Source organism: Phaenicophaeus curvirostris, chromosome 15, assembly GCF_032191515.1.
Source record: "Phaenicophaeus curvirostris isolate KB17595 chromosome 15, BPBGC_Pcur_1.0, whole genome shotgun sequence".
In the NCBI taxonomy this organism is placed as follows: Eukaryota; Metazoa; Chordata; class Aves; order Cuculiformes; family Cuculidae; genus Phaenicophaeus; species Phaenicophaeus curvirostris.
The window spans coordinates 18,599,009-18,734,366 of NC_091406.1; the positions used below are offsets into that span (position 1 = coordinate 18,599,009).

Consider the following 135,358-nt stretch of genomic DNA (forward strand, 5'->3'; position numbering starts at 1 on the left):
TCCCTCAGCTGCTCCTCATAAAACTTGTTCTCCAGCCACTTCACCACCTTCGTTCTCCTTCTCTGGATGTGCTACAGCCCCTCAATGTCCTTCTTGATGAGATTGGGGTCTTAAGCAGAGCCAACCCTCTGCGTGTGCCCAGGTATGTATGCGCATGGGTGTGACTGCTCAGGACCTGTGCTGCCTTCAGCACCTGGCTGGTGTGCTGCCGAGCTGTGGGTGCATGTTGTCACCACCCACATGTGCCACCACTGTGTGCTGCCCAGCTGGGTACATGTATGTGGCTGACATGTTTGTGCAGACATTCAGCACAGGACATGGAGCTGTTGGAACGAGTCCAGAGGAGGCCACGGAGATGATCCAAGGGCTGGAGCACCTCCCGTACGAGGACAAGAGAGTTGGGGTTGTTCAGCCTGGAGAAAAGAAGGCTGTGGGGAGACCTTAGAGCAGCTTCCAGTGCTGAAAGGGGTTGCAGGAAAGCTGAGGAGGGGCTCTGGATCAGGGAGTGCAGGGATAGGATGAGAGGAATGGTTTTGAGCTGGAAGAGGGAAGATTGAGATGGGATTTCAGGGAGAAAAGTTTTGCTGTGAGGGTGGGGAGGCCCAGGTTGCCCAGAGCAGTGGTGCCTGCCCCATGCCTGGAGGTGTTCAAGGCCAGGTTGGATGGGGCTTTGGTTACATTGATCCAGTGGGAGGTGTCCCTGCCCATGGCAGGGGGTGGGACTGGATGGGCTTTGAAGTCCCTTCCAACCCAAAACATTCCATGATTTTATGCCATCGTTGTGCAGGCTCCGCATCAGTGACAGCTTCTGTGCCACTATCTGGATGGAGAAGTCACAGGTTCATGAGTGTAGCAGGATCCCATGGGCACATCACCGTTCCATGTCCACATCCACACATGCACTTCCCCAGGTGAATCTGTCATGAGTGCAGTCTGTGACCATTTCTGTGCTACATGTCATGTAGATCCATGTCATAGAATCACAGAATCATGGAATGGTTTGGGTTGAAAGGGACCTCAAAGCCCATCCAGTTCCTCCCCCTGCCACGGGCAGAGACACCTCCCACTGGATCAGGGGCTCCAAGCCCCATCCCGCCTGGCCTTGAACCCCTCCAGGGATGGGGCAGCCACCACTGCTCTGGGAAACCTGGTCCAGGGTCTTCCCATTCTCATCACGAAGAATTTCTTCCTAATGTCTAATCTGAATCTTCCCCCTTCCAATTTAAAGCCATTTCCCCTCATCCTATCACTACAGGCCCTTGAAAAAGTCCCTCCCCAGCTTTCTTGTACGCTCTGTGTCCTGTGCAGACGGGTTCCAAGGATACATGGGATGCACGTGGCTGGAGAAGGATCCCAGGGCTGGACCCTGCACTGGCTCAACCCCAGTTGTAGGAGGGACACAGTGGAGCGGCAGCGAGGTACACAGAATACTCAGGGGATATTAGGAGCCACATCACATCACCCAAGGGACCTTCTGACCCATCTCCAATGTGGCAGCCCTACCTCTCCAGTCTCTACATCCCATGCACTGACCTCCAGTGGGTTTCTCAAGGGCAGAGCAGAGGCTAAAATTTATGGGGTGGGCAAGCAGGGACCCCCCACCCCTCTACGCCCCATTTGCTGTACCAACCCCCGAGAACATTCCTGGCAGAACATTCCCATCCCTCATCCTTTGCCATCAATGCCACCTGATTGTGCCAGCAGGGATGCTCTGAACGTCCTGCCTGGCAGAGATGATGCTGCTTTCTACCCATCTCCCTGTGAATGTGGTGCCAGAGGTGAGACTGTGTCCCTGCACAGGGGACAGGGAAGGAACCAGCAGGGCTGGATACGTTGGCTGTGCTGGGTCCCAGCCTCCAAACGAAGATGGGAGCAGCAAGACTCCCTCATTCCTTTTTTCCCTGGCACCAGGAGCTCCCAAAGTAGCACGCAAAGCTCTGCACTGACACACACAGGTGCTAGTGGCCCCATGTGCAGGGTGCCAATGCTGTCCCTGCCCTGTCCCCTTCTTTGGGAGAGTTTCTAGTGGCCAAGGAGGCCACTGCGGATGGGCTCAGATTTTTGAATCCTGCCAGGAGCAGGAAGGATGCAACAACAGCACAAGATAGGGGGGAGAAGACAGTTTCTGGGGCTTCATTCCATTCTCCATTTAATGGCAATATTGATGGGAAGGTCCCCTTTTTGGGCTGCCTGACACAGAGATGGTAGTGTCCCCAGCATAACAACGGTCCTGGGGCCCTTGAACTGGGACCAGTAACACCAAGGGTGCCGACAGCCTGAAAGCAAGCTGCAAATCACCCCAAATACTCATCTTTGAGCTGGCCAGACTGGGCTGTTCTTAGGGTTCCACGAACCAGCTCAGATCAGTGGGGGACACCAAGCACAGTGAGGGTGAAGCCACCACTGAGGCCACCCTGGGAAAGAAGGGAGGGAAGGAGGGAGGAAGAGAAGGAGGGAGGAAGGAAGGAAGGAGCACCACAGTGTAGGAGCAAGGAGGAAGAGGAGAGTTTCTAGGGCTTCATCCCTTTCCCTATTTAATGGCAAAATTGATGGGGAGGGATCCTTGTCTGGGCTCCCTGACACTGATCTCACTGCTGTAGGGCTCTTTAACTGGGATCAGTTACACCAAGGGTGCCAAGAGCCTGAAACCAAGCTACAAATCACCCCAAATGCTCAGCTGTGAACTGCCAAGACAGAGTTGTTCCCAGGGTGCCACAAACCAGCTCAGCTCTGTGGGGGACACCAAGTAGAGTGAGGGCAAAGACAACACAGATGCCACCCTGAGAGGACATGTAGGGGAGCAGCCAACACCCACCAAGCACCAGAGTGGGGGGCCCAGGTCAGAATGAGCCTCAGCTATCACCTCCACCTCCGTGGGTGAGCTGGTGGCATCAGAGCAGGGGATGCCACCTCTGTGGTGGGAGCTGTGGTCATCCCCTCCTGGGATATGAATCATAGAATCACCAGGTTGGAAAAGACCCCAAGGATCATCAAGTCCAACCATTCCCAGCAATCACTAAACCATGTCCCTCAGCGCCTCATCTACCTGATCCTTAAACCCCTCCAGGGAAGGTGAATCAACCACCTCCCTGGGCAGCCTCTGCCAGTGCCCAATGACCCTTTCTGCGAAAAATTCTTTCCTAATGTCCAGCCTGAACCTCTCCTGGCAGATCTTGAGGCCATTCCCTCTCACCCTGTCCCCTGTCACTTGGGAGAAGAGCCCAGCTCCCTCATCTCCACAACCTCCTTTCAGGTAGATGTAGAGAGCAATGAGGTCTCCCCTCAGCCTCCTCTTCTCCAGGATAAACAACCCCAGCTCTCGCAGCTGCTCTTCTTGTTCTCCAGCCCCCTCACCAGCTTTGTTGCTCTTCTCTGGACTCGCTCCAGAACCTCAACATCCTTCTTGTGGTGAGGGGCCCAGAACTGAACACAGGATTCAAGGAGCGGTCTCACCAGTGCCGAGTCCAGAGGGAGAAGAACCTCCCTGGACCTGCTGGTCACGCCGTTTCTGATCCAAGCCAAGATGCCATTGGCCTTCTTGGCCACCTGGGCCACTGCTGGCTCATGGTCAGTCGCTGTCAACCAACACACGCAGGTCCCTCTCCTCCAGGCAGCTTTCCAGCCAGACTTCTCCTAGTCTGTAGCTGCTCAGGGTTGTTGTGCCCCAAGTGCAGGACCCGGCATTTGACCTTGTTAAACCTCATGCTGTTGGACTCAGCCCAGCGGTCCAGCCTGTTCAGATCCCTTTGGAGCCTCCCTACCCTCCAGCAGATCCACACTTCCACCCAGCTTAGTGTCATCTGCAAACTTGCTAAGGGTGCACTCGATGCCTTCATCCAGGTCATTGATAAAGACATTGAACAGGGCTGGACCCAGCACTGAGCCCTGGGGAACCCCACTTGTCACTGGCCTCCAGCTGGATTTCACTCCATTTCCCACCACTCTCTGGGCCCTCCAGCCAACCAGTTTTCCACCCAGGAGAGTGTGCGCCTGTCCAGGCCAGAGGTGACAATTTCTCAAGCAGAATGCTGTGAGAAACTGTGTCAAAGGCTTTACTGAAGTCCAGGAAGATCCATCCACAGCCTTCTCCTCATCCATATGGCACTGCTGCTCTCTGCCCCTCGGGTTGTCCTTCTCCCTGGCGCTGGCCATGTCCCAGTCCCTCTCGTCCGTGGAGCACGAGTGACACCCAGTGCGCAAGCACCAGACTGCAGGAGGTGGCCCTGGCCCAGGGATGTCACTGGGGAGCGGGACACGGTCCCCATTGCCCGGGGCAGCTGCAGCTGGGTTTGAACTTAGGTGGGCACATGGCTGGGGTCCCCGGGCTTCGGGGTCACTGGGACTCAGGGGCGCCACCAGGATCCTGGGAGTCCCTACAGCTCTGGAGTTTTGGGGTCTCACTGGGTCCCCACAGCTCTGGTCTCACTGAGACTCTGGGGCATCACCAGGGTCCTGGGGGTCTCTACATCTCTGGGGCTTTGGGGTCTCGCCAGGATCCTAGGGGGATATCTGCAGATCTGGGGCTTTGGGGTATCATTGGGTCCCCACGGCTCTGGGTCTCACTGGGACTCTGGGGCATCATCAGGATACTGGGGGTCTCTACAACTCTGGGGCTTTGAGGTCTCATAGGATCCTGGGGGTCTCACTGGGGCTTTGAGGTCTTATTTGGTCCTCATGGCTCTGGTCTCACTGGGAATTTGGGGCATCATCAGGATACTGGGGGTATCTACATCTCTGGGGCGCTGGGGTATCATCAGGATACTAGGGGATCTCTACATCTCTGGGGCCTTGAGGTCTCACCAGGATCATAGGGGTCTCACTGGGGCTTTGGGGTTTCACTGGGTCTCCAGGGCTCTGGTCTCACTGGGACTCTGGGGCATCACCAGGATCAAGGGGATCCCTACAGCTTTGGGGCTTTGGGGTCCTACTGAGGCTTTGGGGTCGCACTGGGGACTCAGGACTTCTCACAGCCCTGGAGCTCTGGGTCTGACTGAGGTTCTGGGGGTCTCACCAGGATCCTAGGAGTCCCTACATTTCTTGGGCTTTGGAGTCTCACCAGGTTCCTGGGGGTCTCTGCAGCTCTGGAGCTTTCGGTTCTCACTGGGCCTTTGGGGTCTCATTGAGTCCTCAGGGCTGTGAGTCTCCCTGGGGCTCTGAGGTTTCACCAGGATCTTGGGGGTCTCTACACTTCTGGGGCTTTGGGGTGTCATCAGGGCTTTAGGGTCTCACAAAGATGTTGGAGGTGTCTACATTTCTAGGGCTTGGGGATCAATGAGACCATTGAGGCCCTAGGGCTCCCCTCAGGCCTGAGACTGGTGTCACTGGGTCTCTGAGGTCTCCCCAGAATCCTGGGGGTCCTTACAGCTCTGGGGCTTTGGGGTCTCATCAAACCTTTGGGGTCTCACAAAGATGTTGGAGGTGTCTACATTTCTAGGGCTTGGGGATCTCACTGCGATCCCCATAGCCCCAGAGCTCTGAGGCTCTGAGGTGTCACCAGGATCCTGGGAGTCTCTACGACTCTGGAGCTTTGGCATCTCATCAGGCTTTTGGGGTCTCATTGAAGCCACATGGCTCTGGTGTCACTGGAGCTCTAATGTCTCACCAGGATCCTGTGAGTCTCTACAGCTCTGGGGTTTGGGGTCTCAATGGGGCTTTGGGGTCTCATCAGGGCCCCGGGGCTTTGGGGTCTCTTCAGGGCCCCAGGGCTCTGGGTCTCCCTGGAGCTCTGAGGTTTCACCAGGATCCTGGGTGTCCCTACAGCTCTGGGGCTTTGGGGTCCCATTAGGACTCCACACAGCCCCAGGGCTCTGGTGTGACTGGGGCTCTAGGGTCCCCCAGGGTCCCCTGCAGCCCTGGGTTTGTAGGGTTGGCCCTGCAGACCTGAGACTCTGGGACCACCCTTGGCATCCCTGCAGGATTGGGGCTCTGGGATCTCCCAAGGGCCTCAGAGGTCCCTGCAGCCCCAGGGTGTCTCATGCCTTGTCCCACTTCTGGATTGGGATCTTGCCTTTCCCTTGTTTTCCTGCTTCTGGCTGTGTTTCTCTAAGAGGAGGTGGCCTGGCCAGAGCTACCATGACCTGATGTCCCTCAAGGGCTTAACCCCTTCCTGGGATGACCTTCACCTCCCAGTCACCATCTCCTAAAGCTGTCTGGCATATTTAACCCTTCCTCACTGCTCCAGGTGGGTTTCTCCCCAAACTCTCAGCCCATCTTCAGCTTGTCCTCCTCCCTTCCTCATAGCCCAGGAGATAAACCCTGGTGGAATGAGGATCTGAGGGGAGCCAGCGCTATGGTTTACATAAAGCCAAAGCACAACTGATTTCTATAGGAAAAGTATTTTTCATTTCAATTTGCAAAGCCTTTCAAAGCCGATTCTCGGTGGAGCAGGAGCAGTCACTGCAGAGGGGATTGGCTGCTCTTCTCCAGCTCTGGAGAGGCTGGAAGCTCGTCCTGCTGAGGCATCAAGCTCCTTAGCAGAGCTGTGAACGCCCACACGCAAAGCCCTGCAACCTCACTCCCAGCACGTAAATCCCACCTCCCAGCTCACGGAGAGCTTAGATATTTACCATGGAGGATGGAAGGAGGATCAGAAAGTCCTTCTTTGGACACAGACAGGGTGGGAGATGTACCGGAACCAGGACCCCTGCATGCCCTGGTGCCATCAGGATTCTGCTCATGGAGCCAGGATCTGTGGGCATGCAGGGATGTCCTGGAGACTGCTGGCTTGATGGCCCCCATGTCATCTCCCACTGCCTGTGACAAAGCATGGATGGAGAGTCCCACCATGAGCAGTACCCTGTGTGCTCCCAGCAGAGGGACCCATCTCAGCAGTGCCCTGGGACAGAACCACAGAGACAGGACAAATTTGTGAAGGGCAAGCCTGGCTCCTGACAGCGTGATTCTCACTGTGAAGACACAGACATGGAGCACAGCCCAGGGAATGTAACCCCATGCCAGCCATGGGGCACTGCAAGCTGCCCAAGTCCCATGGCTAATGAAAGCCAACGTCCAACTAATCCACATGTGATGAGCTACCACCGGCTGCTGGAAGCACAGGGCAGTGCGGTTACACCAGTGACTCCAGGGTCCAGATTTAGCCCTGGCAGCAGGGTCTGAAGGGCACTGTGTGATGGGGACAAACCCAGAGCTCCATCAGCAACTCACTAACAGATACACGAGCCACATGAGTCCACGAAGTCCATCTTCCTTGGACTCAAGTCCTGCTAGGGTGGCAGCTCTGCTGCCTCCAGAGAAACGTCCCTTACTTCCTCTGTCCTTGCTGCTGAGGTGCTGCCAAGTATCCGATGGGTGGGATGGGGCTGTCGTACCTTGAGGGGGTCCCACGAATCAGTGAGACGTTGCTGTGAGATAGAATCATAGCACAGAATCATCATGGAAAGGGTTGGGTTGGAACAGACCTCAAAGCCCATCCAGTTCCACCCCCTGCCATGGGCAGGGACACCTCCCACTGGGTCCAGGTGATCAAAGCCCCATCCAAGCTGGCCTTGAACCCCTCCAGGGATGAGGCAGCCACCACTGCTCTGGGCAACCTGGGCCAGGTCCCCCCCACCCTCACAGCAAAACATTTCTTCCTAAAATCTCATCTCAATCATCTGTCTTTCAGGTGGAAACTGTTCCCTCTCGTCCTATTCCTGCACTCCCTGATCCAGAGCCCCTCCTCAGCTTTCCTGCAACCCCTTTCATCACTGGAAGCTGCTCTAACATCTTCCCACAGCCTTCTCCTCTCCAGGTTGAACAACCCCAACTCTCTCAGCCTGTCCTCGTACGGGAGGTGCTCCAGCCTTTGGATCATCTCCGTGGCCTCCTCTGGCCTCACTCCAACATCTCCATGTCCTTCCTGTGCTGAGGACTCCAGAACTGGACACAGGGCTCACCAGAGCAGAGCAGAGGGGCACAATCCCCTCCCTTACCCTGCTGGCCCCACTGCTTTGGATACAGCCCAGGACACTGTTGATTTCTGGGCTGTGAGCACTCATTGCCAGCTCACATGGATCTTCTCTTCCCCAAGCACCCCAAGTCCTTCTCAGTGCTGCTCTCAATCCACTCTCTTCCCAGCCTGTATTTGTGCTCGGGATTGCCCCGACCCAGCTGCAGGACCTTGCACTCCCTGAGGTCCCAGTCACTGCCTGGCTGGGACTCAAGGTGGCTGCAGCCACAGGACATTTGATATCGAGTGCTCGTGAAGAGATGTTAAACAAGATGTGACAGAGGCAAGGACACATTAATGTGTTGCTTTACATTTGCTACTGTCACCTTCATCTCTCTCCTTTGGGTTGTGCCAGCTTCCAGCAGCAGATCCAGATCCTGGGTCCAAAAGAGCCGAGGGCAGTGGTAGATGGGGTTGGTTTGAGCCCTGAGTGCCTGCAAGGGCAAATGGGTCATGAGAATCCATCTCAGCTCTGCTGGTGGCTCTCCGGAGATACATGGTGGTGACCAGCAAGCTTTTGGGGGACTGCACTGTCATCCAGCTGAAAAACTGCCCCCAAGGTCTGTTTCAGGGGAGAAGAAAGCACTTTCTGTTCAAGTTTCCAGCCTGCCCCACTGCACTGAGAAATGCTCCTGTCTTCCAGGTGCAGAAAGAAATGTGACCAGCCCACAGGGCTTCTTCCTGCTTCACTGATGCTGGGCAAGAAGCCTTCTTTCCACACAGCTGGTCTGAGATCCTCCATGCCCAGAACTGCAATGTCCTCCAGTCCTTCACTCTCTGGGCGTTCTTCAGAGCCACAAACCCCCTAGGCTTGGGTCCCACTTTCCCCCTTGTGGGCTCTCCATCTGTGTTTGGTTCTTGCAGGGGCCGGGTTGACTGCACATGCTTGCACGTGGATACACATGCGTGCACACGCTCACACTCACTAGAGTGCACCCTGTGGGGCACTGCAGCAATGGCCCAAGACAGCTCTAGACCATAAATCCATCTGGCCGTGCTTGTTCCCTGCTCCGCAGACCCAAGGCCATCCCAAGGTCTTTCCTCTGCATTGTCCCCAACTTGGGATCTTCCACTCGCTGTCCAATGCGGCAGCGCGTTAACCAAGCGTGTCCCTTGGCAGTTCTGCCTCACCAGCAGCGGTCGCGGCCCCCACAGCAGCCAAGACAGTAGAAAATTCAGCCCCACGGTGAGCTGGTCTGCATGGAGGAGGTGCTGCTCAGCCTACCCTGCTATGGTGTGGACAGCTGTAGGTAGCCTTCCTCGCCAGGCAAGGCTTTGGGACCGGCTGCAGCCCTACAGCTTCTCCCTGCTCTCCCTCCCTTGAGTTTTTGCCCACATCTTCATGCCCAGCTGGCAGCTCACCTCAGTGGGGTAACCCACGGTCAGTGATGGAGCCATGGTCCCCATCCCCATCAGATAGTTGGATGAAAAGAAAACTGCACCCCTGCCTTGTAGGTGAGGTCAAGCTGGGGAAAATGAGTGTGCAGTGAAAGGCAGAGCCTCAGTCTAGGTGGACCCTGAGAAAATGAAGATTTGGGTCATAAAAACATGAAATGATTTGGCTCAGAAAAGACATCAAAGCTCATCCAGCTCCAAGCCCCATGGGCTGGGACAGCTCCCACTGGATCAGGTTGCTCCAAGCCCCATTCAACCTGGCCTTCAGCACCTCCAGGGATGGGGCAGCCACCTCTTCTCTGGGAAACCTGGGACAGGACCTCACCACCCTCACAGCAAAACATTTCTTCCTAAGATCTCATCTCAATCTCCTCTCTTGCAGCTGAAAACCATTCCCCCTCATCCTATCCCTGCACTCCCTGATTAAGAGCCCCTCCCCAGCTTTCCTGGAGCCCTTTTCAGTACTGGAGGCTGCTCTAAGTCTTTGTGAAGCCTTCTCTTCTCCAGGCTGAACAACCCCAACTCTCTCAGCCTGTCCTCGTACAGGAGATGCTTCAGCCCTTGGATCATCTCCATTGCCTCCTCTGGCCTCACTCCAACATCTCCATGTCCTTCTTGTGCTGAGAACTCCAAAACTGGATGCAGGGCTCACTAGAGCAGAGCAGAGGTGCAGAATCCCCTCCCTCACCCTGCTGGTCATACCAGTTTCACCAAGGGGCCAAGCAGCATCATACAGAAAAGGACCTTGGACAAGGTTCTGGACAAAGGGTTAACACATGGTGCATGGTGACCTGAGGAGAATGTGGCCAGAAGCCTTAGAGAAGAGTTTGTCCCCATTTCGCAGCACCAGAGCACCCAGAACTGCTGTGTTTAACCTGCTTCCCCCCCCGCAGTTTGGGAAGAGATGGAGGAGCTGAAGCAGAACTAGCAGATGCAGGGGCCTGGGGCTACAAAAGGTGTAGGTTGGGACCTGCCAGCATCATGCAGCTACTTGGAGGGCAGATGCATTTTGTTGGTGGGGCATGTGATGTGGCAGAGCACACCAGACATCAGCTGCAGCTTCAGGCTGGACAGGAGGAATCATTCTTTCCCTTCCTGGGGTGATGCAGCTGTAGGACAGCCGCCAGGGTGGTGGGATACATCCATCCAGACACAGCTGGGTAAAGCCCTGGATGACCTTACCCTGTGCTGGTGGTGATTCTGCTCCACACTGCAGAGGGGAGACCTCATTGCTCTCTACAACTACCTGAAAGGAGGTTGTGGAGAGGAGGGAGCTGGGCTCTTCTCCCAAGTGACAAGGGACAAGACAAGAGGGAATGGCCTCAAGCTCCACCAGGGGTGGTTTAGGCTGGACATGAGGAGAAATATTTCACAGAAAGGGTCATTGGGCACTGGCAGAGGCTGCCCAGGGAGGGGGTTGATTCACCTTCCCTGGAGGGGTTTAAGGGACGGGTGGATGAGGTGCTGAGGGACATGGGTTAGTGATTGATAGGAATGGTTGGACTCGATGATCCGGTGGGTCTTTTCCAAGCAGGTGATTCTATGATTCCCCTATGGTAATGGCATTTCTGCCTCCACTCCTGGATGACCTTACCCGCTGCTGGTGGTGATTCTGCTCCACCCTGCAGAGTGGGCCAGAGGCTCCCAGGAGTCCCTTCCCACCAGCATCACCATCATCCTGCGAGCCCAGTGAGCAGCAACCTCCCCACTGCAAATTCTTTCGCTCCCCCACGCCAGGAGCCCACCTTGCAGCCCCAGGATGCCCTGACAGCCAAAGTCCTGTGCTCTGGACCGTGGCCCTACCCTAGGCAAGCCAGGACCTGTGCTGGCCCGCATCCCTCGGATGCTGAAGCCCATCGCTTCCGCTGAGCTGCGGGGAGGCCTGGCTGCTGCTCCTGGCAGGTGATCAGCTGATCCCGGCAGCGAGCTGGTGCTGCAAAGTCAGGCACGGAGATTGTGTCGGCGAGGGGAGAGCGGGGTCGGCGGGGACGGGGGGCTCGGGGAGCCTGGGGCAGCTCTGCCCTGAAAGCCGAGCCACCTGCACGCTGCTACCTGCTGAATAATAGAGGAGCTGCCAGCCAGCCGGAGAGAAATGTGATCCTGGTTAGCCAGCCGGAGAAGACATCCGAGCTCCCAGCAGCTGCGATAGCAACTGCAGGGAAGGAGCCTTCCTCTCTGCTGCTCTGCGCCGTGCAGCGTGGCAGGGGTGGCCGGAGGTCTCTGCCCATCTTGGTGCTCCTGGGGGGCCGGTGCCCGCTGCAGGGGCCCGGGCGCAGGGCTCAGAGGATGATGTGAGCTGCAAGCAAGGCAGAGCTCAAGGGCAGAGCTGCTTTCCTGGGAGGGGAGGCAGAAGGAGCCTGCTTGCAGCCAGTGCCTGCACCCTGGGTCTGGCAGCTCAGCCCCATGTCCAGAGGAGGCGAGATGGTTTATATCCCGGACGACTCTGACTTCAGCTCCTTCAGGGATCAGTGTGAGAGCCTGGAGGGCTGGCACTGTCGCTATAACAAGAATGGCGTGACCGTGTGGAGTCAGGGCCAGGAAGAAAGCTGCACCGTGCAGAAGATCAAGGTAAGCAGACGCTGGCGGCTGCAGAACCACCAGCCCTTCCCTGCCCCAGCTGCAAGCCTGAGGGTCCCTGGGGTGCTGGCCCACACCGAGGGGGCACAGCAGCCTGGTCCAGCCTGCCTGCGGGTGTTTCTGGCAGGGTTCATCCCCCAGAGTTGCTTCCCCCCAGGGTTCTCCCACCTGCCCCACAGCTTTTAGCCTCTCGACCTGCTGGAGCACTCGCTGCAGCACGGAGAGGTGTCCTGCCATGCACACACGCGTGTGGGCTCGAGTTGTGGCTGCCCTTGATCTGGACACCAGTGGGAAGGCCCTGGGATCAATTACGTTATGGAGATGGCCTTGTTGCCATCAGGCATGAGACACGCTGGCGGGATGCCTCCCGGATGCCTCTCCCCTATCCTGGAGTGCGTCACCTCGCATCCTGTGCCAGCTCAGCATCCTAGAGAGTTTAAGAGCTCCCATGTGCTATCTCAGGAGGTTTCCTGCTTGCCAGGGGCCAGATCTGGGATGCTGCAGAGGGAATAGTGAGGGTCAACCATCCCTCAGGCTGTAACACCTTGTTCCTCATCCACATGGCGCCAGTGACACTGCCAGGTGACCCTGAGTACATCAATAGTGGTTACAGGGTGCTGCTCCCTGCGTGGGAGCATCCTGTGGGTCAGTGCCTGGCTCCGTGGCAGATGTCACCAACAATGCTTTGACTTTTCTGGCCACCAAGGATAAGAACCAGTGGGAAGAGATGGGATCCAAGGCCAGAGCATCTCACCAACAGGCTGGCTGACCTGGTGAGGAGCGCTTTCAACTAGGAGCGTTAGAGAAGGGGTTCCATGATCTGAAGAGGCATGGGGAGGAGGTGAGGAGGTATCTGGGGTGCAGTACTTTGGAGGAGGCTCTTCCATTGCTCTCCTAAGCACAGAGTAACTGCCAGCCCAGTTGCCTGCAGAGCAGCGTGTGCAGCTGGGATGACACCAGGAGGAGCTGGACACACAATGATTGCGAAGCTGAGGTGGCTTGAGGCCTTACAGGGCCACGGTGAGGAGTAGCTGCACTCTCTGTAGAGGTGTAATGAGCCAGGAAAGAGCTTCTGGGCTAGGATCAGGGATTACTTAACCCAGTTGGGAATGCAAAAGTCCACGGGACCAGTCAGGACACACCTGGGGATGCTGAGTGGGCTGGCCAATGTCTCTTTGAAAAGTCCTGGTTACTGCAGGAGGTCCCTTATAACTGAGAAAAGGCAAACATCATCTCTGTCTTCCAGAGGGAAAAAAAGTATGCTCCAGGGCACTACAGGCTGTGTCACCTCCGTCACTGAGAAGTGATGGAGAACATCCTCCTGGAAGCCATGGCCTGAAGGACAAGGGCACTGGGAAGAGCAGGAGGAAACTACCAAGGGCAAATAATGCTTGACCAGCTTGGTTGCCTTCTGCAATGAGAGGGCTGCCTGTGTGGGAATGGGGAGAACAGTAAAAGCCACATATTTTGACTTTAGCAAAGCCTTTGCCAAGGTTTCCCATAGTCTTTTTTTCACTAGATTGGTGTGGAAAGGCAGCCCACCACCAAGCTCATAGCTCATGGTGGTCAGCAGTGCTGAGTCCAGATGGTGGCCAGTTGCTGGGTCCCTCTGTTACTGGGATGGTGGGATCAGGTGCTCTCTCAGCAAGTCTGTTGGCAGCACTGAAGTGCGGAAACTGTTTGAAGTGCTGGGGTCACGGCTGCTGCTCAGCGTGACCAGGCTGGGGAAATAGGCAGGAACCTCGTGAAGTCCAATCAAGTTCAAACAAGCACAGTCTGGCAGAGGGGATGAACCAAGCCACCAATGAGCCCAAGAGAGAGGGGACTCCAGGCAGGTTCAAGGGAGACTGAGCACCTTCACCAAGCCTGATTCATTGCAAGTTAAACCTCCTTGAAGTGGTTCTTCCCTGCTCTGGACAGGTCTTGGCCATGGTGCAAGGGTTAGCACTGCCCAGGGACCTTCCCGAAAGGCAGGATGGAGGATGCCACACAGTCAGGGCAGGAGAGCTGAGATGCACAGGGTGGGTTGTGTGGATCAAAATAGCCTCGGCCTTTCCATTAACACAGGTTTAACCTGGGGAGTCCTGGAGTAGATAGAGCTTTGGATTTTCTCCACCTGGAATTCACTGTGGTTGACCTGGTTTGGGGCTCTATTTCACAACCTTTGTTCATCCTTGGCCAGAGAGGGGTGGTGGACAGGCTTTAATGGGGGATTTTGGGGGTGCAAGGCTGTGATGGCCCTGCTGTGCTAACCAGAGCTTCTAGAAACCCAGGAGGACCATGAGCTTCACCTCCAACTGCAGGCATCCCTCACCCTGAAGCAACAGCACCTCCAGACACAGCTTGGAGGGGGTAGCTGGGCAGGAGGAGGAGGGGGAGGGGGGTGGGAGCTCCCACACTCTCCTCCGTGGTGCACCGTGGAGCACAGCACATTGACAAGCCTGTCCTGGGCACGAGTCCAGCACACGGGGCAGAAACCATCACCCAGGCCATCAGGGAAAGCTTGCCTGAGATTGATGAGACCTGCCATGTTCAGAGGGCCATCTCCAATTACATGGCACTGTCGAACATCTCATCAAAGATGCAAGGCCTCTAACGAGGAGCAGATGACATCGCCTTCCTCCCGGCATTGAGAGGAGCAGGGCAGCCGGCTTCATCAATAATGCACTCAGCAGCAGCTCCGTGGCTCCAGTTACAGCCGGGCCCCCGCCAACCTCCCTGCACCAGACCACACTCCCGAGAGCAGGAGCACCACTTTGCATGTTCTGCAGGAGCATGGGGAGAGGGGACAGAGCTGCACTCAGGGTATCCAGGCACTGGACCACCAGGAAACCCCATTTGAGGGCAGAGGGTCCTTCTACCCGCTTTGCATTGTGTCGCATGGCTGCATGGCTCTGCCTGGGCTGTCCTGAAGCACAGGCACATGCCCTGCACCACATGTGTGCTGCTTGATAGCAGCAGGAACACATGCCATTCACATAAAACCAACCTAAGGTCTTTGTCCCTATGTGGGTGCAGCTCTGTGCTCTGGGGATGGGTGCTGCCCCTTTGCCCAACCTCTCATCTGCCTGCAGACTCACATCTCTTGCAAGGGCATCCCTGCCAAGATGCTCTACAATGTCCTGCATGACACCTGCAAAGTGTTTGAGACCTTCTACCTTTGCACTGTGCTGCATGGCAGCAGCGGGGCTGGTGGCTCTGCCTGGGCTGTCCTGAAGCACAGGAACATGACCTGAACCATATGTGTGTGGCTTGATAGCGGCAGGAGGAATCACCATTCACATGAAAACAACCTAAGGTCCTTGTTCCCAGATGGGCACAGCTCTGTGCTCTGGGGATGAGTGTTTTCCCCTGCCCAACTGCTCGTCTCCCTGCAGACTCGCATCTCCTGCAAGGGCATCCCTGCCAAGATGCTCTACGATGCATGATACCCACTATATGATCGAGACCTGCTGCCTTTGCACTGAGCTGCATCGCAGCGTGGGACCACTGGCTCTGCCTGGGCTGCCCCGAAGTGCAAAGACAGACCTTGAACCAAGTGTGTGTGGCTTTATAGCAGCATGGGGGCATGTCATTCACACGAAACCAGCCTAAGCTCCTTGTCCCTCTGTGGGCACAGCTCTGTGCTCTGGGGATGAGTGTTTTCCTCGTCTCCCTGCAGACTCGCATCTCCTGCAAGGATGTCCCCGCTGAGACACTCTACGATGTCCTGCATGACACCCGCTACCGCGAGAAATGGGACTCGAACATGATTGAGACCTACGACATCGGGCGCCTGACCGTGAATGCTGACGTGGGATACTACTCCTGTGAGCAGCCCCCAGCCCCTTCCTCCCCAACCTCAGAGACCCATGTGTGGATGTGGGGCCCCGGGGACAATGGACTGGACAGTAATGGGTTTTGTTCCATAGGGAAATGCCCGAGCCCTCTGAAGAACAGAGATTTTGTCACCCTGCGCTCCTGGCTGCCCCTGGGCAATGACTACATCATCCTCAACTACAGCGTCAAGCACCCGGTGAGCCCCAGCCCTGGCAGGGGTGCTGGCCCCATGGGTACCCAGGCACTGGGCCACCAGGCAGCCCCATGTGAGGTCCTTCTACCCTCTTTGCACTGCGTTGCATGGTGGCAGCAGGGTTGGTGGCTCTGCTGGGGCTGTTCTAAAGTGCAGGGCCATGCCCTGTCCCCATGGGCCAGCAGGGCTGGGCAGCAGCTCGGGCAGGCATTGAGGTGCACAACATCTCTCTGTAGAAATACCCACCCCGGAAGGATTTTGTGAGGGCCGTGTCCCTGCAGACAGGCTACCTGATCAAGGCGAACGGTGCCGGAGCCTGCGTCCTCTATTATCTCACCCAGGTGGATCCCCGCGGTGAGTGCCAGCATGAGGAGGGTGCAGCCTGCCTCCTTAGGGATGGGTCCCCTTGTGCCCCCAAGAGATCACCCACCATGGGTCTCCTTCACCCTGAGTTCCCAAGGGTCCTGGGAAGTGGGGACAACCCAGAGGAGAAGGTGTCCCCTCACAGGGCACAGCGTGGGGCAGTGCCATCAGCCCTGGGGGGCTCAGTCTGGCATGGGGCACTGCATGGTGCCTTCAAGCAAGTGATGCAGCTTTGGGCTCTTGCAGGGTCGTTGCCAAAGTGGGTGGTGAACCGTGTCTCCCAGTTTGTGGCACCGAAGGTAAGCAGGACACACAGGGATGAGCCGTCCTGAAGTAAAGCCCGGCACAGAAGCAGGATGGGTGCTGGGTGACCTAGGGCTCACAGGATGGGTGCTGGGTGAGCCAGGGCTTGCAGGACAGGGGCTGGGTGACTGAGGGCTTGCAAGGTGGGTGCTGGGTGACTGAGGGCTTGCAAGGTGGGTGCTGGGTGACCCAGGGCTTGCAGGATGGGTGCTTGGTGTCCTGGGGCTCACAGGGTGGGTGCTGATGACTCGCAGCTTACAGGATGGGTGCTGGGTGGCCCAGCAGAACATGCACTGGACATGATGCTATGGCTGTGTGGTCCAAGCAAGGTCCCCATTCCCTCCCAGCACCCCCAAAAAGCAGCTATGGGAGCTGTGCCCACAAACCAGGGCAGCTTCACCCCCACTGGGGACTTGGAGCACCATGACAGGCTGGACCCACTCTGCCCACAGGCAATGAAGAAGATCTACAAGGCTGGGCTGAAGTATCCAGAGTGGAAACGCAAGCACGACCCCGAATACAAGCCCTGGGTGTACCCAGAGCAGAACACGTTGCCCAGCGTCAGCCTGGCTGAGCTCTCAGTGCAGCACGCCGAATCACTGGAGAACATTGATGAGACGGGGCTGTCTGAGGACCACCTGAGCACCAGTGACCACGAGGCCTGAACCCTTTTGGGGGAGCACCCCTCATGACTGGGGCCATGGGTCAGAATTTGGCCCCCTATGCCCCAATAGTTACACCTGCTCTTCAACTCCTTCATCACAGACCCCTCTACCCGAGCATGGTCCCATGGGAACCTACAACACGGGTGATGGAAAGAGGGAGGACAGGCACCCTGGTCCCCCCTGAGCCCCCAGAGTCACAGAATAGTTTGGGTTGGAAAAGATCTTTAAGATCATCAAGTCCAGCCGTAGATCATTGAGTCCAACCATAAATATCCATGGTGGCCCATGGAGGTTTCCCCATGCAGGAGACAAAGCTAGCAGTGAGAGAAGGGGTGCCCTAAGGATAGACTGGGCAGGGCAAGAGGGGGGAACCATTCATGGGGTGAGTAGGAGCTTTCCTAGCACCACGATATCTCTTTGCCACTGTAGGAGCTTCTTAGGGGGCGTCTATGTGTTCCTGCCAAGGCTTTGTAGCAGCATGGGGCTTGGGCTGACCCTCTCTGCTCTGAGGTCTGGCTCAAAAAATCTGGACTCACTCCAGCCCACCAAACTCCCCAAGGCTTTACGTGACGCCCCACCCACCCCCATCTCAGGTAGCCCTCCCAGGTCCTCTCCCAGGCATCAGGCTCGGCTCTGCAGGCTGATTCTGGTCCAGCTGGATCGGGGAGCCCCTTCCCCACATTGTGCTTGAGGGCCACTTGTCCGGGCAGTGGGGTCCTGGGCAGCCTCTGTCCTCGCTCTCTCAGTGTTTGCCGCTGCTGTGGTTTCTGGCACAATAATAAAGGGGTTGGTGCGTGTGCGAGAGAGCTTGGGATGGCGCGGGACGGGGAGGAACCTGGCACTGAGCCCACCATGACGTTGTCCAGGCACGGGGTCCTGGGTCGGAGAGGAAGATCCAGTCCAGCCCCAGCCCCCAGGGTGACCTCAGCAGGGTGGCCGGTGGCGGGGCAGGAGAGGAGGATGCTGGGGCTCCGCACACCCACGGGAGAGCGTGCGTGGGCATGGGGCAGCTCTCACCGGATAACGGGAAGTCAGTCCAGACACGCACCACAGGGGAACATGCTGACAAACAGCATTTTCCATTCTCCTGTTCACCCCCACGCACAGAGGCTGCCGGCAGCTGCTGGGCTCCTGCCCCAGCTGTGTTCAATCCTGGTCTTCACAAGGTCGATGAGAATGGGACCATCCCTGCTGACAGTGTTGGGTGCTCAGCTCCAGACCAGGATGTGGTGGGTGCTCTTACAGTCAGAGCAATTGCAGGGATCAACCCTCTGCAGCACCCAGGGCTTGCAGCCTGCCCAGAGCCTCCTCCCACTGGGGCTTTGCAGATACTGACCAACCCAACCCTCTGTACTCCCACCTCAAGCTGCTGCCCTGTGCTTGCTTCCTCTGCTTCTCATCTCCTGTTCATCCAAATGCACACCTGGGTGCTCCCTAACCCCATTATCCATCTCTTTTCCCCTCTGAGGGTGGGGAGGCCCTGGCCCAGGTTGCTCAGAGCAGTGGTGGCTGCCCCATCCCTGGAGGGGTTCAAGGCCAGCTTGGATGGGGCTTTGATCACCTGGATCCAGTGGGAGGTGTCCCTGCCCATGGCAGGGGGTGGAACTGGATGGGCTTTGAGGTCCCTTCCCAGCCAACCCTTTGCATGATGATTCTGTGCTATGATTCTATCTCACAGCAACGTCTCACTGATTCGTGGGACCCCCTCAAGGTACGACAGCCCCATCCCACCCATCGGATACTTGGCCACACCTCAGCAGCAAGGACAGAGGAAGTAAGGGACGTTTCTCTGGAGACAGCAGAGCTGCCACCCTAGCAGGACTTGAGTCCAAGGAAGAGGGACTTCGTGGACTCATGTGGCTCGTGTATCTGTTAGTGAGTTGCTGATGGAGCTCTGGGTTTGTCCCCATCACACAGTGCCCTTCAGACCCTGCTGCCAGGGCTAAATCTGGACCCTGGAGTCACTGGTGTAACCGCACCGCCCTGTGCTTCCAGCAGCCAGTGGTAGCTCATCACATGTGGATTAGTTGGACGTTGGCTTTCATTAGCCATGGGACTTGGGCAGCTTGCAGTGCCCCATGGCTGGCATGGGGTTACATTCCCTGGGCTGTGCTCCATGTCTGTGTCTTCACAGTGAGAATCACGCTGTCAGCAGCCAGGCTTGCCCTTCACAAATTTGTCCTGTCTCTGTGATTCTGTCCCAGGGCACTGCTGAGATGGGTCCCTCTGCTGGGAGCACGCAAGGTCCTGCTGTTGGTGGAACACTCCATCCATGCTTTGTCACTGTGAACAGGGTCCTGGTCTTGGCGGGACTCTCTATCCACCCTGTCACAGGCAGAACAAGGGGACATCACACACACGGGGCTCACTGGAGAGGGGCAAGGAGGTCCTGGCTGTCGGGACATCCAGCGGTTTGCAGCTGGGCTGGATGGACAAGCAGAGCAGGGGCAAGAAGCCACCTCTGCAGGGAAAACATGGAAAACTCAAGGGCAGGAGGTGTGCAGTGGAGTGAAAACATGGGAAACCCAGGGGCAGGAGATGTGCAGGCTTCCCTTTTCCAGCACACGGGGCTCACAGTGAGGGGAGAGGTCCCTCAGGTCCCTCCCTGCCCTGTGCCGCTCCCACCATACCAGTAGACAGAAGACACCCCCAGCAGGAGTGATTTTACATATCCCAGCCTCACATTTCCCCAATAGTACTTGGGGCAGAGCTGAGCAGGGAACCACAGCCAGAGAAATTGGGGGGAGACACCCCGGGTGCTGCCCTGATAGGCCAGAGCCTGTTGGCATCCTGAGACTCCAGGGGCCTGGGGTGAAGACCACCCCGCACGGGCTCGGTGCCGAGGGAAGCATCCTCGACTCTTCTCTTTCCCGGGATTTTTCTCTGCAGCAGCAGCACTGCAGCTCTGCTGCGCAGCTATTTTTAGCCCTAAGTAGGTGTAAGGAGCTGCTGTCTGAGCACCAAGAGGCCAGCAGGGAGTCATAGAATCATAGAATCATGGAATGGTTTGGGTTGGAAGGTACCTCAAAGCCCATCCAGTTCCACTCCCTGCCATGGGCAGGGACACCTCCCACTGGATCCAGTTGCTCCAAGCCCCATCCAACCTGGCCTTGAACACCCCCAGGGATGGAGCAGCCACCACTGCTCTGGGAAACCTCGTCCAGGGCCTCCCCACCTTCATCGTGAAGAATTTCTTCCTAATGTCTAATCCTAAATATTCCCCCCTCAAATTTAAAGCCATTTCCCCTTGTCCCATCCCTGCACTTCCTGAACAAGAGCCCCTCCCCAGCTTTCCTGGAGCCCTTGTCAGTACTGGAAGCTGCTCTAAGGTATCCCCTCAGCCTTCTCTTCTCCACCCCAAGCAACCCCAGCTCTCTCGGCCTGTCCTCCTACGGGAGGTGCTCCAGCCCTCAGATCATTTTCATGGCCTTCTCTGGACCCATTCCAGCAGATCCATGTCCTTCCTATACTGAGGACTCCAGAACTGAATGCAGGGCTCCAGGTGAGGTCTCAGAAGAGCAGAGTAGAGGGGCAGAATCCTCGCCCTTGACCTGCTGGCCACACTTCTTTTAATGAAGCCCAGGACGTGGTCGGCTTTCTGGGCTGTGAGTGCCCATTGCTGACTCATGTGGATCTTCTCATCCCCGAGCACCCCAAGTCCTTCTCCTCAGGACTATTCTCAACCACGTCATCCCCCAGCCTGTATTGAAATCATGGATCACCCCAACCCAGGTGCAGAACCTTGCAGTTGGCCTTGTTGAACCTCATGAGGTTCACACAGGCTCGCTTCTCCAGCCTGTCCAGGTCCCACTGGTTGCCATCCCATCCTTCTGGTGCATGAGGACAACAAGGGACGACAAGGGTGGCAGGGACACTGGTCCTTATCCAGCACTGGACTGTAGCAGAGGACCTAGTCCCCAGCACCACGCTGGCCAGGGAGCAGGGTGAGAGCTGTGGGGCTGGGGAGAGGGGCTGCCCCCCACAGTCCGCGGGGTGCCCCAGCGCGGTGATTGCGTGTGGAATGCTGTGTCACTCCTGGGTTTCCTGTGGCACAAACAGGAAGGGGGCTGTGGGCCAGTGTCACTGAGCAAGGGTGGGGGGACGGCAGCCCCCCGAGTGCCCACAGCCCAGCGGGACGAGGGCCAGACACGCGGGGGCTGCAGCCCTGCACGAGACCCCAGCTGGACGGCTTTTCCTGCCTGGCCCCAAGCGCACAGGAGCCGCCCCACGGCGCAGAGATTGGAAAGGAAACGGGAAGCTGCTGCTGGACAAGAGATTAGCCCAGAGGCAGTGATGTCAGCCAGATGGATGGGGAGGCAGGGGGAGAGTGGTTTGCCCCCCCATCCCCATCCTGCCCGCGCACAGCTCCACAGCCCAGTCCAGTGCCCCCAGCATCAAACGTGCCCCAACTCAGGGGAAGATGTGACCCCCATCCCAAGGACTGCGTGTTTTGGATCTCCTGAGCTCATGAAGAGGTCTCGGGCAGTTCTCCCCTCACCCCAAACTTGAGCCTAGCAGGCACATCCCGCCCCAGCAGTTCATCTTTTCCCATGGACTGACCTTCAGTGGAGCTCTTGCTTGGAGAGTTTCATGGGTTTCCAGCCCGACAGCCTCTGGGTTTCCCCTCCCCACTCCTCTACCAAGCCTTCCCAGGGGCTCAGCTCTCTGCCATGCCCCACAAACCCTCTGGACTCAGTCCCTATCCCATTTTTCCAGCTGTCCAATGTGGCATTTGTCCTCTGAGCCCCGAGTGTCCCTCACCCTGTGCTTCTCCCAAGAAATGCTCCCACCATCACCACTCACATCCCTCAGTGCGATCCAGCATGGGTGGGGCTGAAGGCAGAGCGAAGGCTGCCTGAGGGTGCAGCAAAGGCTGGGATGGAGGGATGGAGGGAGAGAGAGGGGGAGGGATGGAGGGAGAGAGAGGGAGGAAGAGAGGGACAGATGGAGGAAGGGAGGGAGGGAGGGAGGGAGGGAGGGAGGGAGGGAGGGAGGGATGGATGGATGGATGGATGGATGGATGGATGGATGGATGGATGGAAGGAAGGATAGGTGGAAGGATGGATGGAGGGATGGGTGGAGGGACAAGTGGAAGAAGGGAGGGAGGGACAAATGGAAGAAGGGAGGAAGGGAGGGAGGGAAGAATGGATGGATAGATAGATGGATAGATAGATAGATAGATAGATAGATAGATAGATAGATGGATGGATGGATGGATGGATGGATGGATGATTTGTTTAGCCTGGAGAAGAGGAGACTGAGGGGAGGCCTCATTGCTCTCTACAACTACCTGAAAGGAGGTTGTGGAGAGGAGGGAGCTGGGCTCTTCTCCCAAGTGACAGGGGACAGGACGAGAGGGAATGGCCTCAAGCTCCACCAGGGGAGGTTTAGGCTTGACATTAGGAAAAAATTTTTCACGGAAAGGGTCATTGGGCACTGGCAGAGGCTGCCCAGGGAGGGGGTTGAATCACCTTCTCTGGAGGGGTTTAAGGGACGGGTGGACGAGTTGCGGAGGGACATGGTTTAGTGATTGCTGGGTATGGTTGGACTCGATGATCCGGTGGGTCTTTTCCAACCTGGTGATTCTATGATTCTATGGTTCTATGAATGATTGGATGTGTGGGCAGCTATGCATGTGGACCTTGAGGGACAGTGTCATCATGGGTGCTACCCTGAAAGTGGAAGGACTGCACAGGACAGTGTGCTGGAAGGATCCAATCTTCACTTTGATCTTTGCTTCCTCCAGTCCTTGCCAGCATCTTCACAAAGCCCATTCCTCCAGCTCACAGGGTGTTTTCCAAATCTGCCCATCTGCCTCCTCCAGGGAGCAGGCAAGACCTTCCTGCTGCGCACACCCATAGACACTGCAAGGCTCTCTGCCCCTGCCCAAGGACACCAGGGTCTAAATATAGCTTGCAATCAGCAGGTTGGCAGCCCAAAAAGGCCAAGCTTTGAAACCTGCACTGTGGAAACTGGGCTGAGAGGGAGCCCTCAGGAAACAACCCAGTCAGAGCACACAAGTCATGCCTGCCAGCACCCTGCTGTGCCCTGCTCCCCTCCAACACAGCCCTATGCCAGCTACCTGGCTCCAGGGAGCTCCCATGCCTTGGAGATGCCCCAGCTTGCGTTGTCCTCCCAGCTGGGCTCTGGAAAGGGGCAGTGTCCATTGGGAACCAGATACTGGGGCTCAGCAGAGGTGCTTGAGCAGGGGTTTCCTCCCTTCCAGGGGAACCAAATCCCAATTTTGGCTCTTAGGTGACTGTGGAAGGAGTAGGGAGGAGGGGAAGAGGTTTTCTACACCAACCTGGCCTGTCATCAGGTTGTGATGTCTGGGCCCCGCTCTTGGTCATGCTGGGCCACCAGATGGGACTGCGATTTGCCATTCAGGGGGTGTCCCTTCCAGCCTCAGACCACATTTCCTTGCCCAGCAGCCCACCTCTGCCCTCCCAGCACCCAGGAAGGAGTGCGGCTCCCAGCAACAGGTTACAAGGGGTTATACAGATCCTGCAGGGTGTCCAGAAGAGGTGAGAGAGAATGTGACCCCATGAAGGATTGTGCTTCACTGCTGCTGCTGTCTCCAGTGTGAGAGGATGGAAACGATGGCTTGCCAGCTACCACCGGCAATGCCAGCACTCTTTTCTCTGCCTTCCCAGCTGCTCACACCGCAGACCTCAGCAACCTTCCCATGAGCAGCAGCGCTTATGTTTCACCAAACAGCTTCCTCTAAGAGGCAGAGGCAGTAGTCCAGCAGGATGGCACAGTCTGGACCAGAGGATCCCTGCACATCCTGAGGGTCCTGGACACTCTGCATCCACATCCCATCCACAAGGTGGTCCATGAGGCCACCTGTGCCATCGCCAGCTCCAAGGATGCATCACTCACCATCAGAACAGCTGGTGGGGAAGGGGGAGGAGGTCAAAACCATGCTGGGTTCGTGCTGAGTTCTGCTTCTGCTTAGTCAAAGTGTGCCTGTGAGAAGGAGAAGCTGCTTTTGCACACCTATCTCAGAGACTCATACAGAGGTATCCTCCCAAGCCAGTGTCTCCCACCACTCCCAGCCCCTCACAAATGGTTTTGGGGCATCGTTGGGACAGAGAAGGGCCAGGCTGGGTTGGAGCAAGAGGGTTCCCAGGGAGCTGGACCCCCCCAGGGCAGGAGGTGGTTATCAGCCTTGCAACCAGGAGCAGAGAAGGGCGGGAGGGTGCTGTGAGATATCAGCCTCAGACATCCTCTGCATGCAGGGTTGGGTAACAGAGGTGGACAAACTGCCAGCCCCACTGGACTCTTGCGAAAATCATTGCGTTAAAGGCAGCCAGGTCAGTCAGTGGCGAGAGCACAGGCTCCTTGCAGGACAGAAACCCTTTCACAGCTCCCCTGCCACCCCAGACCCCACTGCCATCTCACAACTCGGCTCATTTCACAGAATTACAGCATCACAGAATGTCCCAAGTTGGAAGGGTTCCACAAGGACCACCGAGTCCAACTCCTGTCCCTGCACAGGACACCCCAACATTCACACTGTGGGGCTGAGGGTGTTGGCAAAAACGCTTCTGGAATATTGTCAGACTTGGCACTGTGACTGCTTCCCTGGGAGCTGTTCCAGTGCCCCACCACCCTCTGTGGGAAGAACCTTGTCCTAATGTCCAGACTAGCCCTCCCCAAGCACATCTTCCTGCCATTCCCTCCAATGGTCACCAGAGCAAAGGTCTAAGCACCTGCTCCTCCCACTCCCCATGTGAGGAAGCTGCAGAGTGTGATGAGGTCTCCCCCCAGTTTCTTCTCCAGGCTGAAAAGACCAAGTGATTTCAGCCGATCCTCAAACGGCTTCGTCTCTAAACCCTTCACCAACTCTGTGGCCTCCTCTGGATGCTTTCCAGCAGCTTGAGATCCTTTTTATCCTGTGGTGCCCAAAACTGCACCCGGTGCGTTAGGTGGGGCCACACCAGAGCAGAGCAGGACAATCCCCTTCCTCACCCGGCTGGTGACGTTGTTCTGGATGCACCCCACAACACCATTGCCCACTTTGCTGCCAGGCCAATTCTGGCTCAGGGTCAACTTGCTCTCAGTCAGAACCCCCAGATCCCCTTCCACAGGGCTGCTCTCCAGCCTCTTGTGCCCCAGGCTGTCCGTCCGTCCAGGACTGCTGCATCCCCGTTGCAAAACCCAGCACTTGCCCTTGTTAAACTCCATGTGCTCGGTGATTGCCCAGCTTTCCAGTTTGTGCAGGTTCCTCTGCAGGGGCCTCTTCCCTCATGAGTGTCAACAGCTCCCCCCAGTTTCGTCTGATCAGTAAATTTAGTCAGTAAACCTTCAAGTCCTGCATCCAGGTCATTTATAAAGATATTAAAGAGCCCTGGTCCTGAGATGGACATACACAACATCCCCAGAGGCAGTGGGATGAGACGCTGCACCCCCGGCATCCCTGCAGCACAGAGAAGGGTTTTACATTCCCACCATGTCACCCAACGAGCCCTAGTGGGGCTCCAGTTTGGCAGCATCTTCCCAGCACCTGCACTCTGCCCAGTCCCAGGCAGTGGTGGGTACAGGGAATGTCTCCTCTTGCCTGCACCCAGAGGCAGAAATAGCAGAGCCAAATGCACCTGAGAACTTAGAATCATAGATTCATAGAATCATAGAATCTTATAATCATAGAATCATGGAATGGTTTGGGTTGGAAGAGACCTCAAAGCCCATCCAGTTCCAGCCCCCTGCCATGGACAAGGACACCTCCTACTGCATCAGGTTGCTCCAAGCTTCATCCAACCTGGCCTTGAAGACCTCCAGGGATGGGACAGCCACGACTTCTCTAAGCCACCTGGGCCAGGGCCTCCCCACCCACATGGTGAAGAATTTCTTTGTAAGATCTCATCTCAATCTTCCCCCTTCCAACTTCAAAGACCCACAGCTGCAGGGTGTAGGTCTCAGGGAAACCCGGTCCCCTGTCCAAGGGTTCGTGGTAGGAAGCGAGACCCTTGCTTGGATGGTAAGAGAAGGAGGTTGAAGGGATGATCAGGGAGGATGGGAGGCAGCGCTCGCAGGAGAGCAGAGCTTGGCTGAGGGGCAGGACACAGGGCCAAGCATGGGGCAGCATCAGCCTGGGAAGGGGCAGGACAGGAGGGTGGGACAGGGATGGGGACCAGAGGGTTGGTCTGGAGGAGGGACCGGCAGTGGGAGGCGCAGGCTGGGTGCTGCGAAGTGTTGCCTGCGCCCGCAGCAGTTCCTGCAGGGCTGCCTGCCCTGTGCCTGGTGAGGACACCCTGGCATCACCCTGGAGCCCAGCGCGAGGCCACCCTGGAGCCCACAGCAGCAGAGCCACCATGCTGCTCCGCCAAAGCTCGACCTGGGGGGCTGTGGACCACACTGCGGGGCAAGAGGTGAGGGAGCACCCTAGGGTGCTAGGGGACAGGTCTGGGGACATGGGGGAAGAGACAAGATGAGGGCAGCCCATGCCCACTTCCAGGCCACCTCACTGGGTGGTCTGCATGGGTTGGAGGGACAGGGATGGCGTCCACCTTGCTGTGAAGTGAGACTGCTCTGAAGTGCCCCAGTGCCCAGCACAGCCCTAGTCCCCACTGCCTGAGTACGGGGAGGTTTTGGGAGCCAGGTCCCCACAGGAGGCTGCTGGCAGTGGGCAAAGCTCACCGCAGATCTCTCGGGGTGATAAAGGCACAAGAAAGAGGGAAATTGCCCCATTTCAGCACCCAGCTGCTGGGCAGGAGTGAGTGCAACCCTTTAACCGTGCAGGAGAGACACCCAGCTCTCATTGGGACAGGACATCACCCTCCACACACCCCTGCCCTGCCCTTCTTGTAGGTCGTACATCAGCAGGAAGCCTTCCAGCTGCAAGGTCCCCATGCCCTTCTCCCCACTCCTTGTTGCCACAGCTCCTACCACAATTGTCCTTCCTTGATGTATGATGATGCTTAGCCCCACAGAGAGCCCACCACGCACACAGGGCTGAGCACAACCACCTCGCACTCCCCGCACCCACACGCGAGGCAGGGAGCCTTGCTGTTCACGTGTGCCTGCTGGCAGCATTGCCCTTCCCGTGCTCCCAGGGCCACCAGCCTGGTGACGATTGCCAGCGCAGCTCCTGCAACCCCTTGAGCTGCTCCAGCAGCGGAGAGCAGGCAGATGCCTGTGCAGGGATGCGGGGGCTCATGCAGCAGGGAGCCTGGCCGGGCTACGACGCAGCAGGCTGGGATGCAGCCCCTGCAGGAGGGGGCAGGGGATGCGTGGGAGCCTGCAGGCAGCAGGAAGGAAGCCTGCGCTGAACAATAGAGGGAAATGGAGGAACTGGAAAAAGACCCAGTGGCAGCACAGTCAGCACAGATGGTTTATGCAGAGCAGCATGATTCATGGGAAAAGGCCCTCAGCGCCCTGCTCGGAGCCCGCAGCTCCGGCCCAGGGCTGTGCCAGCACATAATTTGGGGATGGGGGTCCCCGGCAGAGCAGGATCTGGGAGATGGACACCGTGCCCCTCCATCCCGAGCGGCGGGTGCTGGTGGTGAGGCGTGTGGGGAGCCATCGCGGCTGGGGGTGGGTGGGAGGCTGTCCCCCCTCCGCCTGCCTGTGAGTCATGCTGACCTCTCCCATGCCCTCGCCAGCAGCAAGAGAGAGAGATTATGGTCTGGCCCTTCCGGCCGCAGAGCCCTCCCCGTGCTGGCCGGCACAGGATCTCATCCCCTGGGAGGGGCCCAGCTGCTCCCTCCGTTATCCCCCTCCTCCAGGACACCCCTCTGGCTGCTCTGGCTCTTGTTCTCCTCCATCCCAGCTCTGTGAGCAGCAGAGCCTGGGATGCTCCAGCGCTCAGCATCTGTTCACTCACCCACTCCCCTGTTAGCCCCCAGCTGCCCGGTTCCTGTCCGAGCTTGGGTCACAGCCTCGCTGACAAAACAGAGCCAGGATCTGGCAGCTTCAGGGAGGGGCAGAGGGGTTTGGAGCTGAGGAATAACAGGATGCCAGCTTCTTGCGTTGGGAGGTGAGTGGCTCTAGGGAGAACGGCAAGGTGGGGGGACCTTGGGGAGCATCCTGTGCTCCCACCCACGGGGTGCATGCCCTTCACGGCAGCTCAACCTCCTCACTCCCTTTCTCTCCTCCTTTCACAGATGATGGGCTGAGCATCCACCTCAGGGGCACCACAGGGCCATGAGCTCCCCGTGCCGCCCTGACTCTGATATCGCAGCCTGGTTGGCCACCATCCACTTGGAGAGGTACCGTGATGTCTTCAAGCAGCATGGGTACCACTTGGCCAGAGATGCTGCTTCACTGGACAGTGATCACCTGCAGCAGATCGGCATCACCGCCACCGGGCACCGCAAAAGGATCCTGAACCTGGTGCAGCAGACACGGATGCTGAGTCAGTCCAGGGAAGGACCCGCAGCAGGAGACACCCATCTCCAAGCCACCCAAGTCCTGGATGCCCCCCAAGCAGGTGAGGATGCCATGATAACAGAGCCAGGAGGGGCTCCTGATGCCTTTGGGACACAGCAGCGTCTGGAGAAGGACCCTACTCCTCCCCTGGTGAAGCCGGTTCCTAAGCCCAGGACGGTTTTCCCTCGCTCAAAGCCGGAGCCAGGCTTGGTGCCGGTGCCACCACTGCGCACCACGGTGCGGGCACACACGGGCAGTGACGGGGCGGCTGAAGCCTTTGTGGTACTGGAGGGATTTGTGCCAGGGGAGAGTTCCACGGATTTGGACAGCTCAGAGCCCAGACCAGCAGTGCCAGCTGGTCCAGGGGTGACCGTGGACATGGGCATGGGAGCATCCTGGCTGCGAGCACGGGAGAGCACACGGAAGGAGACACAGCCTCCCTCTCTTCCATATCATGGACAAACCCTGGAGACAGCAGCAAAATCCACCCTGTCCGTTCCATCTGTCCCACCACGGCACAGCCACAGGGTCCCAGCAGCTGAACCCAGCCCGGGAAGCGTGCTGGAGGGTCACCCTACACCAGCCAGGAGAGATCCCTCACCATGCCCCAGGGCAGCCCCGCAGCCGGGCTTGGGGAAGGGCAGGATGGAGATGGTGTCCAATGTCATCTATGAAGGACTCAAGCCCACATCAGCACCTGCTGAGGACTCGGGAGGGGAGGATGGTCCCCAGGGTCTGGGTCTCTCTCAGCCCCCACCTCTGTCCCCGCAGGATCTCACCCAGCCGGACGACAAACCTGAGTAAGCAGACACTTTCCCTCACCCCAGGGAGTGGAGAAGGGGTGCAGAACAGCCAGAGCTGAGGATCCAGAGAGCCCCCCATCCCCAGAACCCCATCTTTGCCCAGCCCTGGCAAAGCCCCTTCCACCACCCTCCCCGTGCCTTCCCCAGGCTCTGCAAGGAGCAGTTCTTCCGAGAATCTGAGGTCCCTCTGAGCAGAAGAGGTGGCCCTGGGCCCCTGGGTGGCTCATTCTGGTTGGGGGGGAGAAGCTGCAGCCCCTCCTCTGCCCCCTCAGGCAGCAGGGCTGGGGGTCCCTGGCATCATGAGGGGCTGGCTGAGCGCAGGCACTGGGGCTCGTTCCTGCCGGGAGCAAGGTGGGAGATGGGGGGTGAGAAATGATGGGAAATGATGGGAAATGCCCAGCAGCTCCAGGACAGACAGCCCAGCAGGGTCCTGGGGTGGGGAGGAGGAGGCAGCAAGGACAGAGCCCAGATCAGACACAGCCACCAGCCCACATAAGCCAGATGGAAAAATAAGGTGGAAAAACCCCACAAGCTCCCATCCTGGCCGCAGCTGCTGTAACTCCCTCCTGTTTTGCAGCAGTCCTGGCTGCCCTGGCGGGAGCCTGCCTCCCATCCCGCTGAGACCCACCAGCAAGCCAGGTGAGAGCCCCTGACCTCCCGGTGTCCCCAGGGGTGAGGGGACACCCGCACTCCCATGTCTTTCCCCCAGGTCCTGCCCCGTGCTCCTGCCTCGCTCGGGGACCGCAGTGGCCCTGGGTGCAGGCAGCCCCACGCCTGTTCGCGCTGGCATCTCCGTGATGCTGGATGCCCGGCATGTTGGGGTGCATGATGGAGGGCTCGGCTGGGAGGGTTGGCCACCCTGGATGGTCAGTGGCCTGCAGGAGGCACCACTGGCGGCCTTCCCTCCCTATGTCTCTGCCCACAGAGGTCAACGAGCTGCCCATCAGCCCCTACAGCGAGACCGTCTTTGGGCAGGTAGCCCCACCTCGAGAGCAGAAGGTGAGAGGAGATGGGATGAGACGAGACTTGGCTGGTGACAGTGAGATGGTTGGGGATTAGATGAGGCTGGTGGCCGCCCCCTGCCATCACTCTGCACCCCACCAGCTGCTGCAAAGTAGGGAGCTGCAGCTGGTGACACCATGGCACCCAGCTGGTTGAGTGTCACTGCTGGGGTGGGGGGTACAGGCTTAGACCCCACGCAGTGGGCCAGATGGGTTGAGGAGGTCTAGAATGAGAGAGGGAAGAGAGGAGAAGGGGTGTGACCAGTCTTTCCATCCAGGGTGCTGGCATCTCCTCTGATCAGAGCTACGAGGGAGTGGCTGAGCTGGACCTGGAGCAAGAAGCACGCAGGTAGGCATCATCTCCTCCAGGCCGTAAGGATGAAGCTCGACTCGGGCTCTGGGGTTTGCGTGCCAAGGAGGACAGGGGACACCCCTGGGGACAGCTTGGGGGCAGTGAGTGGGGGGCTCACCAATCAGAATCATCTGGGATTGGGTCAGCATTCTCAGGAAGAGCCAATGGGCTCAGCAATGATGTGCTGGTGATGGCCCTTGAGTGGACAGCACTTGCCAACACATGCTCTGGGTGCACAGCTGAGGCAGCACCAGTGGCACTGGGCACTTGCACACACTGGGGAAAGCCTGGATTTGGCTGCTGGGAGCCACAGGGGACAGAGATTGCTCAGCAATGTTTGTCTCCAAGCACCAGATGAAGCAATGTGCAACCTCCAAAAGCTCCAGTAACATCAGATCAACATTCTCAGATCTGTTGCACTGTGGAGGACAGTGAGCTTGTGAGGGGCACCATGAAAATGATTTTGAAATGTACTTTCCATGAGTCCTGATAGCATCTCAGAAAGAGGAAGGAAAGCTGCTCTTCCCATTTCGGATGGGAAGGGTTCCTTTTCCTGTGTTGCTTAGAGAGGAGGAGGTAGGCTGCAGCTCTGAGACCTTCAACCCTGCCCAGTACATCGCTGTGCCTCTGCCTTTCTGGTCTCAGTGTTCATCAGTCCAGCCCACCTCCTGCTCTGTGAGTGACTGAAGCGTGGTGTGATCCAGTGCCACAGCCAGATGAGAGCCCGTGGGTGGGTAAATGCAGACACCTAGGAATAGCAGTTTGGAGAAGAGCAGGGCAAGGGAGAGGATTCTGCCAGACGTGGAGCTGTTGGAGTGAGTCCAGAGGAGGCCACAAAGACAATCCAAGGGCTGGAGCACTCGCCATAGGAAGATAGGCTGAGAGAGTTGGGGTTGTTCAGCCTGGAGAAGAGAAGGCTGCAGGGAGACCTTACAGCAGCTTCCAGTACTGAAAGGGGCTCCAGGAAAGCCGGGGAGGGGCTCTGGATTAGGGAGTGCCGGGATAGGATGAGGTGAATGGTTTTCAGCTGCAAGAGGGGAGATTGAGATGAGATTTTAGGAAGAAATGTTTTCCTATGAGTGTGGGGAAGCCCAGGTTGCCCAGAGCAGTGGTGGCTGCCCCATCCCTGGAGGCCAGGTCAGATGGGGCTTGGAGCAAACCGATGCAATGGGAGGTGTCCCTGCCCATGGCTTGGGGCTGGAACTGAATGGGCTTTGATGTCCCTTCCAACCCAAACCAGTCTGTGATTTTATGAATGCTGCAATCTGCCCCAGAGCCTCTGAACCAGCAGTTCAGAGCGAGGCTGGGTGCTGGCCCATGGGTCATGGTCTTCATCCAGCAGCTTCCAGGGATCTGGGATCCAGAGCATCCTGAGATCATCAGCCAGGCACTTGCAGCCCTGGGCCCACCAAGCACTTTGCAGCATGGTCTTGCCTGGGATCTTCCTCCTACCTGAGACACTTCTTCTTACCCTGTTCTGGGGGCTTTCATCCAGACCACTCTGGTCTCTGCCTTGGGGCCTGGACAGTGAGTGTCGGAGTTAGAGATGGGCAGAGCCGCCTTGGCCAGCAGTGAGTTATCCTCAGCAAAGAGGAGGAGGAATGTGAAATCCCACTTAAAACTATGTTGGGTCTCTGAAACCCAGCAGAGACTGGAGCGTAGGGTGGGATTCACCTGCTCTGACGCTGAGAACCTTCATTCAAACCAATGATGTTCAGCCCCCAGAACTGCTGGTGCAGAGAACAGACTCAGACATTGATGTCAGCAGGAAAGAGCTGGTGGCACAGCAGTGCCCATGTCACCCCGTGGAGCTCAGGGGACTGGGTCAGATGGCCACTCGTCAGGCATCGTGGTGAGGCTGGTGGACCCTGCCCTGATTTACATCAAGACAAGCAATGAGATGATCCTCAGGCAGATACCTATCCAGACAGCTCCTCCTCACATCTCGAGGCATCTTCTCTGAAGGGAAAGAAAGACTTGTAATGGTGTGTCCTTGACAGCTTCTCTCCCTACTTATGTCCAAGTGCCCACTCAGAAGTTGATAGTCTGAAGTAACCAGATCCATGAGCAGCTCCTTGGCCCCCTCACCACCAGCAGATCCCATTCTTACATCACCCATCTTCCATCCTCCACCAGCTCTCCCATGTGAGCACAGACAGGCTGAGACTGCCCCAACTCAGTGCACCTCAGGCATCACCCTCCAGGCTTAGCTGACCTGGAAACACAATCTCCTTGCCCTGGGGACTCATTTGGTCCTATGGCTAGTTGTCTTCATCTCCTGACACCAGCTGAAAAGGGAGATGGCTTGGCCTTCGCAGACTTCTTGTTTGGAGGCTTCCTCCACCAGCCTTGTCCTCGAGGGCAGAGCTGGGCATTGATCTGGGCCTTGGCATGCTCCTGGGATGCTGAGAGACCCTGGTCCATCCAGGCTTTGCTTGTCCCCTGCCGGACGCTGCTTGTCCTCCAGCTCTTGGTGGCATCAGTAGCTGTAAATTACAGCTCAGGAAGGGCTGTCATGGATTTTTCCCCTTTTTCTCTTGCCCTGCTCTGTTAAGTGGATCTGTGTCCCACTTCGCTCTGGTACTCAAGACTGATGTCCACCTACAGCTGAGTCCTCCACCCACCCTTCTCCCTGGCCAGTCCCTCCTGAAGAACCTGGACACCCGCTTGGGACTCCAGCCAGATGAATCACCCTGCCAAGGTCCTTCTAATTAAACAGCCATTTCCTTTGTGCTCTGAGCCTCCAAGCCACCCATGGTCATTTCTTGTCTTCCTTGCAGACACTGGAGCCAAACAGGCCATTTTCCCTCCCCACCCACCTCCTCAGCCCCACACATCATTCCACTTCTTCAGAGCTGACCCCTAGCCTGGGTGGCTCCAGCCCAACATCCTCTCAGGCAGACTTCAGGTCTTGTTTCTGTCCCACGTGGCTCAGGGACATCTGATGTCCGATGGCCTCATAAGCTGCCCCTGCAGGGTCAAACCACAGGTCAATTCTATTATGAGGCAGTTCTCAAAGGAAGATGTTTGAAGAATTTATGATGGGGGAAGCTGTTAGGGGTCATTCTCCTGTTCCAAAATCCTATCTAACACATGGACTTGTGCTGGAGGTGATTTCTCCAGTGGTTTCCCCAGTGAAAAAGGATCTGAGGATGTTGGTCAACAGCAGCTGACCATGAGCCAACAGTGACCTGTTGGTCAACAGCCTCCTGGCTTGGATCAGTCATGTTCTGGCCAGCAGGAGCAGGGAAGGGATCATGATCCTGGCCTCAGCGCTGGTGAGGCTGCACCTCGAATCCTGGGTTCAGTTTTGGGCCCTCACTACAAGAAGGACATTGAGGAGCTGGAGCACATCCAGAGAAGGGAATGGAGCTGGGGAAAGGTTTAGAGCACAAGCTTTATGAGGAGTGGCTGAGGACCTTGAAGCTGTTTAGTCTGGAAAAGAGGAATCTGAGGGGGGACCTCATCGCTTCCTGCAGCTCCCAGAAAGGCGGTTGTAGTAAGGTGGGTGCTGGGCTCTTCTCCCAAGGAACAAGGGATGGGAAGAGAGGAAATGGCCCCAAGTTGTACCAGGAAAGGTTTCGACTGGATATTAGGGAAGATTTCTGTACTGACAGATCAGTAAAGCACTAGCAGATGATGCCCAGGGCAGTGATGGAGCACCCATCCCTGGAGAGCTTCAAAGAACGTGTGGCTGTGGCACTTGGGGACATGGTTTAGTGGGCACAGTGGGGTTGGGCTGGCAGCTGGAGTGGATGCACTGAGAGGCCTTTTCCAACATATTCTGTGATTCTCATATTCAGTGCCTTCCAGTGGGTTTCTTCTCCCATGACAAGGAGTCCCACAGATCAGCTGCTACTTTCTCATGTGGTTCTGCACCACGTTCCTGCTGGCTCTATGTGATGTCTCCTAGCTCCTCTGACTGAAGTAGATGTGGCCAGGAGATGCCTTTCTGCACTCCTCATGCTGCTCACAAATTCAGAAACCTTCCCCCATCTCCCCCCCTTTCTCCACTGCAGCTCAGGTGCTCCTCAGACAGAAGCTGTGACAGGGCTCAGAACACCCTCAGGGCCCTCCTTGGAGCCTTTTCTTCACCCTGGCATTGGATGCCACACACAGCCCAGTGGCACTGGTGCTCTCCTGCTGATGCTGGCTGTTCTGGCTGCTATGAATCCCTTCCTGCCCATCATCATGGTCCCTGGACAGCTCCCCTGTAACCTCCTGGGACCATCAGGCATTTTCCAGCACGTTTCCTTTTCAGGGAAGGAGAAATGTCTGTCTGAGAGGGCTGAAGGAAGGGGCAGGCTGAGTAGTTTATTTTTACAATTTCCTTTTATTGTTGTGCCTGGAAAATCTCAGCAGGGCTGGCTGGGGGTTTTAGAAGGGCTTCCCGAGAAAAGGAGTTGGATGCAGGAGCTCCACTAGCCCATCTGCCCATCCCAATCTCTCTGCAAAGCACTTCAGCTGGACTGAGAGTAGTGATTCCACGCCTCCGGTGAGACCGCACTTGGAGCACTGCATCCAGATCTGGAGTCCTAAGTACAGGAAGGACATGGAGATGTTAGAGTGAGACCAGAGGAGGCCATGGAGATGATACAAGGGCTGGAGAACCTCCCACACAAGGACAGGCTGGGAGAGATGGGGTTGTTCAGCCTGGAAAAGAGAAAGCTCCACGGAGACTAGAAGAAGTCTGGCTAGAAAGCTGGCTGGAGGAGAGGGACCTGGGGGTGTTGGTTGACAGCGACTGAGCATGAGCCAGCAGTGGCCCAGGTGGCCAAGAAGGCCAATGGCATCTTGGCTTGGATCAGAAACTGCATGACCAGCAGGTCCAGGGAGGTTCTTCTCCCTCTGTACTCGGCACTGGTGAGACCGCTCCTTGAATCCTGTGTTCAGTTCTGGGCCCCTCACCACAAGAAGGATGTTGAGGCTCTGGAGCGAGTCCAGAGAAGAGCAACGAAGCTGGTGAAGGGGCTGGAGAACAGGCCTTATGAGGAGCGGCTGAGAGAGCTGGGGGTGTTTAGCCTGGAGAAGAGGAGGCTGAGGGGACACCTCATTGCTCTCTACAACTACCTGAAAGGAGGTTGTGGAGAGGAGGGAGCTGGGCTCTTCTTCCAAGTGACAGGGGACAGGACGAGAGGGAATGGCCTCAAGCTCCACTAGGGGAGATTTAGGCTGGACATTAGGAAAAAATTCTTCACAGAAAGGGCCACTGGGCACTGGCAGAGGCTGCCCAGGGAGGTGGTTGATTCACCTTCCCTGGAGGTGTTTAAGACACGGGTGGACGAGGTGCTGAGGGGCATGGTTTAGTGATTGATGGGAATGACTTGATGATCCGGTGGGTCTCTTCCAAACTGGTTATTCTATGATTCTATGATTCTATGACCTTAGAGCAGCTTCCAGTGCTGAAAGGGGCTCCAGGAAAGCTGAAGAGGGGCTCTTGATAAGGGAGCGCAGGGACAGGACAAGGGGAAACAGTTTTCAGCTGGAACAGGGGAGATTCAAATGAGACATTAGGAAGAAATATTTTCCTATGAGGGTGAGGAGGCCCTGGCCCAGGTTGCCCAGAGCAGTGGTGGCTGCCCCGTCCCTGGAGGGGTTCAAGGCCAGGCTGTACGGGGCTTTGAACAACCTGATGCAGTGGGAGGTGTCCCTGCCCATGGCAGGGGGTGAAACTGGGTGTTTGTTGAGGTCCCTTCCAACCCAAACTGTTCTGTTACCTAAGAGCAGGCAGGAGGGCGTCGTGGCAGAATGACCTTGGCAGTGCCATAAACGCTGGAGGGGTAGAGGGAGATGGCAGGCTGAGACCCTGGTGAGGAGATAGCTGGGGTGGGTGTGGAGCAGGGAATAGGACATGGGACTGGGGAGCTGTCCGGCTTCTGTTTGCTACCTATGGTGTGAAGAGGGGAAGGATGTGATGCCAGGGGTCTGGAGACATGTAGTGGCCTCTGCAGTGTTCCCTAAGGTGAGGAAGCCTATTTTGCCAGCTGCCCCCAGCCTTGCCATCATGTATAACTGGCTGAGTTTCTGGCTGCCTGTGGCCTTGTGCTGAGTCCTTGTCCCACCCTGCTCATGGAGATGCAAACACTCACACCACTGGGCACCCCAAGGAGCTCAGGATGGGGGCAGGGTCAGTGCAAGACGTCCCCAGATGGGATGGCACTGATCAGGACCCCACATGGTGAGCAGCCATGCTTACCACCACCAGGTTCCCTCACAGCCCCGTTTCTCACAGGACAAGCAGTGAGTACAGCAGCGAGGGACGGAGCGAGGATGAGGAGACCCGGTCCCGGCTCATCAACCGCATCATCCAGAACGACACGGAGGGGTACTCCACTGTGGACGCACCGCGGACCGAGGGCACCCCATTCACCCTGCCAGCCCATCTCTACCCAGACGAGGTCCTGGATGACCTCACCATCTCCCCTTACGCCAGCTTCACGTCGCTCTCCGAGCCCCGGCCCACCATGCTCAGCGGCTGGCTGGACAAGCTCTCCCCACAGGGGTACGTGCCCACCCGTGGGATGGTCCCCACGGGTAAACCCTCATGGGCAAAGCTGGTGAGGTGGGCACACTGATCACCATGCTACTGGGTCAGCCACACCTCCCCGTAGCAGGAGGACCCCTTTGGGTGCTCCAGCTATGTTGCAAGGGTCTCTGTGCAGCCCTCCTTGGGGGAAGGTGGGGCCTCTTAGCAGATGTGGGGTCCTCGGGGGACCATCCCCTTCCCAACAGCCCCGTTCTTCTGCCATCCCAACAGGAACTATGTCTTCCAGAGGCGTTACGTCCGTTTTGATGGGAAGAACTTGATGTACTTCAGCAGTGAGAAGGTACAGAGGCAGGATGTGGGCAGGGTGGGGAGACTGTGTAACCAGGGAGCCTTGACACCACGTGAGCTGCCGTGTCCCCTTTACCTGCCCTTGACCTTCTGTAAGGAGCCAGTGCTGCTTTGCTTTTCATGGTGTGAAAGTTGGGGTTGTCCCATGCAGGGACAGGAATTGGACTCAATGATCCTCGTGCGCCCCTTCCAGCCCACAGAATCACAAAATTATTTCAGTTGGAAAAGATCTTTAAGATCATCGAGTCCAACCATGGATCCAGCCCTGCTAAGCCTGCCACCAGACCATGTCCCCAGGTGCGACATCTCTTTTAAACCCTTCCACAGATGGTGACTCAACCAACTCTTTGGGCAGCCTTTCCCAATGCTAGACAACCCTTTCCATGAAGAAATTCCTCCTAATATCCCACCTAAACCTCCCCTGGTTCATCTTGAGGCCATTTCCTCTTATACTGTCAGTGGCTACCAGGGAGAAGAGACCAACCTTCCCACTCACCACAACCTCCTTTCCAGGAGCTGAATAGAGTGATGAAGTCTCCCCTCAGTCTCCTTTTCTCTGAACTAAATGACCCCAGGTCACTCAGCTGCTCCTCATAAGGCTTCTGCTCTAAAACCTTCCCCAGCTTTATTCCCCTCCTCTGGACATGCTCCAGCATCTCGATGTCCTGGTTGTAGTGAGGGACCCAAAACTGAACCCAGGATTTGAGGTGCAGCCTCACAAGTGCAGGGGAAGGATCATGTCCCTGGTCCTGCTGACAATGCCGTTGCCCTCAGGACACTGTATGACCCTGTGACCATCACCAGGGTGGAGGAGCAGTGGCCGCTGTGCCTGGGGGGCTCTGAATACAGCCTCATGCCATGGGAAGCCCAGGGCAGCAAGGGCCCCTCTGCTAACACTGAGCAGACAAGGGGGTCCTGCTGGCTCACAAGCCATGGGGAAGACTGAAAATGGGAGATCTCTGGGCCCCAGCCATGGACCTACCACTGCTGGTGTCCCCCAGGCCGTGTTGCGAGGCAGCATCCATCTGGGGGATGCAGAGGATGTGCTACAGAGAGAAGCTTGTTTGGCTGTGGGTTGGGTGCATGGGCTGAGTCACAGAATCATAGAATCATAGAAGCATCACATTGGAAAAGACCCACTGGATCATCGAGTCCAACCATTCCTATCAATCACTAACCCATGTCCCTCAGCACCTCGTCCACCTGTCCCTTAAACACCTCCAGGGAAGGTGACTCAACCCCCTCCCTGGGCAGCCTCTGCCAGTGCCCAATGACCCTTTCCGTGAAATATTTTTTCCTAATGTTTAGCATAAACCTCCCCTGGCGGAGCTTGAGGCCATTCCCTCTCGTCCTGTCCCCTGTCACTTGGGAGAAGAGCCCAGCTCCCTCCTCTCCACAACCTCCTTTCAGGTAGTTGTAGAGAGCAATGAGGTCTCCCCTCAGCCTCCTCTTCTCCAGGCTAAACACCCCCAGCTCTCTCAGCCGTTCCTCATAAGGCCTGTTCTCCAGCCCCCTCACCAGCTTCATTGCTCAACAGCCCTTTCCTGTCCCACATCCCTTGTCCTCCTGTGGGGACTCTGCTTGACCCCGCTAAGCCTGCTGTGAGGTGCTGGCGGCTGCCAGACCACCTGGGTGACAGGCACCCCACACAGCCAGCTGGGCTGGCCCCACATCGGTGGCACCCATGAAGGAAGAAGCACCAGCCCAGGAGCAGCCACTCTTGCAGGAGCTCGCAGGCATCCCTGCCACATCCCCTCACCCCAATGGTTGTGGCACCAGCACGCCTGGCAGGGCAGGCGCTGGGGTGGCTGCGTTACAGAGGTGCTGGGCAAACTGGAGTAACCTTGCCTGGGGCTCATTCCAGGAACCCTACCCCAAGGGGGTGATCCCACTGTCTGTGATCGAGATGGTTCGCTCCACCAAGGACAACAAGTTCCAAGTGTTGACCAGCCATCGGATCTTCGTCTTCCGTGCTGAGAATGAAGGTAACTGAAGACCCAAGCCACCAGTCCCCATGGAACCACCCCTGCCTCCCTCCTCCAGCCACAGCATCCTGTGGGCACCTCTCACCCCACCCCCAAAGCGTTTGGGCACGATGAGCAAGGGGCCCTCTCCCCTGCCATGCCTGCTGGGTGCTCTGCTCCATGCCAGGGCTGTTGGGAAGGGTTCAGACCTGCTCCCTCATGCCTGGTCCCTAGCCCAGAGGAATGAGTGGTGCTCCACGCTGCAGAAGAAGGTGACGGACCAGCGCTTGGTGGGGACCCGGCCCCGGCCAGTGAACACCGCTCACTGCCAGAAGTCAGGGACCCTGGAGCTGAAGGGCCAGAAGTCCAAGGTGTTCGCAGCCCTGAGCCTGCCTGAGATGTGGCTGTACAAGAGCGAGCAGGTTGGTGACCAGGCTGACCGCTGGCACAGAGGGCTGTGGGAATGGTGGACAGGGGTGAGGAGAGTGGATGGAGGGAGGGAGCTTAGCCAAATGTCAGTGCCAAAAGGAGAGCAGAGAGGAAAAAATGGGCAGGAGAAAGGGAATGGTGGAGCAGGAATCTGGAGAACATGCATAGGGCAACTGTAGTGAGAGCCTGGGCTTGGAGATGAAGGAACTGCCAGGAGCGGATCCTCCTTCCAGTCTCCATATCACCAAATTATCTTCATCTCTGCCCAGCACTTGGGTCTTAGATGCACCAAAGCATCCCAGTCCATCACAGGACCACAAACTCCCCACCAACCATAGCTGCAATGCAGGCTTGCCCCATGAAAGGCAGCAGGGCTCTGCCAGCCCACCTCACCCTGCCATGAAAAGCCCCGCCTCTCCCCTGCTGAAATTTCTCAGCATCCCTATTTTTCTTCCAGATACTCCATTTCCAGTTTGCCTGGAGTGGTTTGGGTTGGAAGGGACTTCAAAGCCCATCCAGTTCCAACCCCTGCCATAGGCAGGAACACCTGCAACTGCATCAGGTTGCTCAAAGCCCCATCAAACCTGGCCTTGAACCCCTCCAGGGATGAGGCACCCACAGCTTCTCTGCGCAACTTTGGTCAGGGCCTCCCCATCCTCACAGCAAAACGTTTCTGCCTGAGATCTCGTCTCAATCTCCCTTCTTTCAGCTGAAAACCATTCCCCCTCATCCTATCTCTTCAATCCCTGATCAAGAGCTCCTCCCCTGCTGTCCTGGAGCCCCTTTCAGTACTGGAAGCTGCTTACTGTCTCCATAGAGCCTCCTCTTCTCCAGGCTGAACAACCCCAACCCTCTCAGCCTGTACTTGTATGAGAGGTGATCCAGCCCTCAGATCATCTCTGTGGCCTCCTCTGGACCTCCTCTGGATCCATGGATCTGGTTTTGCTCCAGCTGGTCCTTGCCTTATGCATATGCCTGACTCAATGCTGATCCAAATCCCCAAAACAGAAGGATTTGAATGGCTAGGGCTCCAACGCGCTTGCTGAATGCTTTGTGTCAGCCCACATGGGATGCCTGAGAGATGTCTGAGCAGTCCAAGGAGAGCAGTGATGGGAGTGAGGGTACCAGAAGCAGCTACCTGGGTCCATCAGGGACATCTCCGTGGTGCTGTGTCCACTGTGGCTGTGGTGCTGCAGAGACAACACCAGTGTCTCTCTGAATTGCAGTTCTTTAAAATGGGCATTGGCATCTGCATGATCGAGATGCGCGGCTCCACCATCCGCGAAGCCAAGAACCGTGGCTTCGAGCTCATCACCCCCTTCAAGATATTCAGGTATCCCAGGTGCTGGGTGGGATGAAGTGTGGGGAGCAGCCAGGCACTGGATCTGGGCGTGGGTCGCTCCAGACCCCTCAGTTTTGGCTGTGCTGGTTGCTCACAGCTTTGTGGCGGAGTCAGATCGGGAGAAGCGGGAGTGGATGGAAGCCCTGCAGGAGGCCATAGCTGAGATGCTCTACGACTATGAGGTGGCAGAGAAGATCTGGTCCAACAAAGCCAACAAATACTGCGCCGACTGCCGGGCTCCGAGTCCTGACTGGGCATCCATCAACCTGTGCGTGGTCATCTGCAAGCAGTGTGCAGGTCAGTACATCTCCCTGGGGGGCATTTGGGGGTCCTGGGAGGGTGGGCTGGGGCTCTCTGGGCAGGCAGAGTTCTGGCTGGGTTATGGGGGCAACCTGGTTCCCCTGGCAGGATCAAGCAGTGCTCATTTTCCTGCTCCCCACAGGGCAGCATCGCAGCCTGGGCTCCAATATTTCCAAGGTGCAAAGTCTGAAGCTCGATACCAGCGTCTGGTCTAATGAAATTGTGCAGGTAGAGGCGCTCAGGCCAGGGTGCTGGGGCTGGCACAGCATCCTCAGGGGGTAGCAGCCCCGCAGTCTGCCCTGGGATGCAGGTATCCTGCTCCTCTCAGCTGGTTTTGGTGCTCACCATGACCACTGGACTCTCCTGCAGCTCTTCATTGTGCTGGGAAATGACCGAGCGAACCGGTTCTGGGCCGCTTGCCTCCCCGCTGCTGAGATCCTCTACCCTAATGCCAGCGCCGAGCAGAGACGGGACTTCATCTCCCGCAAGTACAGGGAGGGTCGGTACCGCCTGCCCCATCCTCACTACGCCACTCAGGACGATGTGCTGCAGGTAGGAGCCACCTTGGGGTGCAGGCAGGAACCTGGGGTGCTGGGAGCCACCCCAGAGCTCTGGGGCTGAGATGTCAACATCTCCTTCTTGGTTGTGTTCACCTGCACCCGTGTGCCAGGCAGTCCCAGGGCCTCAGGTGGGAGGTTGTGTCCCATTTTACCTGTCTTTACGCACCCCTGGCAGCAGGTTGCGGTTCTCCATGAGCCAGGACGTGGTCCCTAAAGGCTCCCGTCTTGTTGCAGGCACTGTGTGCTGCAGTGGCAGGACCAGCCCTGCTCAAGACCATCCTGCAGTTCTTCTCCTCCTCAGAGGCTGGGCTGACAGCTGACCCTGCTGCCTGTGAGGTGGCCCCTGGGGCTGACCTTTGGTGGGGACCAGAGAGCAAAAGGCTCAGGAACCATTCAGGTAAAGAGAACCTTGAGCCCCACCTGGCTGTGATACTGGGGCTCCCTCCTTGCATGCCCTGAGGCTGGGGACAGCCAGGGCATCAGCTGTGGCTCTCTGGGGGACCCACTTGCCCCACTTCATGAAGGGGCAAGGCAGCAGGTTCATCTTGAAGCCCCTTCTCATGGAATCCCATGCCTGGCACACTCCCTTCCACAAGTGGTGTCTCCCTCCCTCCCTGGACCCACACTTTGGTGGGCGCCTGCTCCCATCCCTGCTCCCATCTCAGCACCGTTCCCCGCAGGGACCTCCCGCGCACAGGAACCGGGTCCAGAAGGTGTCTACAATGAGATCACACAGCCAGTGACACACAGCGGGTACCTGTACCGGGCCACCGCCCCCCACAAGCTCCCAGGCACCAAGAAGAGCAAGGAGGGTAAGCATGGGGAGCCAGGGGGACAGCCGTGGGGTGTCCACACCAGTGCTGCTGACACCCTGGATCCTGCAGATTTCCAGCGCACGTGGTGCTCCCTGGAGAGATCCCTGCTCTTCTTCGAGACGGAGAAATGCACGGAGCCCCTGGGCCACATCGAGAGTGGAGACCTCATCTCCATGGGCGTGAGCAGAGCCCAGGCACTCGCCAGCCCCAGCCCCACTGAAAGGTACCCCGAGTCGTGACACCCCTGCCCACCCAGGGAGCCCGTGGGGGTACAGAGGGCAAGGACAAGCATTGCTCCTTGCTTGGTGCAAGGGTCTGGGCTGGCTCTGGGGGCAGGTTCAGTGTTGGTGGCTGCCCCCATGGGTTGATTTCTTCCTCTGCAGGTTTCGCTTCACCATTGAGCTCTTCCTCACTGGGGAAAAAGTGCAGCAGCTGGGAACCGATGGGCCTGAGACACTGCAAGCCTGGGCCAGCGCCATTGGCAAGGTGAGCAAGCCCCAACCCTAGCACCCCGTGCCACTGGTGGGATGCTCGCCTCTGTCCCTTCATCCCTGTTTTGGTGTTACGAGGAGCAGCTGAGGAAATTGAGGTGGGGGGAGGTCAGCCTAGAGAAGGGGAGGCTGAGGGGAGACCTCTTCACTGTCTACAACTGCCTGGAAGGAGGTTGTAGAGAGGTGGGTGTTTGTCTCTTCTTCCAAGTGAGAAGTGATAGGATGAGAAGGAATGGCCTCAAGTTGCACCAGGGGAGGTTCAGATTGGACATCAGGAAAAACTTCTTCACTGAAAGGGTTCTTGGGCGCTGGCAGAGGCTGCCCAGGGCATTGGTAGAGTCTCCGTCCCTGGAAGTGTTTAACAAACAAGTAGATGAGGTGCTCAGGGATCTGGTTTAGTAATGGACAGGTGCAGTTGGACTTCATGATCTCAAAGGTCTTTTCCAGCCTAAGGATTCTATGATTCCTCCCAGCTCCCCATCCCCTGTGGCCACCACACTCCTTCCCTTTACAGGGGCTCCCATCCTCCCCGACAACCTGTCCCCATCCTCTTGGGGTCTGCGCTTGGGGGTCAAGCCCTGTCTTTACCCGGCTCTTCTCTTGCTCCATCCTGCAGTGGTTCACGCCTGTGAGCTGTCACTGCCTGCTGGGTTACGAGTTCCAGCGCGTGGGCCAGCTGCGCTACAAGTGCATGCTCAACCCCGAGCGGTGGCAGCAGGCCTTCTTCATCCTCCAGAAAGCCCACCTCTTCATCTGCCCTGCTGAGGAGGATGGGGCTGAGGACAGCATCAACCTCCGGCGGCTGCAGGAGCTCAGTGAGTGCGATGCCATAGCCTGGGACCATGGGCTAGGTGGCCACGCATGGCTCTGACCACCTTCTCACCCCAATGCAGGTCTGGTTCCCCCAACAGAAACTCCAGAGAAGAAGGAGCTGCTGATCCTGGTGGAGATGGGGCGGTGAGTTCTAGAATTTGGGAATGACAGAGAATGAACAACGCAGCCTCAGCAGGCAAAAGCACTCCTGTGGGTTGATGCTGATTCCAAAGTGGTGGAGGGGATGCTACTGGGACAGCACGGCTGTGGCCAGTGGGCTAAAGAGGTCACCCCAGGCCAGAGTCTATCGCTAGGGAAGGATGTCCCTCAGCTCAGTCTGGCTGTGCCTTCATAGGATCGTAGAATCATAGAACAACTAGGTTGGAAAGGACCCACTGGACTATCAAGTCCAACCATTCCCAGCAATCACTAAACCATGTCTCTCAGCACCTCATCCATCCGTCTTTTAAACCCCTCCAGGGAAGGTGACTCAACCCCCTCCCTGGGCAGCCTCTGCCAGTGCCCAGTGGCCCTTTCTGTGAAATTTTTTTTCCTAATGTTCAGCCTTAACCTCCCCTGGCAGAGCTTGAGGCCATTCCCTCTCGTCCTGTCCCCTGTCACTTGGGAGAAGAGCCCAGCTCCCTCCTCTCCACAACCTCCTTTCAGGGAGTTGTAGAGAGCAATGAGGTCTCCCCTCAGCCTCCTCTTCTCCAGGCTAAACACCCCCAGCTCTCTCAGCCGTTCCTCATAAGGCCTGTTCTCCAGCCCCCTCACCAGCTTTGTTGCTCTTCTCTGGACTCGCTCCAGAGCCTCAACATCCTTCTGGTGGTGAGGGGCCCAGAACTGAACACAGGATTCGAGGAGCGGTCTCACCAGTGCCGAGTCCAGAGGGAGAAGAACCTCCCTGGACCTGCTGGTCATGCAGTTTCTGATCCAAGCCAAGATGCCATTGGCCTTCTTGGCCACCTGGGCCCCTGCTGGCTCATGTTCAGTCGCTGTCAACCAACACCCCCAGGTCCCTCTCCTCCAGGCAGCTTTCCAGCCAGACTTCTCCTAGTCTGTAGCTGCCCAGGGTTGTTGTGCCCCAAGTGCAGGACCCGGCACTTGGCCTTGTTAAACCTCATGCCGTTGGACTCTGCCCAGCGGTCCAGCCTGTTCAGATCCCTTTGGAGCCTCCCTACCCTCCAGCAGATTGACTCTTCCACCCGGCTTAGTGTCATCCACAAACTTGCTAAGGGTGCACTCGGTGCCTTCATCCAGGTCGTTGATGAAGACATTGAACAGGGCTGGACCCAGCACTGAGCCCTGGGGACACCACTTGTCACTGGCCTCCAGCTGGAGTTAACTCCATTTCCCACCACTCTCTGGGCCCTCCAGCCAACTAGTTTTCCACTCAGGAGAGTGTGCACCTTGTTCCCTGTCCTGGAGCCAGGCTGTACAGGAGGGGATAACCCGCTCTCCCTGGCAACCTTCATTCCCTCTTCTCTGCCCTTGTCGTTCTCAGGACGTTTTACCTGCAGGGCTTGTCGCGGGCAGACTCAGCGGCGTGGTACGCTGACATCCAGGCATCGGCAGGTGGACGGGGTAACGCCTTGCGGGACCAGCAGCTGAGCCGGGCTGACATCCCCATCATCGTGGACAGCTGCATCGCCTTCATCACGCAGTACGGTGAGCGCAGCGCTGCAGTAGCACAGCCGGAGCATCCTCTGGCACACACCGTGCAGCCAAGGGATCCTGAAAACTGGCACCGCTCTGGGGCCACCAGTCCCAGTGTGAACTCTCTGGGCAGGATTGAGCCCCCAGGACCTTATGTCACTGCCCTAGGGCTGCGACACGAGGGGATTTACCGCAAGAATGGAGCCAAGTCCCGGATCAAGGTACTGATGGAGGAGTTTCGGCGGGACGCCCGCAATGTCAAGCTGCGCATCAGTGACAACTTTATCGAGGATGTCACCGATGTGCTGAAGAGGTTCTTCCGCGAGCTGGAAGACCCTGTCTTCACCCTGGAGCTGCACCCACAGTGGAAGGAGGCTGCAGGTACCTCTTTCACCCAACCCCTGCTCCCACCCTGGGCTGCCCGCAGGGACCCTGGGGCCGATGTTCATCCAGCCCTGGTGCCATGTCAGCTCTGTGTCTGCCTGACTCAGCTATGGTCCATGACTCATTTTCCTCCCTTCAGAGATCTCCTCAAAGCCACAGCGCCTGGAGCGGTACAAGGAGCTCATTCATCGCCTGCCTCGCCTCAACCGCAAGACCCTGGCTGCGCTCATTGGACACCTCTACCGGTCAGTGGGTCACCTCCCTGCAGGGTTCTTGGGTCCAGCCAGAGCCCCCAAGGCCAGCCAGAAGTCTGGGGCCTCCCCACTGCCCAGGAATGCGGTCTTGCATCTCTGCAAGCCAGGAAGAACCCAGTGTCCATGGTGCTCTGGGACACCTCCAATGTTCCCAAAGTCCTCCTGCAGCAGGAGAGACTGGGAGGGCGTTCAGAAGTAGGTGACACCCCCCCCATAGGATGTAACCTTCACAAGTGCCCCCGCAAAGAAACCTAGAAAGCTGCCTGGCAGAGAAGACCCTGGAGGTGCTGGTTAACAGCAGCTGAACATGAGCCAGCAGTGGCCCAGGTGGGCAAGAAGGGCAACAGCATCCTGGCTTGGATCAGCCATGGGGTGGCCAGCAGGAGCAGGGAAGGGCTCACTCCCCTAGACTTGGTGCTGGTGAGGCTGCACCTCAAATCCCCAGCTCAGCCTTGGGCCCCTCACTACAAGAAGGACATAGAGGGGCTGGAGCATGTCCAGAGAAGGGAACGGAGCTGAGTGAGGTTCTGGAGTCCAGGGGTTGTGGGAGCAGCTGAGGGACCTGGGGGTGTTCAGCCTGGAGGAGGCTGAAGGGAGACCTCATCACTTTCTGCAGCACCCAGAAAGGAGGTTGTGGTGAGGTGGGTGCTGGGCTCTTCTCCCAAGGAACAAGCAATAGGATGAGAGGAAATGGGCTGAAGTTGCACCAGGGGAGATTTAGATTGGAAATCAGGAAAAATTCCTTCACAGAAATGGTTCTCAGGCACTGGCAGAGGCTGCCCAGGGCAATGGTAGAGTCCCCATCCCTGGAGGTGTTTAATAGAAGGGTAGGTGAGGTACTCAGAGGTCGGGTTTAGTAGTGGACAGGTGCAATTGGAATTCATGATCTCAAAGGTCTTTTCCAACCAAAAAGCCCCTCACCCTTCTGCTTCTCACCCCAGGGTGCAGAAATGTGCAGACCTCAACCAGATGAGCACCAAGAACCTGTCGCTGCTCTTTGCACCCAGCCTTTTCCAGACTGATGGCAAAGGGGAGCATGAGGTCAAGGTGATGGAAGACCTCATTGACAACTATGTCAGCATCTTCAACGTAAGCTCCCTGCTGGCCCTTGCCAGCCCCCTCCGCAATGGCTCTGTCCATCTCACTTTGTATCCCCCCATGCTGTCCACCTCTGCCTCCCCCTGCACCCCTCTCTCCTGGCCATGTGTCCTCAAGCTGTGTCTCAGTCCACGTTGACCCCACATGTCTCCCGTCTCACTCTATCTTCCCTTTATCTGGCAGATTGATGAGGACCAGGTATCCCAGATGGATCTGGAGAACAGTCTGATCACCACCTGGAAGGACACACAGGTACTAAGGATGTGCTTGTCATCCCCACTACCTCAGGACCCCTGGGCTGGTGGAAAAACCTGGAGGATGGGGACAGTCCCAGCTTCCCATGCTGTCCCATACCAGATATTTGGGGAAGGACCTTCCCCTGCTTGTCTCCCCCTTGCTCATCACCTTGAGGCTCCTGCCCAGGAGTCCCAGCCTCCTGGGACACCAGAGGGGATGTGCACAGCATCCGTGCCAGCACGACTCCATTGCCACCCACTGTTCCCCCAGCTCTCGCAGGCAGGAGACCTCATCATCGAGGTTTACCTGGAGCAGAAGCTGCCCGACTGCTGCGTCACCCTGAAGGTGAGTCCCAAAGGAGGTCGTGCTGGAGGAGGAGAGGAGGGACACAGGCCTCTGGCACAGCCCATCCCTGGGACCCATCCTGCCACCATCCACCACAGCTCCCTGTGTGTCTGGCCCCAGGTGTCCCCCTCAATGACAGCAGAGGAGCTCACCAACCAGGTGCTGGAGATGCGCAATGTGGCAGCCAGCCTGGACATCTGGCTGACCTTCGAGGTCCTGGAGAATGGGGAGCTGGGTGAGTATGGTGGGGACAGCACAGGGGGGATGCCCTCAGCCCAACAAGCTTGGTGGAGAGGAGGTGTGGACTAGGAGAAGTCTGGCTGGAAAGCTGCCTGGAGGAGAGGGACCTGGGGGTGTTGGTTGACAGTGACTGAACAAGAGACAGCAGTGGCCCAGGTGGCCAAGAAGGCCAATGGCATCTTGGCTTGGATCAGAAACTGCATGACCAGCAGGTCCAGGGAGGTTCTTCTCCCTCTGGACTCGGCACTGGTGAGACCACTCCTCAAATCCTGTGTTCAGTTCTGGGCCCCTCACCACCAGAAGGATGTTGAGGCTCTGGAGCGAGTCCGGAGAAGAGCAACAAAGCTGGTGAAGGGGCTGGAGAACAGGCCTTATGAGGAACGGCTGAGAGAGCTGGGGTTGTTTAGCCTGGAGAAGAGGAGGCTGAGGGGAGACCTCATTGCTCTCTACAACTACCTGAAAGGAGGTTGTAGAGAGGAGGGAGCTGGGCTCTTCTCCCAAGTGACAGGGGACAGGACGAGAGGGAATGGCCTCAAGCTCCGCCAGGGGAGGTTTAGGCTGAACATTAGGAAAATAATTTTTCACAGAAAGGGCCATTGGGCAGTGGCAGAGGCTGCCCAGGGAGGGGGTTGAGTCACCTTCCCTGGAGGGGTTTAAGGGACGAGTGGATGAGGCACTGAGGGACATGGGTTAGTGATTGATGAGAATGGTTGGACTCGATGATCCAATGGGTCTTTTCCAGCCTAGTGATTCTGTGATTCTATGATCATGGGGGTCAGCTGGCTGCTGGTGGGAAGGGGGACAGGGATCAGCACGGTGGAGGAGACCCAGCAGTGAGTGTCCCTGCCTCCCTAGAGCGGCCCCTGCATCCCAAGGAGAAGGTGCTGGAGCAAGCTTTGCAGTGGTGCAAGCTCCCAGAGCCCAGTGCTGCGTACCTGCTGGTGAGGAAGGTCCCCATCGGCGAGGGTGGCTGCCTCTTCACAGGTAAGGCCATCACAAAAGATCCCAGCCCCGAGGAGTGTCCCCAGAGGACAGCTCTGCTTGATCTTCCCCTTGCCCTGCCCACCGACCCACAACCATCGGGGCCACATCCCTGAGACCCACAGTGGGATGTCCTTGCGATGGTCCAGCCCACCTCGCATGCACCTCAGCCCCCCTGACCCTCATCTCCCCTGACCCTCATCTCCCCACATTGGACAGGCACCAAGCGCGAGACACCCAAGTGTGGGCTGCTGAGATGCCGCGAGGAGCCCCCCAAGCTGCTGGGAAACAAGTTTCAGGAGCGTTACTTCGTCATCCGGGACCGGAGGCTGCTGCTGCTCAAGGAGAAGAGGGTACCCAGGGGATGTGGTGGGGTTGGACGTGGTTCCCAAGGGTGGGAGGAGAGATGGAGTGAAGGACTCTGGGGACAGCAATGGTACAGTGGTGGCCATCCTCCTAGCACCAAGCTGGGCTGACCCCACGGCTCTCCTTCCCCAGAGTGTCAAGCCGGAACGCGAGTGGCCCCTGGACGCAGCCAAGATTTACATGGGCATTAAGAAGAAGCTGAAGCCACCAGCGCAGTAAGTGGGGCCTTCCCTGGTCCTGGGGAATGCATCCCTCCATTCCTGTCCCCCAGCACCCAGGTCATGAACTCAGCTGCTGCGTGACTACCAAGCCGCACCAGGACCCAGAACCATGCCAAGGCTTGGCCCAAGGACCAAGCTCACAGAATTACTTGGTTAGAAAAGATCTTTGAGATCATGGAGTCCAACTGTACCTGCCCGCTACTGAACTAGATGCCTGAGCACCTCATCTGCCCTTCTTTTAAATATCTCCAGGGATGGGGATTCCACCACCTCCCTGGGCAGCCTCTGCCAGGGCCTGAGAACACTTTTGGTGAAGGAACTTTCCCTGATGTCCAATCTGAACCTGCCCTGGCCATTCCCTCTCATGCTAAGCTCAGGCCCCAGGCTGTGTCTGACCTTGGTGGTGTCACCCCACAGTCTGTCTCTTCCTTCCCCAGGTGGGGTTTCACACTGACCCTGGACAAGCAGCAGCTGTGAGTATCCATCCATGCCATCCTGGGCCAGCGGGATGTTCAAATCGGTCTCTAGTTTTAGTGGGACTGGGGCAGCCAGGGGAAGCACTACAGGGGGTCCCTGAGGGCCAAGGCAGATCTGGTGCCTGGCTGGGGCACTCGAGGGACTGAGCAGTGGGGCCACACATTCCTTGGCACAAGGTGGGGCTCCAGGGACAATCCATCTTCATACCACATGCCCTGCCTACCTCCCCATCCACACCAGCACCCCTGGGAGATACATCTGAGCAGCCAGCACCAGGCTCCAGGAGGACCTGCCCTGGGGTACGTGCCACCCACGTGGATGTGCTGCCTGTCAGCCTTTGCCAGCACTTCTCTGTGTCCCTGTGTGCCCAACACTGGGTTCTCCTGCACCCTGCTCCCCTCAAACTGGGCTCCCAGCCTTGCTGGCTCCACTGGGACCCCAGGTACAACCAGGTAGATCGTGTCCCCATGGCCCTGGCATTGTTGATGCTGGGGCCTGAGCTCCCCATCATGGGGCTGTGATGTTCTTAAAAAGGCAGCAAGGGGAGCTGAGCCTCCTGCGTGCCTGACGAGCTCTCATCTTCTCTGGAAGCAACGATCTGGGCATGCAGGGAGCTTTGGAAGCGCAGCCCCACTGGGTGTAGTTGTGTCTGACAGCCCCAGGCTTACAGGCAAGGTGATAAGGGGACATGGGCCACACTGGTCCTGCTCCCTGGCAGCTTCTCAGCTGACTCATCCACAGGTACCTGGTGTGCTCGGGGCAGGCTGAGCTGTGGGACTGGACCACCAGCATCCTAAAGGCTCAGGTGGGTGCAGGCTGGCTGTGCCACCGGGATGGGATGGGATGGGATGGGATGGGATGGGATGGGATGGGATGGGATGGGATGGGATTGATGGACTGGGCTGGGCTGGGCTGGGCTGGGCTGGCATGGGATGGGACGGGATGAGACGGGACAGGAGGGGGCTGGCAGTGCAGCCCAGCGTGACCCTCTCCCTGTCCTGTCCTTGTGCACAGCACGATGACCTGCACCCCGTGATCATGCGCCGGCGCTCCTCCTCTGACCTTGCCAAGCAGAAGTTTGGCACCATGCCGCTGGTGCCGCTGCACGGGGACAGCACCGATGTCACCATGCTCTCTGCCAACCAGACCCTGGTAAAGCCCTTGCAGCTAGCCCTGCCTGGGGCTGCTCCTGCACCCACTGAGGTCCACACACCTGTCCCAAGACCGTGCTCACACGGAGGCGGGTGGAGGCTTCCTGGCACCAATGGATGCTTTGTGTGTGTGTCCCTGAGCTTGGTGGTGCGTGCGTGCTGTGTGCTTGTGTCCGTGGCAGGTCTCTGGGCGTGCAGAGCCATGCGGGCCACGCTGCCTCTCCTCTACCTCCTGAGGCATCCATGACCCTACCTTGTGCTACCATGCGCTTATCTGTGCCCGTCTCCTCTGTTTCTAGCGCCGCCTGCACACACGAAGGACTTTGTCCATGTTCTTTGTAAGTACCTGCATGCGTGGAGCATGTCCGTTGCTTGGCTTTGCGTCATGTCTCATGCCCATGGCAGCAAGGGCTCACCTGCAGCATCCCACCTGGTGCCCAGGCCATCCTACCCACACTGTGGGGCAGAGGAGATGGTGCCCATTGCTCTGTGTGTCCCAAAGCCAGGAATGGGGGTCTATGCATGGTCCCAGTGTGGGCAAGAAAGACCCCAACAGCTCAGCTCTGCTCCCAGCACCTCTTCTGTTGGGCCCCCATCTTGCTCAGAGGGGTTGAACATAAGGAATGCAAGGAAATAGGTTTGGGTCCTCCTCGCCATCAGGTTATTCGGTTGGAGCCACCTGGCTGGTCCTCATCTCATCTGGCTTTGTGCTCTGCATACCATCTGGCCCCCCTGTTCCAAGCCACCTCTGCCAAGGGATGCTGGGCTGGTGCCACTGCACCATAGACCATGCCTCGGCAGGGGCCACGGTGCTAAACCTCCCTTGGCCATGGGGGAAGAAAGGGCAGCAGGGACCCAGCAAAGAGACCTGCAGTCATCAGCCCCACAGCAAGGGGACAAAGGTCCCCAAGCAGCTCCCGCGTGCAGGGAGGGCAATGTGAGGAGGAGTGTGGCGGAGCAGTGCCACTCACACCAACCTTCTGCCTTCCCCCAGCCCATGAAGATGCACCAGGACTCCCTGGAGGAGCAGCAGGAGAAGGAGGCAGACCCCGATCCTGTCTATGAGGAGGTGGGCAACTTCCCCGAACTGGCCGCGCTGGAGCTGGGGCGGGAGCTGCTGGCAGACCTGTCGGCTGTGCCCCCCGTGGACAGGTCCAAGAAGCCAACCCCATTCCCCGAGCAGCCCCCAGCCACCGCACTGCGCTCCTCACTGCCTGCCAGCTCAGCCCAGAGGGTGGCAGATCCCTCCGTCACCAAAGCCCTGTCCTTGGAAAGGGGTTTGGACCTAGAGAGCGAAAAAGCTCCAGCCCAGGGGCTCAGACCCACCAAAACAGCCTCTCTGGAGAGGAACATGGAGCCTTCCCTGGCACTGGCTGGGAATTGGGACCTGGAAGCTGCTCCAGAGACTAACCTGGAGATGCCGAGGAAGAAGAGTATTCAGCCTCCCTCACCCATCAACGACAAACTCATCCAGGAGCTCAGCAGTGTCATTCTCAGGAAGAACGAGGGGCAGCCACCAGGGCCAGGCCAGCCAGTGACATGACCCGCTGTGTCCAAGGGGCAACCACCGACCCGGGGGTTAAGTCACATTCGGTGGCTGCGACAATGGACACCCCGTGCTCCCACACTGTGCAGCCCGTACCCTCCTCCTCCTGACCCCGGAGCTGGGCTGGGAGCAGGGATCAGCAGGGACCAGAGGACCAGGGGGACCGGGATGCTGAGGGGTGGTCCCCGTTCTCGGAGGGGCTGGGGATGCTGCCACCTGCACTTTTGCTCATGGGTGGCACATCTGTCATCGTGCCCGGTGCTGAGGGAAGGAAGTAAAAGGGAAAACAAAACCTGCCTGCGTGTTTCGGCAGCGCGGCACGGTGTCGGGCAGGGGGTGTGTGGTGCCTGCCAGCACAGGGGAGCACAAGACAATGCCCCCTCCCCTGCACTGGGCCTGTGGGGCAGAGGCAGGACATCTGCGTCATCCCCCACGTCCTTTCTGGCATCCACAGTGGCGTCTTTTTGTGGGGGACAGCAGGAGCAGGGCTGGCCGCGTGTGCCCGGCGCGTGGTCCTGGCGATGGAGGGCAGATCCTGCTCTGCTTGGGTAGTGATACCCGTACCTTCCACCAGCAGGGAGAAATAAAGGTTTATTTGTACTCCAGAGGGTTTGGTCATTGCAGGAGGAGCAACGGGGAGCATCTCATGGGGAGATGTGGGTGCCAGGGTCAGACAACCAGCCAGGGGACCTGTGGGATGTGGGCAATGCTGGCAGCCCTGTGGCCAAGTCCTAGTGAACCTCAGGATAGGATTTTTCTGCCAGCCTGGGATGGCACAACCCTTCATCCTGGGCACCAAGCTGCAGGATCCCACCTTCCCAGGGTGGGAGGACACAGCCCAGTGCCCCCTAGTGCTGCCTACAGCTGGCTCTGCTCGCTGGACCTCAGTGGCAAGGCTGCCTTCTCCAAGCTCCTCCCCGATGGGGTCTTGAGCTGCCCTGAGCAGCAGCTGCCTGCAGTCTGTATCCAGCCCCGAAAATCCTGGGAGATGTAGAAGTAAACAAAGGGATCGAAGAGGCTGTTGAAGGCACTGAACGCCAGGGCCAAGGTGTACCAGATGTAGGTGAGGTTGTTGCACCCTGTGGCCTCCATCAGGTAGTGGACGAAGAGCAGCACATTGCTGGGGGTGAAGCAGAGGATGAAAACCAGTAGGACCAGGACCAGGACCCGCACCACCTGCCCATAGCGTCTCCCCTTGGCCAGGAGCTGCACCAGGATGCAGCTGTATGAGACGGTCATGAGCACAAAGGGTAAGCCAAAGCCCAGCCCTACCAGGGTGAGAAAATAGTAGACAAAGAACATGTGTTCATCCTTCCCCCTTCCTAGGACATCCCTTCTGCTTACTAGGACATCGTGGCATGTTGTGATGTTCAGGCTTGAGAGGTGACTTGTCTGCGGGTGCAAAAGCAGGGGGCTCATGAACAGCCCCACCACCAGCCAGATGCCCACACAAACACCCGCCTTGCACCACATCCAGCTGGAGCCCTTCCACAGGAATGGGTGCACCACAGAGATGTAGCGCTCCAGGCCGATGCAGGTGAGGAATAGGATGGAGCTGTACATGTTTCCGTAGAAGAAGGCCACCATGGTGCGACACAGATACTCCCCGAAGAGCCAGTGGTTGCCCAAGAGGTGGTAGGAGATCTTGAAGGGCAGCAGGAGGACAAAAAGCAGGTCGGTGCTGGCCAGGTTGAGCAGGAAGAGGGTGCTGGAACATCTCCTGAAGTTAATCACCAGGACCCAAACAGCCAGAGCGTTGGCTGGCAGCCCCACAAGCAGAACCATGGAGTAGAGGGTGGGGAGGAGGCGGGTGGTGAGGGTGCTGTTGAGAAAAGCTTCCACAGAGGCACTAGGGCACGTGGCTTCTTCTTGGGGAGTGAGGGGGAGCAAGACTCGTCCTTTGCTACGCACTGTGGAGGACACAAGATGTCAGGCTCAGCCAAGAGCCCCCCTCCCACCACTCCTTCCCTCTTAGGACCATGCGGGAGCTGTCACTCCTCCAGGCAGAGCCACCAGCTGACACAGGAGGTGGCATCTCCCTATCCCATGGCATGGACAGCTTGGGACATGGGAGCCTTTAACATCCCGTTGCCCTCGCCACGCAGAGCTATGCCCTGTCCTGTGTTGTCCATGTCCCTTGCCTGGTGCCACCACTGTAGTGGTGCCAGCACCTTGCTCACAGCCCAGACAGGCTCTGCTCCCACACATCACTGCGGGGACATGTGGCTCTGTCCACATCCCTTTCTTACCAAGCCCAGCACAAAGGGCCCCTCATGACCTAACGGGACAAAAAGGGCAGATGGGAAAACCACAGCAGGAGGGGATCGGGATGGGGCCACCCATGCTGGAATGGGAAATGTTCTCCCACCAGGGCTCCTGCCTCCTCCTCCTCCTCCCGGCCAGCGCCCCGGTTGGGCCCCCATCACAGACAGAGCTGTGGGAGGGCTATGTCTCCTCATCTTCCTGTGGTTGGAGGCTTCTCGCTTCATGCTCATAACAGGAGCAAAGAACAGGAAGGTCCCATAACACCACACAAACAACTCGAGACCAAATCCCTTTTCTGGCTTGCTCACAAAACAGTCGGGTTCTGCTCCCCCATGCATCGCCCCAAAAGCTCTATCCAGGTGGAACCCAGGACACCCAGCCCCAGGTACATCCACCTCTCCCACAACCACCTCTCCACATCTAGGCAACTGGAAATTCAGGGTGGAAGTGCAGCAGCCTGATTTTTGCTGCCAAAAAGGGAAGGCGTGGCAGGGGTTTAGATCTCCAGTGAGGTTTTCAGCATGGGCACCCATGGAAGGCGGCAGAGCAGTGTCCCCAGCTTCCACTGTGACACCCAGCCTTCCCCTCCGAGTGCCACAGGATGCAATGTTGTAGAATCATAGACTCATAGTTTGGGTTGGAAGGGACCTTGAAGATCATCCAGTTCCAACCCTCCTGCATTGGCAGGAACATGTCCTGCTAGATCAGGCTGCCCAAGTCCCCATCCAACCCGGCCTTGAACACCTCCAGGGATGGGGCAGCCACAGCTTCCCTGGGCAACCTGGGCCAGGGCCTCCCCACTCTCATGGTGAAGAAATTCCCCCTTATGTCTAGCCTAAATGTTGGGGTGTCCTATCACCCTCCAGACCCACCAAGACACTTACTTGGGGACAACTGGGAGGCAGAGCCGAGCCAGGCACAGCTGAGCAGGATGGTGACACAGGCAACAGCGGAGCCGAGCGAAGACACCAGCTGGGACATCTCTGCTGAGTGACCTCTGCACCAGCTGGATCTGCACAAATGTCACCGGCCCCACCTTACGTCACTGCAGCAGGACAGGCACTGTCCCCCTCCCCGCAGACAGTCTTCCTCTTCTTCCTCCTTTTCACAAGCTGGGGCTGCACACGTTCTCGTGGTCTAAGCAGCCAGACAGGAGGCGTGGAGCACGAGATGACCACCAGTTTTCACCACCACCGTGCATGCTGGGGACGTCACCAAGATCGGGGTTATTTCCAGCCGCTGATACGCAATGAGACGGCTGTGAGGAAGAGGAAACAGACATAAAGCAGCCACCAAAAGAGTTGTGAACCTCAGCGGCGGGGCTGCACATGGGGTAGGAAGGTGACAGCAGCTGCCAGCCTGGTGACATCTGCCCCATTGCAGCACCCGGGGGTTCAGGGCATCACCTGCCCAGTCCTGCCAGCACCAGGCATCCCCAGGGATCCATCCCTAACAACCCCGTGTCACCCTGCAGATGAATGCATCGTCCCACTCTGCTGTCCCCTTCCTGACACCCAAGCGGGTGCTGGGTGGCCCCTGGACCATCTTCCCAGCTCCCTCATGCAGCACAGGAGAATTCAGACCCAGTGACAAGGTCCCAACCTGTCACACGTTGACATTGCAGACCCTGGCGGCACAGGACATCGCCTTTCCAGTCCTGCCAGCACCAGATGTCCCCAAGCATCAGTCCTCTTGGTCAGGCTGACAGCTGACGCCACCCTGTAGATGAAGCTGCCCTGCATTGTCTCACTCTGCTGTCCCCTTCCTGACACCCAAGCGGGTGCTGGGTGGCCCCTGGACCATCTTTGAGCTCCCTCATGCAGCAGAGGAGAACATGGACCTGGTGACACGGTCCCAGCCCATCAAACACATCAGAGCACCCAGGACCTGTGCAATTGTCAGGCAGGGGACAAAAGGGACAGTAAGGAAACCGTGAGATCTGCAGGAACCACAGAGAGAAAAAGCACAACAGAAAGAGATGTGAGAGCTGGAGGGAATGGGAGGGGGACAGGGACCAGGGAGATCGATAGGATTAGGGCTGGCGAGGGAGCCCGTGTGGTTCCAGGTACTCAGCATCATGCTGTGTCCCCACAGGAGGGTCCTGCCAGGCTGACAAGAGTCACTGTCCTCCCTCCATGTGACATGGGACCCCACGTGACCCTGTGCCTGGGGTCTGAGGTCTCAGTGCCCCATGAGTCCCTGTACCCCAGGACCCCAGCATCCCACATCTGCCTGTGCCCCAGAACCTGTGCTCTGGCACCCCAAGTGTCACCATGTTCCAGGACCAGTGTCCTCTGTGTCCCTGCAAACCAGGACTGGGCCCCAGTGCTCCCCATGTCCCTGTCTCCCCATCTCCCTGTGTCCCCATGTCCCCAGTTGCCTGTGTCCCCGTTTCCTTGTCTCTCTGTCCCAGTTTCCCTGTTCCCCCGTGTCCCTGTTTCCCTATCTCTCTATGTCCTCATCTCCTTATGTCTGTTCCCAGGTTCCTGTCTTCCCACGTCCCTCTCTCCGTATTTCCCCATCTCCCCATATCCCCATCTCCCTGTGTCCCCATGTCCCCAGTTGCCTGTGTCCCCGTCTCCTTGTCTCTCTGTCCCAGTTTCCCTGTTCCCCCGTGTCCCTGTTTCCCTATCTCTCTATGTCCTCATCTCCTTATGTCTGTCCCCAGGTTCCTGTCTTCCCACGTCCCTCTCTCCGTATTTCCCCATCTCCCCATATCCCCGTCTGCCTGTGTCCCCATGTCCCCATCTCCCCATAGTCCTAACTCCTTATGTCCGTGTGCCCTTACATCCCTGTGTCCCCACCTCCTCATGACCTTCTGTCCCCATGTCCTTGTGTCCCCATGTCCTCAGATCCCCATCTCCAGATGTCACCTGTGTTCCTCTCCCCCATGTTCCTATATCCCCTTGTCTCTTTTTGCCTGTGTCCCCATATCCCCCTCTCCTCATGTCCCTCTGTCCCAATGTCCCAGCATCCCCATCTCCCTCTCTCCCCATCTACCCCTGTCCCCATGTTGTTGTGTCTCCATATCCCCATGTCCCTCTATCCCCTTTGTCCCTGTGTCCCTCTGTTCCCATGTCCCTCTGTCCTCATGTCCCCGTCCCCCCCTTTCTTTACACCTCTTTGCCCCCACCTCACCACCTCCTCATGCCTCTCTGTCCCCATGTCCCTTTGTGTCTCTCTGTCCCTTGTGTCCCTCTGTCCCCATATCCCTCTGTCCCTATGTCCCTCTGTCCCTATGTCCCTCTATCTCCGTGTCCCTTTGTGTCCCTCTATCTCCATGTCCCTTTGTGTCCCCATATCCCTCTGCCCCCATGTCTCTCTGTCCCTATGTCCCTCTATCTCCGTGTCCCTTTGTGTCCCCATGTCCCTCTGTCCCCATGTCCCTCTGTCCCTATGTCCCTCTGTCCCCACATCCCTCTGTCCCTATGTCCCTCTGTCCCAATGTCCCTTCATCCCCATGTCCCTTCGTGTCTCTCTGTCCATCATGTCCCTCTGTCCCCATCTCCCTTTGTGTCCCTATGTCCCTCTGTCCCCATGTCCCTTTGTCCCTATATGCCTCTCTCTCTGTGTCTGTTTGTGTCCCCATGTCTCTTTGTGTCCCTATGTCACTCGGTCCCCATGTCCCTCTGTCCCTGTGTCCCTCTGTCCCTCTATCTCCATGTCCCTTTTTGTCCCTATGTCCCTTTGTGTCCCTATTTCCCTCTGTCCCCATGTCCCTTTGTGTCCCCATGTCCCTCTGTCCCCATGTCCCTCTGTCCCCACGTCCCCCTGTCCCCGCGTCCCTCTGTCCCTATGTCCCTCTGTCCCCATGTCCCTCTGTCCCTATGTCCCTCTGTCCCCACATCCCTCTGTCCCTATGTCCCTCTGTCCCCATCTCCCTTTGTGTCTCTCTGTCCGTCATGTCCCTCTGTCCCCATCTCCCTTTGTGTCCCTATGTCCCTCTGTCCCCATGTCCCTCTGTCCCTATGTCCCTCTATCTCCGTGTCCCTTTGTGTCCCCATGTCCCCATGTCCCTCATGTCCCTCTGTCCCCCTATGTCCCTCTGTCCCCATGTCCCCTTGTGTCCCCATGTCCCTCATGTCCCTCTGTCCCCATGTCCCTCTGCCCCCATGTCCCTCATGTCCCTCTGTCCCCATGTCCCTCTATCTCCGTGTCCGTATGTGTCCGTCTGTCCCCACGCCCCACCCTCTTTGTGTCCCCTCCTCTCCCTCCCCGCGGTGCGATGCGCAGCACTGACCGCCAGGCGGCGCGCGGGCACCGCGGGGGCGGAGGCTCGGTGGGCGGGGCTTGTCTGGAGGGGGCGGTGACTGATTGGTGGGTTTGACCGGGGGGGGGCGTGGTTTGGCTGCGAAGGGGGCGTGGTCACGTCGTAGGGCGGTGTGTGATTGGTGGGCGTGGTCAGAGGTGGGCGTGGCCTGCGTGTCCGGGCAGGGGGCGTGTCCGGGGCTCGGCAGTTCCGGGCTGCGGGGAGGATGCAGCCGCCGCCGCGCAAGGTGAGCGGGGGGCCGGGGGAGGGAGGGAGCGACCGGGGCCAGATCCCCCAGCGGGGCCGGGGGCGGGACTCGCCCCCTCGGAACCCGCAGCGAGACCCGGCGACGGGAGGGCGGGACCGGGGACGGCGGGAGCAGCGCTCACCCCCAAGCCCGCATCCCATCCCTGTGTCATCCTCCCATCCCCTCCCGGTGCCGTCCCGCATCCCATCCCGGTGCCATCCTGCATCCCATCCCTGTGCCATCCCGCATCCCACCTCGGTGCCGTCCCCGCATCCCATCCCGGTGCCATCCTGCATCCCATCCCAATGCCATTCCGCATCCCATCCCAGTGCCATCCTGCATCCCATCCCGGTGCCATCCCGCATCCCACCTCGGTGCCTTCCCTGCATCCATCCCGGTGCCGTCCTGCATCCCATCCCTGTGCCGTCCCGCATCCCATCCCGGTGCCTTCCCCGCATCCATCCAGGTGCCATCCCGCATCCATCCCAGTGCCATCCCGCATCCATCCCGGTGCCATCCTGCATCCCATCGCTGTGCTGTCACCTCGTCCCTTCCTGGTGCCATCCCGCATCCCATCCTGATGCTGTCCCACATCCCATCCTGGTACCATCCCCACATCCCATCCCAGTGCTGTCCCACATCCCATCCCTGTGCTTTCCCTGCATCCCATCCCAGTACCGTCCCGCATCCATCCCAGTGCCGTCCTCACATGCCATCCTGGTGCCATCCCCACATCCCCTCCCGGTGTCTTCCCCGCATCCCAGCCCCGTGCCCTCCCTGCATCACATCCCGCTGCTGCCCCACATCTTATTGTGTTGCAATCCCCACATTCCATCCCGGTGCTGTCCCGCAGGTGAAGCTCACACAGGAGGTGCGGGTCCACCTCCTGGAGCAGCTCTCGGGGCTGCAGGGCAAGCAGCAGCGGGACGTGGAGCTGCTGGAGGACATCAGGTAGGGTCCCCATGCGTGTGTCCCCCACCCCACTGCAAGCTGAGGCCGGGCCAGCTCATCACAGGTCGAGGTTGGGGGTGGGGGCAGACTGTCCAGCGTGGCTCACCTTGAGCTGCCATCTTGAGGTCATGGGCTCCATCACCCGCTGGTGAGGCCAGATGGGGACATCCCGGTGGCTCAGGGGTTGCGGCAGGCGTGGCCTATCCCTCTCCCCCTGCCTGGGTCCCTGCCTGCCCCTGTGCCTCTCCCCACAGGTCCTACAGCAAGCAGAGAGCCACCCTCGACAGGGAGTACGGGCAGGTACGGAGATGCTGCTGGTTTCGGGATTAGTATCCCGGGAAGAAAGGAGCCCTGAGCCTCATCTTCCCCACACGGGGTGTCCAGGGGGGGCACAGCCCCACACAGGCAATGGGCAACATCAGAAATTCTTGGCGTCGAGCAGGCCTTGGCTGCTCCGTGCCAGTCACAGAGGCCAGAGAAGGGTGGACTTAATGTTTTCCTTGCTGGGAGGGGACCAGCCACATTAGGGAATGCACTGGGGGGCTTCGCTGGGCACAGCGTGGCTCATTCCTAAGGTGTTTTGGGCACACGAAGGGAAAACGTTGCGGAGGGGGAGGAAACGACCCAGCTCTGCTGTCTGCTGGGTCATCGTGGGACTCTGCTCTTAAATGTCAGAGCCGATTGTGCTCAGTGAGACGTCCCCACAGCATCCCCCAGGGACATCCTGCGGCAGAGATGAGTTCTGTGGTCCATGAAGGCAGCACCGAGCCACTCCGCTTCCCCCTCACTCCACGCTGGGGGAGAATCCTCTACGCTGCCTCTGCAGCCAGTGTTCCTCACTGATGTCCCCTTCCCAATCCTCTGTCCCAAAAGCCACAGCACAGTCCTGTCGTGGTGGCTGCTTCCCAAAGAGGTTTTCCCATGGGGAGCATGATCATAGAATCATGGAATAGTTTGGGTTGGAAGGGACCTCAAAGCCCATCTAACTCCTTGCCATGGGCAGGGACACTTCCCACTGGATCAGGGGCTCCAAGCCCCATCCAACCTGGCCTTGAACATCTCCAGGGATGGATCAGCCACCACTGCTCTGGGCAACCTCAGCCAGGGCTTCACCACCCTCATTGTGAAGAATTTCTTCCTAATGTCTAACCTAAATCTTCCCTCTTCCAATTTAAACCCATTCCCCCTCATCCTATCCCCACACTCCCTAATCAAGAGCTCCTCCCCAGCTTTCCTGGAGCTCCTTTCAGTGCTGGAAGCTGCCCTTAGGTCTCCCCAGAGCCTTCTCTTCTCCAGGCTGAACAACCTCATCTCTCTCAGCCTGTCCTCATAGCAAGGAACAGTCCTCCAGCTCTCACATCATCATCATAGCCCTTATGATAGTGGCTGCTCCCCAGAAAAGCGGGAAGCGTGATCACAGAATCGTAGAATGGTTTGGGTTGGAAGGGAGTTTAAAGCCATGAGCAGGGACACCTTCCACTGGATCAGGTTCTTCAAAGCCCCATCCAACCTGGCCTTCAACATCTCCAGGGATGGGGCTTCCGTGGCTTCTCTGGGCAATCTAATGGGGTCCCTGGTGACATGATGCCACTGTGGGGTGGGACCCCCTGGGTGGATCCATCTTCCTGCTCTGGGGACACCCTGAGGTGGTCACCCAGTGTGGGAGAGCACAGCGTCAGCCCCGGGGTGGGACACTGGGGTGACAGGGATGTGGGGCAGGACCAGGGCGTGCTGGTGATGGTGACTCTGTCGGCAGGCGCTGCAGAGGCTGGCGAGCCAGTTCGTGAAGAGAGACTGGCAGCGGGGCCGCGGCGAGGCTGGTGACTCGAGGTGCGATGGGGACGAAGGGCTGGGGTTGGCTGCACCCATCTGTGGCCCTTAAAGCTGGGAGATACCTAATGCCAGCTAGGATTTGGGCATCCTGGGGATGCAGCCGTGGTTGGGACATCCCCAGGAGGTGACCACGGTGGCTGAGGGTGCTGCCTGTCCTGCCAGCATCACCGAATGCTGGCAGGAAGGAGAGGACCCTGCCCTGTCTTATAACACTGATGCCCACAGGAGCGCGGTGGCCGTCTGGAAGGGCGTCATTGAGGGAACCGCACACGCCGGACAGGTCCGTGTCACCGCCTCAGAGAGCTACCGCGCCCTCTCCTCGGAGGCTGCCCGCACTGCCCGTCTCTCCAAGGAGAGGATGCTCAAGAAGGTATCGGGGCGAGGATGTTTTCTCCGTGCCTGGGCAGTGGGGACGCCTGTGCCCCCCAGGCTGACACTCCCCACAGGGCATCGAGCGGCTGCAGAAGGCGCAGGCGGAGTTGTTGGAGACAGTAAAGGAGCTGGACAAGGCCAAGAAGCAGTTCACCCACCTCCAGCGGAGCAGCGAGGTAGCAAAGGACAAGGCGGCTGATGTGGAGGCTCGGTGAGCAGAGGGGACAGCAGCGAGGGGGCTACTGTGACTACGAGGTGGCCTCATGTCCCCCTTCCCATCTATTCCCAGGCTGCGGAAGAGTGACCGGAGGATATTTCACACCAAAGCCAGCCTGCAAAAGCTCAGCGCCAAGGTCAGCAGCGCAGGGAGCTGACAGGGTCCCCAAGCAGAGGGGTCCCCGTCACCAAGCCCCACTCTCTGTGTCCCCACAGTTCACCGCACGCCTGGCCGAGCACTCGAGGCAGCTCGCGGGGGTGCAGAACGAGTACGTCTTCGCCCTGGTGGCTGCCAGCGCCCACCTGGAGCACTACCAGCGCGTAGAGCTGCCCGCTGCCATCCAGGTAGGACCTGCCCGGACCTGCCGTGTCCCCTCCCCAGGGTCCCACGCAAAGCATCTCCCTAGTGCTGCTGCCAGGGGGTACAGCAGGGAGGGCCCTGCTGGTGGGGCCTCAGGGATGCTTCTCTGGGGGTCAAGGATGCTGCTGGGGGGGGGTTCAGGGATGCTCCTCAAGGAATGTGGGCAGTGCCGGGGGCATTTCCCACCCTCTTCTCCGCAGGCGCTGGACGGTGACCTCTACGAGCGGCTGCGGGAGCATTTGTCGGGGGCCAGCAGGACGGAGGTGGAAACGTGCCGTGCCACGCGGGAGTGGTTTCAGGGAGTTGCGGAGGCATCGGCGCGGGTAACGGCACCCATCCTGAGAGCAGTGGAGGGGCAGGGAAGGGATGGATGAGTCCCCCAGCCCCACGCTGCTCTCCTGCTGCAGGTATGCCGGGAGCAGGACCTCCTCCTCTTCCTGCAGGACCATCCTGCCTTCGCCCTGAGCCCTGAGCAGCGCTTCCAGCTCACCAGGGTGGAGGAGGTAGGTGTGGGGGAACACGTTATTTAGCCCAGAAAGCCAACAGTATCCTGGGCTGCATCCAAAGCATTGGGACCAGCAAGCAAGGGAGGGAATTCTGCACCTCTGCTCCGCTCTGATGGGACCCTACCTTGGAGTCCTGTGTGCAGTTCTGGAGTCCTGAGCACAGGAAGGACGTGGAGCAGTTGGAGTGAGTCCAGAGGAGGCCACAGAGATGATCCAAGAGCACCTCCTGTATGAGGCCAGGCTGAGAAAGATGGGGTTGTTCAGCTTGGAGAAGAGAAGGCTGTGGGGAGACCTTAGAGCAGCTTCCAGTACTGGAAAGGGGTTGCAGGAAAGCTGGGGAGGGGTTCTTGATCAGGGATAGGACAAGGAGGAAGGTTTTCAGCTGAAAAGGGATAGATTTTATGAGATCTTGGGGAGAAAAGTTTTCTTATGACTTTAGCCGTGCCCTGCACTGGCCTGACCCCATTTTGCCCTTCATTTTTGGTGAAACAAATAGAAAGAGAAGAAAGAAAAGGTCAAGCCAGATGTTGGCCAGTGCAGCCCCTTCCAGCATGTTCCTCCTGCAGTAAGATGGGTCACAGCTCTTGGAAACGCCAAGGGCATGGAGCGATACGACAAGGGGGAATGGCTTCAAATTGGAAAGGGAAAGATTTACATGAGATCTTAGGAAGAAATTCTTCATGATGAGGATGGGGAGGCCGAGATTGCTCAGAAAAGTGGTGGCTGCCCCATCCCTGGAGGTGTTCAAGGCCAGGCTGGATGGGGCTTGGAGCAACCTGATGCAGTGGGAGGTGTCCCTGCCCATGGCGGGGGGTGGGACTGGATGGGCTTTGAGGTCCCTTCTAACCCAGACCATTCCAGGATTCTATGATTATAGTCGGGGTGCCACACAGCCCCTTCTAAGCCACCGTGTCCCTCACCCAGGTGTCCCTGCTGCCACCAGGGGACGATGGGGCCAGCCTGGAGAAGGAGGCACGGCGCTGGGCCACACGGGTGGCTCGGGACCGCAAAAGCAAGGCGCACAGCGACGAGGTGGGTGCTCTCCTTCCCCACAGAGCACGGCGGGGCTCAAGGAGGGGCTTTCCCTGCCCCTCTCCCAGCTCCCACTGCCCTGCTGAGCTGCAGGTGCCCACCCAGGTGCTGCAGCGGCTGGAGAGCAGGCGGCAGCAGGTCCCGGAGGCCGAGGTGGCTGCCGTGGAGCGGCAGATAGAAGAAGTGAAGGAAAACATTCGGAAGGCAGAGGTGGGTTCCTCCCGCTCGGGGTGACCTCGAGGTTTGTCACCCCTGGGGAAGAAGGGACATAGGGATGGGGAAGTGTGGTGGCTGGGGACACAGCAGCTGGGGTTGCAGCGGCTGGGGATGCAATGAGTGGGAATGCAGCACTGGGGATGCAGCAGCTCAGGATGCAGCACTGGGGATGCAGCACTGGGGACGCAGCAGCTGGGGATGCAGCGGCTGGGGATGCAGCGCTGGGGATGCAGCGCTGGGGATGCAGCAGCTGGGGATGCAGCGGCTGGGGATGCAGCGCTGGGGATGCAGCAGCTGGGGATGCAGCGGCTGGGGATGCAGCGGCTGGGGATGCAGCGGCTGAGGATGCAGCGGCTGGGGATGCAGCGGCTGGGGGTGCAGTGGCTGGGATGCAGTGGCTGGGATGCAGCACTTGGGCTGTGGCACTGGGGGATGCGGTGGTTGGGATGTGGCTCTGGGGATGCGGTGCCGAGGTTGCGGCACTGGGGATGCTCTTACACCTTGACAACCATACTGGGGATCAGGAGTGACAGGGCTTGCTGGGCTGTCCCCTACCCCATGGGTGTCCCCTTAGGCCTTGACGATGTGCCCCCCTGCTCCCCCAGGTCAGCCGGGTGAAGGCAGAGGCCCGGCTGGCGCTGCTGCGGGCGGCAGGGCTGGACGTGGACGCTTGGCTGGCAGGGGCTATGGTGGGGACGGGCGAGGAGGCCCCCACGGGGTTGGATCTGGCCGAGTTCGATGACTACGAGGACAGTGACGGGACGGATGAGGACGATGAGCCCAGCCCGGCTGCCCGCACCTACCCCTACACCTGCCGGGTGATCTTCGGGTACCAGGTATGGGCAGTGCTGCCGCCCCTCACCGTGCCTGCCCAAGGCCTGTGCCCTCAGCCACTTTGTCCCCTGTCCCCTGCAGGGCAGCCAGGCAGACGAGCTGTCCATCACCCAAGGCGAGGAGCTGGAAATCATCGAGGATGGGGATGCAGAGGAGTGGGTGAAGGTGCGAGTGGGCTGAGTCCCCTCCCCATGCGTTGGGGACGTGTTTTGGCTGTCCCCAACGCCAGGGCCTGGGATGGTTACATGATTTTTGTCCCCTCAGGCTCGGAACAAGGCAGGCCAGGTTGGCTACGTCCCCGAGAAGTACCTGCTGTCCCTGGGTGGCGAGTCAGGGGCTGGGGCCAGCCCCCCCGGCCCCTCAGCGTTGCACCGCCAGCTCTCCAGCATCATCGCCGCCGAGCTGGTGCTGGAGCCGGGAGGTGGGTGCTGAGGCGTCCCTGTCACCCTGGCGAGGGGAACAGGTCCCTCAGGGGTGCTGAGTCCCCCCCACCATCCTCCCCGCAGCCTGGCTGGTGCGAGCCCTGTACGACTACGAGGGCCAGAGCCCTGAGGAGCTGAGCTTCCCCGAGGGGGCCATCATACGCGTGCTGCCCCGGGCCCCCGGCGAGGTGGACGATGGCTTCTGGACGGGTGACTTCAATGGCCGCATCGGCGTTTTCCCCTCCTTGGTGGTGGAGGAGCTCACCGGTGGCCGGGAAGCGGCTGGGCAGGTCGGTGCAGGGGGCAGGGGGATCACTGTATCCTCTCAGTGTGGGGCAGCCCCCCAAATTGTGCTATAGCTGCTGAAGGGAATCCAACCCCACCTTCCTGCTGTTCTCACCCCTCTTGGCTGTCTTTGCAGGAGCTGCCATCGCCGTCCCCACCACCCTTCTCCCCTCCTGGCCTCGTGCCTGGGGTCAGCCTGGCCCCCAGCCCCTCTCCTGAAACGCCACTGGGAGGTGAGAGCTGGGACAACTGGGGGAGCTGGGAAAGGGTTTGGGAAAGGGACTGTGGGAGCTGGGAAAGGGGTTGGGAAAGGGGCTGGGGTGCTGGGAAAGAGGTTGGGAAGGGCTGGGGAGCTGGGAAAGGTGGTGGGAAAGGGGCTAGGGAGCTGGGAAGGAGGTTGGGAAGGGCTGGGGAGCGGGGAAAGGGGGTGGGAAAGGGGCTAGGAAGCTGGGAAAGAGGTTGGGAAGGGCTAGGGAGCTGGGAAAGAGGTTGGGAAGGGCTGGGGAGCTGGGAAAGGGAGGTGGAAAACTGGCTAGAGTGGTTGGTGGCCATGCAGAGGGCTGGGCTGAGCCTCCAGCCCCTTCCAGGTTGCCGGCAGGATGGCACGGGTAGCGGGCAGAGCTCTCCAGACCTGGCAGCCACACGCCTCCGGCCGGTAAGCCCCCATCACAGCAAGGCTGTGCCCCCCAACCCAGCCCCCAGCCCTCCTGGAACAGGGGACCGTGCCCCCTGTGTGCTTTGGGGGGCTCTAAAAGGGGAAGAGTGACCTGGTTGGCACCTCTTCTCCTCTCTCCGCAGCTCCGGGCACCCCCTCCACCACCCGGCAGAGCCCCTGAGCCCGACCCCGAGCTGCACTTGAGCTGACCCTGCAGGTCCCCCCGTCTCTCTCTGCTCCCCAAAAAGCTTCGCCGTGAGCTGCTGTCCCGGCAGCAGGGGCTGGCGCTGCCCCCTGCCCCGAGCTGGTCTCTCCAGGGGCCGCACCCTGCCCGGTGCTGCTTGCACAGCGCTCCTACGTCCCTGTGCTGCACAGAGCATCCTTTATCGGGGTGCATCCTTTATCCGGGTGCTCAGTGCCACAGCTGAACCTTAGCACACACCCTCTTCCCCCAGCTCCTGCCTGGGACTGACCCTGCACCCTGGTTCTCCTGGGGGCTGCCCAGGACCCCACCTGTCCCCCAACATCTCCCCCCAGTCCGGGGTGGCCGGGGGGTGCTGTGGCCCAATAAAACCAGTTCACTCTGCCGCGGGGGTCAGCAGCTTTAATGGTTTTAGCTCATCTATGTACAGTGGGGTTCCACACCAAAGCTCGCCGGGGGGGGCTGCCCGCTGGCCTGCAGGGTCCGATCCTGCCCCCAGTGCCCGGCTCCAGCCCCTCCTGTGATCTCTCGCTGCCGGCATCTCCTGGGGACCTCACTGGTGCAGGATTTGTGCCCATGACCGCTGTGCATGGCGGGGGTGCCCCCGGGGGGGCTGTGCTCTACGGTGAAGGTGCCGGGGAGGGGCTGCCCCCCAACCCCAGCTTGGGGGTCGAGCTGCTGCCTCCATCCCTGCCCCTTATCGCAGCCCCATCGCACACGTCCTTCCCCCAGCGCTGGGGGGGCTGCGGGGACCGGGTTGGCAGCAGGGACTTGGGGGGGGCCTGTCCTGGCCCTGCCCGGCCCCACGGTGTCCATGGGGGTGTCCAGGGGGGGTTGTCCAGGGCAGGTGCGGTGGGTGGGTGTCGGGTACCTATTGCCAATGGGATGAGGTCTGGCGCCGAGCGCAGTTGTCGGGAACGTCGGCGCGTCGCTCTGGCCATGCCAAGCGCGTAGCTGCCCACCTGGGGCTGGCTGCCCCGCCGTCCCCTCGGAGCTGAGCTCCCCAGCCCGGCGTGGGGGCCGGGGGCCGCACGTCACCCGTCCACGCTCCAGCTGGGAGCGGAGAGGAGCTGCGGGGAGAAGGGCAGGATGGGGCTTGTCTCCATGGCATCTCCTGCCAGCCTAGGTTGGGCATGTGGGCAAGAGGGTATCTATGCAGGAAAAGTTCTTCACAAGGAGGGTGGGGAGGTCCTGACCCACGTTGCCTACAGAAGTTGTGGCTGCCCCATCCCTGGAGGTGTTCAAGGCCAGGTTGAATGGGGTTTTCAGGAACCTGACCCAGTGGGAGGTGTCCCTGCCCGTGGTAGGAGGTTGGGAGTGGGTGAGCATTCTGTGATTCTAACCCAGTGTGTTGGGAATGGACCCTCTTGGAGAAGGGATTGACCCTCTCATCACCCCCAGGCTGTGACCCAGCCAAGGCAGGAGCACTGCCCATGCCATCCACCCCCAACCCTGGCATCGCCCCAAGCACTCACATCACACGGTTGCTCCTCGATCTTGCACCACGGCGCAGGGCTCCTGCAAGAGGGAGGAAGGATGGGGATGTCAGTGTTCCCCTGCGAGCAGGGGGACAAGCCAGGGACTCTGCTGTCCTCAGCAACCATGCACAGCCCCACCACTGGGGCTCAGGAGATGACTACAGACCAAGCCCCATTGCCTGCAGGACATGCTGAGCAGCAGCGAACAACCCTCCTGGTGGCCCTGGCTGGGACCAAAGGGACAAGGCATAGTCCAAGCAGCACCAGGACTCAGTGGCAAACATCCCAGCGAGGTCCCATCATCATTCTCCTAAGACCTGGTGGCCTAGAGCATGCTGAAACAACACCCCAAAGCCTAACACCACAGAGGGGCCGACACAGAGGAGAAAATCGGTGTCTCTGGGCTTGTCTTCCATGCAAATCTCCCAGGAAATCAGAGGGCCCATGGCCATCTCCTGAGGCATATCAGACCATGGGAGAAAGGAGGATTTGTTGGCACCTCTCCAGGTCTCAAGACATGCAGCACATCAGCTTTGTCTGGCGTGGCTGCCTTGGGCTGCCCTTCTCCGTAAAATGGCTCAAACCTCCAGCCTGGAGCAACACAGACCCTGGCCAGCAGAAAGCAGAGGGACAATAAACGAAGTGTATTCCCGCTTTTTCCTTTGCCTACGTTTAACTGGGCACCTTTCCCCAGGCTCACCTTGGTAGGGTGACACCACACCAGGTCACTTCCCCCAGTCCCCTTCCATGGAAATTATTTTTCCCCAATTGCAGAGCCACAGATGAGCACGTGAGTGAGTTGGGTGTTTGCTGCCACCACTGACCACGTCATTTGCTCAGTGGCAACAGCCTGGAGGCAGTGACAGAGAGCAAATCCCTCAAATTTGGAGCCATCAGCACCCAAGCAGAGGGTTCCTTGCCTGTGCTGCCCTGGAGCGCTCAAGCATCTCCAGCAAGGAAGTTGTATAGAAAGGCTGGAAGATACTGAGGTGCCACCTAGCTGGATTGGGTCTTCTCTGAGAACAGCCAGCATCAGCCCCTCCACGGCATGTAAGAACAAGGAATGACCAGTTGGTTTCATCGTTTCTAGACTCCAAGGTAAAAAAGGCTCCTGGAATCATGCATCCACACCTGGGTGTTGCTGGCCCAAGCACTGCAATGAAGCTACAGTTTTGGGGAGACCAAGCTATATGCAGCAGTAGGGTTCCCCCAGAAGAAGCGATCCCAATGGATGTCCTTGAGTGCAACCTGGATGAGCTGGTACAGAAACGGAGGTGTCAAATCAGCCAGGTGAAACGCAACCTGGCTGAGCATGGTGAGGATGGGGTGACCATGCAGAGTCGCATGGATGTTGCGACCACCATCAGGGGAGCAAGACAGAGCCCATCTACAAAGGCAAACACATCCCTTGCCCAAGGAACAGTTGGCCTACAGCACCTCCCATGCAAGTCAACCAGTTACCTGCCTTTCCCTTGCAGTGTGGGGACCAGCAGGATGGGAGCTGTCACGGTGACACTGGAGGCCCCAGACATTAGGAAATGGATGGGAAAATGCAATCGGCAAAGGTAAGTGGAAGCAGGGTGAGCAGGACACGGCAGGTTCCCCGCTGCAGTCAGCCTGGTGCAAGCCTTGGCTTGTCTGTCCCTGCTGTGCAGCTCACACCACCGCGTGTCTCCTGGCTGATCTTGTTGACGGCAGCAGGGCTGGGGTGCTGGGCTATGTCACTTCAAACCCTCCAGCCCAGGGTACTGAATGGGGACAAGGAAGAAGAGGAACCTACCTGCTGCCCCATGTCCTCTGCTCCGGGCTGTCTTCTGCTTTCTTCTCTTCCCAACTCATCCGGCTGTTCGTGTAGACTCAGGCTCCCGTGAATATCTGACACTTCATCTGCCGACCCGAGTCCCATTTCCTCCAGGCAGATGCTGGCTCCTTCCTGCACCAGCTCTCCTGGGATGCTGGGACTCGACCCTCCCAGTACCCGGTAGCTCAGGAGCTTCCGCTGGCGGCTCGTGCTGCCAGGAGCAGTGCCAGCATCCTGCAGCGAGCCTGCTGTGCCAGACCCCTTGCCCGCCCGTCGGCTGTCACGAGTGCCAGAGCTGGCTGGTGTGTTCAGGGCCGGAGTGGTGGAGTGGCTTTGCTCCCCAACCTTGCTGCTCTGGGCACCCTTCTGGACATCTCCGTTCTGCAGGCCACCCGTGGGGACAGTCCCGTTGCGAGCGTGTTCCCGCTGGAGCCGGTTGCTACTGTGCTCCAGCTCCTCCGTGCTGGGCTCCCGGCTGCCATCGGGCAGGGGCCCATCCTGCTGCTCGTGCAAAGCGGGTTTCTTTCCGATGTGTGTGACGCGAAACCTGGAATGGGGGCAGGATCATAGAATCAAAGCCCATCCAGTGCCACCCCCTGCCATGGCAGGGCCACCTCCCACTGGATCAGGCTACTCAGGGCCCCATCAAAATCCCTTCCCTCCCCTCTCCCAGCTGTATTTCCATCTTGGCTGTACCTCTAGCCTTGGATCTCCCTCTCTTTGTGATCGACTGGTGCTGATTCTCCGTTCAGACCCATTCTACACCACAGACCCTGTCTTTATCCATGCCCTGCACTGGCCTGACCCCATTTTGCCCTTCATTTTTGGTAAAACAAATAGAAAGAGAAGAAAGAAAAGGTCAAGCCAGATGTTGGCCAGTGCAGCCCCTTCCAGCATGTTCCTCCTGCAGTAAGATGGGTCACAGCACTTGGAAATGCCGAGGGCATGGAGTGGTAGGAAAAAGGGGAATGGCTTCAAATTGGAAAGAGAAAGATTTACATGAGATCTTAGGAAGAAATTCTTCACGATGAGGTTGGCAAGGCCTTGGTCCAGGTTGCCCAGAGAAGTGGAGGCTGCCTCATCCCTGGAGGTGTTCAAGGCCAGGTTGGATGGGGCTTGGAGCAACCTGATGCAGTGGGAGGTGTCCCTGCCCATGGCAGGGTGTGGGACTGGATGGGCTTGGAGGTCCCTTCCAACCGAAACCATTCTGATTTTATGCAATCTGGCTGAGCTTGTAGAGAAACTCAGGTTTTGATTCAGTCAGGTAAAATGCAACCTGGCTCAGCCTGATGTGGAACAGTCATGCAGAGTTGCATGGATGTTGCAATTGGAGTTTGACCACTATCAGGGGAGTGAGAGGCAGAGCTTTTGGCAAGCAGCACACTCTGAGTAAAGGCAAGGACAGGGTTTCAGCAGGACAAGCCACATTCAGGTACAAGGATCAAAAGCCAGGAGGAGCTGTTTGGCTAAAATCTGCCAGAGCGCACTGTGCGCCATCCTCTGGAGTGGTGGATGGCACCTAGGTGGTTCACCAAGGTCCCATCATGTGCCCAGTAACAGCTCAGAGCTCCAAAGTGGCCAAGAGAATGGATGAAGGAGTTGGGCTGCCACCCACAAAAGGTGCATTCATAACCAGAGATGATGTAATATTGCACCTGGGGAGAAGAGACAAGTTAGGGATCTACCACAACGTTGAGATTTGTGAGGGATAACGTGTAGGCAAAGCCTATAAGTGTTAATTGCAGGTGAGCTGGTTGTGACTAACACTGTGGTTCCTCCTATAAACAAAGCAAGCCACTGCTGGACCAGCAGACAGGAATTCGCTTCCACAGTAAGCTGGTGTCCACCAGCCCAAGAATGCTGATCCCACCACAGAGACCTCATGCAGCCCATGACTCACCCAGCAACCACTCTCCCTGCCCCTGAGTCACCCCCAAAGCTGCAGATGGCCCTGACTCTGCTAAGGTTCAGCTGCCAGACAGCGTCATCGCAAAACACAATTTCAGCAACAAAGTTCAAGCACTGCTGGGTCGAAAGAAGATCCAAATTTCAAGCCAGTGGCCAGTACAGCCATCCTGAAGGAAGAGGCTGAGAAGAAAGGTCCGAGAGGTAAGAACAGATCCCAGATGAGACACCAGAGGTGAAGGAGACCACCGCTAGCCTGAGGATTGGGCTACAGTCTGTGGAGAGCATGGATTCCTTGGCACTGCAATCAGAAGTGCTGCTCATGGCTGGAAGGGCCAAGAAGAGAAGAGCTCCAGCTCCAGATAAGGTATCCACAGGTACCGCTTGGGTCAGCACAAACGTGACCTTACAGGTCTATCCAGATATCTGGAGAGATGGCACCAGCACTGTGATTTGGGAAGACCAGAGAACATTCCAGTCCCAAAAGAGGGATAGGGAGGAGGCATGAGTGGCAGGATCATTCCATGGTAATGGATCATTCCATGGTAATTCCATTGCACAATATCAGCCTGGAAGAGTTGGGAAGGAATATGAAAGAGAAGGCAGGATGTGGACTGGAGGGGGCACGAGAGGTAACGTAACCAGCCTCCGGATGGTGAGAGGAAAGGCAGGAGAGTGTTTGCTGTCTGCTCAGTCAGCATCACTGAGGGGTTTGCTTCAGTAGGACATGATGTGCTGTGGCTGATCAGGCCAAGGACAAGGGGGCAGACACAGATCCCTTGGTGGATGACCTCTGCCCCTGCCAGCAACTGCTTTAGAGAGAGCCCTAAGATAAATGGTAAATCATTTAATAGAATAATTTAGGTGGGAAAAGCTCTCAGGATGTCTCCAATCTAACCCTCTGCTCAAAACTGGGCCAACTCCCATCCTCAATCTTTGTTGCCTAGGGCCCCATCCAGTCAGGTTTTGGAAATCTCAAAGGATGGAGATGCTTCCACTCCTCCAGGCCCTGTCCCAGGGCTGCACCATTTTGGAGTGAAACAGTTTTTCCTTACGTCTTCTCTGGTCCCCTCTCGCCCCTCCCTTCACACCTCTGAGATGTCTCTGTCTTCATTTAAACTGCTCACACCCCTTTGAAAGGTTTTAGAGAGCAATTAGAGCCCCTCCCTTGCACATTTCCAAGCTAAGCACAGAATCATGGAATCATTAAGGATGGAAAAGACCTCTAAGGTTGGAACTGGATGATCTTTAATGTCCCTTTCAACTTAAACCATTCTATGACTATATGAAGAACATCCAGTCCAACCATCAGCTCAAACCCTCTTTGCCTAATAAACCATGTCCTGAATGCTACAGTCACACAGTTTTTTAACCCCTCCAGGGATGGAGACTCCACCACCACCCTGGGCAGCCTCTGTCAGTGCTTTACCCCTCTTTCAGTAAAGAAATGCTTCCTAATATCCAGTCTAAACCTCCCCTGGCACAACTTGAGGCCATTTCCTCTCATCCTATCTCTTGCTACTTGGGAGCAGTTTTCTAGGAAGAAGAGTTTCCTTCCTCTCCTTCCTTTCCCTAGGTGTGAGATGGGGATTTGGGGGTTTAACTCCTGCAAAGCACTGGGCTGACAACCTGCAGCTTCACCAAGGCTCAAGACCTGAATGAAGATCTTCTACAGGATCTGATCACAGCAGATCTTCATGTCTCACCAGGGTGGCCATCAAGGGACCACCAGTTGCTTGTCACCCTGCCCCAGTAACCACAGCAGTAGGGAGTAAAGACCTTGCTTAATGTCTTGTGCAGGCTAAACCTTTCTGCTGGGGAATGGGGCAACATGGTTAGTGACCACACAGACCAGAGGCAGCTCAGAAGTCCCTTGAGATGAGACCAGATGGGGACTGGAAAGACTATTTCTAGGAAGTACTGGGTACACACCCCTATTCTTATATTCCTCCCCTGATATCTAATTAGTCATTATTGGAGACACCAATCTGGAGGAGCACAGCCACTCTTTCATTCTGAAGGTGGTGGGTGGTAATTTGCACCGAGGACCTGCTGTCACCTTCTCCTCCTCTTAATGAGATTCCTACAAGTGAGGTCAGAGCCCCTGTTGGGCACCTAACATGTAGCTGGGACAGCAGGCTTTGGAAGGACATGGATTTGGGGCTCTGCCCAGAACTGAGTCAGCAGAACAACCCAAGCTTGAGTCACCTTCCTGGAGAAGGAGGAGGGAAGCCACCGGTGCGTCATGGCCTGCCACATACCACAGGCATTTCCAGGTGCAGAAGGCACCTTGGTCCTCAGGACTTCCAGCTGAAGAGCTACTGCTGAGACATCTAAATGGGGGAAAGCAAGAGGGTGCCTGGCATGGGGCAGGTGGAGAAAGGGAAAGGAAGAGGAAAACTGAGAAGACTTTCTGCACCGCTTTCTCCACGAGAGCAGATGGGCCGTGTCTGCCGAGGCTCATCTCAGTACCTGCCCACTGAGAAGACGGTGGTCTCTCCGGGATGCATCCTGCCTTTGCCATCCTTGGACCGCCCTTGCCGATGCAGTGGGTGTCTCTTCCTCTTGCTGCAGTGGATGCAGGGGGCCTGCGTGGAGCCCAGATGCACCGTGTGGTGATGTGGTGGGCCCCCATCCTGGCTGTTACGGTGAGGACAAAGGCTGCAAGAGGAGAAGGACATGACAGGTCATGTTATCTGGAAGAGACCTCCCAACCTTGGTGCAGCATCACTGCAGCAAGCAGCTCTGGAGGGGACCTCCAGTGAGGACAGGAATGAGGAAGGGCTGTTCCCCTTGACAGTGGGGAGAAGCTCTCATTGCAACCCTAAGGGGAGCAGGACTTCTGGCTGGGAAGCTGCTTTATAACCAGCTGGAAAGGCGCTCGCTGCAAAGTCTCCAGACTAAAGGTGGTGCCCAAAGGCTGCTTTGCCCTTACTCCATAAGAGCCACAAGGAGGTAAAGGCTTCCCTCACCTGGGCACTGGCACTGGGATGTCCCCGTCATTGTCCCCCAGCATCTCCTTGAGGGCCTCCGCGTTTGCTGAAGAGAGGAAACAGGGAATGTGTTGGCCAAAGCAATCAGCATGTCTCCATGCCAGCCCCAGGAGATGCTCACCTTCGTTTTGGATGATGCATCTCACAATCTTCTCCACGGTGTCCTCATTCACCTCCTCCTCTTCATCTGAAAGGAGAAAACATGGCACTGAGGGCTGGGATTCAGAGGTTCAACTCATGTGTCCTTCTCCAGGAGCAGCCACATCAACAGAGAGGTCAGAGAAGCCTCACGTCCCCCCCGAAGCCCCTGGAGAACAGCAGGTCCCTCACCCTGGAAAAGATACTGTGAAACTGGCAGCCGCTTGTGCAGGGAGAGGGGGTTGTTTTGGTCCCTCAGAACTGAAAATGAGAGGGAAGCAGGTTTGAAACATGTTGAAAGAGAAGGCTCCTCCTGGGGACAGTCCAGGCGTGGAGTCCCTGGGCGCCGGATGCTGTGGGTGCCAAAAGGCTCCAAGAGTGAACAGGACAAGTTCAGGGAAAAGAAACCTAGTGGGGCCCATTAAAATAGAGAGAAACCAGCTCTGAAGGAGAAAGCCCTGGAGCTACACACTTAAAAGAGTGTGCTGGGGAAACTTGGCTCAGTGGCTGCTCCGTTGTGGTGTTCATCCCCAGCATTCATCACAACCTGCTTCTGCCACTGCTGGAGGCAAGAGGCTGGGCTGGCTGGACCATCAGCACAGTCTGCAGTGTTAGATGTTCCTCTGAGCAGGTCAGAGCATGGTCAGAAGTTGCCACTCTGCTCCTGGAAGCCCACAGAGATGTTTCCCTGGACTGTGGCAGCTCCAGCAGCCAAAGCCAACCCTGGAAGTCTCAGAAACTGTCCTAGAGTTGTGTTCAGCCACGTCATTGAAGCCAGAGGAGCACATCCAAAGCTGTCTGGAAGCTCCTGCTGCAACCACAAGGTAGCTGTGGGAGCCACATTGCCTTCCTGTGCATGAGAAGTGGCAACAGGAGGTGTTGATCCTCCTGAGTGCTCATGAAGAGGAGTTACATAGCACCATTTGGCTATTTTCAGGGAATGAAGCCACGGCAGGGAAGTGTCTTCTCCATTTCAGCAGAGCCTCATGAAGCCACCGAATGACAGAGCTTGCTTGAACGAAGCTCTGGGTTACATCCATGCTTGACGCTGCACTGACTTCCCAATCCCACCACCTGAGAGCCTGAAGTGATGGAAAAAAAATCCCTAAATGTCCACTTTCAGTGCAGGGCAGAGATCCTGAGGAAACATCCCTTTTCCTCTGGGCTGCAAGAGCACAACTGGGAGTAGAAGACGTGACCTTCAGCAGACACTGTGCTGGCCCCATGCTGGACCTCCTAACATCAAAGGGGCAGAGGCTTGAGGATGCCCTGGCCAGAGGAAGCTTTCCTTGTCGAGAACATGGGTTATAGTTCAGGTGCTGGGGATTTGGCAGGTCCTGGCTGTTCATCAGAATCGTCTTGTGGTGATAATGCCGCTTTGGGAAGGGTCAGATGCTGGTTCCCACCTCTCTGGCACCACCACCCTGTGAGGCCAGCAGATCAGAGGGCTCTTCAGGCCACACGCTCCCAATCCCCAGGGAACACCTCGCTGCTCTCACCACCCCCTCCCTTTTTCCCAACCCAGCAGCATGTGACAGGTAACCCTCCCACCCCGAGAACGCATCCCAGGAGCTTGATTAAAGAGCATTGGTCCACACTGGGCAAAAGGCAGTGCCCGAGCCCCCGCTGAGCCCCCAGCACCCCACTGAGCCCCCAGCACCCCAGCACTCACTGGCCTGGAGCTCCGCCAGCACATCTTTGTTATCTGGGTCGAGATCGTCCCGGAAAGTCCGACACCGGTAACCCTTCTTCTTCAGGACATGGCAAATCAAGAAACCCACCAGTCCCATGATGAAGAAGACGAGGACAAGGAGGAAGACCATAGACAGGCTATGCTGGGGGTCCGTCTCCCCATCGTCGGTGCTGTTCTGGTCTGACATGCGGATCTAGGAGAAGGGGGAAGGTGGGTCAGACACCTCGATGCTCACCCCCTGCCCATCCTCCTCCTCCTCCTCCTCTTCCTCCCCTTTGCCTTGGGCTAGAGCCAGCTCCCAGCTCGTGCTCCTCTCTTGCCCCACAAGGTCCATGGTGGTGGGGTTCCCGTGAAGGAGAGGGCAGGCTGGAGAAGGCTCGGCGATGTCTGCCAAGGACACTGCTGCCCTGCACGCATCCCAAGGGCAGAGGTAGCAGCATCCCCACAGGCCCCAGGCTGCAGCGCTCCCCTGTCCCTCACAGGCAGCTTCCCAAAGGCACCGGTCCCCAGCATCCCCAGACTGCGTTGAGCAGCATCCCCCACTCGCCCTTGAGGGATCCTCACCACCCCACTGCCTCCCGCATCCCTTGCTACTCACAGCCGAGGGCCTCTGCCAGCAAAGAGCCGCGGCAGCCGGGCTGGCAGAGAGCCGAGCCGGCTGGCAGCTCCCGCATCGTCCTCCCGCAGCTCCAAGCTCGCTCCCTCCACCTCAGCTCCCTTGGGTTTGCCCGTTCTCCCTCCCCAAGGTTCTCGGGGCTCGGTTGTCTGGTCTCCAGCTCCACGTCCCAGTGCGGGGAGGATTCCCGCTGGCTGCCCCCCATCCCCGCTGCTGCGGCGATACCTGGGCCTGCGGTCCTCCGCAGCGCTCTCCTCTTCACCTTCACCTGCCTCCTAGCAACCCCGCATCCCCGCAGCTGGGGACCGCGGCGAGCATCCTCCGGTCCCCGCGGCTCCCACTTGCCTTCCTTCCTCGGGAAGGAGCCAAGCTGGTTGTGGCTGCAGCAGCAGCTTGCCGCTCTCTGCCAGCCAGAGCTCCTGCCTGTCCCAACCCCGGAAAACAATCTCTCCGAAGCTGTTTCAGAGGATGAAGGGGCAGAGGGGAGCTCAGGGAAACGCCGGCAGCTGCAGCAGGGTGCAAACAGGAATTCTGCTCAGGGAAGCCGGCGCTGGCAAGCCACTGCCCTCCCCGGGATGAATAACCTCACTCACACACGAGCCAGCTCCAATTTCTCCTGCATCCTCCTTTCTGAATCATAGAATCATAGAATCACTAGGTTGGAAAGGACCCACTGGATCATTGAGTCCAACCATTCCCATCAATCACTAAACTATACTCTTCTAGTGTGACGAGCCGCGGCAGTGGGAGAGCAGAGGGGTGGAAGTGGGGCTCAGCAAGATCAGGACCCTTCCCACACCAGCGTGTGGAAGGGGAAAAGGGTGCAGGCACCCACACCATGATCACAGCACTGAGGAGATGGTGGAAAAGGAACCCCGAGAGACCCCGCAGCCCAACCTCCTGCCTCAGGCCAGCTGTCCCTCCCTCCTTTTGAAAAAAAAAAGAAGGGCTAAGTCGTCTGAGATCCCCAGCCATGGAGGTCCCACTCCCTCCTCATAGAATCATAGAATGGTTTGGGTCGGAAGGGACTCCAAAGCCCATCCAGTTTGAAGCCCCTGCCATGGGCAGGGACACCTTCCACTGGATTTGATTGCTCAAAGCCGCATCCAACCTGGCCCTGAACACCTCCAGGGATGGCCCTTGTCCTGTCACTGCACTCCCTGATCAAGAGCCCCTCTCCAGCCTTCCTGGAGCCCCTTTCAGTTCTGGAAGCTGCTCTAAGGTCTCCACGAAGCCTTCTCTTCTCCAGGCTGCAAAACCCCAACTCTCTCAGCCTGTCCTCACGGGAGGTGTTCCAGCTCTCAGATCATCTCTGTGCCCTTCTCTGGACTTGCTCTGACAGATCCCTGTCCTTCCTGTGCTGAGGAAGAACATCTCTGTCGTATTATCCTCATTCTGGGAGGCTTTAACCAAATCTCCTTTGCCACTGCAAATTAGGCTTGTTCCTCTCATTCCTTCACCCACCCAGTTCCCCACCCAGACCTTGAGAAGCACAAGCAACCCTTAAGATCCCTCCTACCCCTTCTCTACTGAACGAAGTGTCTACCTACATAAATATTTGCAGGAATTATCCCACCACACACTGTGTTGCTGTGAGGCAACCTACAAGTTCTCCAGGTATTCAACTGTGCAATGCTGAGGTCTCCTGCCCCTGGCCAAAACTGGCCAGGAGTAAACTCTCAGGAGCCCAGGAGCCTCTTCCATCACCGTGACTCCAGGTCACTGCATCATAGATGCCACCCATCTGCCTGCTCTCCTGACAAGGACACAGGCCCTAAGATGGACCAAGCATGGCAAGAAAAGGCCACAGGCAGCAAGACTCACTGCTCCTGCCACCCAGTGCTAAGGCTGCAGGAGGTGAGAGGTCTAATGGTGGATAAATAAGCTGCAGCATCACGCGAGCCTCTGCTGATCAAGACCTTAGAGGCAGTTTATTCCTTGCCCTTGTTGCTTAGAAGCGGGGACGTCGCAGGTCTGGGTTTGTGACGGGCCCTGAGGGGATGCAGTCATGGTGAGCTTATTCCCATTTTCCTTGTGCCCACACATGCTGAACTGCAAAATCAATCACTCTTTCTCCTCCTGGGTGTCAGACCAGGTCACTCAGCCTTTCCTGTGTCAAGGGAAGATTCCTGTTTTGCCCCAGTCTCTGGTGTTGAAGCACCACAACCTGAGGGTGCAGGATGGGGAGAGGGAGGATGGCACAGCAGCCCTACTGCGGACAAATCCTGGTGCCCCATGGGGCGAACTGGGACAAAGAGGGGGCTCCGCTGCTGTCAAGCTGTTCCTGCCCCACTCTGCAACTGACTTATCGTAGATGATCACATTTCTCCATCCAACGCTCCTCCTGGGCACAGCATGACCCTTGTCTCCATCCTGCTTCAACCACTACCGCCTCAGCATCCCTCCAGGCTGCTCAGTCCTCATCCTGCTGTGGGACGTTGTTAGCACCTTTGTGGCTGGACCATGAGCCACTTCTCTGGGCAACTAGGACCAGGGCCTCCCCACCTTCAAAGCAAAACATTTCTTTCTGAGATCTCATCTCAATCTCCCCTCTTTCAGCTGAAAACCATTCCCCCTCATCCTATCCCTATTCAAGAGCCCCTCCCCAGCCTTCCTGGAGCCCTTTTTAGTACTGGAAGCTGCTCTAAGGTCTCTGTGGAGCCTTCTCTTTTCCAGTCTGGACGACCCCAGCTGTCTCAGCCAGTCCTCATCTCTGTAGCCTCCTCTGGACTCACTCCAACAGCTCCATGCCCTTCCCGTGCTGAAGACTCCAGAGCTGGACTCCAGGCAGGGTCTCAAGAGAGCGGAGCAGAGGGGCAGAATCCCCTCTCTCACCCTGCTGGTCCCACTGCTTTGGATGCATGGCAGGCATGAATCCACGCACCTGAACTTTCCCTCCCCAAGAGGCCCATTGCCTCCTCTGTCACCATTGCACCCTCCTGACCCCATCCCAGCTCCTGTCCCCATCCCACACAACTCCACCAGCACAAGCTGAGACACAATGGTGACCTGGACAGAGTTCTGGGGCAGACAGATTCCCACTGCCCTCACCACCTCCGTCCCCCTGCCCTTCCTCCCCAGGTCACCCACGCAGGGCTTCCCAGTGGAGGTGGGCATGAATCCTGCGGGTTTTTGAAGACTCTGGTCCCTCTCATGACGTTGCCTTTAAAGGGACTGAGAGGTGGCCAGGGAGGGAGGGGGTGGAAGGACAGCACTGTTACCTCTTGTCCGCTCTCCTCCCGCACCTCCTCCGCAGCCATTACCATAGACGTCACCCCATGAACAATGCAAGCGCTGGAGGGATTGTCTGCCCTGGCAATCCCACTGCCTGTCCACGTGGCAGCTAAACGGGCCAGATCACCCAGCTCTGGCAATCCCATGGGCAGGGTCCCCCGGGGGTCTCCACTAAGATGCTCGATCTGAAAATTTACGTCATCATCTTTACCAAAACGCTGTATCCCATCGTGTGAAACACCTCCCTGAATCCTAGTTCAGTTTTTCAGTCATCCACAACAAGTTAATGGCCTTTAAACTTGCTCTCTGACCACAAAGAGCACCTAAAAACACCTCTCTTCAATGCCTTCACACCTCTCCAAGACCTGGGATGATGCCCAGAGCAGCAACTGGTTTCCAGCAAGTGAGCTCAGCCAGCAAAGCGATCCCTGTAGGAGGCAGGGATGTGATTCTCCCCTTGTCACGCCTTTCCCTCGGCTGTGTTGCTCAGGCAGCTCCGTGGTCCGAGCAGCATCAGAGCGAGCGTCATACCAAGCGAGCAGCCCCTGCCAAGACGTCAGCTCCACACGTTGGCTGCTTCACCCTTGTTGTTCAGCACCATTAAAGCCCATTTATTTAAGACGGTGGGTGCTGGGCTCTGTGCTCAGTGACAGCAGCTCTGAGCAGCCCCAACCACACCTAGGGTCACAGCCAGAGGGTTCTGGCATCCCCCAAAGCATCCATGCTTAAGAGCCGGCATCATAAATGGAGCAGTGTGAAGGGAGCAGCATTCCAATAATCCATGCCAGAGCCAGCCAAAAGCATCACTTAATGATCCCAGGATTTCATCAGGCATTGACAAAAGTTCCCTTGCCTGGTTGCGCCCCATCCCAGCATCCAAAATCCCACCCCAGCAGCCTATGAAGCTCCCCTTGAGGCACACCAGGTGCTTTCCCTCCCAAACAGCAGCAAAATCCTGTTGCTGAGAAGCCAAGGAACACCCTGGTGGTGCCGAGCTGCCATGATCTCCATCCTCAGCAGGTTCTTGGCGCACCCTTGGACATCCTCACCCATTCACCGTGTTGCTGGGGTGGTTTGGGCAGCCTTCCTCCAGAGCAGCATCCTTCACTCTGGCTTCGTGCTCACGGGAAGTGATCATGCAGGAGACCCGGAGCGCCAAGTCCTTGCAAAGCACCGATTTCAGACAATTTATTTTCCCATCCTTCGGGCAGCACCACCTTTCATCCTTTCTTCTTTCCATGCCACAAGGAAGAGATGTTTGCCACCAGCGTCACTTGTGGTACAGCCCCATCCCCGTCCCTCGCCAGCTCTGGGTGAGGTGGAGGGTTTGGCCCTTGTTCCACATGGATGCTTTTCCTCACACAGCAATTTTCCACCTGGCTTTTGTCCTCCACCTGCCTGGCGGTGCCTCCCTGTCCCCATTCCCTGCCAACCCAGTGGGAAGGGTTCAAAGGCTGCCAGTGGTCAGGAGGACCTGAACCCTGGCAAGTGGGAAGCACCACTAGGATATAAGTGGTGGTTTCCATCCCACACGGAGCCGGGGCTGCTCCACAGGAGGGGGTGAATCCCAGCAAGGTGGGGGAACCCACCCCTGTGCCCTCAGTGGAAGAGGCTGGGAGTAACTGGGAGTGACTGGGAGTGACTGGGAGCAGCCATAGGGTTAATTTACAGGACAGAACCTAGTTGGCAACTGAGAGTGACTGGAGAGCCGCTGTAGGGTTAAGTTACAAGAGCAAATCCAGTGGAAAACTGGGAGTAACTGGCTGTGACTGGGAGTAACTGGGCACGACTGGGAGCAGCTGCGTGGTTAAGTTACAGGAGAGTGTCCAGTGGGCAACTGGGGGTCACTGGGAGTAGCCGTAGGGTTAAATTACGGGATAGAAACCAGTGGGCAATCGGGAGTAACTGGGGGTGACTGGGGGCAGCTTTGAGTAACTTAGGAGGGGTTGGGGGGCAAAAAGGGGTGACTGGGGGAAGCTGTAAGATTGTGGGAGCTGGGAGTGACTGGGAGCTACTGGGAGTGACTGGGATCACGCTGGGGTGACTGGGATCAGGTGGGAGTGACTGGGATGATCTGGGAGTGGCTGGGATCAGCCAGAAGTGACTGGGATTGCGCTAGAGAGGCTGAGGTCAACTGGGAGTGACTGGGATCTGTCAGGGGTGACTGGGATCCTGCAGGAGTGACTGGGGTCAGCCAGGAGTGACTGCCCCCAACTAGGATCACAGTTGCAGTACTGGGATCCACTGGGAGTAACTGGGATTACGCTGGAGCGTCTGGAATCAGCTGGGAATGACTGAGATCAGCCAGGAGTGACTAGGATCACAGCGGAGTGACTGGGATCAGCTGGGAGTGACTGGGGGTGGCTGCGAGTGACTGGGATCCTGTGGGAATGGCTGGGATCAGCCGGGAATGACTGGGATCACTCTGGAACGACTGCGATCAGGCCGGGAAGGAAAACTGGAACCAGCAGGCCCTGCCCGGGGCCGGCGCTAGGACCGCGGGGCCGCCCCGGCCCCGCCCCCGCCCCCTTTGGCACCCAGGCCACGCCCCCTTCCCAAAAAAAAAAATGTGGCCCCGCCCACAGCCCCGCCTGGCTGTGTCGCAGCGATGACGTCAGCGGCCGCGCGGTCCCGGAGTGATGACGTAGTGGGGCGCGAAGCGGCAGCGCGGCCTGTCCGCCATGGCGAAGACCGTGGCCTATTTCTATGACCCGGACGTAGGAAACTTCCACTACGGTGCGGGACGGGGCGGCCCCGCCTCACCGGGGCGGGCTGGGGCACCGACCTTCACCAGGCCTGGGCCGGGCGCGGCCGGGATCCTGCGGCTCCCCGGGGTCCCCATGTCCCTCCACGCCCCCATCCCCCGCCGGCTCCCGGGAGTCCCCGTGTGTCGTCTGTGTCCCCTCCGGGGGTGTTCCCGTTTGTCATCCCATCCCCCATCCCCGTGCTGGCTCCCGGGAGAGTCCCCGTGTCCCGGTCCTGCCCGCCCCTCCCCCCCCCCGCCCGACTCCCGGGAGGCCCCGTGTCCCGGTCCCCCCCGCAACCGCCGGCTCCCGGGAGTTCCCGTGTGTCGTCTGTGTCCCCTCCGGGGGATTCCCGTGTGTCATTCCCAGCCCCGTGCTCGCTCCCGGGAAAGTCCCCGTGTCCCGGTCCTGCCCGCCCCTCCCCCCCCCCGCCGACTCCCGGGAGAGTCCCCGTGTCCCGGTCCCGTCCCGCCCCCTGACCCGCCGGTTCCCGGGAGTCCCCGTGTCCCGGTCTCGTTCCCCTCCGCCACCCACCGGCTCCCAAGAGGCCCCGTGTCCTGGTCCCGTTCCCCTCCGCCACCCACCGGCTCCCAAGAGGCCCCGTGTCCCGGTCCCGTTCCCCCCCGCCCCCCACCGGCTCCCAAGAGTCCCCGTGTCCCGGTCTCGTCCTGCCCCCCCCCGCCAGCTCCCAGGAGTCGCCGTGTCCCCCCGGTGGCTCCCGGTGGTTCCCGTGTCGCAGGGGTCCCCATGTGTCGTGTGTGTGTCCCCTTCCCTGGCGTCTCCTGGGGAACCCTGTGTCCCGGCCCCCCCCAACCTTCCTTGGCGGTTCCTGGGGTACCCCATGTTCTGTCGCCCCCCCAGCTTCCCTGGCGGCTCCCAGGGAACCCCGTGTCCCATCGCCCCCCACTTCCTTGGCAGCTCCTGGGAGTCACTGGGTGTCGTGTGTTCTCTCTGTTGGGGTCACTGTGTCTGCGCTGATTCCTGCTGTCTCCTGCTGACTCCCAGTGCCTTTCCCATTCCAGGAGCTGGGCACCCCATGAAGCCGCACCGCCTGGCGCTCACACACAGCCTGGTCCTGCACTATGGCCTCTACAAGAAGATGATCGTAAGCTGCTTCTCATGGGGTCCGGCAAAGGGCACGGAACGGGCTGGGGCTGGCAGTCCTTGAGAAGGGACATTTCAGGCTTTGACACCCATAAGTGGTGCCAGAAATCTATGCTGACTCTATTCCTGCCCTCCGTGGGCCGTGTCTGTGGGTTATCCATAGCTTTCTTGCATCACTGCTCCTACTTCAGCCACTCTTTTAGCCCAGCCCATGATAGAGCTGATGCAGAGGATGCTTTAAGCACCCTCAGGTTCTTTCATCATCCTGAGCCCCTGCTGTAACGCTGGAGTGGGTTTGGAGGCACCATTAGAGGTTGGTGGTGCCTTGTGCTGTCCCTGGAGCCAAGGCAGCACCACTGGGGATCATGCAGAAGTGCCTGGATCTGTAGCTCCTTAGGAAGGACCCAGTGACCTTAGTGATCGGTGTGACCATGGAAAGCTGAACGAGGCTCACTGATTCACCTTAGTGCCTTTAAGGATTTCCCTAATCCCATCCCATACCTAACAAGCAGCAATTTCACAAGGTGGCTGAGAAGGGGCTGTGCGGCACCCCCTCTGTAGTCATAGAAGCACAGAATGGTTTGAGTTGGAAGAGACATCAAAGCCCATCCAGTCTCCAACCTGCTGCCATGGGCAGGGACACCTCCCACTGGATCAGGGCTCCAAGCCCCATCCAACCTGGCCTTGAACCCCTCCAGGGATGGGGCAGCCACCACTGCTCTGGGCAACCTGGGCCAGGGCCTCCCCACCCTCACAGCAAAACATTTCTTCCTAAGATCTCATCTCAATCTCTCCTCTTTCAGCTGAAAACCATTTTCCCTGGTCATGTCTCTGCACTCCCTGATCCAGAGCCCCTCCCTAGGTTTTCTGGAGCCCCTTTCAGTACTGGAAGCTGCTCTTAAGGCCTACCCACAGCCTTCACTTCTCAGGGCTGAACAGCCCAAACTCTCTCAGCCTGCCCTTGTATAGGAGGTGCTCCAGCCCTCAGATTGTCTCCATGGACTCCTCTGGTCTTGCTCCAGCAACTTCATGTCCTTCCTGTGCTCAGGACTCCAGAACTGGACGCAGGGCTCCAGGTGGGGTCTCACCAGAGCGAGGCAGTGGGGCAGAATCCCCTCTCTTGCCCTGTTTGTTTTCCTGCTTTGGATGCAGCCCAGGATGCCATTGGTTTCTGGACTATGAGCACGCATTGCTGCCTCATGTTTAGCTTCTCCTTGCCCAGCACCCCAGGTCTTTCTCTTCTGGGCTGCTCCAAGCCCATTTTCTGTATTTTATTTCACTGGGTGCAAACAGGTTTGAACCAAGCTCCTTTTCCTTGAATCCTTCTTCACTTTTCTGCATCTTCTTACAGCACAGAGTGAATTGGAAGCTCTTGGAAGTACAGGGTGTGTAACTGAATGCCTCACAGGACGAGATCAAGGCAGGAATGGTAGAAATCTTTCTGCTCCTTTTGAGGTGGCTTTTCCTCACCTTGACATGCAGAACCTGCAGCTGCAAGTTGTTTGGCGACGACTTCTTTTGTCTTTTGATGGCTTATTCTCCCTTTTGGCACAGCGGGTTTGCTTTGGAGTTGTTTCAGACCATTGAGCAGTTTAATTCCTGGGCTGCCTGGCAGGATTCCAGTCCCCGCTGTCCGATCCAGGGGCCGGGAATAGCCACTGCCTCTTGTCTGCACAGCCTTGATGCGTTTGATGTTCCCTGGGGAGAGGCCTCAGCCCAGAGTGGGGTTCCCAGTGCCAAAGGCTACAGCTCCAAGCAGCTGCGGGTTTATGTGCCTGTATGTGTGCACATACGTGGAGGGACAGACATGCATTTATGGTGTCTTCATGGGAATTACCTTGTTAAAGAGGTCAAGAGGGCTTCTGTCGCTGTCATCATCAGGCATAGCTGGTAGACTGGAAGAGGAGGGGAAAGGGCATAAAACCCTGTTGCTCGGATTTGTGAGGGGGCTTGGGCTTCCCCCCACCTCCCTCTCTATGCTCATGTATCCCATGCGTGTTCCTCATCCTTTGCAGTCAGGATCTGGAAACGGGCCACTTCCACTGTTCCTCATGGGCTGGAAATGGTTGAAGGCTCTCAAAATAGTTGTAGAACTCAACGATGGAACTTGACCATCAATTGTTGTTTGCAACTGTAGGTGATTGCAGTCAAGCAATCGAGTTGGACTTGTTCTGAGGTTGTGGGGAAGGATGTGTGATCAACCTCTCCTAGTGCTGTGTTTTGACACCTGCAGCCCCGCACTAGGGGTGAATTCCAAGCTGTTGGGAGCACATGGTGACGCTTCAGGGGTAAATCTTGAGCTGTTAGGAGCACACAGTGACACATTAGAGGTAAATCCCAAGCACATGCATCTCTGTTCCACCATAGACCTCTGTGGGCTGCAGGTCGACCTCAATCTGCACAGGAATTTCTGCTCTAGCACCTGCAGCACTTCCTCCCTCTCCTCCTCCACTGACCTTGGTGCCTGCAGAGTTGCTTCTCACATCTCCTCTCCCTCTTCTCTTTCCACACCCTCTCTCAAGCTGCAATTGCTTTTCTGCAGGGCTTTTCCTCCCTCCTTCTTACACTTCTTGTCCCAGAGGCACTTCCACCATTCATGATGGGCTCAGCCTTGGCCAAGTGGTGAGTCCATCTTGGAGCCGATGGCATTGGCTCTATTGGACGTGGGGAAGGCTTCCAGCAGCTTCTCACAGAAGCTACCCCTGTAGCCTCCCTGCTACCGAACCCAGGGAACTGGTGGAGTCTCCATCCCTAGAGGTGTTTAAATGACTGGTAGATAGCTCAGGGATATGGTTTTGTGGTGGACATTTACTGGTGGACTCGATCTCGTAGGTCTTTTTCAGCTAAATGATTTTTTGATTCTATGAAACTACTGCCACACAAAGCCAGTAGAGCAGCCTCATGGAGAAACTTGAATTTGAACCAACACGACTGTCCAGAACCTTGTGTGTTGAAACGTGTTTTGATCCACCTCGGGCAGGGCATTTTTCAATCAGCTTGAGATCTCTTCCAGCCAAAGCAAACAGGAGTTTGGATGGGAAATAAGTCTCGCCTTTCTCTCCTGAAGGTTTTCAAACCGTACCAGGCATCCCAGCATGACATGTGCCGGTTCCACTCCGAGGACTACATAGACTTCCTGCAGAGAGTGAGTCCCAACAACATGCAAGGCTTCACCAAGAGCCTAAATGCCTTCAATGTGGGCGATGACTGGTGAGTGCTTCCTGCGGTCGCGAAGGGCGCTCCTGCACTGCTTCTGTCTGGAGAGCTCTTCTAGAATGTCCCATTCCTTACTTGTTTTTACCCAGAGTCAGGTGTGTATTGGATTACTGGAACCTCCAGGATTCCTGTCCCTCCTTCTCAGACCTTGCAGACCTCCTTTTAAGACCTATATTCTAGGTGTAAGCTTGTTGGATTAGAGACTGTTGCTCTACTTGTTCCTGCAGAGCCTCCCGTTCTTCTCAAGCACCCTAACTACTTAAGTAATTGCCTGTCGTTTTAGCTTCAGCAACGTGTGCTGTTAAATCCACAACTGCTTTGAGAGCCTGATTTCCAGGTAGAACTAAGGAGATGCTCATGCTTCTGTACAAAACTGCATGAGATCTTGTCGAGAATATTCAGTTCCAGAATTTAAGGTGAAACTTGAAGGAAACGTGTGGAAGGGCTCTGAGGGTGGCTAAGGAAACAGCAGTATGGCTCATCTGGTTGAGTTTGGGTTGTTCAGCCTGAAGAAGAGAAGGCTGCAGGGAGACCTAGAGCAGCTTCTAGTACTGGAAAGGGGTTCCAGGAAAGCTGGGGAGGGGCTCTTGATCAGGGAGTGCAGCGATAGGACGAGGGGGGATGATTTTAAGCTGAAATAGGGGAGATTGAGATGAGATATTGGGAAGAAATTTGTTACTGTGAGGGTGGTGAGACCCTGGCCCAAGATGCCCACAGCAGAGGTGTGGCTGCCCTCTCACTGGAGGTGTTGAAGGCCAGGCTGGATGGGGCTTGGAGCAACCTGATGCAGTGAGAGGTGTCCCTGCCCATGGCAGGAGGTTGGAACTGGATGGGCTTTAAGGTCCCTTCTGAATCAAACCATGCTGTAACCAGCTCACTGCCATCAGGTCACAAACCACATTTGTGGACAAGTTATGGCTTAAAGATTGGGTTTTACTTTCTCTTTTATTTTTGGTAAGATGACATTTTCTGGTCATCAAAGCAGTGATGCTGTGAAACAGTCTTCTGTCTCTCAGCCTAATCATTAAAACTCCTTGAGGTAACACTGTTCTGTAGCTGACATAACTCCTCCGCTGAGAGCATTTGTAGTTCTCCCCTCACAGAATACATGAGAACAACTGTCTGCTCTGACAGCCCTTAGAATCATGGAATGGTTCGGGTTGGAAAGGACCTTTAAAGATGACCTGTTGTCAACCTGTACCAGGGCCAAACCACCCTCCCAGGAAAATATTTCTTCCTGATATCTCATCTCAGTCTCCTCTCTTTCAGCTGAAAGCCATTTCCCCTAATCCTATCCATGCACTCTCTAATCAAGAGCCCCTCCCCAGCTTTCCTGGAGCCCTAGAAGTTGCTCTAAGGTCTCCCTGGAGTCTTTTCTTCCAGATGCAGCCGGGGGCAGACAGTGCAGAAGCAGAGCAGTCCTCTCATCTCTTGATGTTGTGTCTTTGCTCTGGGCTCGACTCAGCAGGGCTGTGGGGTAGACGTCAGCACACATGAGTAGAGGAGTCTTTCCAGGCTGGCTCAGAAGCTTTGGTGATGGTTATCAAATTCCTGCATTTCCCATTGTGTTTGAAACACTTGCTGCCGTTGTAAACAGGGTCAGAGTGATCTCACATTAACTCTTACCCAGAGAATGAGTTTTGATCTGCCGCAGGCGTTTTCCCTGGACAGTTTTATTCCTGGCTTTGCTCTGGGGAAGCAGGAAGGAGTGAGAAGTTGCTCTGTGTTTGAATTGTGGTTTCTTTTTCAGCCCAGTGTTTCCAGGCCTCTTCGAATTCTGCTCCCGCTACACTGGGGCCTCCCTGCAGGGAGCAACACAGCTGAACAACAAGGTAACAGCCGATGTGCTGCTCTTTCTCAAACACAGACAGAAGCCAACTGGATTTCAGTTTAAGGAGAACCTCATGGATGCGTTTTGTAAAGCAAATAGCAAGCACTGCTGTGTTGCAGTGTCAATAACTAGCACTGTAGGACTTGAGACCATCCCTGTGCTGCCAGAGGCAGCTCTTTATCAAGTCTTTAATACAGGGAAACCCACAGGACGTTGATGCTGCCTGTACTGAACCCTCAAAGCATTCTCAGTGCTGCAGAACAAATCTGGGGTCTACAGTGAAGCCTGGGAAGCCTCAGGAGTGCTTCCAGGGCTCTTCTGTAGAAACCCGCTCAGTGAGACCACACAGAAGGTCTGAAGAGAGTCTCTTGTGAGGGTGTCAACCAGGACTACAGAGATTTGGGGCTTTTGGGGTGCTGAGAAAGGTCTGAGGACTGTAAAGTGCAAGGAGTGTAAACTGTACATACCTGGTGCTCTGCCTGGAGTGGGGAGCAGTGGTGGGAGATCTTAGTGGTCCAACAGACAATGTAAGTAAGGCACGGGACAAATCCAGTTAGGACGCAGTGTAACCAGCACTGTCGGCTGGGCTAGTGACTAAGCTAGAGCTTTGGAAAGGTCCCTGTAGGAGAAGGAAAGGCCAGAGGGTGTTTGTGGGCCACAGGGCTGAGCGGGTTGAGGTGGGTGCACTGGGGGATGTGGGTTCAAGTTTGTCTCTATGGTGTTACCTTAAATTTCTCCTTCCTTCCCCAGATCTGTGATATTGCAATAAACTGGGCAGGGGGCCTGCACCATGCCAAAAAGTTTGAGGTAAGGAGGCAAATCTCCATTCTCCTCTGTCTTGTTAAGGCCTTTGCTCCATGTTGATCCCATTCTAATGCTGTTGGGTTTTCTTTGTCTTGCAGGCTTCTGGGTTTTGTTACGTCAACGACATTGTTATTGGCATCCTGGAGCTGCTCAAGTAAGGACTTGGGGCTAGTGTGGAACTGTCCTGGCTTGTGTCTTGATTTCCTTTTGCTGGTTCTCTGTTTCCTCTTCTCATTGCCTTTTCAGAGTCTGGGAAGGCCAACAACTGTTTTTTTCATAGAATCATAGAATGGTTTGAGTTGGAAGGGATTTCAAAGCCCATCCAGTTCCAGCCTGGCCTTGAACACCTTTAGGGATGGGGCAGCCACCACTTCTAGGGCAACCTGGGTCAGGGCCTCCCCACCCTCTTAGTGAAGAATTTCTTCTCAATGTCTAATCTGAATCTTGCCCCTTCCAATTCAAAGCAGTTTCCCCTTGTCCTGTCACGACAGGCCTTTGTAAAAAGTTCCTCCCTAGCTTACCTGTAGGGGTCCTTCAGGTACTGGAAGCTGCTCTAAGGTCTCCCCACAGCCTTTTCGTCTCCAGGCTGAACAACCTCAACTCTCTCAGCCTGTCCTCATATGGGAGGTGCTCCAGCCTTTGGATCATCTTCGTGGCTTCCTCTGGATGCTTTTCAACAGTACCATGTCCTTATGTTGAGCATTCCAGAACTGGACACAGTACTCCAGGTGGGATTACTTTTGGCCTGGACTTCCCTTCAGGCACAAGAAATGAGGGTTGAGAACTGGAATATCTGACTCCGGTTTCGTTGCATGCAGCTTGAGTGAAACCTAAGAGTTCTTCAATTCCATTTCTTCTTACAATGAAATACAGTGAAATACTTGTTTCAGGGGTTCCTGAGCCTCAGAAGTTTTGCTGCACTGAGTCTTTTGTAGATAAATGCAAGTTATGGCTCACCAGAGCCATTAAGTGGCTCAGATCCTACTTGATTTGCTTGAGTGGCTTAAGAACTGAGCTTGAGCAACACATGGCTGATCAAAGGGTGCTTGTTTTGAGTGGAAGGGAGTCAGAGACAGAGATTTATATGTTTCTAAGACTACATTTGATATTTATCATATTGTGTACTCCAAACCACCCCTGTTACATCTGAGGCAAGATATTGGGGCTTTAGAAAAGGTTTGAGGTTGACCAGAGTAGTTACATGACTGATGGCAAGCTCACTCGCTCACAAAGCCACACTTATGCCATACGTTTGGGCTTCTTGTGCCTCCTTCCTCTCTGCCAGTCTTTTCTGCTCTGTGTTTGGAACCTCAGAGCACCGCTGTGTATCCCAGCACACCCGTTTTCTGGTTGCACATGAGTCCCAAGTGCCAGAGGCTTCACATAGAGCCCAGTTACCCCCGTGGGAGATTACAAAATGTCGATGTTCTTTTATTCTGTTTTTTCAGGAACTATTTCCAGAGCAGGTGGTTGCATGCTTGGGCTCACTTCCCACCACAGGAGTAGTTGGTGCCTCTGCTCTTGGAAGGCCCCTTTCTCCCTCTACCAGTGTGCAAGGGCTCTGTGTGTGCACCTCCTTTTTCTCCTCTTGTCATTTCTCTACAGGATGAATGGTCTGGGCTGTCTGGAATGGTTTATGTCTTTGTTGGGAGACCGAGGCGAGGTACAGGGTCAGCACTGTTATCCCTTTTGATCAGATCACTGCCTAAAGCCATGGTTCCAAGGCAGATGGCACAAACCACACTCTTCCTCTCTGTTTCAGTGTTGTTTTGGTTTCTTCAGGTCCCTCCCTAGGCTTTTGGTGCAGTTGCCAGATCCCCTGCTTTTTGGGGATTGACCAGATGCAGTATTGCCTTGGGAACAGTTGGAGAAGTTTTCACCAAGTGAGCAGGCAGATCTGGAGCTGCAAGCAGGGCAGGGTTAGGTCCATGTCCCCTGTGCTTGACAGCACATCAGCTTTTATTACTCCCCCACTGCCTTTACTTGTGATCTCCCCTCTTCACTCTGTGTCTCCATGTCACAGCCAGCTGCTTCTTCAGCAAATGTGTTCCATCCTGGTGGTGTTGGTGCTAAACAGCTGGGTCATAGGGCTGCCAGTAACCTGGCACATGGAGGACGTCACTGTTCCAGCCTCCTCCTTGGATAGATTACTTTTCACTTACACATACAGACAGCACAGTTGCAGGCTGAGCAGCGAATGGATTGAGAGCAGCCCTGAAGAGAAGGACTTGGGTGCTGGGCAAGGAGAAGCTCAACTGAGCTAGCAATGTGCACTTCAGCCCAGAAACCAACCATGCCCTGGGCTGCATCCAAAGCAGCGGGACCAGCAGGGCCAGGGAGGGGATTCTGCCCCTCTACTTTGTTCTGGTGAGACCCCACCTGGAGCCCTGTGTCCGGTTCTGGAGTCCTGAGCACAGGAAGGACATGGAACTGTTGGAGCAAGTCCAGAGGAGGTCACAGAGATGATCTGAGGGCTGGAGCACATCCCGTATGAGGACAGGCTGAGGGAGTTGGGGTTGTTCAGCCTGGAGAAGAGAAGGCTCTGGGGAGGCCTTAGAGCAGCTTCCAGTGCTGAAAAGGTGCTCCAGGAAAGCTGGAGAGGGGCTCTGGATCAGGGACTGCAGGGATGGAATGAGGGGTTTTCAGCTGGCAGAGGGGAGATTGCGATGAGATCTTGGGAAGAAATGTTTTGCTCTGAGGGTGGGGAGGCCCTGGCCCAGGTTGCCCAGAGCAGTGGTGGCTGCCCCGTCCCTGGAGGGGTTCAAGGCCAGGTTGGATGGGGCTTGGAGCCCCTGATTGAGTGGGAGGTGTCCCTGCCCATTGCAGGGGGTGGGACTGGATAGTCTTTGAGGTCCCTTCCAACCCAAACCATACTATGAGTTAACTGTATTGGTAAAAGTCTTTGGAGCTCTTAAAGATTAAAGAACAACAGGTTGGTTTTGGAGGAAACAAATCTCCATGGCTTTCTAACCCATAGGTGGTTAAAATAGGCTCTCTGTCATTTGCTTTCCAAGATATTTCTGGCCCCATGTGGAAACCTTTTATTCCACTGTCTTCTCCCAAGCATATTGGAGTAAATGTTTTAGATATGGGGTGTTTTGACTGTATACAGATATCGTTCATCTAAAGCTGGGGGGTGGGACAGGTGAGTTGTTTTGGCCACCGGGCTTGCAGACAGCTGGTGGTGGTGGTTTCAGAGCTCTGGGCAATACCAAGGCATGTGGGAGCAGTGAGGTTGGGTGCAGTACCATCAGCAATGCTGCTTTTCCTCCTATATTCAACAGATATCACCCACGTGTTCTGTACATCGATATCGATATCCATCACGGAGATGGTGTGCAGGAGGCTTTCTACCTGACCGACCGTGTCATGACAGTGTCATTTCACAAATATGGGAACTACTTCTTTCCTGGTACAGGTACGTATTTCCCTTGCAGAGTGAGCCTGGCCTCACTCCCAAAGCCTTTGAAAGCTCCTGGGGAGTTTAAAAGTGTAAACCCACCAAATTGCAGCTGCAGGGAGAAATTATGGAAGAAAGAGCATGGAAAAGCAGTTAGAGAGGAATGGAAGTGTAGTCACTTGTAAGAAAGAGGGATCCTAGCTGGCTGAGGAGATCTAAACCCAGATCAGATCTAGCCTTGAAGCCTCAGAGCTGTTGTGACTTTCTTCTCTTTCCCTGCCCAGGTGACATGTACGAAGTTGGTGCAGAGAGCGGTCGTTATTACTGTCTCAATGTGCCGCTACGAGACGGCATTGATGACCAAAGTAAGTCGGTGTTCCTTGCTGTTTCCCTGGACATTTGCTGGTCCTTGTGCTCCAGAGTCATGATTAATCTCCCTTTCTTTCCCAAGGTTACAAACACCTCTTCCAGCCGGTCATTAACCAGGTGGTGGATTACTACCAGCCCACCTGCATAGTGCTGCAGGTACGGAAACATCCTTCTGCGCACATGCCTATCCCTTCCAGAGGCTGCAGGTTGGAGGAGGGTCCTATCCATGTGTTACCTTCTCTTCCCAGAGATCAGGATTGATGTATCCTTGCTGAGCTTCTATTTGTACACTCTGGTGTTGAGAGTGGCCGAGGGATAGGGATGGGGATGTTTGGAACGCAATGCCTCTATGGCTAAAACTCAGTTGTTGTTTTCCTGTTCCCCAGTGTGGTGCGGATTCCCTGGGCTGTGACCGTTTGGGATGTTTTAACCTCAGTATAAGAGGACACGGGTGAGTATGGCAGGGCTGTGGCAGAGCAGGTGGTTTGAAGGACTGTCCTTTGGTCTTGAGGGCTCTGATGGCTCCTCTGCTGTGAGGCTTGAGCTTCAACTTTGGCCTTCTATCATCACCATCCGTTTTCTGGGATATTTTTAACTCATGTGTGACAGGAAGGGGTCGTGGAATGAAGCTGTGTACAAGGTGGGTGGTTCAGGGTAGGGCCTTGTTCAGGCTTCCTGCGTGGAAGCTCTGAGTTCCAGATATATCCTGGCTATGTATGAGCACACAGTAGCATTTCTGACACATGAGTCCATGCTGAGTTAACAGCTCTGACATCTTTTGTTTGGGCTTTCTAGGGAGTGCGTGGAGTATGTGAAGAGCTTCAACATCCCCTTGCTGGTTCTGGGAGGAGGTGGCTACACAGTCCGCAATGTGGCGCGGTGCTGGTGAGTGTCTTCTCTGCTTGTTGAAGGCTGCTGGTCAAGCAGTTGCTGTGGGCTTTGTCCCTGTATGCACCATGCAGCTTCTTCTGGACTGAGCTCCTCTTGTTCTGTGTTTTCAGGACATATGAAACATCATTGCTTGTAGAGGAAGCAATTAGCGAAGAGCTCCCCTACAGTGGTGAGTTGGAGTTGTGTTTTTTCCTTATTAGCTGAGCTAAAGTAGCTGTTATCAGATGAAGAATTAACACTTCTGCATTGACCGGAGATAAAATCAGGGCCAAGGTGATAGCCCTTAGACCTGATAAGGTCAAAGTCGTTCTTGGTCTCCTCCTGCTGCCCACTTATATTCTTAGCTGGGCAGACACACCTGTACTGTGCCATGTGTCATTTACTGTGGATCACTTTGTGTTCAGTGACCTGAGGGTTACTTTACCTCACCCTGTTTCATAGAATCATGTAGTGGTTTGGTTCAGAAGGGATTTTAAAGCCCATCCAGACCCATCCCCTGCCATGGGCAGGGACACCTCCTACTGGATCAGGTTGCTCAAAGCCCCATCCAACGTGGCCTTGAACACCTCCAGGGATGGGGCAGCCACCACTGCTCTGGGCAACTTGGGTCAGGGCCTCCCCACTCTCACAGGAAAACATTTCTCCATAACATCCCATCTCAATCTTCGCTCCTTCAGCTTACAACCGTTCATCCTCATCCTTTACTGTAGTCCCATGTGGCTGCAGAACTGTGCATCGCTGCTTTTTAGGGTGGGGTCACCCCTGCTGAGGTGGGAGAGTGAGCTCTGCTTCCCTGAAGAGCCGTGCAGCTCCTGGCTGGCTTTTCCATCTCCTGTTCTGTAACTCTCTTGCTCGTTCTGCCACAGAGTACTTCGAATACTTTGCTCCAGACTTCACCCTGCATCCTGACGTCAGCACGAGGATTGAAAATCAGAACTCGCGGCAGGTGAGCACTTGCAGCTGCTGGGCAGCATTCAGCTCTGTGCTCCCAGAACCCTGGGTTTTGCCTGTGGAACCAGGTGGAGCCCAGATAAGGAGCTCTTGTGGGGCTGACTAAGAACAGCAGAGGCTTTCCTCTGGAATGTCAGAAACTCTCAGAGCTTTGAGAGCCTTGCTGGGTTGTCTCACTGTTTTCATGGAATTATAAAGTGTTTTGGGCTGGAAGGGAACTCAAAGCCCATCCAGTTCCACCCCCTGCCATGGGCAGGGACACCTCCCACTGGATCAGGTTACTCAGAGCCCAATCCAACCTGGCCTTGAACACCTCCAGGGATGGGGCAGCCACCTCTGCTCTGGGCAACCTGGGCCAGGGCCTCCCCGCCCTCTTCATGGAGAATTTCTTCTTAATGTCTAATCTAAATCTTCCTGCTTCCAATTTAAAACCATTTCCCGATGTCATATCCCTGCAGTCCCTGATCAAGAGGCCCTCCCCAGCTTTCCTAAAGCCCTTTTCAGTACTGGGAGGCTGCTCCAAGGTCTCCCAGCACCTTATATGCTTTTCTGTGTGCCTAAATGACCTCTCCCACCACCTCTGCTCAGATAAATGGCTTTTTGCACAGGTTTCTGTATTGTGGCCACCATACAGGTGATGCAGGCAGGCAGCAGCGCTAACAGCCGATTCCTCTTTTTTTCTGCCTAGTACTTGGATCAGATCAGACAGACGATATTTGAGAATCTGAAGATGCTGAACCATGCTCCCAGTGTGCAGATCCACGATGTCCCTTCTGACCTGCTTAGCTACGATCGCACAGATGAGCCTGATCCGGAGGAAAGAGGCTCTGAGGAAAACTACAGCAGGTACTGGCTCTCGTTATGGAGAAATGGGCTTCCCTTTCCCTTTCTGTCCTTGCTGAGATGAGCAGGTGATCCACTGGAGACCATCTGTTACCTAGAACAGATACTACATCATTTCTAAATCCCTGGTTTTATCTGGGTAGCCTTTCCTGAGAAATGTGCTGTCTCCTCACATGGATTTCCTGGAGCGTTTGGGTGCAGGGCATGCTCTGAATGTTGGCAGCATGACCTGTGCTTCATCTCTGGCCCCAAATGCCTCCAGGCTCCCCTCACTGACTGTGATTCTCTTTCCCCTAGGCCTGAAGCTGCTAACGAGTTTTATGACGGTGACCACGATAACGACAAAGAGAGCGACGTTGAGATCTGAGGGCTTTGCGCTGGGGCTCAGGACTGCGGGGGGCCTCACATTGGACGTGGGTGCTTGGTGCTGTTAACTGGGCTGTGCAGGAGCCGTTTTGCCCTCCCTTCGTGTTTGATTGCGTGCGGTGGCAGCAGGAATGGCACCACTGCTACCTGGAGAGGCAGAGAGCGCTGCAACGTGTTCCTTACGGTTCTGGCTGTCACCGCTGTGAGCAATGGACATTCAAGTAGCGCTCAAATTTGTGCTGTGTGCTGGCTGGCAGCCGGGCGACTGCTGTCAGAGCCTGACCTGTGCTGGTTCGGTCACCCCTGAAACTCCCTGTAGGCTCCTGCTGGCAAGGTGGGAGCTATAGCGGTTGTGCCTACAATCCCTGCCTCTCCTCAGCAGCAACACTCGACACATCCTGCTCTCTCAGCCCTCCACTCTGGTACCCAGTCAGTCCTGCACCGAGGGCTGCTTCCTGATGTCCCTTCTGACCATCCTGCGCTCCACAGTTCCAAGGAAAACTATTAGAGAAGACCAGGCCAGTTGTGGGATGAGGTTCAGGAGCATCCCAGGAGCAGGAGGCAGCTGATGGAGCAGGGTGAAGGAACACATGCAGGGTGTAGTCTTATTTCTTTCCCCCCATTCAGTTTTGTGTTCACATTCATCGAGTTGGACCCAACTTCCCTGTTTCTTTTATTCCTCGAGAGGCTCAAATCGCTGTGGAACAGAGGTTTGGCTGCCAAGGTCAGTACATAGCGCGTCTTGCACCTCTAATGTTGCTTCCAGCTGGGTTTTCCAAGTTCATACATGGCTCTTCTGTGCGGTAGCAAGAGATGTGGGCTGCTTGCTGAGTGGAAACCGTTCCCTCCTGGCTGTGTCCAGGAGATGTCGCTCTACCTGTGGGAGAGGGAAGCTGCTTCCTCCAAGTCCTTGTTTCCTGTTCCTCACACAGCAGAGATTTCTCTTGCCCATCCCTCAAATTCCAAACTTTGCTGCTCCTTTTCCAGAGCCTGCCCTGGGTTGGAGTGCGGTGGTGGGATTTCAGCCTCTGTATCATTCTGTTTATCGATGTCTTTAAACATTAAAGGAAGAGACAGTATTTTTCTTACCTGACCTGTTGTTTGTCTCTTTAATGCTCACACATTGTGTGTCCTGTTCTCCCAAGGGTTGGGAACATCTGTATCACCCTAGAAGGGTGGTGTCCACTGCCCTCTGGATGAGCAGAGGGTGTTCACCTCCTCAGAGCATGTGCTGGGAGTTCTCAGCCTCAGAGCGCAATGAGGATGGACCCCACGTTCTCTTACAAGAGGACATGGGGGATGGTGAACACACCTGCCTGGGGCTTGTTCCACTGAAAGCTTTGCAGAAAGCTGGCAGGGCTGATCCAAGAAACCTTCATGGGTCTAAATACCATGATTCCTCTGAGCTGCCGTTTCCATGAGTCTCCTCTTTGCTGTCCTGCTTTCCTAAAGGAAAAGTCTACAAGAAAGTTGGCGAGGGGCCCTTGATCAGGGATTGCAGGGACAGGACTGGGGGAACGGTTTTCAGCTGCATTACCTCCTGTATGAGGCCAGACTGTGCAAGTTGGGGTTGTTCAGCCTGGAGAAGAGAAAGCTTGGGGGAGACCTTAGAGCAGCTTCCAGTACTGAAAGGGGCTCCAGGAAAGCTAGGGAGGGGCTCTGGATCAGGGAGTGCAGGGACAGGATGAGGAGAAACAGTTTCCAGCTGAAAGAGGGGAGATTTCAATGATGTTAGGAAGAAATGTTTTGCTGTGAGGGTGGGGAGGCCCTGGCCCAGGTTTCCCAGAGCAGTGGTGGCTGCCCCATCCCTGGAGGTGTTCAAGGCCAGGTTGGACGGGGCTTAGAGCAACCTGATGCAGTGGGAGGCGTCCCTGCCCATGGCAGGGGGTTGGAACTGGGTGGGCTTTGAGGTCTCTTCCAACCCTAACCATTCCATGATTCTATAGCCCCAAGGAGTGACTGCATTTCTCTGGTTTTAGTCTTGCCGTGATCTCCCTCTTCCCTCCCCAGGTCCAGGACATTTCTTCATCAAGTGATCTGCTGGCCAGTGTGGATTGAGGTTCCTCTTGTGCCTGGTCTACACCAATAGACCTGTGGAAAAACAGAGGGGTTGGGAAGACAAAGGAAACGTTGAACCAATGGTATCTCAGGAGGTGGGTGAGGACAGGAGGGAAGCACAACCTGTGTCCACAGGCACTGCCTGTTCCTGCCAGGATGGTTACACAGCCACCAGTTCTCGGCTTCAGCTTCGTGGGGAGGAGGCAATACTTGGCCACAAGTGAGCTCCAGGTCTGTCCCTCGAGCTGGCAGCGTTACCACCGAGTGCCCAGAGTAACGAGTAATGGTGGTATTAGGCCAGGTGTGGAGAAGGATGATCCAAGGTACAGCACAGCTCCTGTACGAGGGTGACTCGAGGGATGAGGGCTTTGCTGGGGAGAGAGAATGGAGCTGGGGAGGGATTTGTAAGGAATTTAAAACCACAAGTGGCAGACATGGCTTCTTCGACTACTTGGACGTTAGCGAAGCATCAAATGGAACTCGCCAGTGACCAGCTTGAAAGGAAGAGGTTGCACCGCACACAGCGTGCTGAGCCCTGCAAGCTGCTGCCAGCAGGTCTGGTGAGTGTGGGTTCCAAACGGGACTGAGGTGGGGGCATTAAGGTAGTTGTGGAAGGTAATCACAGAATGGTTTGGATGGGATCTTAAAGCTCATTCAGTTTCCAAACCCTTGCCACGGGCAGGGACACCACCCACTGGATCAGGTTGCTCCAAGCCCCATCCAGCCTGGCCTTGAACACCTCCAGGGATGGGGCAGCCACCACTGCTCTGGGTAACCTGGGCCAGGGCCTCCCCACCCTCATAGCAAAATGTTTCTTCCTAAGATCTCAGCTCAGTCTCCCCTCTTCCAGCTGAAAGCCATTCCTCCTCCTCCCATCCCTGTACTCCCTTATGAACGGCCCCTCCCCAGCTTTCCTGGATCCTCGTTATGTAAACTCAACAACAAATCTTTCGTTGTTAGATCTTTCCCTGTTGGAACACAACTGCTTTCAGGAATTTTAATGCTTTGTTTTCTTCTGCTGCAGACCTCACCATCAGAGATGGCTGATGAACATGACTCCCAGGGTACAAGAGCAGAGCTGCCTCTGCCTTCGGTGCCAGAACCTGGACCTGAACGTGGAGCCGTGGACAGGTCAGTCCGTTCACTGTTTATAACTTGGCTGAAACCAGCCCTGTCAGATCCTGGTCCTGGAGCAGCAAACCCTATTGCTTCATCCCTGTGCTCACTGGAGCTGTTGGTTATCAAAGCTTCTTTGTTTTCCTCTCCATGTTCTTTCCTGGACCTGAGTTGTCCTCTGGTGTTTGTTTTCAGTATGTGGGATGGGTATTGCAGCCAGTCTTCTCTGCTTCGTTTGGAGCACATCTCCCAATTCTTGGTCACAGCGATTCCACGTGGTGCTGTGTTTGGACAGGGAGAGCTACCAGGTTTCAGTGTTTTGTATTATAGAATCATGGAATCATTTGGTTGGAAAAGACTTTTGAGATCATCCAGTTCAACCGTACCTGTCCACTACCAAACCATCCCTGAGCAACTCATCTGCCCGTCTTTAAGACACCTCCAGGAATGAGGACTCCACCACCACCCTCAGCAGCCTCTGCCAGTGCCTGAGAACCTTTATGGTGAAGAAACTTTTCCCAATATCCAATCCGAACCTCCCTGGCACAACTTGAGGCCATTTCCTCTCATTCTGTCTCTTGTTCCTTGGGAGAAGAGCCCAGCACCCACCTCACCACAACCTCCTTTCCAGGAGCTGCAGAGAGCGATGAGGTCTCCCTTCAGCCTCCTCTTCTCCAGGTTAAACAGACCCAGGTCCCTTAGCTGCTCCCAGAATCCCTGGGCTCCAGCCCCTTCCCCAGTTTCATCCCCCTTCTCTGGACGCGCTCCAGCCCTTTCTTGTAGTGAGGGGCCCAAAACTGAACCCGAGATTCAACCTGAAGCAGCGCTGAGTACAGGGGAAGGATGACTTCCCTGGTCCTGCTGGCCACAGCATCCCTGATCCAAGCCAGGATGCTGTTGGCCACCTTGGCTAACCAGGCCACTGCTGGGTCGTGTTCAGCTGCATATTGACAGCAGCTTCCAGAAGAAACCATTACCCTGTGGTGTCCTTCCCAAGAGAAAGGCGTGTGCTGGTCTTCAGGAGGAGATTCTGCAGCAGCAGGTGGTGAGCAGGCTGGGTGTCTGCAGCACAGGCAGAGCACAGCCCTGCACTGGGACACGTGGGGGCATCATGAGGATTGTGGGATGTGCTGGAGAAGGACAAGGGGAGTGTGCTTACAGCAGTGCTCTTCTTAATTGAATTTCCTCTTCTTTTTAGACAACTTGATTGATGAAGCCAAGGTGGAGGCAACTGAAACTGGAGTGGTGGAACTGGAGAAGGCTGTTTTTGACTGATGTGTCTGGGTATCTGATAGGTAACAGGGATCAAACTAAAGCCTGTTCTTCCTGGTCCTGGGCTGCAAGCGCTGCCGCTTACTCCTGCCTGGTTCATTCCAGCAAACATATTGTGCTTGATCTTCCTGATAAGGAAGAGCACGTGTTTACATCTCCATTTAAACAAACCCACAGGTTGTAGCTGTCACAGTGAGGGAAAACAAGGTTTAAGCTGTGGGCATGGGGCTCTGTTCCCTCTTGAACTTGCAAGCAGAATCCTGCGGTTTCTGTCTGGTAGGAAATGATTGAAGCTGGGATGGGATGGGATAGGATGGAGTTGAAAAGCACCATTCCCATCACTGTAGAATGAGCTGCTACTTCCAGACTGTGCCTAATAGGTAGGGAACCCTTTCCAGTGGGAAAGGCATTGAGGCCTGTGTTCCATAGTGAATGTGTGCACTGGGAAGCTTGGAGGCATCACTGTCAGGCTAGAGATTGACCATTGGGAGGTTTTCGGTGCTTGGATTAGGCAGAGGCAGGAACCTTCCTTCCTGTTTCTGTGACTGAGGGAGGGGTGGTCGAGGTTTGGAGAGGAAGCTTCTCAATCCCTACGTATACACAGACTCCTTACGTGTCCCTTCTCATCCCATATGTTTGTTGCCTCTGCAGCTGGACTTGGGATTGACTGAATGGAAGAGTTGCACAGCGAAATGAAGAAGATGCAGATGGACTTTGTGGAGAAACTACTTGATGCATGTGGTGAGGAGGAGATGCTGGAGGTGGAGAAGCAGTAAATGACTGTGGAGAAGCAGGAGCTGGCAAGCAAAGTCTCCCATCTGAGTGAGGAGGTCCTTCTGGGGCCGAGACATGGGCTGTTGAGTTGGGGTTGGGTCACAGCAGGCCAGGCACCTTGTCACAGAATCAGAACCATGGAATGGTTTGGGTTGGAAGGGATCTTAAAGCTCATCCAGTTCCAGCCCACCTGCCATGGGCAGGGACACCTCCCACTGCACCAGGTTGCTCCAAGCCCCATCCAACCTGGCCTTGAACCCCTCCAGGGATGGGGCAGCCACCACTGCTCTGGGCAACCTGGGCCAGGGCCTCCCCACCCTCACAGCAAAACATTTCTTCCCAAGATCCCATCTCAATCTCCCATCTTTCAGCCTAAAACCATTCCCCCTCATTCTTCCTCTGCACTCCATGATCAAGAGCCCCTCCTCAGCTTTCCTGGAGCCCCTTTCAGCACTGGAAGCTGCTCAAAGGTCTCCATAGAGACCTCTTCTCCAGGCTGAACAACCCCAACTCTCTCAGCATGGTCTCGTGTGGGAGGTGCTCCAGTCCTCTTAAAAATGTTCCGTTCTTCTGTGTGAAGAGGCAACACTGGAAGGAGGAGAAGCAACGATGGGTGGCTCCACTGGTCAGTGATTTGGAGAGTGCCCTGAGGAGGCTCTGAGCCACCTTTGCTTAAACAAACTGAGATGGGAGAAAGATGAAGAGCCTATTCACCAGCTCTCCACTGCAGTCACCTGGCTTACGTGGCACTGACCCTGGAGTGTCTTGACTTTTCCCTGGATTCAGAGACTCCCCTAAGAAGCTAAGCATACTCTTAGCTGTTTTTAAACCCCGACAGGGATGGTCACTCCACCATTGCCCCAGGCAGCCTCTGCCAGTGCTTCACCTCTCTGTCAGTGAAGAAATTTTTCCCAATATCCAATCTAACCCTGCCCTGGTGCAACTTGAGACTATTTCCTGTCATCCTAGCACCTGTTCCTTGGTTGGAGAGGCCAACACCCACCTCACCACAACCTCCTTTCCAGGAGCCACGGAGAGCGATGAGGTCTCTCCTCAGCCTCCTTTTTTCCAAGCTAAACAACTGCAGGTCCCTCAGCTGCTCCCAGAACCCCTGGGCTCCAGCCCCTTTCCCAGCTCCATTCCCTTCTCCAGATGCTCTCCAGACCCTCAAAGTCTTTCTTGTAGAAAGGGGCCCAAATCTGAACCCAGAATTCAAGAGCAGGGGTTTTCTTTCCATGCCACACTGTCTGTAGCCCCCATCTGAAAGTCAACCACTGACTTTTGGGTTGGGAGCAGACTCTTTCATTGCTGTGCTTCCTACCATAGCTTGCTTGCTAGAGCTCCTCCAAGCTCTCCCTGCTGCAGGAATGCATCTTTCCCCCTCGTGGTGGAGTCCCCACATCATTGTGCAGGTCACCTGTTACACTGCTGCCTTCCGTTCATTTTTCATTGGCAAGAGAAGTTGGCAGCATCTCATGAGGGGAAGGATGGGAATTTGAGATGGGCCTGGTCATTTGGGGTGTGCATCAGGGTGGTACCCGCTAGCTCTGAGCACAAACTGACCTCCGGCATGTTCTTGTTTCTGCTTCAGATGGAGGGACTGAAAGAAGAGCTTGAAGGCACTGAAAGAGAAATGGCTTCAGGTTCCTCTTCCCTGCCTGCAGCTTCGCTTCCAGACACTGCAGAGAACATCCAGCTGCTACCACCCATCCACTACCAGAGACTGCTTCTGGATGTGTTCCACCAGCTCCTCTGCTCTCAGGTCATGCTGGCACCTCACTGCTTCCACCAGAAATGGATATTCCCCCTCCTGCACTTGGCTTCGGATTCAGGAGAGCCTGTGCACCTCAGCTTCTTCCATAGGGATCATCTCCAAAGACTCTCAGCCAGCAACACAACTACAAAGACCACAATGGACCAAGGTAGGACTTATATTTTAAAGGCCACTTTACACTTTGTTCTTTCACCCCAGTAGGCTCCACTCTTCCTTTGTGTCTCATCTCCTCACATCACCCTGCCTGAGGGGTTTCATGATCCTGCTTTACGTAGTCTACAGAAAAGCCAAGTTTCTTTGGAAGGAGATGATTTCATCTTTGCTTTTGGCTGCAGAGAGGGCAGGGCAGAGCACAAGGTACCTGAAGTACTTGGTGCTCCAGAAACCATGAAGGAGGCCTGGCTTATAGCACACTCACACGTGCTTTCCTCTGCCACTTTTGAAGGCTCTGGTGGACTGGAAGTTCTTCATCATTGATATAGTTTGTTAACTGCCTCTCCTGTGTCAGCAACCAGTCCTTAGGTAGATCTCATAAAGACCTGGAGGCCTTTCCAGAGGATACAGTCCTCTAGCAATGACAGGAGGGAGGGATCTCCTGGCTAAGCCATGGCTGCATGATGTCTTGGTGTGACTCACTCAGCAGCCTACAAGGTAGGGCTAGGTCAACTGTAGCAGGGTTGATGGTGATGGCAGGATATCGCACAGCACGGTACACTGCTCATGGCTCTGCTGTCCATGCCTTGAACCCTCTTGAGTGTGGATACTGTACTTTGTGCTTGTTTTCTGCGCCCTCCCTCTCACTTCTTGATGTCCTGGCAGTTAAGAGTGGGCTGCCTGGCAGAGGTGGCTGCTTGGCACCATGCAGAGCCGGCTACGGCTTTGCTCACTGGTTTTCATTGAATGGTTTGGGTTGGAAGGGACCTCAAAGTCCATCCGGTCCCACCCCCTGCCATGGGCAGGGACACCTCCCACGGGATCAGGGGCTCCAAGCCCCATCCAACCTGGCCTTGAACACCTCCAGGGATGGGGCAGACACCACTGCTCTGGGCAACCTGGGCCAGGGCCTCCCCACCCTCACAGCAAGGAATTATTTCCCTCTGTCCAGCTTACATCTCCCTTCTTGCAGTTTAAATCCCTTGACCCTTGTCTTGCCACAACAGGCACCAGTAGAAAGTCTTTCTCCACCTCTCTTACAAGCCCCTTTTAAGTATTGAAATGCTTCAGTAAGGTCTTCCCAGAACATCTCTTGTTCAGGCTGAACAACCTCAACTCTCACAGCCTCTCTCCATAGAAGAGCTGTCTCAGCTCTCAGACCATTTCTGTGGCCTCCTCTGACCTTGCTCTACCAGATCCATGTCTATCCTGTGCTGGGGACCCCAAAGCTGGACACGGGGCTCCAGGGAGATCTCATGGAGCAAGGGAACAGAACGACCTCCCTCACTGCATGTGATACACCCCAAGATACGCTTTGCTCCCTGGGCAGCAAGTGCACATTGCCAGTTCATGTACCATTTCTCACTTCCCAGTACCACTGAGTACTTCTCAGGGCTGCTCTCAATCCCTTCATCCCAGTCTGTATCGAAACTGGAAATTGCCATGACCCAGGAGCAGGACCTTGCGCTTGGCTTTGTAGAACCTCATGAGGTTCACACAGCCCCATCTCTCCAAGCCTGTCCAGGTCCCTCTGGCTGCCTCCCATCCCTCAGTGTGCCGACTGCACCACACCGCTTGGTGTTGTCTGCAAACTTCCTGAGCATGTATTCGATCCCCCTGTTTGTCATCAGTTATGATATGTTATATTACTGGTCCCAGAACAGACCCTTATGTGGCACCACTCATTACTGGTTTCCACTGGGACACTGAGCCATCAACTGTAACTCTTTGGGTGCCACCATCCAGCCAGTTCCTTATCCACATAATAAGATCCAGACCTTTGCTGGAAATGGGTGACTCCTTAGCTCCAGAAGGCCAGATCCAGAGAGGTATTTAGCTCCTAACACGTGGAAACATAAGATACCATTGCAGACAGTAGGACTTTGTGCTCCTGGTGAAGGGTCAGGGCTCTGAACAGCTTGTGTGGACCCATCCCAAAGTTTCTCTTCACAGGGCCTCAGATCTCCAAGCTGTTGGCAGGCATTGCTGTTTCTTGCCCACAGTGGTCTTGCTGCAGAGTCCCTCGTCTCCTCTCTGGTACCCCCTTCGTTTTCCCTTTCCAGTGTCCCCAGCTCCATCACCTCTCTCTGGTGAGGCAGAGGCCTCCAGGATTCTGCAGCTGTACCTTCTCTCTTCCTCGAGCACCTATGCGTGTTGTGCCAGCACTGGCTGAGAAGCAGCTGTGAGCAGGGACAGAAACTTCTCTCTGTTGCTCAGGGATGTTCTTGGAGTCTGTCCACAAACCTGAGAGCTGGTAAATCCTGGTTCAGAAGTGCCTGCTGGGGAGAATGGCTTGGGGAACTCCACATGTGATTCAGAGAGTCTGGAGGTCTCAGGTCCATCCATCCTGATCCAAGCAGAGATAACCTGAAAGCTTGAGATTCTTCAGGGCCTTCTGTACTCCTGTTTGTAAGTCTCTTCAGGGAAAGGACCCCCCCCGCCCAGCTCTCCAGACATAGCTGGGCTCCCTTCTTGGGTGTTTATCCACCCTTGTGAAAATAACTCTCTTTATATCAAGTCAGGATTTCCCCTGTTGGACGTGGTGGCCTTTATCTCCTAACCATCTCGCTCCTCTTGCCTTCTCCTCCCTCCTGGAGTGGTGCTGTGGCCACACACTAAGAGCATCAGTGAACTTTGCATGGTTCTGGGACAGTGCTGGTGGGAAACTGAGCATTCACTTGCTTTTCAGGGAAGGCAGAACCATTTGGAAAACTTCCTCTCTGGATTTTGTGTGTGTTTATCTCTGTAGAGTATGTGGGGCACCTGCTCTCCGTATTGTGCCCTGGGAGAGGGGTTTGAGCCTGTTCCCTGGGGTTTCTAGAACCTGGAGTCACTCCTCATCACCCCTTATGGAGTCTATAAGTACAGGTACAGCGTGGGCTGGTCTGGGAGGTGTTTAGACATTCCTGCTCTTTCCCACCTGCATGTATCAGCATCCGGAGAGAAGAACCCAAATCAGCTCACAAGCTTTCTGTAGGGCAGCCCTGTACTGTAGCGGTTGATGTTTCCATCTCCCAACAAGCGGTGGTGTTGTCTGTGTGCCTTGGGCTGACCTTTCCTTATGCTTTGGGGCAAGCAGCCCTTTTCCTGCTGTTTCAGGGCCATTTCTGGGGCACCCAGCCTGGTTCGGCTGCAGCAGACGTCCTGGGGCAGCTATTTTCTAGGTGGAGGTGAGGTTTCTAGCAGAGGACAAGTAGAAAAGTAAGTGGGAGCAAGGTCAGGCTGTGACCCAGGGCTCCTTCTGGGAGTGAGGAGCCGTTGCTGTCCCTGTCAGGGCTGGGACGCACTTTTAGGGGTGCTGGGGGTGGTGGATAAAGCCCAGCTCTGGGGTGCAGCTCCTGCCTGTCCCAGGGTGCTGCCACTGCAAGAAGCACTTGGAATATCCCCGGTAGGGTGCATGCAGGTGTGTGCTGCTTACTGGGAGACACTGGGAGCCAGGACTGTTCCTGTAGTGCCCACCACCCTCACCCATCACGTTCACACAGGGGCATCAGCTCTGGGCAGTGATTTTATTTGCAATTTGAGCTCTGAGAGGCCCCTGGGTGAACCCCAGGCTGGGGCCAGGGATGCCCTAGGCATTTTTTGGTCTCGTGGGGGTTTGGGGGGCTTTCCTGGCTTTGAAAACCGGGGGGTTTCTCTGTGCCCCCCTTGTTTGTGTGTTAAATTCCCAGGTCCCTTGCAGTGCTGTTTCCATCCGCCAGATGCGCGCAGTTGAGCCGCGTTGGCTCCGTGCCTGGGGATGAGCTCAGAGGATCGGGATTGGGAGAAGGGATCAGCTGCTCGGTGACGCACGGGCTGACGCATCCCTGCATCCTCCCCTGCATCCCCCCTCTCCCCCGCCCCATGACCTCCTTTTCCAGACAAAGAAAGGAAGAACTGGCTGCGCGCGCATCCCTCCCTGCACCACTGACACCCCCCCCTTCCCTTCTGCTGGGCCCCCCCTTCCTCCGGCCCCGCTTTGAACCTGGAAAAAACAGCTCAGCTCCCATGTCAAGGAGCCTTTGTCCTGCCAGGCAGCCTTCTTTGGGAGATTTGTCTTTCTTTTTTCTGCCTGTGACAAGGCCACAATTGGGAGGGGGGGTCTCCATCTGCTGCTCCATCTCCATCTGGGGGGGATGGAGGGGTCGCAGGGAGAAACCCCCCGTCCTGGCACACAAAAACAGCCCTTACCCCCACCAGGCAGCATCATCAGCCTTCTGGGGGCTCAGTTGTCAGGCAGATTGAGAGCAGGAGCAGTGATTAGCAGTGATTTGAGCTATTCCATGAAACGGGGAGCTGGGGAGCATTGTGCAAGCCCCCCCCCCCCCCGCGTCCCTGTGTCGTGGGGACCCCACACCTCTCCAGTTCACCCCATTCCTGTCCCGTGCTCCAAGCTGTTGCTGTCATGCTTCTGTAGTTCTCTTCTGGTCCTGGACCCCTCAAATCCCCTTCCCCACTGGGATGACAGGCTCAGGAGGCTGCCCAGCACTGCCCAGAGCTCTGCCAGTCTCCATCACTCCTGCCCCATGGCACCATCCCACCAGGCTGGGGGCCACCCCGACGCCTCACACTCTCCCAGCACTCCCAGTCTGAGTCACCCAGGCTGTGCTGGGAATGCACCCCTGTTCAGGAGCCCCAAAGCTACATTTTGCACTTTTTTCAGTCTCCCGTTGCTGATGGGATAAGGTGTTCAAGAACTTCACCTTTTCCTACCCCTTCCTATGCAGCAAAGCTGCAAAAATGCCCTCTCATCAGCTGCCTGTGATGCTGATCCGCCTGCTCTGACCACCAGCTCCAGCCTGCTGAGCTTTCTGCTGTCCCAGTGCCAGCCTCCTTCTCTCCTGCCATGCAGGGGAGCATTCCCAGGGTTTTGGCAACTGCAGCAATAACAGTAATAAAGTCGAGCTTCCCTGCATGCCCGATTCCTGGTGTCCCATGCCCTGTCTGCTGCTGCTGCTGAATTGTCACCACAGAGCTCCAGTACTGGGTCAACCTCACCCTCATCCCACAAAAAGGACTGTTCTTTCCCAAAAAAAGGCCCTTATGGGTGTTTCTGTAGTTAGTTTTGTACCCAGGGGGACTTCGTGTGCTGCTTTGTGGCATGTGAGTGCTGGAACCCCAGAACCAGTGCTTGCCAAGCTGTACTGGTGCCGCTCTGGTGCCAGAACAGGGCACCCTGCTTCTGGTGGGGTTTAGTCCTTCAGTGCTCAAATATTACCTGGTGTCACCTATAAAAGTGCTTTCTCTCTGTCTCTCTTTTCCTTTCATTTCTTTAAAGCTCCTTGCTTTTCTTCCCTATCCTCCTCAGCATTTAAGCTGCTGAAAAGGACTTGAGATCCTGGATCTGTTTGTGTTTTTCATCTCATAGCTGAGTAATGCTTTTTTGGCCCTTTTCAACTGTTGCTGGGAAAACTTCCTGCGAGATCCAGAGGGCAATTTGAGCTGGATTTGGACCTGTGCTGACAAACCCCTGGTTTGGAGGATGGATGCTCAGGGGTTAGCTTGCCAGGTATCCTTGTGCTGTTTTTGTCTGTGCCCTTTGGTCCCTGAGCCCTTCCTAGGAACAGGATCTGCTCACCCCAATTCAGGCTGATGCTGGTTCTCCCCCCAGGTCTTTCTTCAGCCCTTTCTCCATCCCTAGGCCTGTGTGTTTCCCCATGACAGGACACGCTTTGGGGGCTCACCCTGGTGTGGAATTTAAGTACAGATGAAGTTTGGTGGGTTTTTCTGGGATGGTTGGATTTGATGATCTGGTGGGGCTTTTCCAACCTAGCGATTCTATGATTCTATTAATCTGGAAAAATGTGTAAAGGGGAGGGATGGCATGAATTGCTCTGAGTTTGACATATGAAACATGCTGGTTTTAATGTGAAATCCAATCCTTTTCCTAAGGATTTGAATGTAACAGAGTGAGGAAAAGCAGAATATAAATGGAGTGGGGAGAGGCAACCAGGAGAGCTCAGGAGGTAACAAGGAAGTTGAAGCTTCTTAAGTAAAAATTTTGGCTATAAAGACAATTTAAATGACCCTGTAAGGGCTGGTTGGAGTCTCTTTGTGGGCCTGGAGAGCTGCTCCCCCCCAAAACCCTGAGCGGCTCATTCAGCGGCAGAGGGTGCTCATGCACCACTGTGCAAACCCTTCTTCTCCCTCAGCCATGTTAGCCCCAGTGGTTTCCTCCCCTGCAGTCTCCATTTTAGGTTTCTGACGCAGAAAATAAAAAAGTCTGTGAAGGGGGAGAAGGATGGGGGGAAGCAGGATGCTTGGCGGCAGCTTTCTGGGCGCCAGGGCTGGGATGCGGGGAGCCAGGGAGCCCCAACTCGTACCCAGAGGGATGCAGAGCGAGGGGCTCGCAGGGAGGGGTTGCCAGAATTGGGGAAGGGGGGGGTTCTGCAGAGAGAGACATGGTGTTTCAGGTGAAATCCTGCTTGGAGCCCCTGCCAGCCCCCTCTCACCCTCCCTGTCACAGGATGCTCGAGCTGCACCATTGCTTTTTTTAACCCCCAGCTCCAGAGGAGGCTGAGCAGACCCACAGCCTGCCTGGAAGCAGGATGAAGCTAAGGTTTCCCAACAGAGCTGCCCCCCACCCCGAGAGGGACTTTCCTGTTTTCATTGTTCAGGACACTGAGATCTATTCTTGCTCTTTTTTTCCTTCCTGCCCGTGCACATTGTGGGGGTGGTTGTTGCCCCAGGGTTGTTACCAACTCCTCCTGGCAGCAGCACCTCTCCCAGCTGTGCGGAGAGCCCCAAGAGACCTGCCAGCATCTGATATTGAGCAACTATTGTCAGCATCTCTATTTGTAGTAACCATTTATCGTGTTATTCACTGACTGCATCCTTAGCCTTGTGCAGCTTAGGGGTGAGCAGACATTGCCCAATCCAGGATATGAAGCAAGACAACAGAGTGAACTGCTGGAGGCTTTTCGGGGAGAAAACTCCACTGCACCAACCAAACAAGGATGCTGTGGGCTCAGAGATGGGCTCTGTGGTCCCATCCCAGTCGCTGCCTCTTTGTGGACCCTTGCTCTGCGCTGGGCACAGCACATCCCACCCCTCCCGGAGAGGCAGTTGGCAGGAGACAAGTTTTGTGGAGGGCTCCTGGGTTGGTTTGGGGTGTTTTTCAGACTAAGGAGAGCAGTTAAAGGGTTTTCTTTTGTGGCGTCTGTTGTTCTACTGCCTGAGAGCCAAATTGTTATGTCCTCACCCCTAGATCTGGTGTAAATGCATTCAACCCAGCTGAAGCTGCCAGCTCCAAAGCCTGCCTGAGGTGTGGATTAAAGACTTCACTGTTTCGTCCAAGTCCATCAGCAATCTTGAACAAAACTCCCTGGGAAAGCTGACTTGTTTAAAGCCTCTTCAGACTTTAAGTGCAAGCAGCTCATCCATCAGTGACAGGGAGGTGGGTGCCATCCCTGCACGACTCAATAATCCTGTGGGTCTTTTCCAACCTGGTGATTCTATGATTGCTCAGTCCCTCCACTTGTTTTTAGGTGAGTTCCAGTTGCTCTTGTGCTGATCAAGTCCTGGGCCCAATTTATTCTCACTCTTCTATCTTTTTTTTCTGTTGCATTCCTAGAAATGTGATTTTGCAGCTTAAAGGAGCTTTTTGTTTTGCTTTGACTCTTTGCTTTATTTTTCCCTTCCCACAGCCGTGCCCAAGGATGCTTTTCAGACGATAAACATCATAGAAGCCACTGTGGTTTCTGGGGGGAGTGAGATGAGTATCTTTTCCTTTAAATATCCTAAGCCAAAGCACCCTTTGTTTGTGATCTTGCTCATACCCACAGATACGAAAATAGGTCAGTGATTCCGTGCTGGCTGCTCGCTGGCCCAGGGCGTCAGCGCATCTGCGGGAGGGGGACGGGGGAGCAGCACAGCCATAGGTCACCTCCGAATGGGGGATGCTCATCCTTCCCTGCCTTGTTACTGGGCAGCGTGGGGGACGGAGCTGGGGTGCTATGGGCTCCTGCAGCCCCTTGGCCAGTGTGTTGAAGGGTTAGCACCCAGCAGAACTGGTCAGGATTGAGGTTCTGTGCTGCTTCTCCCCTCCCCGCAGTTGGGGTGCAGCTGGAAGGGGTGGCTTGGCTTTCATGGTCACCCCCCCTGCTTTCCCAGCCAGTGGTGAAACAGGGAGTTTTGGGGTATCCAAGCAGTGGGAGTGCCTTAGATGTCCCTCTCACGGTGTGGAGCTGACAGGACAGGGTGCAAACCCTTTCTGAGATCCTTTGTGAATCCTAGGATTGCCAGAGGGACCCTTTGTGCTCCCAGAGAGGGTACTGAAAGAGGCTCCTGGAAAGCTGGGGAGAGGCTCTTTATCAGGGAGTGCAGGGATAGGATGAGGGGGAATGATTTTCAGCTGAAAGAGGGGAGATTGAGATAAGATGTTAGGAAGAAATGTTTTGCTGTGAGGGTGGGGAGGCCCTGGCCCAGGTTGCCCAGAGCAGTGGTGGCTGCCCCATCCCTGGAGGGGTTCAAGGCCAGGTTGGATGGGGCTTGGAGCCCCTGATCCAGTGGGAGGTGCCCCTGCCCATGGCAGGGGGTGGGACTGGATGGGCTTTGGGGTCCCTTCCAACCCAAACCGTTCCAGGATTCTATGAGAAGCAGCAGGAGTTTCCCTGCAGGATCACTTTCTCCAGTGCAGCAGGAGTCCCCCAAATCCTTTTCCTGCAGTAACTCCTTGACTCTTGCTCGTCTCCTGCTGTAGCTCCTTAGGCTGAAGTGTTGATGGGAGCAGGCTTTGATTAGGTGCAGATGTCGCAGCGCTAATTGTCCGTTAAGATCAATGCTGCCCATCACCGGGGGATGTTTAGTGGCTGCTTTAATGACCCTGGTTCCTCTTGTTGTCTGCTGAGGGTCCTGGTTACAGCACAAAACAGGGCAGGAAAAGGCAGATCAGTTCTCCTGTCAGTGGTAATTAACTACTCTATTCTAATTGTTTCCCACTGCAGCACAACAGACCTGGGCTGATTTAAAGGAGATAAGGGAAAGGCTTTAGAGCGGGACAGGTTAGGGCACTGTGAGGGCTTAGGGTGGTCTTGGGTCTCTTTTTTTGAGCTTTCAAGGAGAATAACACTGGAAAGTCTCTTCTGACTGGTCTGTCTGCTACTAACTTGTCTTACAGCAGGGAGTTTATTTCTGTAGGCTCCTTTTTTTCCTCATCCTCCTTCCTGAGAATGCTTGTGGCATCCTTATGAGCTGCCAGTGATGAATTTAAATTCAGGGCTTAATTTGCAGGGGAAAAAAAAAAAAAAAGATACTGTGTCCTTAACCTGCTTGACAGCAGAAATTCTGTTTGAGCTGCTTCATCAGTACCAGCTTTATTACCTAATTTTCCAAATGCACTGACTCTCTTCTATAGAGAAGGCAGCTTTTTTGTCTCACCTCAATGTGGGGAGAGTCTGAATGAGTGAATTTTGGACCTGATGGATATTTAAGGTCCAAACAATATCCATCCTTACATAAGTGTTTCAGAAAATTGATGTTCCCCATCCTTTTCCCCTGTGTAGAATCTTTCATGAAGCGTGTGGTTGTTTGGCTTCACATCCTCACACATCCCTCCTACCCCCCTTTTGTTTAAAGGAAGGAGAGAAAAAGGAGAGTTAAGAACTCTCTATTTGTCTTCCCAAAACATATTTAGAGGGTTTCAGTTGTCCTGGCTTTTAAGACAGAACTCTGAGTTGTCCACACGGGAAATCTGATGTCTGAAATGTGAAAGCATCTGGTTAAACTCCAACAGAATAAGTCATTTTCTCCTGCCACGTTTAATTCCATAAAAATAAAGATTTGGCAGTGTGATGTCAGTAGGAAACTCCATCGTGAGTTTTTATTTTCCTGTTCTCAGTGCAAGAGGTGTTTGAATTTTCAGATCTAACTCCTCTCCTTAGCAGAACTGTTATATGTTCATAGTCCTGTTCAGCCTTGCTGTGGGGTAATGGGCAAGCAGAAAGCAAGGTGGGGAGTGGGGAGAGCAGGAGCTGTGCCTGCTGGGTCCTGCACCGAGGAGGACGAGCTCTCTAGGAGTTAAAGACAGTGACCTCAAGTGAGAAACAGGGGAGTGGAAAATAAATCTGATCTTGTTACTGATGCTGGAACCTTCATAAAGTTTGAGGAGTGCCAGAAGGATGGAATACCTCAGAAATGCCTGTTGCATTAATTTTTTCACTTTGATTGATCAGAGTACTGGGTTTGCAGCTAAGATATACTTGGGGCTTGGAAGGACCCTCTCTGGGAACAGTGATGATTCCCCATCCCTCAGCCCTTGCTGATGCTCTTTCTGGAAGTGTTTCCTCCTGTGTGTAGCCTGTCTGATGGCTGCAGCCTGAACTTGGGCTCCTTCCTCCTCCACGAGTCCTGGATAACCTTGCAAGCCCCTTCCTGGCCCTAAGAGCATATGCTTGGTCTGATGTCTTCTAAAGAAGGGAGATTGAGATGGGATCTTGGGAAGAAATGTTTTGCTGTGAGGGTGGGGAGGCCCTGGCCCAGGTTGCCCAGAGCAGGGGTGGCTGCCCCATCCCTGGAGGGGTTCAAAGCCAGGTTGGATGGGGCTTGGAGCCTCTGATCCAATGGGAGGCGTCCCTGCCCATGGCAGGGGTGGAACTGGATGGGCTTTGAGGTCCCTTCCAACCCAAACCCTTCTATGTTTCTGTGATTCTCCTTCCTGATAGCTTGCCTGAGGATGGAATCTTGAATGCAGATCTGCTCTGGTGACAGAACCCACCCGTTCAGAAAACAGTTCTGGTTGCCCCAACAAGCTGGGAAGCAGCACAAGTTACAAGCAGTTGTTTTTTCTCTAACTGCGTGTTTTCAGTGGTGTGGGAGTCTAGGAAGCAGAAGGTCTCACCTGGTGAGCTGTGTCAGAAAGGTGTCTGACCCTGTGGCACAGATGATTTTGGCAACAATGAGACTCGGTTGGTCATTGCTCACCTCGGGAAGCATCTCATTACCTCTGTTTAAACGCATGTTCCTGCCTTCTCCTCCTGCTGATTTCTGTGCTTGTTGCTGTGTAGGACTCTTCCTCGGGTCGGCAGGAAAGAAGTACATGGTGGGTCTGAGGTTTGCAGGGTGGCAGGCGTCACTTTGATGCTGTCTGCATGTGATCTTACGCGTGGAAGCTGGTGATGGCAAAGGAAGATTCCTGCCTGCTGGTCCTAGTGCCTGTGTGCATCCTGCACCTACTCATGTACCTGCTGCCTCTGGCACTAAGATGCGATTTATTTTTCTTGAGCCTGAGCTTGATGCGGTGTGTGGGCTCATTGTGGGACCTGACGTGTGGGTCTGCGAGGGGTGATCTCTCTGGGATAGCTTGGGGACTCCGGGAAACTGGCTTTCAGCAAGGTGAGTGCTTTTCTGTGGGCAGCTCAGGAGCTGGTTGGAACCCTCTGGGTTTGTTCACCAGCCACCTGAATGTGGGTGGCTGGGAAACAGACCCCAAGACTTGCCAGCGCTGGCTATACCTGCTGGGCTAGGCTTTCACAGCCTTCTGTACAGTCCTGTTTTCCTGACCATACCCAGCTCTGAGACACAAAGTCCTGGGATCAAAAGTGATCCCAGTGAAGGTGAGATGTTTGCTGTGGCTTGGAGATGGCTTGAATCTCAGCTGCTCTGCACAAAGGCAGTTTTGACTCATTGCCGTGGCTGCAGAGCCTGAGGCTGCATCCCAAAGATGCCCTATTTGTGGTGTTACAGTAGAAGCCTTTTTCCTATCAGTGCTGCAGCCGTGCTGTACTGTGCAGGGTGGCAAAGAAAAGAAACATCGATGAAACAAGCAGATGTGATGCCTGGAAGGAAGGATACCTATTGTTTTGTCCTGATGGTGGTGCTGAGTCAGTATCCACGGAGGAAGGAAAACAAGAGGCAGCAGCAGGATGTGAGCTGCAGATGCATCCGTCCCTCGGACAGAGGATGAAAGCTCTCTGCTGAGCTCCTGACTTCTGTCCCCCCTGCACCCCCACGTGCTCTCTTACCTGCTTTAATGCTTTCATATAGCTAAAAAGCTCTTTTCTGCATACAGTACCATCTCCAGTACAACCCCATCCCTTGTCGTGGGCTGCTGAGCCAACCCTGCTGTGCTGCACTGGAGCTGGGCAGGTCACTGTGGAGTCCTTTCACCCTTCTGTGGGGCTGTCAGTCTTCAAACAGGTCCAAAGAATTCACCTTTTTATCTCATTTTAGAGACTGGTGATTGGTAAAACATCCAGACCTTTCCTGTTGTGTGTGTCCTGCACCAAAAAGAAAGAGGGGCAGAGCCCTGGTCCCGACTTGGTTTATATCGAGGCTGCAGACTCGCTCATCTGCCTGTGAAATGCACATGAGCCTAGGTTCAAGTGAGCTTTGCTCTTGATCTGAGCACACACAGAAGCAGGAAGGACCATATTCCTGGGTTAATTATCCAGGATTATTTGCCTGGAGCTAAATAGAGGGTGAGTCACGCTTCTGGCAGTGAGGTCAGAGGGGTTTTTGGATTTGGGTACGTCTGGAGTCCTGCTGACAGCTGCAGGGTACAAGCCATACTCCAGCTTTAAACAAGTATTTTAGGAATGTCCTTCTCTTTTTTTGTCTCTTTTTTTTTTTCAGCTGACACAGTTGAGAGTGGCAAATTTGTGGAAAAAATGACAGTTTTGTTTTCAGAAAGAATCATAAAATCATGTAATGGTTTGGCTTGGAAGGGACCTCAAAGTGCACCCAGTTCCACCACCCCTGGAGTGGCGTGGAGCGATAAGACAAAGGGGAATGACTTTAAAATGGAAGGGGGAAGATTTAGATTAGTCAGTAGGAAGAAATTCTTCACGATGAAGGTGGGGAGGCCCTGGCCCAGGTTGCCCAGAGCAGTGGTGGCTGCCCCATCCCTGGAGGGGTTCCAGGCCAGGATGGATGGGGCTTGGAGCCCCTGATGCAGTGGGAGGTGTCCCTGCCCACGGCACAGGGTGGAACTGGATGGGCTTTGAGGTCGCTTCCAACCCAAACCATTCCATGATTCTATGATGTGCAAAGCCTACCAGGCACAGAGAACCTTCGCAAACCTGAGAACCTTTCTGAGAGGTGTTTTGCAGCAATTCCCACACCAAAAGCTCAGTGCTGTAGTCCTGCACTCTGTCTCCTCCCTTGTTTCCCTTGGAGGCCCAGGGGGTATTGGTGTAAGAGCTTTTCTCCCCCCTTCCCAAACCGTGATGCTGTCTCTGTTAGTGCAGGAAACCGGCACTGGGCTCCTCTGTTCCACATACGTTTCACATTTCCTTGCACATGTGTTTCAAAAGGGGGGAAGGGCAGAGGCCATAAACAGCTTTATGAGCTTTCCCAGCTCCGTAGCGTGAACCCAGGAGCATCTAAACCAGAGAGATAGCCTCTGTGGGATGGCCTCACGATGGCTGTGCACGCTCTGGTTCCTTATTCATCTCTCTGTCTGTGCCCTCACCTCTGGGTGAGTGAATCCTACAACACCTGGTGCTGCTGCACCAAAGCTGCTCTGCTTTCTGGGAGCAGCGTGGACCTGAGCTCCCCTCGGCACTGCCTTATGAATGTAAAAACCATGCTCTGATGTTATTATTGTCTGCTTTCTTTATGGAGTTTAAGACTGCAAGCCTGCTGACCTGCAGCTACTACAGGCGCGGACCTGAAAGCCCCCACGAGTGACCCCTCTCAGCAGTTGTGTTTTGTCTGCATTGAGGCTTCAGCTCCATCCAGGAGGTTAATGTGACACTGTGAGTGCCCTGTGCTGTCCCCACAGCATGGCCCTTCTCCCTCAGCTTGCTCCCTGCTACCAGACGCGTTCCTCGCTTCCAACATATGGACTCAATTACTGTCCCTCTCCCTCGGTTTCCTGCCTCTTTGCGTTTCCTGAAATGCATCTCTTCCTCCTGGCAGCTTCAACTCCCACAGCGAGATGCTTTGCAAGCTCTCACATTCCTCCCTTCCTCCTTCCCGCTGCTTCACTGCCTCTAACGAGGTGGTCCTGATCCAGAACACGAACCCATAAGGCTGCAGACCAGGGACCCCGCGGGCTTGGGTTGCCACAGCCAAACTAGCCAGCACACTAAATGCATGCTCTGTGTTGAGCAGGGCTGCGTCCCAGCTCCCCATCATTCCTAGATCACCCCGTAGTTTTCAGCCAACTGCTTTATTTGCAAGAGTCAGGCTTTTTCCCCCCCCATTCCCTTCTGAGGCCACAGGCTTTCCGAGCCTCTGCGCTTTGAAAGGACCATCAAACTGCTCCAGGTTCCTCCTGCATTCTATTTGGCTTCTTTCCTGCCCATGGCTTCTGCCTTTAAAAGCTTTTGAGGAGGAGAGGAGAGGAGAGGGAGCTCTTTCTTCTCTGTCAGTGCTTCCCCCCTGCTGCTTGGGGGGAGCCCCAGGCGCTGCAGCATTGGGGTGCTGGAAATCTTCAGAAATCTGAGCTTATTCAAAGGGCAGAGGGAGATGGAAATGGTTAAATCATGCAAATGAGCCAGTTAATGATTTCCATCCCCTTGCTGGTGTGTTACAGTTTTTTGGAAGGGGGGCTGGCCAGCAGCTTGCCAGCAATTGTAGCTCAAAAAGACAATTTTCTTTCTGTGTCGGCTTTCATCCGTGGCCCCTTTGGATTCCCCTGACTCCACAGATGCCAGAGTTTCCAGCGCTCCTCCTGTCCCTGTGACTGTTTTTCCTCCCATACCGAGCAATGAGGGGGGAGATAAGGCAGCACTCCCTGCATGCTTCCTTCTCCAAGCAGAGGAGAGGCTTTTTCCCAGGGCAGAAGCCACTCGGCAGCCCTTGCAAATGGAGAGAAAAGCTGCAGCTTCTGCACCTCTGGACCCAGGATCTCAAGGGTACAGCTCTGGGGAAGATCCAACAAATACGCGTGGATGCGTAGCCCTGCAGTCCCTTCCAGATGCTGGGGCCTTATTGTGTAACAAATGTTATGTAAATATGGCTTATAGATTATTATATATTGTATAATAAGATGTATTATAGTAAGCCTGGACACTGTGTCCAGGTTCTGGCATCCCCTGGGTGCAGAGGAGGCCACAAAGATGATCCAAGGGCTCGAGCACCTCTGCTATGAGAGCAGGCTGAGAGAGTTGGGGTTGTTCAGCCTGGAGAAGAGAAGGCTGCAGGGAGACCTTACAGCTCTTTCAATGCTGAAAGGGTCTCCAGGACACCTGGGGAGGGGCTTTTTACAAAGGCATGGAGTGACAGGGCAAGGGGGAATGGGTTGAAATTGGGAGGGGGAAGATTTAGATGAAACATTGGGAAGAAATTCTTCACGATGAAGGTGGTGACGCCCTGGCCCAAGTTGCCCAGAGCAGTGGAGGTGTTCAAGGCCACGTTGGATGGGGCTTGGAACAACCTGATCCAGTGGGAGGTGTCCCTGCCCATGGCAGGGGGTTGGAACTGGATGGGCTTTGAGGTCCCTTCCAACCCAAACCATTCTATGATTCTATGTATGAGCTGAGCCAAACCACCCAGGGCTCTGCTGGGGTGGCTGGGGGCAGGATGGGGACTGGAGACAGCTGTGCTGGGATGTGACCCCCTTTCAGGGGACGTGAATGTGAGTGGTACAGCACTGGGAAATCTCATCAGCTGAGGTTTGGAACCTGCTAACCAGTTTTGTATTGCGGGAGCAAAGATGCACCCCTGTGATGTCCCCACCTCTCCCACAGGGCTTTAGCTATGATTCCCTATCCCCAGGTTTGCTGGTGCGGTCCTTGCTCTCCCCAGCCATGGTTCTGGGATGCTGGGTGCTGTGGGGTGGTCCTTGGTGTCCTAGCTGTGGTACTGGGTGCTGGGGAATGCTGAGTGCCATGGAGTGGTCCCTGCTCCCCCCCTAACCATGGTTCTGGGCTGCTGGGTGCCGTGGGATGATCCCCACTCCCCTCAGCCATGTTTCTGGGGCGCTGAGTGTTGTGGGGTGCTGGGTGCTTTGGGGCATTCCCTGCTCCCCCCAGCTGTGTTTCTGGGGTGCTCGGTGCTGCACGGTGGTCCTTGCTCTCCCCATCCATGGTTCTGGGGTGAAGGGTGCTGGGTGCTGTGGGGTGGTCCCTGCTCTCCCCCCCCCCGTATTTGTGGGGTGCTGGGTGCTTTGGGACATTCCCTGCTCCACCCAGCCGTGGTTCTGGGGTACTGGGTGCTGTGGGGTGTTCCTTGGTCCCCCACCTGTGGTACTGGGTGCTGGGGGATGCTGGGTGCCATGGGGTGGTCCCTGCTCCCCCCCAGCCGTTTTTCTGGGGTGCTGGGTGTTGTGGGGTGCTCACTGCTCCTCCAAGCCAGGGTTCTGGGCTGCTGGGTGCTGTGGGGCATTCCCTGCTCCCCTCAGCCATGGTTTTGGGGTGCTGGATGCTGCAGGCTGCTGGGTGCTGCGGGGTGCTCCCTGTTCCCCTCAGCCTTGTTTCTGGGGTGCTGGGTGCCGTGGGGTAGTCCTTGGTCTCCCAGCTGTTGTACTGGGTGCTGGGGGATGCTGGGGTCCCGTGGGGTGCCCCGTGCTCCATTCAACCGTGTTTCTGGGGTGCTGTGGGGTGCTGGGTGATGTGAGGCTGTGCCCGGTTCCCCCAGTCATAGTTCTGGGGTGCTGGCTGCCATGGGGCTCTCCCCGCTCTCATTAGCCATGGTTCTGGGGTGCTGGGTGCTGTGGGGTGGTCCCTGCTCCCCCCTCCTTTATTTCTGGGGTGCTGTGGGGTGGTCCCTGCTCTCCCCTCCTTTATTTCTGGGGTGCTGGGTGCTGTGGGGTGGTCCCCGCGCCCCCCTCCTTTATTTCTGGGGTGCTGTGGGGTGGTCCCTGCTCCCCCCTCCTTTATTTCTGGGGTGCTGGGTGCTGTGGGGTGGTCCCTGCTCCCCCCTCCTTTGTTCCTGGGGTGCTGGGTGCTGTAGGACATTCTCTGCTCCCCCCAGCCGTGTCTCTGGGGTGCTGGGTGTCATGGGGTTGTCCCTGCTGTCCCCTCCTGTATTTCTGGGGTGCTGGGTGCTGTGGGGTGGTCCCTGCTCCTCCCTCCTTTATTCCTGGGGTGCTGGGTGCTGTGGGGTGATCCCTGCTCCCCCCTCCTTTATTTCTGGGGTGCTGTGGGGTGATCCCTGCTCCCCCCTCCTTTATTTCTGGGGTGCTGTGGGGTGATCCCTGCTCCCCCCTCCTTTATTTCTGGGGTGCTGTGGGGTGATCCCTGCTCCCCCCTCCTTTATTTCTGGGGTGCTGTGGGGTGGTCCCTGCTCCCCCCCCTCCTGTATTTCTGGGGTGCTGTGGGGTGGTCCCTGCTCCCCCCTCCTGTATTTCTGGGGTGCTGTGGGGTGGTCCCCGCTCCCCCCCGTGTTCCTGGGGTGCTGGGGGGGGGCGATGGGGCTGCCGGCAGGTGGCAGGCTCTGCAGGCTGCAGACGCTGGAGCTTGGCGGAGGTTTAATGAGGGTTTTACAGCTCCGGGTTTCCTCGGGAGCTGTTGTCCCGGTAACCGAGCTCTGCGGAGAGCCCCGTGCACGCGCCGTTAACCCCCTCGGTGCCGCTGGGCGAGGGAGGATGCGCAGGGAAGCCGGCAGCCCCCGGGAGGCTCCTCCGAAAGGCGTTGGGTGAGTGCTTCGTGCATGGAGCTCCCTGGCTTTGCAGGGGCAGCAGGAATGTGCTGGTTTATTCAGGACTGGGGCGTTTATTACCTTTTAAAATCCACTCCTGTGCTGTTGGGGTACAAGGCTGTGCCCACGGTGGGTGCAAGGGGGCTCCGTCTCCTGCCTGAGTGTCCTCGCCTCTAGCTTTCAAGCTTCTGAGGTTCCCACACAAAGAAGAGGGGACAGCAGGCGAGGATGGGGGCAGGTGACCCAGATTCCCTGGGATGGGGGGATAATGTCCTATCAATGCCTGGTCCCAGCACATCTCAGCCTATGCTGTGGCTCAGCATCTCCTCTGGGTCTGTGGTTGGACAGGAGAGGGCACCGGAGCAGCGCTGTCGCTGGGGTGGTGGCAGCACATGTGTGTCCCCTGCACATGGTGACATCCCTGTTGCTAAGGAGGGCGAGCAGCTGAAGCTGGGCTAATCTCCTTAGTGTCCTGAGCACCATCGCGGCAGTGAAAGGGAGATTAGAGGGCAGGGTGGCATTAGGAACCTGGGGTGGTCATTGGAGAGGAGCAAGGAGACAACTGGGCCAAGCCCTTCAAGACCCTGGGGGAGATCATCAGCAACAAATAACCTAACAGCTGGGATCCCTGAGGAAGGGGCTGGCTGCAGACAGCATGCCCAAATATCTTGGCAGAGCCATCCCCACCCCCTCCTCCTCGGGGAGGGAGGTGTTGCCAGGCAGTCTGGGTTCTAATCCATTCCCTCCCAAGCAGAGAGGGGGAGGTGGGTGGCTTCCCACCCCCCATCGTAGCCGTTAGGCATAAAACATTCACTGGAAGCATATACAGAGGGAAAAGGGAGCCTCTGGATTTTAGCCCATACATAAGAGACACAGAGGAATAGGACATGGAATATTTATTATCCTTCTCCATGATACAAGAGACAAAAGGTGGTGTTTTCTGTAGGAGAGCTGGATGCGAGGCTGCTGCTCACAAAGCCTCCATGAAGGAGTCTGGATGCTGGGCTCCCTTCCCTGTTCCTGCCACCTGGGTGTCACAGGGTCCTGTGTTTTCCTTACAGGTGGCTGACGGGACCAGAGTGATGGATGTTTCAGAGGACACCTTGCAGTCCAGTGGCTTGTCCCACCAGAGGAGCGGAGCAGGGCAGAGTTGGTGCTGCTCCCTGGGCTGTGCCTGAGTTTCTTCCCACAGGGAACTCCAGTGTTGGTAAGGGAAGTAAAAAACAGTGCCTGCAATCATATGTGGTGATAGGACAAGGGGAAATGGCTTGAAATTGGAAGTGGGAAGATTTATATTAGACATTAGGAAGAAATTCTTCATGATGAAGGTGGGGAGGCCCTGGCCCAGGTTGCCCAGAGCAGTGGTGGCTGCCCCATCCCTGGAGGGGTTCAAGGCCAGGTTGGATGGGACTTGGAGCAACCTGATGCAGTGGGAGGTGTCCCAGCCCATGGCAGGGGGTGGAACTGGATGGGCTTTGAGGTCGCTTCCAACCCAAACCCTTCCATGATGCTATTTGGTGTTTGTTCTTTCCTCTCGTCTGTCAGGGAAACCATGGCAAGGCTCACATACCCAGCTGCACTTGCTGACATGTTGCATCCTTTTAATCCATTTCCAAAATAGCTTCTCCACCCCTCCGTTAGCCCTGGCTTACACAGCCTTACACGCCTGCCCTCCTCTGTTCTCCTGCCCAGTGATGTGTACCGGGATCCCAGACTTTTTCTTCCAGGCTGTAGAGGTGGAATCAAACCTTTTGTGTGCATGAATGTAGTCAAGGCAGGACTGCTGCCTTCCTGACAGGAAGAGATGGAGAGTCGAGGTGGGAGCGAGGTAGGTGGAAGTACCTCCAGGTGGCAGAAGGTACAGGAAAAGCTAAAGAGAAGGGGCTCATGCCATGCTCAGGCAGAAGGAAGAGAGGGCAAGAGGGTTTGGAAAAGGAGACAGCTTGAAAGCAGGTTTGGAAATGATATAGTTGGAGAATAGTGTGAAAGAGATGTCGGAGCTTCTTATGTACTGCTGAAGGTGTTCTCTGTACAGGAGATGCATAGAATCATGGAATGGATTGGGTTGGAAGGGACCTCAAAGCCCATCCAGTCCCACCCCTGCCATGGGCAGGGACACACCTCCCACTGCATCAGGGGCTCCAAGCCCCATCCAACCTGGCCTTGAACCCCTCCAGAGATGGGGCAGCCACCACTGCTCTGGGCAACCTGGGCCAGGGCCTCCCCACCCTCACAGCAAAACATTTCTTCCTAAGATCTCATCTCAATCTCCCCTCTTTCAGCTGAAAATCATTCCCCCTCATCCTATCCCTGCACTCCCTGATCCAGAGCCCCTCCCCAGCTTTTCTGGAGCCCCTTTCAGCACTGGAAGCAGCCTTCTCTTCTCCAGGCTGAACAACCCAAACTCTCTCAACCTGTCCTTATGTAGGAGGTGCTTCAGCCCTTCTTGGGTCACCTCCACGGCCTCCTCTGGCCTCACTCGAATAGCTCCATGTCCTGTGCTGAGGGCTCCAGAACTGAATGCAGGGCTCTAGGTGAGGTCTCACAACAGCAGAGTAGGGGGGCAGAATCCCCCTCCCTCCTTCTGGGTAGAGGGGATGTGATGTGCTCAGGGTAGAAAAAAAGAAGATAAAAACTGGGCCCAAAGTGGGAGTGAGGACATGTGGTGCTAAATTTGCTGCACAGAAGTGGCATGAGCTGGTGACCAGACCAGAAGAGTAATGGAGGAAGATCTCTCAGCCAAGCATTTGAGAAAAAAAAATAGTAGAGATGTAAAAGAGATGGAGCTACAACTTTTCTATCTCAAATACAGGAAGGAGGGTCAGGAGAAGCACAGAGTGAAATCTCCAACTCGGTTTCAGTGTCCTGCAGTAACAGTGGGATGTTTGCTCAACTTCTACAGTAGAAAAGGTCAGGGATTTTGTGTAAGGAGCTGCTCTGCCTTTTGACCTTAGCGGGGTCTGAGGCTAATGCATCTCTAGCATAGCCTTGCTGCCCCATCAGACCCTGATCAGCTTGGTGTCTGCATGGCAGATGTGTCCTGCTGCTGCTGGATGTTCAGGGCATCCATGGTCCTCCACCAGTGACAAGACCATGGCTGTAAGCCTCAGCAGCCCAGAGCCTGCAGGTACATATGACCACAGCACCACAAGTGCTCTCATACCATATGCCCTGTGTCCAACAGCCTCTCCCTGACATGGTTTCACTCCTCCGACCCTTCTCCAGTGGAGCACTGTGTGTCCTGGTCGCAGGAAGCTCTCCTGCTGTACCCAAAACGCTGAGAGACACTCGCCGCCTTCACAGCTGGTTCAGACCCAGCTTCCCTTTGGAAGGGGAGGATTTCCCTTCCCACACCTGCAAAAACAAGGGGCCCTGACTCACTGCCTGCGGTGTGCAAGGGCCAAGAGGGCTGCGGGATAGGAGGGTGGGGGTACTGGGCACATGAGCCTGAACTCTGCCTGTCACCATGGGATTTCTTTCTGGGGTTTCTCCTTTTCTGCTCTTTTCAGAAGGTGATTTCAGTTCAGTGCGATTTCCGTGTGGTCCTTTTGTGGTATAACCCCACTGGGCAGCTAAACCCCACCAGCCACTGAGTGGCTGAACACCTGCTTGGTGGAATGGTTTGGGTTGGAAGGGACCTTAAAGATCATCCAATTCCAACTCCTCGACATGAAGTGATGAATGAATTCCTTATCCTGCTTTGCTTGCATGCTCAGCTATTGCTTTACCTGTTAAACCCTCACCTTTCCAGCTTTGCCTCCCATCCCTCTGTGGGAAAGGGAGCAAGGAAGGGGCTGCGTGGGGCTGAGCTGCCCACTGGGGTTGCCCCACACAAGCTCCCACGCCTGTGCTTGTTGTGGCATCACCACATGGTGCTCTGAGAACGTGTGTTTGTGGAGGATCCTGCTGGAGTCAATGCTTCTCTGAGTCCTCCTCCCCAAGAACCTCCTGTCTGATGCTTTGCAATCCCCAGGAGCTCTCCCAGTGGGCTATATTGTGTTTCTCCATCCTCAGCTGTCAGGATATTTTTCCATCCCCCGTCACGGCTGCCAAGGAAGACGGGAGCTCAGCGTGTGAGCCTCGTCAGCTCTGATCTCTGACTCCCATCCTGCCCAGGCAGCTGGTCTATTCATCTATGAGCAGCTCCATCCCTAGACCATAGAGGAATGGGGAAAGCCTCTGGGCTTCTTTTTAATAGCTTAAAGGACCCGTTGTGAGGGAGCAAGGTCAGTGAAAGGGGATGCTGCATTTGGCTCATTGAGAAAGATGTGTGGATCATGGCAGGGTACGCACACAATAGCTCAGTGTCCTCCTCTGGTCCGTCCTGGCGCTTGTCCTGCCCTCAGAGCTTCAGGCAGATGATTCAGAATCGTTTTGTGGTTGAAGTGACTCAACCAGTGTCCTTTCCTGTGCCCTCGACGTCACGCGTGTGCCATCTGCTCCCCACCACACAGCAAAGCAAAGGCAGAAAATCGATGATGAATCCATCCCTCCCACCCCAAGCTCATTGCTGGCCTGGGTATCAAAAGAGAGCAAGGGCTGAGCCAGGCTGGATGCAAGGGGACTCTTCTTCCTCAAAGGGGATGAAGCAATTGCATACAGAGCAGGCTCTTTACCCCTTGCCCTGTTGCTTGGACCATTGCCTGGTTTGCTGGGGGGAGGAAGATGCTGAGCTTTAAGCCAGGTGATGCTGACCACAAACCAAGCTGGAGAGCAGGGCAGGTTGCAGTGGGTACACCCATGCCACAGCATAAATCCGTGTGTGCGTTGGGAGGAGGAAGCGATTTCCAAGCTTTTCTGAGATGTTTTGCCAGTCCTTTGCAGAACTACTGCAATCTCAAATCATACCTGCTGGGGATGAACAAAAATAGCAGCTTTGGGCATGGGTATCCAGCCCAGTGATCCCTTGGTGAAGCCATAAACACACATTGCCTAAAGGGCTGTTAATGTTCAGTAGCTCCAGTGTTTTCCAGTTGTCCTGCTGCCCGTGACAATGGCATGAGAAGCCAGAATCCAACCCACATGGACATCCAAAGGGCTCTCTTGTGGTTTGCTAAAGAAGTGAAGCTCCCATGGGATGAGAGGGTAGGTTCCTACATGCCTGCTAACCCATTATTTAACCGAGTAAAAGACAGGAGACAAAATACATCAGGAAGACCGTGAATAGTAGGAATGTTTCTGACAATATTGTAGTAGGAAAGACCAAAAGGCAAACTTTGAAGGGCTGCAGAAGGACCTCACCTGGATACTTGGTGGTTTATAACCTGTCAAAGGGGTTGTCCTGCCCTGTGCCTTTTTAGCAATCTGAGCGCAGGGATGTTCCAAGCTGACCCTTGCCACTTGGGGCTTACAGGGTGTCTGTGGCAATGTCAGCTCAGTGCTCTGCCGTAGTTAAACCCCCAAATCCCCATCCAAGATCTAGGAATATCTGGGAAAGGAAGAAGAAGGAAAATCTTCTTCCTAGGAAACTACTTCTTCCAAGTAGCAAGTGATAGGATGAGAAGAAATGGCCTCAAGTTGTGCCAGGGGAGGTTTAGACTGGATATGAGGAAGCATTTCTTTACTGAAAGAGGGGTAAAGCACTGGCAGAGGCTGCTCAGGTCAGTGATGGACACTCCATCTCTGGAGGGGTTCAAAAAACATGTATATGTGGCACTTCAGGACATGATTTAGCAGGCACAGTGAGGTTGGGCTGACAGTTGGACTGGATTAATTTAGAGATCTTTGCCAACCTTAATGATTCTATGAAAAGCAACCACAGCAGTGGCTTTTTTTGTTTGTTTTAAATGTGTTGCACTGCCTGCAGTTCTGGTTCCCCTGCCTGAAAAGGGAGATGGTACATGAGATAAGGTGCGGAGGGAGGCAGCAAGGACCACTGTGCAGCCCTGGGGCTGCTGAGGCCAGAGAAGGGCCATGAAGGAGGCATATGAAATTATAAGCTGGAGATATTTGTGTCTCCTCTGCAAAAGCTTGAATGAGACTGGGAGAGGCAGGTTTAAATGACGAGCTGTAGTTTCACATCCCTCCCCCTTACAGGATGTTGCAGATGCTTATGGCTAACACAGGTTAAAAAAAGCAACCGCATACATTTATGGAAGGAAAAGGTGGGAGGATGTGAGAAAATTCACTGGCTGAGAAAGACGGGAAAGTGTCAGTGGGGGTGTGAGGGGAGAGTTGGGAACTGCAAGGAGCAGAGGTGGAGGGAGGGAGCAGCGTGCTGGGTGTGGGAAGGGGTTTGGCTGCAGGAGAAGGATGGCTGTGCCCAGAGGAGAGAGAATCTTCTGAGGCTTGGGGGAGGCAGAAGAGCCTGGGGGGAGAAGGGGCTGCTGGATCAGAGTGGGAGAAGAAGCTTGGCTGAGGGATGAAGAAGACAAGCAGTGCATTGAGTACAGGCTCCTGCTTTCTTTCAGCTCTCTCTAGGCTGCACTGTGGTCCAGCTGGCAGCTGGCGAGTGGGGGGAACATCTCTCACCCCCCCACACCCGCCCCCTGCTCCTTTCTGCAGTAGCCCCGAGGGGATCAGCGCACAAAGCCTGGCAGCTCTGAATGCTCCCTGTGTTGTCTGCGCAAACCAAATGCTTCATCCAACTGAGATGGGAGAGCAGCTATCAGGCAACCCAGCAGCACGAACCGCAGCCCCTCTGCAGCCCCATCAGCACCAAAAATGCTCACCCCACATGGGTTACTTTGCCAGCACTTCTGGAAGGGGAAGGGAGATGGCTCATGTCTCATTTTAGAGGTTGTTGGTCCCTTCCCAGTCAGGCTCTGGTGTGATCTGCCTGCATCAGACCTGTTGTGCACAAGACACAAGGGCTGTCCTGGCCATCTCTGCTGCACAGCCCGTGTTTCTCATGCTTTTCTGGTTTAGGGGGTGAAGAACAGACCCATGAGTGATGTCTCCTGCCCACAACACCGCTGGTGGAAAGGGCACTGGGTGGGCAGCAGGGGAGAGAGAGACAAATGTGGCAGAGAGAGGTGCAGGGTAGTTTCAGAGCTGCTTCAGGGCACAGAGCGGGTAAGAGAAGGGTGCTGGGTTTGCAGAGTCTCTGAAAGGCTTTCAAATCCTGCTCAGGAGCCTCCAGCTTGTTTCCTGCACTCAATCTCATGTGTCTGCCCTTGGTTTTTCAAAAGCTAGGATGAGAGCATGTAAGATTTTCAATCCTGAAGGAGTTAATTTCTCAAGCCTGCGGCATCTGGGCAGTCATTCAGCTGCTGCTTTATATTCCAGAGCAGGTCCACTCCCTTCTGCCTTCCTCTCCCAATCATATAAATACATCTTTCGGGGCAATTCGTGGTTTCAATACAGGATGGGGGGCGGCATGACTGAGAGCAGCCTTGAGGAGAAGGACTTGGGGTGCTGGGGGATGAGAAGCTCGACATGAGCTGGCAATGTGAGCTCACAGCCCAGAAACCAACTGTGCCCTAGGCTGCAACAAAAGCATCATGGCCAGGAGGGTGAGGGAGAGGGTTCTGCCCCTCTGGTGAGACCCCACCTGGAGCCCTGTGTCCAGTTCTGGAGCCCTCAGCATAAGAGGGATATGGATCTGTTGGAACAGATCCAGAGGGCGACACAGAGGTGATCTGGGGTCTGGAGCACCTCTGCTATGTGGTCAGGCTAAGAGAGTTGGGGTTGTTCAGCCTGGAGAGGAGAAGGCTGTGGGGAGACCTTAGAGCAGCTTCTAGTACTGGAGGGGGCTCCAGGAAAGCTGGGGAGGGGCTTTTTACAAGGGTGTGAAGTGACAGGACGAGGGGGAACGGGTTGAAATTGGAAGGGGGAAGATTTAGATTAGACATTGGTAAGAAATTCTTCATGAAGAGCGTGGGGAGGCCCTGGCCCAGGTTGCCCAGAGCAGTGGTGGCTGCCCCATCCCTGGAGGGGTTCAAGGCCCGGTTGGATGGGGCTTGGAGACTCTGATCCAGTGGGAGGTGTCGCTGCCCATGGCAGGGGTGGGACTGGATGGGCTTTGAGGTCTCTTCCAACCCAAACCATTCCATGATTCTATGATCAAGGCGCTGAAGGCAGGAGCATGTGCTGTCGGTGCCAGTGCTGAGCTGGCCGTGCTCACCCTGTGCCCTCTACCACCGAGTGCCCCAGTGCCCGTCAGTGCTTGGCAGGTGCTCTAATTCGGGGCTGCCGGCTTGAGCGTGGCGTCATGAGCTGGATGAGCTCAGCCTTTAAGCTGTAAAGGCTTCTTAAGGGTAGGCACCCTCTTAGCCTCGTTATCGGGATGCCAGTACTTGACTGCATCTGGAATGCTGGGCTTATTATGGATAAGGCCAAAACGCAGAGCATGGAGGTATCTGTGAGGTATCCAGGGGCTGTAATTCTCTGCTGGCACAACCCCATGAGATCCTGGTGGGCAGCATCATAGAATGGTTTGGGTTAGACAGGACTTTAAAGCCCATCCAGTTCCAACCCCTGCCATGGGCAGGGACACCTCCCACTGGATCAGGGAGCTCAAAACCCCATCCAGACTGGCCTTGAATGTTTCCAGGGATGAGGTATTACCACCCCTCTGGGCAGAGAGTCGGTACAACACTGCTGTTTTCTCCCATGGGGCGCACAGCTGCCTCCAGAGGAGTTTGTGTCCTGAGATGTCGAGTCCGTTTGGGTCATGGTGCTGCCCATCATGGAGCTACACCTGCTCTCAGGCACTAGGGTGAAGACGGGCAGAGACCTGAACACCTAACATGGTGCATTTCGCAGCCCTGGCCCTCGTAGTGGAAACCTCTTGATTCTCTGGTATCCTGAGGTCAAGTAGCATCTCCAGCCCAGCCAGCTGCTACCTCCAAAGAAGGTGGTCAGTACCAGAGCTGGCCTGGAGGTCCTTACCCCCCTGTTTCTAACAATGTGTTGTTTTCACAGAATCATAGATTCATTACAGTTTGAAAAAGACCTCTTAGCTCATCCAGTCCAATGGTCAGGTCAACCCCACCGTGCCTGCTAAACCATGTCCACAAGTGCCACATCGGCATGTTTTTTGAACCCCTCCAGGGATGGAGACTCCACCACCGCCCTGGGCAGTCTCTGCCAGGGCTCCACCACTCTGTCAGTAAAGAAATTTTCCCTAATATCCAGTCTAACCCTCCCCTGGTGCAACTTGAGGCCATTTCTTCTCATCCTATCACTTCTTATTTGGGAGAAGAATGAGCAACGCCAGCAAGATGACAAGAGGTGGACGCATCCTTGCGGATGGAGCTCATCAGGTACTTGAGCTAGACATCACCTCTGGATAAAGGCAGAAAGCTGCTGGACCTGCAAGAGCCTTCAGTAAGTAAAATAAACTTTCACTCTGGGGATGTGTGCATGACTGTGAAGGGTAATTTATTTTCCTTCTTGCTCTTGGGCTTGTTTGTGCCAATTTTGTGTTGTTCTGGCTCTCCTGTCTGATCTTTGTTCCACCCCTTGTAGGCAACTGAAGGGCTGAAGGCTTCAACCAGGAGGAGGGACGTTGCCTGTGGTTCTCATGTTCTCAGACTGAGCAGAAAGGAAGGAACAGTGGGGAAAACGACAGCCCTCCCACCCATGGCTCGGTGCTGGAGTGACAAAGCTGGGCCCCTAGGTCCTGTCTTGCAGGGCGCTGGCTCTCGGTGCAGTAGTTTACAGTGCGAAAGGCTCTGCCCCAGCTTGTGGCTTCCAGGTGTTGTGTTGTTTTCTTGTTTCAATTCAACATATTTGTGATGTTGAGGTAACAGAGTGATCCACAACAGTCCAGAACCATCTGGGACCAGCACACGGCTTGGCTGCTGTCACATCCCAGGAAGAAGGAGGCTGATCCCAGCCCAGGAAGGAGCTGGGGTACTAGGAGGGTGGAAGAGGAAACAGGGTGGCTGGGAAGTAGGGTGGTGGGTTTGTTCTCTCAAATAACAAGTGACAGGATGAAGGGAAATGACATCAAGTTGTGGTGGGGGGTGGGGCTTGGGGGGTTAGATTGGATATTAGGGAAGACTTCTTCACAGAAAGAGTGGTGAAACACTGGCAGAGGCTGTCCAGGGCAGTGGTAGAGTCCCCATCCCTGGAGGGGTTTAAAGAACATGTAGACATGGCACTTGGGGACATGATTTCACAGAATCATAGAATCACCAGGTTGGAAAAGACCCACCGGATCATCGAGTCCAACGATTGCTATCAAACACTAAACCATGCCCATCAGCACCTCGTCCACCCGTCCCTTAAACCCCTCCAGGGAAGGTGACTCAACCCCCTCCCTGGGCAGCCTCTGCCAGTGCCCAAGGACCCTTTCCGTGAAAAACTTTTTCCTAATGTTCAGCCTAAACCTCCCCTGGCAGAGCTTGAGGCCATTCCCTCTCGTCCTGTCCCCTGTCACTTGGGAGAAGAGCCCAGCTCCCTCCTCTCCACAACCTCCTTTCAGGTAGTTGTAGAGAGCAATGAGGTCTCCCCTCAGCCTCCTCTTCTCCAGGCTAAACACCCCCAGCTCTCTCAGCCGTTCCTCATAAGGCCTGTTCTCCAGCCCCTTCCCCAGCTTTGTTGCTCTTCTCTGGACTCGCTCCAGAGCCTCAACATCCTTCTTGTGGTGAGGGGCCCAGAACTGAACACAGTATTCGAGGAGTGATCTCCCCAGTGCCGAGTCCAGAGGGAGAAGAACCTCCCTGGACCTGCTGGTCACACCATTTCTGATCCAAGCTGAGATGCCATTGGCCTTCTTGGCCACCTGGGCCACTGCTGGCTCCTGTTCAGTCGCTGTCAACCAACACCCCCAGGTCCCTCTCCTCCAGGCAGCTTTCCAGCCAGACTTCTCCTAGTCTGTAGCTGCTCAGGGTTGTTGTGCCCCAAGTGCAGGACCCAGCATCTGGCCTTGTTAAACCTCATGCCATTGGACTCAGCCCATTGGTCCAGCCTGTTCAGATCCCTTTGGAGCCTCCCGACCCTCCAGCAGATCCACTCTTCCACCCAGCTAGGTATCGTCCGCAAAATTTGTTGAGCACGGTGGGATTGAGCTGACAGTTGGACTGGATGAACTTGGAGGTCTTTTCCAACCTTAAACATTCTATGAATGCTCTCAGAGAGAAAGCAGGTTGGCACCTTCTGATCTGGGAGAGCCACCCAGGAAGAGGTGAGCCAGCACAGCCAGTGCAGCAGAGTCTGGGGTCCTTTCAGCGTGGCTGGGGTCAATAACACAGGGCAGGCTCTTTCCCACAGGAGCCTGTGCCCACCCGAGCACTACTGGGAGCACTGGTCCCTCCTGGGGTCACACCGAGCCTTTGCAGCTTTCAGTTTGAATGCAGGTTCATGTATAATAATAACACAATTCTATCTTGCGTAGCATTTTGTGTGTTTCTGGGGCTTGTCATCACATCTCTAATAAAGAGCTGGGCAAGCTGAGGAGAGTGTGTGCCCCAGTGTCAGGCCAGCCCCATGTGGCACGTGGCACATGGCACTGGTCCCCTCACAGCAGTGGCTGCAATCAGCAGTGCTCTTTCTGCAAGGCATGATCTTTGCTCCCTGCTTCTAAAGCGCTTGGTGTATATTACCTCCTGTCCATCACAGGTGCTCGGCTCTGGCATAAAAACCCAGCAGTGCATGAACCGGAGAGAACAACAGCAAGCAAGCGGCTGCGGTTGGGCCCTTGGGATGAGGTAGGTGTGTGTCTGTGCACAAGATGTTTGTGCTTGAGAGAGAAAAATGCTGATTGTAAAAAATCATAGAATCGCTTGGTTGGAAAAGACTTTTGAGATCATCAAGTCCAACCGTCCCTGTCCGTTACGAAACCAGATCCCTGAGCACCTCATCTGCCCATCTTCTAAACCCCTCCAGGGATGGAGACTCCACCACTGCCCTGGGAAGCCATTCCAGGGCTTCACCACTCTTTCAGTAAAGACATTTTCCCTACTATCCAAACTAAACCTTTCCCGGAACAACTTGAGGCCATTTCCTCTTGTCCTTTCACTTGTTACTTGGGTGAAGAGACCAGCACCCACCTCACCACAACCTCCTTTCTGGGAGCTGCAGAGAGTGATGAGATCTCCCCTCCAGCCTCCTTTTCTCCAGTCTAAACAGCCCCAGATCCCTCAACTGCTCCCAAAACCCCTGGGCTCCAGCCCCTTCCCAGCTCCATTCTCCTTCTCTGAACTCCCCACACTCAAACTGGGGTGAACAGGGAGCCCAGTAGAAGCAAGGCTTGACCCCTTGTGCGGGCATCCACCAGTCTCTGGGAAGGATGAGGGAGGTGAAAAGGGCAAGTAGAACAATTTGCGCATCAGCCCTTCTGCCTTCTCCATGCCTGGGGCACCAGAGGGATCCCTGAGGGGCCCAAGTTGTGTCACCCTTGTGTCAGGGTGGTGTCCGGCTCTGCCAAGCTGATGGCTGCAGGCTCAGGCAGGAGTTGCTTTCATGCAGCCAAATACTCATGGCTGTGTTTAGCAGCCCTG

At 56.1% G+C, this 135,358-nt stretch overlaps 6 protein-coding genes and 2 long non-coding RNA genes across 14 annotated transcripts; 6 read left to right on the forward strand and 2 right to left on the reverse strand.

Moving 5' to 3' along the window:
* The first annotated feature begins 10,992 nt into the window (after window positions 1-10,992).
* On the forward strand, window positions 10,993-17,291 carry LOC138727315 (START domain-containing protein 10-like). The gene is made up of 6 exons (XM_069869679.1): window positions 10,993-11,911; window positions 15,582-15,729; window positions 15,832-15,935; window positions 16,169-16,286; window positions 16,542-16,594; window positions 17,051-17,291. Exons 1-6 carry the CDS (start codon window positions 11,747-11,749, stop codon window positions 17,261-17,263), a joined length of 801 nt encoding a protein of 266 aa, XP_069725780.1. The 5' UTR covers window positions 10,993-11,746; the 3' UTR covers window positions 17,264-17,291.
* A 9,187-nt stretch (window positions 17,292-26,478) lies between these two features.
* On the forward strand, window positions 26,479-53,902 carry ARAP3 (ArfGAP with RhoGAP domain, ankyrin repeat and PH domain 3). 6 transcript variants are annotated; one of them, XM_069869601.1, is made up of 35 exons: window positions 27,996-28,126; window positions 28,206-28,244; window positions 28,372-29,436; window positions 30,017-30,078; window positions 30,365-30,438; window positions 30,719-30,789; window positions 36,998-37,294; window positions 37,550-37,619; window positions 39,492-39,612; window positions 39,826-40,013; window positions 41,247-41,353; window positions 41,460-41,659; window positions 41,805-41,890; window positions 42,032-42,214; window positions 42,457-42,619; window positions 42,903-43,034; window positions 43,107-43,260; window positions 43,421-43,523; window positions 44,145-44,343; window positions 44,422-44,485; window positions 45,846-46,009; window positions 46,166-46,378; window positions 46,521-46,626; window positions 47,577-47,724; window positions 47,917-47,985; window positions 48,241-48,315; window positions 48,436-48,550; window positions 49,411-49,539; window positions 49,756-49,889; window positions 50,035-50,117; window positions 50,561-50,596; window positions 51,342-51,405; window positions 51,615-51,752; window positions 52,051-52,089; window positions 52,746-53,902. In XM_069869601.1, the coding sequence occupies exons 3-35, from the start codon at window positions 28,412-28,414 to the stop codon at window positions 53,292-53,294; spliced, it is 5,361 nt and encodes a 1,786-aa protein (XP_069725702.1). In that variant the 5' UTR covers window positions 27,996-28,126; window positions 28,206-28,244; window positions 28,372-28,411; the 3' UTR covers window positions 53,295-53,902. The 6 variants fall into 6 exon arrangements, with proteins under 6 accessions (XP_069725701.1, XP_069725704.1, XP_069725703.1 ...); XM_069869600.1 differs by lacking the exons at window positions 27,996-28,126; window positions 28,206-28,244 and adding an exon at window positions 26,479-26,637; XM_069869603.1 differs by lacking the exons at window positions 27,996-28,126; window positions 28,206-28,244 and adding an exon at window positions 26,479-26,637 and having other exon boundaries at window positions 37,025-37,294.
* On the reverse strand, window positions 53,903-56,583 carry LOC138727309 (proteinase-activated receptor 3-like). The gene is made up of 2 exons (XM_069869673.1): window positions 56,447-56,583; window positions 53,903-55,207 (listed from the first exon to the last, which is right to left on the reverse strand). Exons 1-2 carry the CDS (start codon window positions 56,541-56,543, stop codon window positions 54,156-54,158), a joined length of 1,149 nt encoding a protein of 382 aa, XP_069725774.1. The 5' UTR covers window positions 56,544-56,583; the 3' UTR covers window positions 53,903-54,155.
* Window positions 56,584-60,010: 3,427 nt separating this feature from the next.
* Window positions 60,011-68,323, forward strand: FCHSD1 (FCH and double SH3 domains 1). Of its 2 annotated transcripts, XM_069869636.1 has the most exons (19): window positions 60,011-60,058; window positions 60,912-61,009; window positions 61,264-61,309; window positions 62,766-62,839; window positions 63,068-63,212; window positions 63,289-63,425; window positions 63,504-63,567; window positions 63,647-63,775; window positions 63,992-64,114; window positions 64,199-64,294; window positions 65,222-65,329; window positions 65,435-65,539; window positions 66,151-66,381; window positions 66,461-66,544; window positions 66,644-66,800; window positions 66,886-67,091; window positions 67,223-67,319; window positions 67,674-67,741; window positions 67,885-68,323. In XM_069869636.1, the coding sequence occupies exons 1-19, from the start codon at window positions 60,038-60,040 to the stop codon at window positions 67,948-67,950; spliced, it is 2,055 nt and encodes a 684-aa protein (XP_069725737.1). In that variant the 5' UTR covers window positions 60,011-60,037; the 3' UTR covers window positions 67,951-68,323. The 2 variants fall into 2 exon arrangements, with proteins under 2 accessions (XP_069725737.1, XP_069725736.1); XM_069869635.1 differs by having other exon boundaries at window positions 63,647-64,114.
* A 34-nt stretch (window positions 68,324-68,357) lies between these two features.
* On the reverse strand, window positions 68,358-79,196 carry RELL2 (RELT like 2). Its single transcript, XM_069869674.1, has 8 exons — window positions 78,793-79,196; window positions 77,931-78,144; window positions 76,242-76,307; window positions 76,100-76,166; window positions 75,600-75,788; window positions 71,202-71,769; window positions 69,419-69,461; window positions 68,358-69,013 (listed from the first exon to the last, which is right to left on the reverse strand). The coding sequence occupies exons 2-7, from the start codon at window positions 78,136-78,138 to the stop codon at window positions 69,420-69,422; spliced, it is 1,140 nt and encodes a 379-aa protein (XP_069725775.1). The 5' UTR covers window positions 78,139-78,144; window positions 78,793-79,196; the 3' UTR covers window positions 68,358-69,013; window position 69,419.
* Window positions 79,197-84,437: 5,241 nt separating this feature from the next.
* HDAC3 (histone deacetylase 3) lies at window positions 84,438-99,413 on the forward strand. Its single transcript, XM_069869669.1, has 15 exons — window positions 84,438-84,537; window positions 85,568-85,650; window positions 88,717-88,859; window positions 90,616-90,697; window positions 91,447-91,503; window positions 91,599-91,654; window positions 94,785-94,918; window positions 95,185-95,265; window positions 95,352-95,425; window positions 95,656-95,720; window positions 96,065-96,154; window positions 96,271-96,329; window positions 97,027-97,106; window positions 97,800-97,957; window positions 98,252-99,413. Exons 1-15 carry the CDS (start codon window positions 84,483-84,485, stop codon window positions 98,319-98,321), a joined length of 1,287 nt encoding a protein of 428 aa, XP_069725770.1. The 5' UTR covers window positions 84,438-84,482; the 3' UTR covers window positions 98,322-99,413.
* A 2,552-nt stretch (window positions 99,414-101,965) lies between these two features.
* On the forward strand, window positions 101,966-102,303 carry LOC138726989 (uncharacterized). The gene is made up of 3 exons (XR_011338507.1): window positions 101,966-101,997; window positions 102,126-102,172; window positions 102,265-102,303. It is a non-coding gene; the product is annotated as an uncharacterized lncRNA (long non-coding RNA).
* Window positions 102,304-103,376: 1,073 nt separating this feature from the next.
* LOC138727331 (uncharacterized) lies at window positions 103,377-119,679 on the forward strand. The gene is made up of 3 exons (XR_011338543.1): window positions 103,377-103,596; window positions 105,132-105,462; window positions 119,007-119,679. It is a non-coding gene; the product is annotated as an uncharacterized lncRNA (long non-coding RNA).
* The last annotated feature ends 15,679 nt before the right edge of the window (window positions 119,680-135,358 follow it).

Coding starts and splice junctions, on each gene's coding strand:
- LOC138727315 (XM_069869679.1), top strand. CDS start 11,747: ATGTCCAGAGGAGGCGAGATGGTTTATATCCCGGACGACTCTGACTTC. Junction 15,730..15,831: donor TGACGTGGGATACTACTCCT/GTGAGCAGCCCC, acceptor TTTGTTCCATAG/GGAAATGCCCGAGCCCTCTG. Junction 16,287..16,541: donor CACCCAGGTGGATCCCCGCG/GTGAGTGCCAGC, acceptor GGGCTCTTGCAG/GGTCGTTGCCAAAGTGGGTG.
- ARAP3 (XM_069869600.1), top strand. CDS start 28,412: ATGAGCTCCCCGTGCCGCCCTGACTCTGATATCGCAGCCTGGTTGGCC. Junction 41,354..41,459: donor ACCCCCTTCAAGATATTCAG/GTATCCCAGGTG, acceptor GGTTGCTCACAG/CTTTGTGGCGGAGTCAGATC. Junction 48,551..49,410: donor CCTGGAGAATGGGGAGCTGG/GTGAGTATGGTG, acceptor CTGCCTCCCTAG/AGCGGCCCCTGCATCCCAAG.
- LOC138727309 (XM_069869673.1), bottom strand. CDS start 56,543: ATGTCCCAGCTGGTGTCTTCGCTCGGCTCCGCTGTTGCCTGTGTCACC. Junction 55,208..56,446: donor TGCCTCCCAGTTGTCCCCAA/GTAAGTGTCTTG, acceptor TGTCCTCCACAG/TGCGTAGCAAAGGACGAGTC.
- FCHSD1 (XM_069869635.1), top strand. CDS start 60,038: ATGCAGCCGCCGCCGCGCAAG. Junction 61,310..62,765: donor TCGACAGGGAGTACGGGCAG/GTACGGAGATGC, acceptor CTCTGTCGGCAG/GCGCTGCAGAGGCTGGCGAG. Junction 64,295..65,221: donor AGCTCACCAGGGTGGAGGAG/GTAGGTGTGGGG, acceptor TCCCTCACCCAG/GTGTCCCTGCTGCCACCAGG.
- RELL2 (XM_069869674.1), bottom strand. CDS start 78,138: ATGTCAGACCAGAACAGCACCGACGATGGGGAGACGGACCCCCAGCAT. Junction 71,770..75,599: donor ACCGTCTTCTCAGTGGGCAG/GTACTGAGATGA, acceptor CCCCCATTCCAG/GTTTCGCGTCACACACATCG. Junction 69,462..71,201: donor CAGAGGACATGGGGCAGCAG/GTAGGTTCCTCT, acceptor TCCCTCTTGCAG/GAGCCCTGCGCCGTGGTGCA.
- HDAC3 (XM_069869669.1), top strand. CDS start 84,483: ATGGCGAAGACCGTGGCCTATTTCTATGACCCGGACGTAGGAAACTTC. Junction 84,538..85,567: donor CGTAGGAAACTTCCACTACG/GTGCGGGACGGG, acceptor TTCCCATTCCAG/GAGCTGGGCACCCCATGAAG. Junction 88,860..90,615: donor TTCAATGTGGGCGATGACTG/GTGAGTGCTTCC, acceptor TTTCTTTTTCAG/CCCAGTGTTTCCAGGCCTCT.